This window comes from Ascidiella aspersa, chromosome 4, assembly GCF_963924565.1.
Source record: "Ascidiella aspersa chromosome 4, kaAscAspe10.2, whole genome shotgun sequence".
In the NCBI taxonomy this organism is placed as follows: Eukaryota; Metazoa; Chordata; class Ascidiacea; order Phlebobranchia; family Ascidiidae; genus Ascidiella; species Ascidiella aspersa.
In genome coordinates this window covers 19904824-20008755 of record NC_139450.1, presented here as the reverse complement: position 1 = coordinate 20008755, position 103932 = coordinate 19904824, and the positions used below count along the sequence as shown (strand labels likewise).

At 36.7% G+C, this 103932-nt stretch overlaps 2 protein-coding genes, 1 non-coding gene and 2 pseudogenes across 3 annotated transcripts; 2 read left to right on the top strand and 3 right to left on the bottom strand.

The window, feature by feature from the left end:
• Window positions 1–36143: 36143 nt before the first annotated feature.
• Window positions 36144–56193, top strand: LOC146148597 (uncharacterized). The gene is made up of 5 exons (XM_083388072.1): window positions 36144–36223; window positions 37310–37515; window positions 54800–55196; window positions 55334–55725; window positions 56174–56193. Exons 1-5 carry the CDS (start codon window positions 36144–36146, stop codon window positions 56191–56193), a joined length of 1095 nt encoding a protein of 364 aa, XP_083244198.1.
• Window positions 41558–42987, bottom strand: LOC146148599 (uncharacterized; annotated as a pseudogene).
• LOC146148598 (uncharacterized) lies at window positions 47335–50248 on the bottom strand (annotated as a pseudogene).
• On the bottom strand, window positions 55024–103174 carry LOC146148595 (tyrosine-protein phosphatase non-receptor type 11-like). Its single transcript, XM_083388604.1, has 15 exons — window positions 103019–103174; window positions 100202–100324; window positions 98816–99010; window positions 98376–98538; window positions 96790–97011; window positions 93938–94034; window positions 87917–87990; window positions 87692–87847; window positions 81261–81392; window positions 81087–81200; window positions 80908–81013; window positions 76783–76934; window positions 73682–73771; window positions 68619–68725; window positions 55024–58299 (listed from the first exon to the last, which is right to left on the bottom strand). The coding sequence occupies exons 1-15, from the start codon at window positions 103036–103038 to the stop codon at window positions 58194–58196; spliced, it is 1857 nt and encodes a 618-aa protein (XP_083244730.1). The 5' UTR covers window positions 103039–103174; the 3' UTR covers window positions 55024–58193.
• On the top strand, window positions 82561–82635 carry Trnaa-ggc (transfer RNA alanine (anticodon GGC)). The gene has a single exon. It is a non-coding gene; the product is annotated as a tRNA-Ala (tRNA).
• Window positions 103175–103932: the final 758 nt, after the last annotated feature.

The following is a 103932-nucleotide window of genomic DNA, read 5'->3' as shown; positions in this document are numbered from 1 at the left end:
CCGTTGGACAAAGTAGCAGTTTTGGAAAAATTCGAACTAGATTAGAACTAGAATTAAAGCGCACAAGCAATTCAGGAATTAGATTAGAATTAGAATTAGCCGCATTTTGCTCTAATTCAATGAATTAGAATTTAGAAAACTAGAATTATCTAGTTGTCCAAGTCTGGACCAGCATTTCGTTTATGACGTTACACTAGACATAGAATCCGAAGAGTTAGTTAACAGCAAGTCAACGCAATTTCATTGCTATGGTTTCAGAAATTAGCAAATTAATTTTATAAATATTGTTCGTGTTATTTTGTAATTAACGTTAATATTAATGTGTTAATTATTACCGTTTTGTTACATTACAAATTGTTATTATTGTTGAAATTACATTATTTGCCGTTTTTGTATTGAAATAATTGTGAGGCTCTCTATGGCAGTGCTCCGCAACCGGTGTGCCGCGGCACACTGTTGTGCCGCGAGACCATGTCAGGTGTGCCGCGACGTTCCCGGAGGTGTGTTACTTGCGTTTTAAGGGTACTTATTAATCAGTAGAATTAACGCAAAAACTGGGTATCGCATCATGGCAATTATTTTAAACTTATGCTAAAATCCAGGTGTAATATTATGGCCTTTCCATAGTATTCCAAACAGTTTTTAAAACCTATGTTACCTTCTTTTATCGGAAATTAAGTATTAAATATAGGTTTTTTGACTGACTCAACTTCCAGGAACTACACCAGGAGTACAGACTTACGACAAATATTTTCAAACATAAGCCTACGCGAAAGTGTAAAAGGGAGATTAACCATGCGCTCAAAACCTATGAAACATTATTGCAAATACATTATTGGCAGTATGTGACTGTAAAATTAATAATTAGTTTTGGCAGCTGTTTCGAAAAATATTTTGTTTTTATAAAGCAAAAAAATACAAAGCACCAAGGTCAGGTTTCATTTTTCGAATGCTATTAAAAGCCCTCTGCTCTAATCAGGTATTGCTAGGGGGCACAATTTTCAGAACTTTGACTGGGTTAGAAATTTTAGGAAGTCTGCAAAACCGCAAAATAAGAAATTAAAGGAATGTAATACATAAAATTTTCGGCGCCTTCGGCACGTTTCATCATAGATCAAGTCGTGCCTTTTTAGATTGGCTGCCTATACGACATTTCGTGATATTGTCATTTGTCAATCGACATACAGTTCGTAGTTGTGCCGCCAAACTGTTTCAACTCTGTTGGTGTGCCGAAAGTGAAAAAAGGTTGCGGAGCACTGCTCTATGGTACTTGCATTTTCTGCAAATGGCTCTTCCATTGAATACAATTGCCCATCCCTTCTATATATCAAGGTATTGGTTCCCCGTTGGTCGCGTGTTGTACGAAACTTACAAATAAAATAAAATAAAGTTATGACAAAACTAAATAAAACAATGTACAGCGGGCCACATGGCCCTTGTTTAGTGCACACAAAATTTGTTTTTCAGGAAATTTGTATTTAAGTCGACATATACTAATTTCTTCGCAATCAGCGGCAATTAGCGTAAGGAAAATAAGCGCGTTTGCTGTTTTACAATTTAGTTTTAATGTTTGTTTATTTCGATCATCGCGAAATGCAAAACATATCACATGACATAAAATTCCTACTAACCGAATGACGGGAACGTGTTACGCCACGTGCTGCAACTTTTAGGACATTAGGCCATAATGATTTTCCTCTGTGGTCTATTCTTACTGCTTCTTTAAAAATCACGCCAGAGTCTGCTGGTTGAACGGTTTTTCACATTACCCAAGATGTAACCTCATACGTAACATTACTTTTTGATTACGTGTTAAATTGACAGACGATTTTTTTATTTCATTAGCTAAAAACCCAGTTTTACAGAATTTACAAAAGAAAGGTACGACAAAATATGTAATAGTGATTAAAAAGGATTGCTTTTCATTGCTTTTTACTTCGATTAACCACGTAAAATTGGGTTAAAGTGAGCAAAACATCGCGTTTTTTGGAAATATAGCTACATCGCCACCCAAGTTATATTTTTATACGATATTTAAAATAACAAAGTACGTAAACTGGTAAATGTCTTAGTTAACCCGGGCAACGCCGTATATTTCGTCTAATTGAAAATCATGTAATTTTGAATTAAAAAAGCATTAACCCTGCGTAGAGTTTTATCATCCTAAAATAGGTAATGCGTACAAGCCGTACGTCCACAAACATTTAAAACTAGCAATAAACGGTTTGTTTGTTGTAACGTCTTACAATGGTATTTTGACGGCGGTGTACAAATCTTACCAGTCTTATTTCTTGCGTATCATTTTTTTGGTTTTAGAGATTGCTGTTGGGATTATCAAACGGAATGCAAACTATTAGACAAAGAAAATAAGGGAAGTACAGAAGACGAAGAAAATAAGGGAAGTTCAGAAGATTTACATTACCCACTAACCGAAGCATTTGAATGTGTTGTGGTTGACGCATTTTCCAAGGGATCGTATTGGATGGTGACGAAATGTCCATCTACCTGGCCGAACGACGAAATTAGCAAACGTTGCACAATGGTAAAAACTCCCCTAGAGTGATCTCAAAAGAGTATAAAATAGTCATCAGTGATATTAAAAATCGCAAAAACATTTTAGTGCGTTCGTCCGGGTCAGTACCAGGCGCGGATCTAGGAACTTTGTTTGGGGGCATGCCATTTTTTTTCAAACCTGACGTCACAAAGTTACTTCATACCATGACGTCAAAAAGAAATAACTTAAGAACACGACACAGTTTGTACTTTGTTAAAGTTTTAGAAAATGTTATTGATTCGCGCAAAGCGAAAACGCCTTTTAATTGTTTAAGTTGCCAAATCTGTTTTTCTAGGGTGCGATGAGACGCGCGATGCGTTTAGGCTCAAACGATTTTAAGAAAAAGGGCTTAGATATGCGAGAACCATATTACCATTTTGTTTTACATTTATGTTTAGTTAAAATAGACAAAAAAATTTCCAGTTTGAGGGGGCGTATGGTCACGCCACGTCAAGAACGATAACATAAAATTACTTTGATGTGTTTTATTTTAGATTAAACGGTCTTGATGTTTGTAGTGGATTTTCTAAGAACCATGGCTTACGTGGTTATGTCATCTTGGATAAATTAGTCACAGATGGACGATACCGCCCTATCCCTATTTACAACTGTAAAGTGTACTTGCAGAAATGAACGTTGTTACATTGAGAGGGAAATCGCGAAATGTGTTTTATATTGATAACTATAAACAGGCTATTCAGTAGGGTTACCATACGTCCTGGTGTGGCCATAGGCTAGCGCAGGGATGGGTTAAAATGTGGACGCGAAAATGTCCATTTCTCAAAATAGGTGCACATTTTACAACGTCTCAAAAATATGCGCCCCACTTGGAGAAAAAGAGTTAGAGGAGAAGAGTTAAAAAAATAATGGGAAAAGGTTTGCTCATTCTTGAAAGTATTTTAAAATGTACTCTTAGTTTTGCACATTTTCGCTTTTAGCATTTTTAAACTTTTTTGCGCACAGCACAACGTGCATTCCCGTTTCCAAAATCGCAGATCGGCAGCCACATGAAGCTATTTTCCCAGATTTGTGGTCGTTCTTATACGTTGGATTCGATTTTTTTAGGATGGATAGCGTGCATTTCACTAATTTAAGGATTATTCTTGGTTCCAAATTAGGCCGATTTGCACGGATCTCTAGGCTATGTAGCTTAATAATGAATTGCAAAGCCAAAACGGTCGAATAGATCGACATCATCTTGATTTAACAAGTTTCGATAGAGCTTGTATTAACATTAACTGAAGATGATACAAGCTCGTATCAAAACGTCTTTATCAAGATGATGTCGATCTACTCCACCATTAGGTGTTGGTATGCATTTCACAAATCTTTTCTAAAAAAATATTGGCGTTACTGTAGCCTATACTAAGCCTTGTAATATAAAACAATGAAAATGAAAGCTTGTCGTGTAAAGGTAGTTGTAACTGGTAAGTTTTCATCCGTTCGTTATAGATAACCTTATCGAGTGTCACGTCATTTTTGTCTGTGCGGGGCTGCTTTCCATTAGTTAGTTTTCTTCTGACAGCCTGATGTTTTGTTTTCAAACTTTTTTACTTAAACCTATACTGATTCCTTAATTTTGTGACCTTTTTATTAATTTTATTATTATTTTGCTTTGTATATTACGTATTTTACTTTACTTATATAGGAACTGACGATGCCAGTATAGGCGAAATATATATTCCTTTTTAAAAAAATGTCTGATCCTGATTTTACTCTGGTTTTTAAACTTTGAGTTTTATTGTTTATATACGTGTCAGCGGAACAGTGATCGACAAGCAGAAACCTGCTGCCAATGGTTTTGGATTCCATAAAAATACGCCCTTTTATAGTTACAGTTTTTGTTTGGTCGCGCATAATCAGCGACGCGTCTCGCACTTTATTACACGTAGTAATTCGCATGCATTCCACGTTCGATTGCAATCGCTTTTTAACATGTGCGAGGGTGCGGCCAATTAGCACCTAAAATCGCACCTGTCGGTATATGTTGCACTTGGCACCAGCACCAACATGAAGCCCCTTCTAGCCATGCAACAGAAACCAGACAAAAAAATACAAAAGTTTAGTAAAGTTTTATTTATTTTTGCCAGGTTGATCAATGTATGAAGTATAATGTGCTAATTCCAAATTTCGCCTTTCTTGTACTGCATTTAACGTCACGTTGAAAAAGTAGTGCGGTAATTAAATGGAAAAGGTTACCTGTAAAATAACGACACGTTGCGACGTAAGTTTGTGACGCCATATCTGAATATTCCCCACCCATTCCTGAACATAAATGGGTGCCAGAACACACGTGAAAACTTACCCATGTGAAAACTTAGAGTGCCAAAATTACATTTATATGGATTAGATAACAACACGGTCACTTTATCAACTGCTATTGGGTCACGGTGCTATTGGGCTGAAATTATTCTTTCAAAAATGCAAAACGTAGTAAAAGCAAAATAAGATTCGCCTCAACAAAAAATAAAATCCACGCAAAAAAATGTAAAATAGCAAACGTATGATTTTTAGACATCGTAAATGAGGCCTCGTGAAACAAAGAAATCTTATTGCTACCGGAACGGCGTATTGACAATACCACTTTCACCGGAAAGCCGTTCTTGGTGTCATTGTCAATTTTATCTTTGAGTCTGATGGGGTTCAGGACTCTTATGTTCAACATTTTATTGTTTGGGGGAATATAAACATTCACGTATAACTTCACAAGTTAAATCATAGCGTAACGTCGTAGTTCACGTTATATTAGGCAAGCATGCTGAGAAACGCAGCTGGGGGATAGTATGCAAATCACACGAAACGTAAAAACTTGAGTTGATTGGCTGCAGTGAAATCACGTATAAAGTTTACACGACACGCAATTGATATACATTGCGCTTATCTTGTTATAGCATTCGGATATCTGTTGCTCATTGGAGGCCGTATTGCAAAGCTGTAAAGAAAGTTTCATTACCTGGATAATTTGACAGAAATTGCAAGAGTCTGGGCCTCTATATGGCCTCGTGCTCTTAGCCCCCTCTCGCCGATTTTTTTACTGAACCTTGTGTAAAACACTTATCCAGTATCTATATGAATAACAGATTTTACCCCTTTTATGGCCAACAACACTAGAAAGCAAAATCAGCGAAATTAGACAGCCCCCTAAAAAGTGCTTGTTAGGTTAAAGATCTATTTTAGAAACAACATCGCATGGGTTCAACTGCCAGTGTTGTTTTGTTATTTGATAATTATTTTGTTTTATTCTTAAAAAAATTATACAGTTGTCGTCGGTGGATATTGTTAGTATGCTGCCAGTACTTGGTGTAACTGGTTGGACTTACCGAAACGTATTTTGTGCACAATGCAACGGAGTCGAGCGATATCATCACTGGCTGATCAAAGCACATTGTGTACGAAGCGCTCCTGATGACGTATGCTATTTTTTAAACTATTAAATAAATACAAAAAAGTGTTCTAACCAGGGGCGGATCCAAGACTTTAATTTAGGGGGGGCTCAGGCTAATGCGCCATGCGCGAACATAGTTGCATAATAAAAAGAAAAGATTTGCGCGAAGATCGAAACCGTTTGCATTAACGTCATAAAATAGTCAAAAATAATTTGGAAGGGACTATATGGCCTCGTGCCCCTTTAGACCCGCCCTTTGTTAAGCCAAAACTTTTTTGCTATTCCCTAAGTTTAGTCAGTGCTTGACAGCTTTAAGGGTGAAAATTGTTTTTTTTTATAAGAAGCCACATGAGAAACGGAAAATGTCGCGGAGGGTCAGGTCCAAACACGCATAAATACGCGCAAATATGGGATGTGTCTTATTAAAACATAATTTTGTTTGGACAAGCTGCTAAGAGTCAGTGGCGAAACCGTATGACTTCTTCGGTTTTGCACGGTTCCAGTTTTTATTTAAATTAGATTTGATTAGGATTTCAGTCAGAGCAATTTAAAAGTTCGGTTCACTGCAGTTCAATCAAAATTGTTTTAAGACCGGTTTATAGAATTGAATCATTTTTAATTATATATATATATTGCCGTATAAAACAGGCAACTTCAGTTTTTACAATATAAATGTGCCAAAATAATATCACTTTTTCCCTTGGATAAAAAAACTATTAATAATATAAATTAAGTTAACTAATGTAATTTATATCCAGTGAATTTTGGCATACAAATATAGGCAAAGAGTGCATTTTGCAAATGGCGCTGTACTCGAATATCATCGAAATATGCAATATGGCGCCATTTTCGAGTAAATCGCTTTTGACAGGTTAAGATACTGTTATTAGAGTTTAAGTTTCTTTAGAAATATTAGGCCAAGCTTAGCTATACTTGACATCTTACAAAAAAAACGGATAAAAGTTGGGTTATGGTTTTCAAAAACTAACCTAAACCGTTTTTTAAATTGGTAAACACGTTATATTTTGAGCGATATTTTCACACCAAACACTAAAAACCAAAACAAATTGCAAGTTGACATTTTCAACATTTCCTTGGTTCAAATAACCTAACTTTACGTCAATTCATTTAAGCGAAGTCTAAGGTAAAGTCAATTGCCATATATGCAAGGCAGATTAAACGTGTAGGATCCTTCGGAGCTGTTGTAAACCGAAATTACCAATAAGTGGAGTTATTCGTGGTCAAAGTCTCTAAGGAAAACTTTATTTGTGTGCAGCGATTACGAATATAACTTTATTACGTAAACACGTCTTAAGTACAAGCATTGACGTCAACAACGAACAATTAACGACTTTAATTGTAACAACTCTTTTTGTTTCGTCATTTTGAAAGCTTTTGCGGTCAGTAGTTGCTGGCGCTAGGTTCTTATAAATATATGTAGTTTTTTAGCATTTATCAAAGCTATTTTAGGCCGCGCCCCCCACTGTCACAACTTTACGAATATTATGTTTCAGAACCACAGAGTTAAGTGTTTACACCAGTGGGTCCCGAAGCATTTTACAAGCAGTGTTTTCATACCAATATAAACATCGCCTCGTAAAATATGACTCTTTAATTATAAACTGTACAAAATAGTGTCTAAAATTTATGCTGCCTAACTGTAGCCAAATAGAAGTTTTGCAATGTGAATATGTAAATCAGCGTCATTAAAGTTGTTTTTCATGTTACAACTATAAACTGTATTAAGATAAGTTGCACAAATATATGCGGAAAATTGAATATACTGGACATTTCACAATGTAAAAACCCAAGTAAAAGTAGGTCAACTGAACATAAAAGGACCAAGGGGCGAATCTAGGATTTGTTTGGTTGGGCATGCTATTATTCAGAGATGTTGCCAGAAAGTTGCGTCATGTAACGTGAAGTCATAAACAACTATTTTAAAGAAACCTGCAGTTCTCGGGCGAACCTTATTAAAATGCAAAAAATTCCATGAGGTCGATACGGCGCGACATTCCATACACCAGGGGTCGGCAACCTTTCGTCTGCAGTGTGCCAGTTTATGAATAATGTCAAAATATCAACAACTTCCGTGCCAAGCATTATCCTATGTTTAGTTTTACACTGGCAACCTCTGGAGTCGGTTAGAACGACCCCAGTCCGATTTCGGCCAAATGTGCAATTTCATCGACTCCCGATTCCGGCTCAGACTCTACAGCCTGTATTTCACCGATTTGCGTAACTAAAATAAGACTCGGGTAGTTTAACCTAGTCTTACTCGAGTCCCGAGTCCGACACCGTAGCCCTGCTGTGAGCTGATCTGACATCTAATTTTTTTTAATTAACTTGGGAGACGCCATTAAACCTAATTTCAAAAGTTAAATTCTGTAACAACACCCTAACCCTGGTGAAAAATACAACTTCACGAACACAATACTTGGAATGTACTTCGACCCTTTTCAGCCTATACCTGTAGAAGTGTTTGCTATCGTTTTTAGCTTGGGTTCTCAGTCGCACAAAAACACACATGCTTACTTTTAATGTAGAATGCCCTGCTTTAACGCCATAAACACCACGCCAATTTTAGAGCAATGTGATGTGATACCAACGGTTAGTCGTAAGCAACAACTTTAGCGCTCACAAAATATAATATTAAAAACAACAGTTAACAGTTAAGACACTAATTTGTGATACGAACTGGAAATGTGTGCAACAATTCAGTTAGCGCTAGTGTTAGTGAAGTAATAATATTAATGTTAATGATGTTGTTCGAAACAACTCCCAAGACTAATTATTATTAGGGCCCGCAAAAGGCAATAAAGTTAAAAAAATTTAAGGACCTCGTCTGTCCACGAATCAAAGAATAAAGTTTTTTTCAGCACCTAGGGGACTGTTTCTAAGAAGTTGATAGGTCAAAATAAAGTCAAAATTTACAATAAAGGTAAATTTTTTTAATAAAGTCAAAATTTGTCAAATTATGACATTTGACAAAGTTTGGGTGTTTCTTGAGAGTAATTTTTGTAAAAATCGTCGTGCAAGCATTGTAAATCAGGAACTCAGACACAATTAAACCATATTAACCCATAAAAGCAGGAAATATGTCACAATGCCCACTTGGATCATCAGTAACTTTTATCGCAAACTGTCCTTTTTTATTTGTTGTTACGTATTTAAATAATTCTTATAAAACAGTTTATCGTCAAAATGACATTCTGTAATACAAAAATGCCTAAGCAAGCTTAATCTATCGCCAAAACACCCGACGAACTTTTTATAATCCATAAAACACCTTGACTTTTCGACAAAATATTACGTTTGGGTCTGAAATCGACAAAATATTATGTTTGGGTAACTGGCATCAATTCAAGAAAGAACTGTGGCATCTAGAAACAAGCAATTTCGTTAGGTTAAAATAAAGACAAAATTTGATAAAAATTAAGTCAAAAACATTGTTTTTAGTTCAAAAAAATAAAAATGGCCCTACTGATTATGCTATCACAAAAAGCCAATAATATATTTACAATGATATTTTATGTGTTTTTCCCTTTCCACTTCGGTGTAAAGTTTACAAACAATTGTTGTATTTTTATACTCCTGGTAGTTCCTGGTGAGTATTCGATTTTCGACAGTATTCGATTTATGACGATAGAAGGTAATATAAGTTTTTAAAAGTTTTAATTATTATTTTAGTTCAAAAATTTAAACCTTGAATATTGCATAAGGTCAAAACTGTCCTAAACCAGGCAAAATTACTGCTCGCAAACAAAACAATAAACGTAACAATGAATAATGCGTAAACAAGGCGTTTGTTACGTTTGGACAACCTTACCGGCATCCGTACCATACGGCGAGAAATCTAACACAGGGTGGTCCAAGGTTGACAGCATCGCGGGCCACAATATTTTTTGCATACTCTTTGTGGGCGACATAAAGTGCTACATGCGTGCCAGGGGCCGGTCAATGATTTTCGTCAAAGCATCGTCAAAAGTACCGTCGAAAGACATATAAGCTCCATAAATTGCTGCCCTCGTCGAAGTTGTGTGCAAATGATTTCGAGTGACAACTAGACTGGCAAAATAGTGCGCGCGAGGCGCGAAAAAAATGTGTATTTGACAAAACTTTTAATTTAGAAGACTGCATTTTATAAGCGTGGAATGTTTTTACCTAGATCAATTTTGCTGAAAAAGGGTCAGGGCGTTAGACTTAGTGCCAGTGAAAACCTGTAAAAACAATACTTTATCGTTCATTTACTTTACAGTTGCAAAAAATGTCATTCACATAGGGTCGTACTTTTTATGTTATGTTCATATTAAAAAGACGGAAAACAAAACGCAAGTATAACTTAGAATTTCGCCAAACAGCCATTTAAAAAAGTTCCACATAGGACGTACTGCGACATTCGTATTTTTGCTGATGGTTAACTATAACGTTACAATAATCGATATTGTAACAGCACATTAACAAGGGCGAAAAAACTTATTTTTCGGCACTTTTATCGTACACAATAAATTGTATTAAGAGGCTTAGGCACCAATAGAGAAAAAATGGACTCGGCACCCTTGAGCGTTAAAAATGGCACCCTAGAGTGCCGGGTAACCCGGTTGAGAACCACTGCGGATTAAACCCTTAAAGGTGCGCATTGCAATATTTCAACAATGCTGTTTGTTTTTGCCCCTCATTTCCTCAGCGCAGAAAGTTTGTATAATGTAGGTGTGTTGCGGCTTACAACATCAATTGTTACTTTTGTCGATTTCGAACTATTTTTAGGCGATGTGGGTATAGTTGACCGCAAGAGTGTTATCCAAATCTCTAAAACCACAGGAAAGAATGTGGTGATTGGTCGCCGTATAAACGGCATTGACGTTTTTGATGATTAGTAAAATAAGTGTAACCAAATTTCAAGTAACACTTTCGGATATACCAGTTATTATTAAGGTAACCGACACAATAAAATTTACTGCTTATCAAGGCTATTTTACCAAAATTAAGACTAGTTTACCTTTCTCCTATTTACTCGGATACCGGTACCACTCTTTTTTTAAGTATCGTGATCCGTTCCAACACATACATTTGTACCGTAATAAACCCAGGAAAACTACCAATAAAGTTAAAGCGTGAGTGTAATAAATATGTCAGTATATCACGATCTTCACGGCGCTACGTAGTCCCCTGGAAATAGTTTCTGCAAGTTGGGTAACTTAACAGTGTAGACTTGGTTGTACAGTGGTTTCTCAACCTAGGGTCCGCGGTTCTTTATTTTAATGATACCGATGTTAAATTTTCAGCTGAATTTCGAGATTGTATTACTGCTAGGTTATATACTGTATATTCATATCATTTCAGAATGCATTTAACAAGAAAATGAAATATAGCGATACATATTTGCACTATAGCTTAACTGTGATAATAATTTTTGATGGTACTTTTCTGAATTACAGGAATTTAAAATATGCGATCGTCAAAAACTCAAAAAACCCTCAAAAACCTGTTTTTGGAGTTAGTGATTCATAGTTAGTGATTTGCCTTTAATTCAACACTGCCCAAATATGATTACCGTTCGTTTCACTATTCGAGTGTGGCTTGAGTTCGCGTAGTTTATATAGCTAATGAACTGGTGAAGTAACTAATGAAGAACTGCTTTAAAGTTTCCTTTTTGTATTAGGTTTTGTCTGGTAATTCGGAAATGTTGACATACTACATTCGTCATTTCTGCGTATTGGGAATGCTGCAAGACTTGTCATTTGTAAGTAATGTGAACTCATCTAGAGAAGAAATTAAACAGATTCTCACATGGAGAAGGTCAGTTCGACCTTGCGAAAAAAATCTTATAAAGGATTGCCCACCACTCTTCCAAGGAAATAAAATGATTTCAGAACTATGTTCGAATTACCAGTCAATTGTACTGGCAAAAGGTATTTAATTATTATTATTAGTGTTAACCAAATGTTTAAACAACAAGTGTTTATTGAAAAAACGTATCGATGTTATAAAACTTATGCATTAAAGTTGCCATACTATTGAAGTATAATATATATATATGCATGCAAATAATTATTTTATTGCGATACAAGCTCGTGTATGATTCGGAAGGCTGAATCCAATTTTCAGCCAGAATTTTTTTTTATTATGTTGAACGTTTTTTTAAAAGTAGCCTACCACGCGAAACTGTCCATTTACTTTATTGTAGATAAGTATCTAAAATATAAAAAAAAAACTACCAAGCGTTTGTAACATGAACCAATTTAACCTAAGAGCATAATGTTTTCAAATTAAAATGTAAAATAAATATTCGAAATGTTTAATATTTAACCTACTTATATATGGGCTTTTACATTCCTACTACAAATTAACTAAGATCCGCAAGATCAATGGCAGCTATTCAAAAATCCAATGTGTGCGGCTTGTCATGGATATATTAATGACAGTATCAATCTCGACTGGACTGCGCCACCAACTCAAGGATCTAAACAGAAACTAAAAGGTACGTTTTATTGGAAGTTTGACTGTGTGAACGATTTGTCGAAAGATCTATGACAATTTTTTTTCTAACACCAACACCAAAGAAATAAAACTAAAGAATAAGCCTTAAGCCCTTATATGTATTTTAATGATTTTTCTGTTTGTCAATCCGCTGTCGTCCTCTCTGATGTCAGAGAAAGGGCGAAATAGATACAAGAGAGCAGCACCACGTAAGCAGCACGCATACCTAGGGTTTAAGAAATATGACATATAGTCAGACAGACAGAGAAAACGGACATGAACAACCTCGGCAGAAGCAGCTCGGTATTTTTCGTTAGAAGATGTTTCATTATTATCAACGTTAAAGATTGTTCTTAGCGTAACTTCTGGTAGTTTTACGTGGTCCTACTCGAGTCCCGAGTCTATCTCCGACTCGCATCCCTAGCTGTAATCCTATCTATGTGAAAAAAATTTGGAATGATATTTTGAAATGTGGACCCAATTTAAAAAAAATACCTGGATAAGTAGTAGGCAGCCGGTAAGCCCCTGGATCCACCTCAACTTTTAAAATGTCTTTTGTTTAAATTCCTAGCTGACAAATAAATCAAACTCGTGACATGTTAATTCAATTGCTTTGGGCCAAGATGTGATCTTTACATAGAATAAAACAGATATTGAGGGTTATACTTTAACATGTTCAAGAAGTTCCTGATTATAATATCTGAGCATGATGGACATTGATTCTTCAAACGATAAAAATATAATATTTTTTACGGCATTAGATACTATGTTCAATTGCCCTGTTTGGATTGCTTCATATTACTACGATCAAACATTTTGGTCATTGGATCAGTATGATGATTCGAAAGAGATCCTACCAGTATTCAGTGCCAACTTTAAAACAAGCTATTGGGTAAGTCAATATGCTATTGCTACAGGCATACTATATACTGAAAATAAGTTTTTCTGGTATTTATTTGTTTGTCCGACGTTTCGGCTGCCTACAGTATCTCGAAAGCCTTCATCAGGGAATGTAAAACATCACGACCAACAGCACGCAAATGAAAAGCGACACAAAGGGAGATAAAAATGCGCTAAACAATGTTCAAAATAAAAAGCGACCTTCTCCTCTAACTCTTCCCACAACTTTTCTTCCAACTCTTCTCTTCTAACTCATCTCCTCTAACTTTTCCAACAACTTTTCTTCCAACTCTTCTCTTCTAACTCATCTCATCTAACTCTTCGCACAACTTTTCTTCCAACTCTTCTCTTCTAACTCACCTCCTATAAATCTACCCACAACTTTTCTTTCAACTCTTTTCTTCTAACTCCTCCTTTTCTTCCAACTATTTTCTTCTAACTCTTCCCTCTAAGTTAAATGCTATCAAACCACTAAGGTTATTTTGTCCTATATCACTAACGCAATTGTCCTACATCACTAACTTGCAGACGCCCCCTTCGTTTTCTATACTTATGCATTTTCGGGAAGATGGTAGCACTGAAGTGACATATGAAGATGGAAGTCTATCTTCCATTACAATTCCATCCCAAGAAACATGTGACCACAATCAAATATACGACCCATTTAATGGCAACTGCAGAATTTTAATGTGCTCCAATGGGGAAGTCTTGTTGGAAAACGGGTGAGATTTTTTAACTGTGTCAACGTAATTGTTAAAGACACTAACATGGTAATCAGTTTTTCCGTTTTAATGGTATCATATTTAATATTTTTTGCTAGCAAAAGTTGTTGTTCTAGTGTCTCGTGTAAACTAAATTAATGTACTTTCTTTCTCGCTGTGTGCAAACGGACTCGTAAGACCGAAATTAAAACAACATGAAATGAAATACTCATACCGAATAGTCGTAATAACGTCTAAATCGGGATAAGTCCCAAACCCATTGAAATAACCTAAATAGCCAGGATAAGGCCTACAACCGTTTACCCAATCCAAAACCCTCCCCTAACTGCATCACTAACTCCCTTTATAATTTTAACCCTTACCTAATTTTGAAACCCAATTGCCTCCCCCTAACCGGGGGCAAATAATCTGATGCTAAAACAACGACGCCGATCAGACTGGGGCGTTGATACCGAATCGCTCGATGCCGCAGATAGGTGTCCCCCAATCGTCCCAAACCGTCTCCCCGAATCTTTAGGCGTTATTTGTCTATTTAGTTTATGCCTTAGTTCGATTAATTTAGGACTTTCGGTCTTATTCAGACAATTTTAGATGTTATTGTGTCGCGGATATTGCGTATTTGACTTCGGGAACTAAAATAAACATAATATAAAGTGGTATTCCTTTTAAAAGACCACTATGAAAATCCCTGTTTGGACAAGCTGATAAGAGAGAAAAATCTAATGTTTTCAATAAACTATTTTATAATCAAGAAAGGTTTTTTTTGACAAAATGAGCCGCGTGTCTGATTGAATTAGCCGTAGTGGCGTAGTTTGCCCAAATCTGATTTAGAGGAGAATAACACAAAACATTTCACACATTGCACGATATAATGGTTATTTTTTAAACAATTTTGGCAAATATATTGTGTGACGAATATAAAAAAGGTTGTGTAAGAAACGTGAAAAAAGAGCGTAAAATGTTTGCATGAAGCGGCAAAATAGTGCTTTCACCTTTTATAGCAAAACAAAATCTTCTTAATTATTTGACATAGGCATTTCAGAATGAAAAAGCCTCAATTACATTGCAATTACAATTACACTAAAAACTGTAATTAATTACATCAATTACAAATTACAACTGATCAAACTCTGGTCGAATCCGGGACATTTGTGCATTTTTGGAGAGAAGGACAGTCGTCTTTCGGAGATAGAATCGCGGCCTTAAAAAAGTTCCTGTGTCCCGTTCCCAAATTTACATGTAGGCCAGGGGCGGGCAACATACGGCCCGCGATGGAATTTTGAGCGGCCCGCAAACAGTTTTCGGTCTTACATGATAATGTGGCCCGCGGCAACAGTCTGCCGCAATCCCCCACACTACTTGCTTACTACGTCAAATAATAGTGATTGTAAGTTATTTTTTAGTTATTTCTTTTGGGTTAAAATTGGAGGACTCCAGCCATAAGATCGAAATAAGAACAACATCAACGTCGGAATAACACACAGTTCGCAATAAGACCAAAATAGGACTAATACCTAATAGTCGTAATACCGTCTAAATCGGAATAAGACCTAAATGACCAGAATCAGGCCAATAAAACATTTTACCTAACCCCAAACCCTACCCCTAAAAGTACATCACTAACTCCCCTAATAATTTCCACCCTAACCTATTTTCTAACCCCAAACAGGGTCAGAAAATCAGAGGGCAAAACAGCGGCGCCATAACGACGCCTTTCAAACTAGGGCGCACAAAATTCGACACCGAAACGTCCGACGCCATACCCATGCCCCCTATTGTCCCATACCGTTTTCCTACAGTTTCAGCCCTCAACTTCAAATAATTTGCCATTAAATACAAACATTACCAATGAATTATGACTCTAGTCACTCGAACCATAAAGCTTGAATTGGCTTACATGAAAAAAATATCAAGTTTAATGTATTGGCTTTTGCATTTTGTTGATTATTTTTAACGTTTTAAGCCAGATTTCGTGCTTATTTCCACGACATTTTTCAATTAATAATCCTGGTTGTCTTCCTTTAAAAAGTGGGCAGCATATCTTAGAGCCCCCCAAGGCCTTTTTTTGCAGCACAGACTTTTGGTTTGCCCCCTTTACGTTTTGCAAGCACATGAGTTGATTTTACCCGGCGCATAAAAGTGATTATTTGTGTTGTAGTTTTTATTTTAGTACCAAATAAAACCCAGTGCTACTTGACACTGCAGGGTTTCAATAGATTTTTTTATCTGTATCAAACGCATGTGACAATGACATTGGCTTCCTTTTGTATACTAGAACATTTATTCACATATGATGTTTTAATCTTTTGTGAAACAGTTAGACTTACAAATGCAACAGAATGGGGCCGCCACATGAAAAAAAATTGCTTCTTCGTCTGTGGCGACGCGCAGTTTAAAAGCCTCTGCATTACGAGTTTAGTTTAGGTGAGCTCAATTTTATATCGTTACTTCATAAGGGTAAAATGCATTTTGCTGCATTAGAGATAAAGTGGCAAGGATGTGAATGGACGCTTAATTGACTTTTTTTAGTTATACTTGTCAATACTTTTGAAAAAAAATAGGTGATCGTGTAAGTTTTTGAAATCAGAAAAGTTGGTCGCGATTACAAAAAGGTTGAACCACTGCCACTAGCAAGCTTCCTATTATCTCACATCAAGCGCCCGAAAGCCAAATGTTATTACTTAATTGCTTTATCGTAAAAGGTAATAAACATATTCAGATTTGTAACTTCGAACAAATTTAATATTGTATAGTGGTTTTTGTTTTCTCTATGTTTTCCATGATTTCGTTGCACACATATACCACCAAAAATGCATTGCAAATCAAGTCCATATGACATTATCACTCGTTAATTCAATACTTAATTTAACTATGATAGTATTACAAAACAAATTAAAATTCATACAATTTTTTTTTTCAGCAGTTGCAGCTTTGGGCCAGATGCTAATGCGACTCTTCCAAATGATAACAATTCAGAACTACCGATCATCCCAACTCTTACTTTAACAATTTCGTTTCCAACTCCCTCAAATGTGACCACACAATATACAGCTAAGGTGGCCGACCATATAGTCGATGCCTTTGAAACCTTTTTAAACATCAGTGCCCAGAATATTACTGTCCATGGATCATGTAAGTTTACTTTAAATTGATTCATTCTTTTTTTTCTTTATTACTTAGTAAATATTTCTAGTTCGACAAGTTGTGAATGCCACTTCTGAGGCTTTGGTGGGCCACATGTGGTTTAGATCTTATTATGTCGTGTAATATTACTGCGTACTTGTCTTTATTATGTCGTTGGTCCCAATACTATGGTATAACAGGTTATTCTGCTTTAGAAATTGTTGCTTTTTAGGTCTTGTTGTGTTGTCCTGCTTAAGCGTTTTTAGGGGTGTTTGCATTTTGCAAAAAATGTTTCATCTAAAACAGTTACGTAGTCAGCCGAAATTTTTTGGGGAGACCAAAAAGTTTAAAGTTAACCTAGTAAGAATATTTGTTTGGCACACCTCCTATCGATGCAGAAAAAGACAAGACACGATAAATAGGCAAATTATTATTTAATAACTTTAAGCTACGACCTCACAGAGATAAATCGACTTGGAATATAAAATAATAAGGCTCTTCACAGAGGGTACACTGACTCCGACAGTCTGAAACTTACGCGCTAGTAGTTTGATGAGTGCCAAAAATCGCGCAAATCAAACACACTTTCATTTCAACAAATCCGATGAAGCTCTCGAACACCTTGTGATCTTTGATGTATCTTAAAACAATGCTCAGTTGTTCTTTATCAGAAATATCGCACAACTCGTTAGCCATTACAGCCACAAACAAATTGTTTGCCTCGGTGACTATTTCTTGCACCACTAAATTGCTGGCTACCCCAATAATTTCATTTTGTACCATTGGGTTTGTAAACTTCGCATTTTCAGTCATTCGAGAAAAAATGCTTTTTAAAATCTTCATCCCCGGCGTCAACAAACGTATGCTAAAGGTATGTGCGCAAATGTATGTTTAGGTATGTTACGCAGAATATCACAGTTGTAACAATAGAAGTCATTGTGTGAACAATAGAAGTCCCTTTTTCTTATTTTTACAGCATATTTCGCCTCCAAGCATGCACACACATTTCGCCAGATTCCCATAAGTCCCAAACATATAAGAATAAGGCGTTAGTCGGTGGTTCTCAAGCTTTGTTAGCTTTTGAGCCAAACTTTAGCAGTCGACTTTACAGGAGCCACAAAAAGATCAAACAGTTCAACAAAAAAAAGTTTAATTAATCTAACACCCAACCACATCAAAGAAGGCAATATCTATTTTTGCGGTTCTCAACCTCTTTTCTATCGAACTCCTTTTGTAACTGTCCCGTAACTTAAAAATGCATTTATTTGGTTTAAATCGGCTATAAACTTTAATTTAGGAGACATGACGCGTTGGGAACCCAAAAATAGTTCTTCATACTCGATAAATTAGCTCATCTCAAGCTGATTTTGACAAATTTTTGTAAGGGCCGTTGGCTTTGTAAAAACCACAGAAAAAATTCACGCGAAGCTCAAAAATGCATACATATCCTGTTTTAAAGCAGGGGTTCCCCACATTTTTAGCTGCTTGTACCCCTTTGTCAGGTCAGAGCGTTCTTCGTTCCCCCCAAAAAATTGTGATGGAATTTTCCTAAATTACATTGCTTTTATAGGTCAATTAAAAGTTAAACCGGTATTTCACTAAATGCTGCGAAAATTGGAAAGAAATTAAATGTCAAAAATGTTATTTTGTTTGTCATTTCTCAGTGAGATATCTGTTGCTGCTTCATTGATAAAATTCGCTCAAACGATGTTTCGATTATACTCAAGGCAACACGTAAATCATCCGCAGTTAAAAAAAACGCATGATTATAAGCCAATGAGGTTTCTTACTAAATAACAACAATTATTTGTAGAAAATTGTTTTGTTTTTTTTCAAAGCAAAGATTGTAATGGCATATAATATCGTTTACAATTCCAAAATAAAACTGTACTGTGAAATCTGTTTGAAAAGGTGCTCTGTAGCCAAAGGATTTTCGTACTCCCTGATGTTCAATCTCGTACCCCCCGAATCCCTGTTTTAAAGGCTGTTCACACAATGTGGTCGCCATATATTTTTTCAAACTTTGTTGTTGTCACAACGAAAAGATGTAAGACAGATACTTCGGGAGGCCGGCCATTTTTATAGTCTATTGAAATTATAAATTTTAAATGAGGACTGTTATAAAATATTTGTGTTTTGTTAAAAAATAAAACATGCAAGTGTGCACATAAACGATAAGCAAAAAAACGAATATTCAAAACAGGGAAAACGCGCAGCTCGTCAATTTTGGCAGCTACATTGTTTAAGTTGGCAAATAATGTAGTTTGGGGAAAGGTATTGGCCTGGTGCCCAAACCTTATACACAACTTAGCTTACTTAGGTCCCCGTCAATCAAATGTTCTCTATTGAAGTTCTTTTGACATCGCCGTTGGGTTATGCGCTTCTAAATTACACATAAAAGCAGCAATAAAACCCAAAGTTTAAAAACCCGAGTAAAACTAGAATCAGAATTTTTTTAAAGGAATATATAAGATATCGCCTATACTGGCATCGTCAGTTCCTTACCCCCAGAAAAGGGGAGTTACCCCAGAAAAGGGTAACTCAAATACAAATATTACAACGTGCGATTCCTTTTAAAAGATTCTTTAAATATCCTTGTTTAGACAAGGTGGCAAGAATAGACATAGGTGAGGATACCTTACAAGAGCAAGTAGTCAATAAAATATTCCAAAATCAAAAAGAAAATGTTAAAATTCTACTGTAAATGAGCCGCAGCAGTGACGTTGCAAGCCGAAAATTTGGGGGGGGGGCAAAAAGTTTGAACCTTTTTGTTTAGCTGTTGTCATTGTATTAACTGCCGTAACGAACACAAATAACAATGCTAGCAAACCGTTTCGAGCAGCAACTGACGGAGTGTCGACGCAATACTCAAAAACCATTCACCGACAAAAACTGTTTAAAAGCAGAAAAACTACATTAATGCATAGCGAACGTAACATTAGCTACATCGTTTGTGACGTAACAGTGCATGACAATTGAAAGTGCGGCATGCCCTTGACTGTTGTGATACTGCTCACAAATGCTGAAAAAACAAATTATTAAGAGTAAAATATTTATAAATTTTTTTGGCATGTCCCCTGGCCCCCTGTTCCCCACGAAGTAAGACTAAGTAAAACTACCTGAGTCCAACGTGTGGTATTAGGCGCAGTACTAACTTTTTAAATTGATAAGGCAGCAAACTGTAAGTTGTTAAGGTGAAATAGAATATGGTGACATATTCTCCATAAGCCGTATGAATCGATTGCTCAATATCCATCTTGTTTTTACGTAAATGGGCAAAACACAGGCTGTAGAGTCCGAGGCGGACTCGGGACTCGCTGCAATTGGCCGGAGTCGGACTCAGGTTGTTTTTAAGCGAATCCGGAGCCTTGGTTGCCAGTGCAAAACTAAACTTAGAAAAATGTTTGGTACGCAAGTTATTGATATTTAGACATTATTCATAAACTGAAACACTGTATACGAAAGGTTGCCGACCCCTAAGACACATAATAATACACACGTTTATCGATGTCAGGAATCGAAATACTTGACAATGTTGGTTTCCATCTTGCAGTTTGTATGGGCATTTTTTCGAACGAAATGTAAAACTGACTAAAAAAATATTAGCACATTAGCTGGTTTCAAGATTGCTTCGAAAGGACTTTTCTACAAGCATTGTGCTATCTTTGCCCTTCAAGAGATTGAAGAAATCAAACTAAATCGATAAGTCAAAACTCCTTGGAAACCAAACACATTGAACCGAAAAAGATGGTTATTTAACGTCTCATCTTGCGAAGCTTTCACAGTGAGTGTACTAAAAGCAACAGAACTACGCCTGTGCATATAAAATGGAATTGGCAAAGTTTTCCAAGAAACGAATTGGGCTTTCTAAACGAAGCTAAAGCAAAACGAAGAGGCCTAAAGAAATTTATACGAGCAGTGCAACAATTCAGACAGCTAGGGTAAGCGTTCCGTGGCCACAGAGACAGCGACCAACTGGCATGTGCTCGGAAAATGGGAAAAATCTTTCTTTCAAGGAAACTATCGATACGATATTTAAAGGAAGCTTCACGCAATGTGCAGTGTATTTCCCTTTTTAAAATGAGCTGATTAAATCCATTAATGTCACAATGCGTAAAGTTGTAGTGAAGGAGGTATCGAAGTTAACTTTTTTGCTATTCTAGCGGACGAAACCAACAACTTCTCGAAGCAGGAACAACGGAACTTGTTTTTCGCTACGTTCATCGCTTTTGCGATTGCCAGGAATTCCTATGTTTTTGTTGTGGCACCTATTTAACCGAAAAAGGTTTTGTTTTATCTACAAATTATTTGTATACCTGCAGATGTAGACTCTGGAGTGGAATTTTTTTGTGGTGGTCCAGGGTTATTACGGTGCAGCAGCTCTTGTCTGGTCTGGCGAAAGCTTTAAATTTTCCACCAATATCTGCGGCACCAGTCACTATTCAGTCTACAGCCGTATTTTGTTTTTATTCTAATAAAATGAACTCTACAATCGCTAATCGTTTATGGCAGTGTTTCTTAACCTTTTTAGCGCTCGTACCCTTTGAGCTTTCAGAAATCTTCTCGTACCCTCTACAATGGTTGACGGACGTAAATAAAATTGTAATAATACGAATTAAACTCAATGTACTTATAACTTACGCGTTTGCATGCATTACAAACAGTCTAGTAAGTTCAACAATATTTACAACGCACAAACAATCAGTCAATCGCTGGGTTGGATCGTAAATTATGGCTGACATTTTGATGTAAATTTGGTATCGGATCGGCTATACCAATGTGTTATCCGACGAGTACCAATACTACTAGTTAGCATCGGGTATGGGCTCCGATCGAAAATTATCCAACATTCCGAACCTTCTATCGTCGATTTACTAAGCCAATTATTCCAAACTTTTATATGTAACCACTCCTATGTTACTGCACTAAATTGCAAATAGCCTTTATGGTACTTTTTGATAATAACGCTTTAAAACGTCATAATTCTAGGAATATGAATGACTTCGTTATTACATCATATGATGTTTTTTAGAAAAACTTTTTTTATTTCGTGGCCTTTATTTCATATTGAATCAGCAATCAACCTGTTACAAAGTTGACTGAGGTTTTGGCTATTTTTAACTTAGTATTTAATTTTATTTAATTCATGGTAGGCTACATGTTTTTTTGTAATCGTATTGATTATTTTTTTTAAATAAGAGTAAATTATGGTTTGTTCAAATTTAGCAAGCATTCCTAGTAACGATTCAATTGAAACAAATACGAATTCGTCTGACGCAAATGGTGACGGATTGCTAACACTGTCGATTACCTTTATCATCATTGATGAAGAAGATTACACAGAGGAAATTCTTGTACAAGTGAGTTTAAACAATACAATATTTTCATAGAATTCCTAATATTTCATATAATTTATAGATAGTGGACTACATAAATGAAATGGTTACTTTTCACAAACTGCTAATGGATACTGATATATACAACATATTAGTTTTGGAAACTACCACACCTACAGAAGTTCTACAGTGTAGGTGAGCTACTTTTAACTATATATAAATATTTAGTTTAAACAATTGGTCATTAATTGCCAATCATTTTCGAAATCATTTTAACTCAAAATTGGTTTAAAATTGTGCCAGATATTGCAAATCCTGCTAGAATAATATCAAGTTTATTTTTTTTGGTATTTATAACTTTGCAACAAGAATATTTGTACGGATTTTTTACACTTATTCTGCTCTTTTAAGAGGATTTGTCCTCTTTTCCGAAGAAAAATTAGTGGTCCTCCCGACCAAAGGACACAGAAGATGTCCGAATGTCCTCTTTTTTACATATTGCGTTTTTCTGCTTATCTTTTCGGAATGAGACAATTTAATGATTTTTCGGTTACAGAATGAGTTATAATTATTTTCTTATCAATAGGAAACACCAAAATATTCATAGTGAAATAAATTTGCCTTTTGGGGCAATGAAATTGTTGTAAGCCTAGCTCATACAAATTTTTATTGTAAAGTTGCTTGAGAAACACGCTCCGGTTCTTTTCGTAAAATGTAATATGAGAAATTCCTGACGTGAAACTTGTCCTCTAATTGGCCTCACACGCACACTAAGTTTGACTTTGTTGACGAATGGTGATCAATAGGAATGTCCGATAATATTAGGTCGGTGAAAAGCCGATACCAAATTACTATAGAAATTTCAGCTTCGATTTGCCATGCAATGCAGCAATTTCTACCTTGTTGCTATAGAATAGATTCATCAAAAAAGGTTAACAGGTTAGCAACTGATTGTAATTAAACTTCTTATCGCTAAAGACAATTTTCAACGTTTTAATTTAATCAATTCTGTATGTTAAGTAAATTGCCACATTACTTTTTCATAATAGAGGCATTGCCTACTATTTGTTGCACGGTTTGCTTGTTTAGTTTATTTTATCACAGAACGTCTCAGGGTAGAGAAGTAAGGCAACCAGAGAAGGCTGTTCTGGCCCGGCCGAAAGACTGAGACAGTCTCTGTCCAAGAGGCAAAGTACATAATCAGGCACAAAAAGAAGTGGCCAAGACATTAGGAATATGGTTTGACAGATACAGCTAACGCTATAGAGGAGACAGTGGTATAGAGTAGGGTTGCCATACGTCTGACATGTCAAGGAATTTAGAGTTAAAATCTGCGTCAGGGATAAATGGCAAAATCTTCTTATATGTCCAGGATTTGATCGTACTGTATGGTATATCACCAATACATTTACAATATCGAAAATGATAATTGTAACTACGATAAAATTAGTTCAAATTTTTGTTTTGTTTAGTAAATAGCTTTGTTTTCATAGCTATTCATTGTTACGTCACACACGACCATGTTTGATATCTTTTCATCATTTTGTTTTCGCTTTACAAAAGAGTTTTTGTGTATTGCGTTCTACATTAGTCAGTTTTTGTTAGAAAAGTTTAACCAGTAGTATGTTTATTTATTTTCCACTATAAGTTAAATAATGGCAAAACCTAAACATGCAAGATTATATATTGTTTTTTTACCAAATATGAAACTGCATAAACACCAATTGGACCTACGGCTACACCTACTGAGAAACATAATTGCTTTAAATAACAGATTTCCGAAACTAATTATGTCTTAGCCCAGTGGTCCCATCTTTTTTAGTCCGTGGCCTAGTTTTTTATTCATAAAACAGTTTGTTGCCCACCATGTGCCGTTATCTTTTTGTAATTCCAATTTACGCCTACATAGTCGGACAATTTCCCAATAAATACATTGATTCAAACAACGTCCAAATAATCCTTTCTTATTTCCGGCTCATTTTTAGATTGGAATTAAATATCTCCATGACAACAAGTTACTGAATTTTAAGTAAACTGCCGTGCAAACCGTGTAGCGAAACAAACATATGTCGTGAGATTTTGCCTTTACGTATGAAGTTCAAAAATAGCCCAAAATGGCCTCGTTCCTATTATAGTTTTAAACATGCTAACAGCTATTTTTGTAAAACATAACATATTTAGTTGCAATATTTTCAAATAGCTCTATTACCCAATGAAAATAGTCTTTTGGCCCACTCCTGGGCCATGGCCCACAGTTTGGGAACCACTGTCTTAGCCCATTTCGTTGAAATCGGATTAGCCCGATTGTGCCATGTGTCTCATCGCACCCTCGAATATGAAATTTTGGTTAACTTCAACTATACAAAGCCACTTTTCATGCTGCACGTATGGCAACTGTTCTCCGTCTTTTTAATATAAAAATACGTCACGTTTTGTAACTTTATGACGTTACTTGTGAGGTCCCCTGATCTGGAGTTGGTCAATGCAACAGTAGTAAATTTGTCCAGGATTTCGCGTTTCAAGAGAGTCACTACAGGTTATCGACGAGGCAAACAAATTTACTCGGGCCGGTTACAACATACAACATATGCAATAGTGATAAAGAGCCCACAGCATGATGGATTGTTTTATTTTTTTAACCACGCAAAATTCAGGTAGATTTCAAAATTATTATGCTTAATGCAGTGGTAATTAAATTAGGCTACATAGCCGGAATAACTCCGGTAATTTTTTACCAGTTCTAAAATTTAGAACTAAAAAAAAGAAAAACGTATAGTACACCGAAAGCCATCGCATACTTGCCGAATCTGTCGACGAATGATGCAAGCAGGGCAGGCTAGAAAAACAACTAGCCTGCAGCGACGTCAAAGTGCGCTCGCTTCTCCACCGGCGCGCGCGTGGCGGTTTTAATAGTAACCGATTTTACGGGATTAAGTCAAGTGAAGATAAAAGCGATAACACATAAAAAGAAAGGAAAAAGGGACAAAAAATAGCAGCGAAAAAAGGCGATGTATGGGTTTATCGAATATTATATTTACATAAAACGTATTTTATAATAAGACAAATGATAGACTAATACCTACGTCGGAATATTTATTCTTTGCAAAACACCACCTGACTGAAGGTATATACACCATGTTTTCAGAACATAAACCGGGTCGCTTCCACAGAGTCAGAAGTAGGGTTGTCCGATAATATCGGATCGTTTTAGCGTTAACTTGCAATCCAACACATCGCGTTATTACTTAAATGATAAATTTATCAAAAAATAGGCTAATAACAATATGTAACTAAACTTTTCAACGTTTAAGCAAACTTACGCCTCTAGTAATCTGAGAAATGACCTTTCAACTTCAGTTTCACCTTTGCATAACAATGAAGTCATTTGGTATCGGATCTTCTCGTCTAAAATATCGGGTATAGGTTTTGGAGTAAAATCGGACATTCCTAGTCATAATAGATAACTTTTGTTTCGAAAGAAGTTAAACATTTCAGGCAAGTCGAAAGACGTCAAAGCGCCACTTTATGCAAGAAACTTGAACATACTTCTATAGTCTCAACCAGTGGTTCTCAAACTGGGGTCCGCGAGACAATTTTTTGGGACCGCGAAGCACCTAGAAATTTTTTGGTGCATTAAAATTTTCAGTAAACTTACTTTTTCAAACCAAGCTTAACAAACACAATAATAATAACTATGCCGTATAGGCCTAATTGTGGGCACAAAGTAACATTACGCTAACGTAATTCCAACGTATATAAAGTTTGAGAACCACTGGTCTATGCGAAGCCAAACTTACGCTCATTTGCTATTAAAATCGTGAATATAGATCCCTCCCTGTTGACTGTCGAGTTGAACAAAGTAGGAAAATATTCGTTCCTGTTCTGTCCAACGGACGTTTAACTCTCGAAAAAGATTGGCACGATGCATGAACGAGATTACAAATCTAAATTCAACTAAAGCGACTTACCAAATTATTGATTGTTGTAATTTTAACCAGGCTATTCTAAGCACACGAATACTTTATTATAGGGATGGAACAACAAAAGAGCAATTCAACAGTACTGAATACATCTTGCAGAGCGTTGAAGGACAACAAGTTATTTTTCTCGTTACAACAGAATTGTACTACACCGAAAACGAATACCAGGTAACTGGTAATGAAGATGATAAAGTATACCCGCAGATTCTGGGCCATTTGTCATCCGCTATTACAATATCTGTGACGCGCGGCTCTTTAGGCTATTTAATTCAGTTATTCCCAAACTTTTCTATTAGCTAAGTAACTATATAGATATACAATAAAATATAATAAAGAAAACATTAAAAAAATATCAGCAAGGGGATAAAATACTTTCCAGCACTTATGCAGCTTAATTCGTGTGGCGCACAAACAAAATGTGGGCCTCAGATGCTGGCAATCTTGGACCACCATCAATTAGATGTCAGTGACTAAACAGGGGTCAACGACCTAACAATTTTTTTCTAAAGACGTGTAGTTTTTAAGCATTTTATAACAACACCTGTTAATCAGGGGTGGACCTAAGAATTGGAAACGATTCTAATTACATTTAAGAAAGTATTTTTTTTCCTTTCCAAGTCGTATTAAGAAGTCTTGGAGCATTGTTTCTGTTTAAAATATAGCGGCGTTTGTATTAAGGAACGAATAGCATTTGTTTTTGTGTTAATTGTTTGCCGCGAGGGTACATTACAGGAGTTAACTTTTGATGGTAGGCACAATCTGAATATAAACTGTATTGCGGGTCACGATACAATTAATTGTACAATTTATAGAACAACAGCAACAGACTTCGTATATGCAGATCTCTCCTATACTTTTAGCACTCAAGAAATTGCAAAGCGAATAAATTAGGAAGGGTTATTTGCTCCTTAGGGGCTTGCACAGAACAGTGTTTGGGGGCTGCGAGCATCAATAACCAGTGAAACTTGATTTTGTGGTTTTATTATGGCTTCAGAGCTAACTTTTTAAAACGTGAGCAAGTGGTACACAAATTATTCTGATGGTTGGGGGGCATTACCAACGGTAGGGCCACAATGCATGAATAGTTAAGAAACATTAGGCTAAACATTTGTTTAATTACATGTTGCAAAAGAACAATAGAACTTATAACTAGCAAAAAGTCATGAGAATGACATTCCAAAAGTCTGCAACTTATAGGATATAGGACATGAATCGCCCTATATGTTGTGACAATCTCTTTTTTTTTAGTAAATCTACGAAAAAACGTCAGAGTGTAAAATGAACTGGTCCGCGTACCCCAGTTTGAAAACTCCTGCGGCCTAGACACTTATACAGTCCATAAGTCATACAATAATGCGTTGTTTAAATCAGTCCTTCGTAACCGCTAGTCCGCTATAATATTTTGACCAAACTGCAAATTTAAATAACTAAGTGTAAGTTTTGTGTTGTTGTCGGCAAACTAATTTTAGTGTTTATCTGTTTTTAAACCGGACGAGCAACGTTTAAAGAAAGCATTATTTTTGCATTACTTTAAATGACTAATACTTAAAAGTTAGCAAATTTGTAAGGTAATTTGGCCGCCCGTGAGGTGGGAACAATAATGGGAACACAATGCAAGTTCCCATAGACCTAATTATGGTGCCGAGGATTTATGCTAAATAATGTAATGCCCTAAAATATCCAAAGTTTATGGTCTACTAACATTTCCAGAGTCTAAAGCAGTGTTTCCCAACCTTTTTTACACTAGTGCCCCCTTGGGCTCCATAATATTTCATATCGCCCCCTAATCTTGCGTTACAGTAAAGTATTATATTAATCGTAGTCTAACATCATATTGTCTTCACTTTCGTATCGATAAGCTGTCAGTCATATTTTAGGTTGTCTAACATACATTCACTATTGGAATTTATACATACATTATTTCACCAGGTTATGTCATTACCAGGAAAAATTCATATATTTCTGCATCAAGACTTTAAATCCTTTTCTAGTGCACCAACCAAACTCATAAAGGTCTCTGTGGGCCGCACAAAATATTAGGCCTAACTAAGAAAAAAAAAGCGCTGATCTAGTCCAGTGCTCCGCAACCTTTTTTCACCTACGGCACACCAACAGAGCTAAAAAAATTTGGCGGCACACCTACGAAATATATGAAGATCAACAATACACAAAAAGGCAAACATACTAGGCAACCCATAGATAAGGAGCGATTAATGATTGAACGCGCCGGAAATTTGATATATTACATTTTTTTATGTTTTGATTTTGCTATTTTCCGGCTTCCTAAAACAGGGGTCGGGAACCTTTTTAGCCAAAGGAGCCATTAAAGCCAAATGTTCTTGGTTGTGCTTCCATGAGAGCCATATTATATGTTTTAAAATCTAGCAAAAAATAGCAAACTGAGCAGGGCCGTTTATATGGCGTCACAAAAAGAGCCACATATGGCTCGCGAGCCATAGGTTCCCGACCCCTGTCCTAAATATCTTAAGAAGGCCAATAAGGGACTCCAGCCATAAAACGAAAGTAAAACAACACTACCTCGAGGTAAAACACAGTTCGCAATAAGACCAAAATAATATCTAATTGTCATAATAACGTCTAAATCGGAAAGTCCCGTGGGAATAAGACCTAAATAACTAGAAAAAAAAGGCCTATACAATATTTTACCTGACCTAAAACCCCACCCCTAATTCCATCACTAACTTCATCTCCAACCAAACCTTAATTTCTAACCCAACCCATAACCCACCAATAACACCAAACAGGGGCAACAAGCCAATGCATATTCAAACTAAAGGAGTCGAAGCGTCAAAACCAAATCATCCGATGACAGACCGATGGTCCCCGGTCGTCTAATACACTCTCATCTAGGCCGTATTCCCATGAACTTAGGACTTTTTCGACTGGTTATAATTATTGAAGAGTGTCCTCAAAAACGCAAGTAACACACCTCCAGGAACGTCGCGGCACACCTGGAACGGCACACCGGTTGCGGAGCACTGATCTAGTCTAAAGACAGCATCAAAACGTAAACAAACTGGACGTAGTAAGATCATTCGCGCGAAGCGCGAAAATTTTTTGCCCGTACTAAGTTAAAATAGTCAAAGAGTATTTAAAATGGACTCGTGTCTAGTTGTCAAAGAGGCGGCGGGTCGAGGGCCGTAGGTTGGCGACCCCTGCTTTAAATATACAAACATTTTGACGCGTATAAAACGGTGAAATGCAACAGCAACCAACAGCTTTACATAAGAAAGCCAATTATTACGTAACAATGGTCGGGAAACTACTACAAGTTCGCAGTACGGAAGTTGCCATTTAAGGTTAAAAGTTACCTACGTCCTACAGTGCTGTTTGTTACTATTTTTGTGTGAACTTTTTATAAAATTTTGATACAAGTACTTTCATGTGACGCCCCCTTATGTGCGTTCAGCGCCCCCCAAATCATGAAAAGACTCAAAACGCCCCCTTGTAACTCGCCAACGCCCACAAGGGGGCGGTACCGCCCACGTTGGGAAGCTCTGGTCTAAAGCGTTAAGTTGCTTATTATTTAAATTTATAATTTAATACTAACCATAATTGTCTCAGTAAATAACCGTGCTTTATATTCTGGTTACCGGTCCGTGAAAGGATTTTTGTGTTTATGTCGGTCTGCAAGTGTCAAAAGGTTTAAGAACCACTAGTTTAAAAATTATACCTATGTTAAGTCATTAGTTTTATCAGGGAAGTATTTGTAGGTCACAAAATAATCGCTATATACTTACTACCCGTTAACTATACAGTATCAAAACGTTATATGGATTGTACAAAAAGTGGCCTTTAGAGGGGTAACCGAAACCAGTTGATCTAGTAAGGATTTTGGTGCAAGCAAGGTCAGGCTAGAAAAACAACTAGCTTGCGATGTGGTTAGCATCCACGACCTCGGCCATACCAGGACCGACGCACCACCAACTGATACAATCCTTAAATCTTTAAAATCCTTGAATCCTTAGTTGATAAACGGATTTCCTTAACATTTCTGAAGGCATCCTGTGTAATATGATATTTATGGTATCGTTGGACAATACGACTTTTTAACGGATAGATAGCGTTTGTACACGCTTGTGGATGAATGAATCAGTGACTTAAAATGGTACTGACTACTAAGGATCCATCCCCTTCAATATTAGGTTGTGCGTAGGCCTATACTAACAAGATCCAGCAAGCAATGATGCTATGGTTGTTTCTCGACATGTCCGCTTTTGAGCCAGTGTAGCTCAAGAGCGACGATCCCTATGTGACCGTGGTTATGAGTTCGAACCTCAAGGCAGGCTAGTTGTTTTTTCAGCCTGAGTGCTTGCACAAAAAAGGAATATAACCATAATAGGACTAATAGTAAATAGTCGGAACAGGTCATATTCGAAACAAGATATATGGCCACAATAAAATCTATATCTACCCCACCCATTCCCCACATCCAACCTCAAATTAGGGCAACAGACCATCGGCGCTCAAATCAAACGATGATGCCAGTTCGGCGACGATGGAATGGCGGCACCAAATCGTCCTACACCATTTCCTTACTGCTGTCCACGTCATTTTCGTAGACATTGCTGCATATTGGTTTTATTATATCGTTGGTCTCAACACTATGTTACTAAAGATAACTCCGCTTTAGATAATGTCGCTTTAAATAGCTATTATTGTGTTTTTCGATGTAACGCTATTCGTAACATGACTTTTGAGTTACAGGTCGAATTGCAACAAATTAATTGGCTAAACAATGAATATTGCCGAAAAAATTCAAAATTTAGTAGAAACAAAACCAACTAACGACTTAATTGTCAACAGGGCCACTTATAGAAATATGTTAGGGGCGAAATAATTCTCGTTGAGAGTAGGCCGCAAGGTATAAAAAGTTCATGAATGTGCCGCAGGATGCAAAAATGTTGAGAAGCATTGGGCGTGGCAATTGTAGCAACGCCTGCTTTTTTATCTTAAGCTAGTTTTGTAGGATACTGTCCACCTATAACGACATACGAGACTATAGGGTACTATGATAAGTGTACTGATATGACACAAAAGCATGTGGTAATCTATCACTCTACATTCTAAACCACATAATTGAAAATATTTTAGCGCAACTGAACTGACAACCCCACTAAAAATATTTATTTTTCTTAATTATAAATTCCACTGAAAAGCGTGATTTTGTTCTTTATTATTTTTTAGTAAAGAAAAGTCAACGAAACGGGGTATTTTATCCCTACTAAAATATATGTTTATTTAATTTAGCTTATCTCACTGATGTTAAGATAGGCTATATGTAAAATATATTTTTTTCTTTTCAGTTGCTGGACTTTAAAATTACAATTAACACAAACGGAACAACCTACGGATATATTGAACAGTCAAGAATAGCAGTATGCATTGAGGTATATGAGCAATTACTTTTTCTCTTTCATTTATTTTTAAAAAATTTACAATAAAACTATATTTACAAAAAAACCTATGTATTTTATTCAAATACCTAATACCCGATATTGGTGCGAAAAGTGCAGTCGTACGATCCGATGCCAGATGATGTCAAGGCTGCCACAAAAAAAACGAACTAAAGTAAATCAAAGTGTGCAACTGTAATGTTTTTGAGAAGTCAAAATATTTTTTAGGTCAGCAAAGATGAAATATATTTAATTTGTAATTTTTAGAGAAATTTCCTTTTCAAGAAAAAAAGTTGCGTTGGGTCGCAAATCATGTCTAAAATTTAAGATCCCATATTATCGTCCCTCCCTAAACGTAATTGTCGGGGTTCAAAGAAAGAATTGTTCGTTAAGAAAGTGCAACTTGCTTAATATTTGTCAAGGAGGGAAACGCTCAACCCTTTCTATTACACAATTATGTGTCGTCATTTTAATCGGATCACTAGCAGTTATAGAGTAACAGTGGCACTTCGGTAATATCTTGTGCCATCTGTAACTCCTGCCATTACAGCATACATTTTATATCCAAGAAGCAAAGTATAATTTATAAGCACGTGAATTGCTATTTATTGTTTGTATTGAACAAACGTTCTAATCCAGGGTGGTCCGAACCCAAGCCCACATGTGGCCCGCGACATCATTGTTCATGGCCCGCGAAGCACTGTTGAATTATTGTAATGCGTATAGTTGAGGTTTTAATCAAAGAAATATAAGTGACCAACGATCAGCAAGCATACTGCAATTGTTTGGTTATGATTACATTTTTTCCGGTTACACTATGAAATAAACCAGGTTACTATCGCTTATCCAGTTCGAATCCAGGGGGTGACAAAGAACGCCTAATTTTTGTGATGTATTAGACCGGTTTGAAAGTCGCACTACGTCCTTTATGGGACTTTTTCAAATGGCTGTTTTGCGAACTTATAAGTTACATATTAGCTTTTTGTTTTCCGTCTTTAATATGAGCATAACATAAAAATACAGCCCAATATAAATTACTATTTCTGCCACTTCAAAGTAAATGAACGATAAAATATGCCGCGCTTCTGGAAAGTATTGTTTTACAGCAGTGGTTCTCAACCGGGGTGCCCTGGCACTCTATAGGGAGCCATTTTTGACGCTCAAGGGTGCCAAAAGATATTCAAATTCTTTAGGATTTAAATCTTTACTCTATTAGTAAGCTACTTAAAACAATTTTTTGTGTAGGATAAAAATTCCAGGGTTTTGTCAACCTTGTTGCAAAGGTGCTGTTGCAATCTCGTTTATTGTAACATTAGAATTAACCACTCAGCAAAAATACGAGCAAGGGTGTCGCGAACTATTTAAAATTTCCGTAGTGTGCCGCAAGCCAAAAAAGGTTGCGAAACACTATTTTACAGGTTTTCACTATGACTAAAGGCTGACGCTCTCTGTGATTAGCCAAATTAATCTAGTTAAAAAAGTCTACGCTTATAAATGCAGTAAGCTTCTTCTAAATTGAAATTTTGTCAAAATTTGTCAAAATACCGGTCTCGTTGTCACTCGATTCCATTTCCGCACAAGTTCAACGATAGTAGAGTTTGTGGACCTTATATGTCCTTCGACGTTACTGTTTGACGATGCTTTGCGGCGTCATCGTTAAACTTTTCATACCCCGACCAAACGAAAATGTAGCCTGCTTTATGTGGCCCACCAAGAGTATGCAACAAATATTGTGGCCCGCGATGCAGTCAACCTTGGACCACTCTGTTCTAATGTATAATTACAAAAAATGGGGTTGGCTGTTGACGTGTTTTGTAATTCCTTATCTTTACTATCAGTGGAAATTTATTTTCACTGTAACCCAGTAACTGTGTTTTGGGTTTGTCTCGACACATTTAAGTTTACAAAATTATTGGTTAATATGTAAACAACATGCCGACATACATACAATATAAGGCATTAAAACAGGAATAACAAAACAATTATTAAATGATAAATGGACATTTATAGAGCATTGTTATTTTTTAGTTGTCTATGTAAACGTGAAAAATGTCTTGACGCATTTAGACTTTTTATCGGTAGATTGAGAGTCAAACAATAACTCCATGTAACCTGTTTCTACCTCTTAATGAATCCGAGTATACAATTTGCGACAATGGATCCTTATTTTTGGTGGATTTCAATGTGGTTGTACCACCAGAAAAGTACACAACATTTGAAGAAGTGTACGCCGTCTGCATTGACAGTTTATTATTTCCTACAGGTGAGTTTCCTGATAAATTCAACTTTAAATAATAAAGACCAAACTCCATTTTTTTTTTTTTTATACAAGTCATTATAAACCAGTCGTTTTGAGTTAGTCAAGTCATTTGCAAAACAAGTCCAAGACAATATATATATTTTTTTTTACAAATTGCAAGTCTGGTATAAGTTTAGGTTGTTAGTTGAGTCAAGTTTTAGTCCACTGCAAGTCAAATCCATAGTTAAACCACTGCAAGTCAAATCCATAGCATGCCATTTATATCCAAAATATGTATACCCTACTTACACAATTAGATCAAGTTCTATTCTGAAACCTATAATAATTGAAATAGATTTCAGTAAATAAAGCATTTAAATTTCAGTCAGGGCAATTGTAAGTTCAATACAAGTCATTAACAAATTTTCTTGACAAGGCATTAAAAATTACTTGACAAGGCACAAGTAATTTTTCAAAGACAAGGCATTAAGTAATTTTGCTTGAAAGAGTTATAGCTCAAGTATGGTTGGGATTTTGCACTCGCCGCTCGCCAATGTGAGTGCAATTTGGCATTGACACCCGTCCTGGCGAGTGCTTTAAAAGCGTTCGCATATCTACTGACGGTTAAAATTTGTTTATCTGCGACAAATTATGTTAAAAAGCCACTATTAATGGCTAATTAAACAAGGGCAACAGATATGGTAAAAAATCCTATATACGCATTCAATATTGCGGTAAACAATAAAGGTGGTCTTTATACTGGTTATAGAAACAGGTAATTTTGCTAAACATTGAGTTATTTAGTTAATTTTGAATCAATTTCATATGGGAGATATTTCGCTGTTAAAATGTCACAAAAAATCGTTTATAGAGACCGAGTAAAGCGAATAAACAAATGTACCCGCAAATGCCTTGTAAAACTTATCGTGTTACGAGATGGCTCACTACAACTTTTTTGTATTTGTCCCTTTCAGATTCAGATAAGGCATAGCAGAGTATAATTCACTTGCTGCATTCGGTTATACGTTATACTTAGGGACAGTGTTTGTTTTGTTGAGTAAATTGCTTTAAGTAAGATTTTCCGATGATACCTTAGTTAGTCTACTCTAAATCAGTCCTACCTAACATTTTTCAGTTCGCGACCCACTTTTAATGCAAGTTTTGTTGTGCGACCCACAATGAGATATAATCAAACAAATGAAAAACGAATTAATGAAAAACGAAACAATGCATACATATGCAATTTACTATTAGTGCCAAACATGAGCTTGCATATTTTACGTATTTGTTATATTGTTGCATAAATCTCACGTAATAATAATGTAATAATTTCCCAATCTAATAGAAAAACTGTAACATTTAGAAATGCTTCGCGACCCACTGGTTGGGACTGGTCTAAATAATCCCGCAGATTGCCTTTCTACCGCTATGTATAATATGCGCACTGAAAACAGGCAATCATTCCTAAAATAATCAAATGACTTTGGTTGGAAAACAGCAACGGAAATTCGCAGATTTTGGAGTAATGTGAGGTGTGAAACGCGATTCACTCTCGCGCATATTGCTCCCTCTTATCTTGGTACGAAAGTCCCTCTGACCGGCGTCTGCTCAAAACCAAATATATTCATAGATAAATTTTGCTTTGTGTTGCTGGCACAACTGGGTTACGGCTCTGCAGAAAATTCCAGAGTAATTGGATCACAATGCAATAGACCAGGGAAGGCGAACCTTTTTGTTGCATGACTCACAAACAAGACCATTATCATTAAAAAAAACGGTGGCTGTAAGGATTGCATTTAACATGGTTTAAAATATTTTGTGTTTTTTAGGATAAAAAGTGGTTCGCTGAAAATCTGATATTGGTCAATTTATGACACGCGGTCAGTGGTTCACCATTCCTCTGCTACGTTATACTATTTTCGCCAAAAAACATTTATTTCTTTAGATACTGTTTCATCTGTGACAAGCACGACACCAATCTCCTCCATCGACGTTGTATCGTATGTCATGCTGTGGGCGTCGTTTAGTCTCACGATTTTTTCGCTGTTAGCTCTTTCGGCTACGTTTATTACCTACTGCTTATTCAGGTAAGTTTGGTCATCTGCACGCTTAATGCATTAGCTTAAAAACGTAGCAAATACGTTTTCTACGTCAAAATTAATAAATTAGAATTAATTTCCATATGTCTTTTGATGGTATTTTGTTAAAAATCCACAATTTTCTGTTAAAGGAATAGTTACTGTTTCGCGTTTAGTTGCCGGTAGTTATTTTCACCATGTAATACAATCCTGCTCAATTGTTTATAAACCATGACATTGGTACCAGGGACTATGTTGTAGCGCGAAAAGCTCCACAGGCGAACAGATAAAAGTAAAAAACACCATTATTTGGTCAAAAGTATGTTATCCGATGACTTTACTGTTTTAAAGTTCAACACTTCTTTTCTAGCAGTCTATCGACTAGAATTGTCTATGCTAGTATAAAAACATTTTCGTATTTCGGTATTTTATTTTTTTACCGAGACATCAAAATCTGTTACCCGGGAATACGTAAATATAATAAAGTAGGCCTACTTATTTTTATTTGTTGGTCTATTCGCGTTCCACTTATAATATTTTGTACCGTGTTCGCGTAGGCCTACCGCATACATCCATGTACCGTAATCTTAAAATATAGGGCCTACAACAAAAAGCATATCACCTCGGGAGTTCATGTCCTATTATGCGTGGCCCAAGAAGATATTAACATTAGCATGCAACATTTCATTTGTTTGTGGTCTATGAAGTTGTTTAATATCTTATATGTTTATTATTACATCGAAAACAATTGGCTGTAGTTGTGGGTTAGGGCTTAACAGTGGTTCCCAAACTTTTTTATTCCGTTTTATTTATTAGGTCGTGATATTTTGCCTTTACGTGCTGTAGGATAGTTCACAAATAGTCAATAATATGCAAATGGCCTCATTCCTATATGTTGTTTTGAAATGCTAACAATTATTTAGAAAAAACAAAACATATTCAGTTGCAATATTTTTAAAGAACTCCATTTCCCACTAAAAATATTTTTGTGTATAGTCCACAGTTTGGGACCACTGGGTTAGGAGATTCTGTTAACTGTGCCTTAAAAAAAACACAAAATTTGCACAAGTAGCAAAGCGTTATTGTATTTGACAGTGAACTTCGATCTGTACCAGGGTACAATATTATGAACCTTGTTGTCGCCTTATTCTTGGCAATGCTGACATTTCTTATTGGTGCGGATAAGACCTACTCGCCGGCTACGTGTACAGCTTTGACAATACTGGCCCATTATTTCTTTTTGGCAACATTTTTTTGGAACAACGTAATGGCATTCGACGTATGGTTAACATTTGGCCAAGGTAAGTTGATTTATAGTTTACTAGATGAAATACCCGGCACAGCCCAGGTTAAAAAGAACATTTACTAATTTAGTCTTACCCGGCGTTGCCCAGAATAAAGGGTATTTATCGGTTTAGTTCTAACTGGAAAAGGTCGCATGTAGTTGTATCTGAGATAAATTAATTCCACCTGCAATAATCGCAACACTTTTCTAAATCTACCTGATTTTTACGCTCTTAAACTGAATGAACAATCCATCATGCGGTGGGCTCCTCATCACAGTTCTATATTACGTTGTAAAATGTCTGTTTAAATTGGCTAGCCTTGGGTGATTATAAAAAAATGAATGTTGCAAATAACTCGTGACCAAAACGTAACGTTAAGGACTGCACTCAACCCTTAAAATTTGCACTACGTGGCGCTATACGTTACATTTTTAAAGCATGCGATGTGTTTTTTGTATTTCGCGGGGAACGGAAGGCGTGTAGCCTTCATTGTTAATATGTCTGAAAATCGGTTAACTAAAACTTTCTCGTATTTAGATTAACACATTACAGCCTTTGTGGAAGCGGCATTTAATCGGATGCCGTGTTGTAATTTATGGCATTTATCTGCGTGACTGTAAAAAATCTAATTGTACGTCCTCGTAAACTAAAACTCCCATATTTTACGAAAGGAAAACCCGAGACTTATATCGATCGGAAATCACTAACAAACATAAAACGTTTGGTCGTTGCCGCAATTGTTCGTGTCGAGTGATATTAAAGCAAATACGTATAATGCGTAAAAATCTCGTTGAAAAAATAAAAATTGCATACTGTCAAAACCGCTGCAATAGACGAGATACTTTGTGAACTATGCCTAAACTTTTCCTTAACTTAATGCAAGAAGGTATTCAACATAAAAGCCTTAACTTGGAAACATTGGAAACCGATATGGGCCATGTCTTGGGTTACAACCTCACAACAGGATAGTTTTCTTCACAACCTTTCTTTCATGAAAACCTAGATTAGGCCGACCGATTTACGTTATCCAAAGGTGCACTTGTATAATCCTGTGGTTATCTTGGGTCAACACAATTTTTACTCCCAATGAAGAGTAGACCATGAGTAAAGTTCATCATGTTTGATATGTTTCTTAAATAAGGTGACAAAGGTTCTTCTGGCCACTTGACATATCGTGCGTTAAAGGTAACGTGGAGTCAACGGTCGAACCAGGAAATATAGCAAGTTTATCTTTGTTCTAATTCCGACAATTCAGTTGTATTTGTTTAACCCTTTTTATCACGTGCACTCCTTTATACACTTTTTAAAACTAAATCCTTAACTAGGAGCTTCAATATGTAAAGTGTGTACATCTACATCTGTAAAATAAGAAGAAAAACGAACTTCAAAATTAATAAACCATCCCTATATTAGTAACCTGCCTAATCATTTGCAATAACTGTTGCTCGCAAGTGTTTCATTTAAAATAAATATGCAAATCGTAACAACAGATTAGGTCTGGGCGAGCCGAAGACTAATGAATATTCACTCTGCAAGTTGTTGAAAAACTTACATTTATCTGACCCTGTATATAATCTTGTAGTGGAAAGTAGGTCAGAGAAAACGACACTTAGGCTACATGAAAACGCAAAATGAACTTATGCTATGTAAAAAAAATGAACTTATGCTAAATATAAAAAATGTGCCGTTTGTTTCATATTACCTTCGTTGACGATAAAATTTACTTTAAATTAATATCTCAATAAACTCTCGAATTCCTAATGCAAGCTAAAAATTTCACTCTAATGGGGAGTTTTCCCTGTTGGGTCATTCTATGCCAATTCACCAGAAAATATAGAAAAATGAAATCCACCATTTTAGATGTTTGTAAAACTTTTAAGTACTCTACAATTACTGTAGATCAGGGGTTCTTATATTTTTTTTACCGCGGACTCCTAAAATTTTTGACGTCACAATTAAACAGACTTCAGAAATATGCTGATGATTGAAGTAAAATGGAGTTTAAATTTAAACATCCAATGCTAAAACGTTTTATTTTTAGTTAAACTATTTTCTTGAAAAAACAATTAGGCTACTTATTAAATATACACTAATATTCCAATTTGGTCTTCATGGACCACCTAAATTATTCCTCCTATTCCAAAGGGTCCATGGACCCTTGTTTAAAAAAACGTGCTGTAGATTAATTCAAAACTATAAATTCAGAATTTTCAGGCACTTTCTGATTTATGATCATTTAACTGAGGGTATGACTTTTGTTGTTGCAAGAATTATAGCAAAAGCAGTTACTACATTTTAATGACACTTTGATTGTGTTTTTGAGACAGCAAAATAATCTAGCAAAGCTAGCAATTCAGGTCAGACACATTAACCAGATCTTAAAAAGATATATATATATTTCGCCAACTAAGGCATCGTCAGTATATCTCAATTCGAATGAATCTAGCTTTGCTAGATTATTTTGCTGTTACTGATCAGGAATTAAGGTCGACATTTATCTTGCAAGGGTCAAGGTGATTTCTATTATTCACATATTCAGTGCAACATTTTTGAGACAGTTGTTAATTACTTAAAACGATTTTTAACAATAAAAATCCCTTTCTTTCAACTTGACAATAACAAATAATGTAAAAATATATGTTTTTTATCACTGTTTTACTCACCCTTTAATCACCCAGTTTAAAAAATCATTCACGCGGAATGCACATTTCAATCGCATTTTCTGTAAAACCCGTATTTTGTTTTGTCTCAAAGTATTTCAATTTGAAGACAAATTTACACTTAATATTCCAACACAAGAATATTTTTTGTATTTACGTTTTTATTAAAAGAATGTACTTTTTTTAGTTAGTAATTAAAGAATGTTTATGTGTATTTTTTGGTTTGAAGTTTTTCGGGACAGTGAGACGTGGTTCCATCGCTCTAATTTTACACAGTATGTGCTCTAAACGGTACCTAATATAAGCACGTCATATTTTCAAGAAAAACTTGCTCTACTAATTTTTACAAGACCTTTGAGAATATGAAAGTCGTACCATGCGCATGAGTCGTCAAAAAACATTTTTGTACTTTTTTTGACAAAATATTGACTAAACGATTTAATTTTACTCCTCTAATCTCCGGAGGAGCAAATACAACTTATTACTTGCAAAACAATCGGCCCGCTGGTGTGCTGCTGTCTATTGCGTTCGTTATATGCGCCCCGGTCTAGGCGCAGAACGCTATATGAGGCTAAATTCTTGTAGGGAAACGCGTCTCCTATTTCAGCCTCTTAAACAACCACACACAGTTTGAATTTGAAACTTGTTGTTGAACTGAAGAAAGAATCAACGAAGCTGGCACAATACGGGAAGGAGACGGTTTCTACACAAAGGCAACGTGTCAAAACCAATTAACTCGTAGTACAATTTTAAATATTATGCTCACCAACTATTTGGGGAACCGGGAGAATTCGAAGCAATCAGCGTCACTAACTTATCAAACGCCTAAATAAAACAAGCAATTTAGCAAACAAGGTCTTATTATGACGTCACACACATAAACATAAACTTACCAAGACTTAAAAGCAAATTTATGTAGTCAAGAAAGAGTGAGATTCCACTCTGATAAAGTTCACAAGAAAAGGCACTGCAAAACAAGAGCAGTGTAAATACTACATTAATGACGTTATCATATACACGAAGCCATATTTCTAGGCGAACTGACTACTTGTGGTATAGTAAATTTAGCAAATGTTACTTTACATATTGACATATTACCAGGGTTGCAAAACCACATTATACACAACGCAACTCACCAAGAATAATCTTTCGAGTAACAAATACTTCATTTTACACAAAACAGCAGCAAAAGAATTTTCACCACGACAGTCAGGCGAAAAAGAAAAACCGCATGTATCGGAAAGTAAGCTCACAACGGTACAGCACCAATGTCTCATAGAAATCGGTAATTACTGGCAAACACGATGTAACATACCCCCCAACAATGTACGAATCCGAGGAGTACATTCACAACAAACACAAACATCGGACAGTAATTGCGAATACAGCATATACGATTAATCACGCTTCGTGTCATCACGAAGTAACCAACACAATTTCGCGATCGGGCGTCTCAATTCACCAGCACGAGTCTTGACGATCACTTGACGCACGATTCCCTTTCGATCAGGAAGTACATCGATCACGCGACCCAGAAGCCATTTGCTCTTAGGCTGGTTGTCATCTGCCACCAGCACGACGTCGCCGGCTTCGAAATTAGTATGTCCTTTCGTCCATTTGGATCTGGTCATGAGCGTCGGCAGGTACTCCCGAGACCATCGCCTCCAAAACTGGTCAGCTAGGTATTGCATCTGCCGCCAGCGGTTGCGATGGTAACAGTCCTTTTCCGTAAACAGCCCGGGGGGCATGTTCGGCGCTGCACGTTGCAGCAGTAGGTGGTTAGGTGTAAGGGGCCCTTCATCCCTGGGATCGAACGTCACAGGGACCAAGGGACGAGAGTTCAGGATCGCCTCGACCTCCACCATCAGAGTGTTCAGCCTTTCATCTGTTAAGATCTGCTCCGCAAGAATTGCATTGAGAATTTTGCGCACGGAGCGTATCATGCGCTCCCAAACGCCACCCATGTGGCTGGCAGTGGGGGGGTTGAAGTTCCACGCAATTTCACGTTGCTGTAAATATGTGTAAATCTGATGTTGATTCCACTTCTTTAGCTCTTCGCGCAGTATACGTTCACCACCAACGAAGTTGGTGCCGTTGTCACTGAAGATTTTGTCCGGACGTCCGCGACGACCGATGAAACGTCGTAGAGCTCCAATGAACGAGTCCGTCGATAAGGAATGTGATATCTCGATGTGAACAGCCCTGGTGGAAAAACAAGTAAAGATACACCCGTACCTCTTTACCTCGCTGCGCCCTTGTTTTACAAGAAAGGGTCCGAAGTAGTCGACACCAACCGCTGAGAACGGTGGTCCTTTGGCCTGTAGCCTTGCAGCAAGGAGGTCCGCCATCATCTGCTTTCCCAAGGAACAGTTTCGTCGTCGACAGGAGACACACTTGCCCAGAACACGTCGTACCGCTACACCACCTTTAATGATCCAGTAGCGTTGCCTGAGGGCGACCACGTGTGCCCCATCCCAGCATGTCCGACTTCATCATGCTGTTGCATGATCACCAGGTCCGTAACTCGGTGGTTATATGGAAGGATGATTGGATGCTTTACATCAAAGTCGATCATCGCTCGTTCGAGTCTTCCTCCAACTCTCAAAATTCCGTCCACCAAAATTGGACTTAGCTTTCTCAGGGGCCCAGTCTTCCTTTGTAGGCAAACAGCTTTGTCCTTTGTCTTAGACACCGCAGCGATTTCTTCGCCGAAACTGGTTTGCTGCACGTATTTCACTATTTCGCGCTCAGCAGCTCTGAGTTCGACAACAGTCAGGCGACCCGTCGCAGCTTGATATTTTGACGGGAACAGCTTTGACAGCAACATCAACTTGTATCGAAGTAACCAGCCAGCAGCCCTCTTCAGGCGATTCCAGGAGGAGTATTTGGCGATTAAGCGATCAGTGGAAGACTCATTGGCAATCAAACAGACCGTTTGATCATCCTTCCTTTCATTCAAAAACTGGAATGGCAACGGGGACAAGTCCGGTGGGGAGGCCCAGGTATCCTCGCTTTCCCAACGAAACTTTGGGCCAGTGAGCCATCGACTTGATTTCAAGTATTTTTTGACGTTTAATCCACGTGATGCCTCGTCGGCTGGATTTACGTTCGTGTTTACGTGCCTCCATTGACTTGGACTAGAAACATCTTCAATTTTGGCCAGGCGATTGGCCACGAACACAGGAAATCGCTTCTTGCAGTTGCGAATGCTTTGCAAAACCGCCGTCGAATCCGTCCAGAATACCGATCGGCACTCGCCCAAATCCAATTCCCTCCTCACAAGTTGGTCCAATTTGACCGCGAGAACGGCTGCAGTTAACTCCAAGCGCGGAATCGAACATGTCTTTAGGGGAGCAACACGTGCTTTACCCATCACAAACGAACAGTAAATTAGTCCTCGGTCGTCTTCCAGCCGGGGGGTATAAAGACAGCCTTTACGTGGCATCCCCTATGAGTAGCTAACATAAGCGAAACCAATGTCTTTAAACCGTCAAACACGTCAAATGAATCATGACCCGGCGTCAAGTCCAAGGAAGCATGTGGCCTTTTTAGGCCAGGCGGCAAAAACAACGTTCGTCGAAAGCCAAGACTTGGCGCTGCTACAGCTAAATGTTGAGGGCCTTACAACCGCCAAACTCTGACGACAATACAACTGTGGAGTGGCTGACAACCAAGGTACAAGACACTACCATCGTCAACATCTACAAGCCACCACCCAGCAGACTGTATCTCGACTCACTTCCAGATGTCACCGCACCAGCTCTTTACGTCGGCGACTTCAACTGCCATCACACTGACTGGGGCTATAGCGTCAGCAATGCAGACGGCGACACCCTTATCGAATGGGCTTCATCCATTGACGCCACTCTACTTTTCGATCCGAAAGAGCAACCGACACTCCACTCCGCGCGCTGGAACACCGACACCAATCCCGACCTGGCCTTTTTTAAGAGCTGCGCCGGTGAGCCAATGCCGGAGAGGCGCGTTCTGGATAGATTCCCCCATTCTCACCATCGTCCATCGCTGATTCTAACCCCAGCGTTAGTTCAGCCTATTGAAGGGAATCCCGTGAGGCGTTGGAATTTCCGCAAAGCCAACTGGAAAAGATTCAGTCAACAACTCGATGCGATAGCTGTTGGCTTGCCGTCCCCGAACTCAGTCGACATCAACTGCGCCTATAGCACCTTCTGCAAGGCTATAACCTCTGCTGCGAAGAATAACATTCCCCGCGGCTTTCGAAGGAGCTACGTTCCTTGCTGGGACGAAGAATGCGAGCAATTACTTCGCACACAAAACGAGGCGGAATCCATCCATGATCGAGAAAGGGCTGCCGATGATCTCATCCGCAGACTAAACGAACAACGAAGGGAGAGATGGAATGAAACAGTGAAGTCAATAGACTTTACTCATTCCAGTCGTAGAGCCTGGCAAACAGTCAACAGGCTTACTGGAAGGTCGGCAAAACCAAGTAAATGCCCCATCACGGCCAATGCGATTGCCGCCCAACTTCTCAGCAACAACCGTTGCCCTAATGTAGACAGGTCCTTCAGCAGAAGAATTAATGCCAAGACCAAAGAAATTCGTGCGTCCCCCACCTGTAACTCCAACCTTTCAATCGACTTCACCGATCAAGAACTTGCGGAAGCCACCAAACAACTTAAAGTGGGCAAATCACCAGGCATCGATGGAATTCATCCAGAGTTTATAAAACATCAAGGAAGGAAAATGTCCTCATGGCTAACCTCTTTCTTCTCGACCTGTCTTCGAACTGGCAGGTTACCCAAGATCTGGCGTCGGGCGAAGGTAATAGCTTTACCGAAGCCAAACAAACCAAAAGGCGACCCGAAGAGTTATCGCCCTATATCGCTATTGTGTGTGCCTTAAAAGATGTTGGAGCGACTTCTCCACACGCGCCTAAATCCTATTATCGATCCACAATTGCCCAAGGAGCAAGCGGGTTTCCGCAGTGGCAGATCTACCACAGATCAGGTTACCCTACTTTGCCAAGATATAGAGAATGGGTTTGAGGCTGGTGAAAAAGTCGGAGCCGTGTTCATCGACCTCACGGCTGCGTATGACACCGTTTGGTTGCGTGGTCTTCACCTAAAGCTCCTGAAGATGATCCCAGATATGCATATGGTCAACTTCATCTTAAACATGCTGAGTAACCGTAGCTTTCAGCTCCACACAAGTAACGGTCAATGCAGTAGGACTCGAAAGCTGAGGAATGGCGTACCACAAGGTTCCGTCCTTGCTCCTATGTTATTTAACATATATATTCACGACTTACCCGCCACCCAGTCGAAGAAATATGGCTATGCAGATGATCTTGCAATTCTACTCAGCAAGCCAACATGGGGCGAAGCCGAAGAAGGTCTAACCGCAGACATGGGGATCCTGTCGTCCTACTTCAAGAACTGGAGACTAAAATTAAGCATGGGGAAAACTATGGCCACAATGTTCCACCTAAATAACAGGGAAGCCAAGCGTACTACAAACATCCGAGTCAACAACACGTTGTTGCAGCATAATGCTACCCCCACATACCTCGGGGTCAAGCTTGACAGAACGCTGACGTTCAAGCATCACGTCGACAGCGTCAGGGCGAAGGCAACCGCTCGCATTGCGCTTATACGCCGCCTGGCCGGTACTGCGTGGGGAGGCTCAACTAAGGTGCTGCGTATATCTGTCCAGGCACTGGTGCTATCCGCTGCTGAGTACTGTGCCCCTGTGTGGTGCCGAAGTAGCCACGCTAAGAAGGTGGACACTGCCCTTAATAGTGCGTTGCGTGTCATATCTGGCTGCCTACGTGCCACGCCAACCGAGCAGCTGCCCGTGCTGGCCGGCATAGCACCGCCTGACATCCGCCGAGAGGCAGCGACCCTAGCCCTCTGTAGAAAAGCGCTCTGCAACGAACAACATCTACTGCACAGAGTTCTCACTAATAAGACTTGCCATCAACGCCTAAAATCGAGGCACTCCTTTGCTGCCCAGGCAAAGACGATGCTACAGGTCGTCAGAGATGGCATGTCCAAGGACACCTGGGTAAAGAACCGGTGGACGGAGAGGTGGTCAGCAGCACCACAAACAAGATTACATCGCTACATAGACAGCCCTTATGAAGTAACAGGCCTGGACCTTCCACGGCGACAGTGGGTTAATCTTAACCGCCTCCGCACTGGAGTCGGCTGTTTCGGAGCGTCGATGCTGAAGTGGGGCTTGACCGACAATCCAGCTTGCATATGTGGCGCCCAACAACAAACTGCGGACCACATCGTGGACGAATGTACCACCTACCGTCCACCCCATGGGGAACGAGGCCTCAGAGACCTCGACAATGACACTCTGAAATGGCTCTCGTCAACAGAGCTCCGTGTTTGACACACGAAAGAAGAAGTCTTCCAGCCTCAGATATGTCACCGCACCGCAGGCCGCAGATGATGCATCTGCAAAGTGGTGCAATTCTGTGTTTCGCACCTTGCCGAAAACGCGTGGCAGCACACATCTAGGAAGAGTGACACCTTCCAGGCGCGGCAATTGATCCAGCCACCTCTTCCACATTTCGGTGTCTTCTTTGGAAAGCACGTCGTCCTATCCAAGCTGTTTCCTGCATATATCCCTCTGCATGATCTTTGCCACCACAAGCACGGGAGCTGCAAAGCCAAGAGGGTCATACAACGAACTTACCACAGAAAGGATTGCTCTTCGAGTGAACGACTTCGGTTGCTTCACATCGACATTGAAACCGAATTTGCCACCACAAGCACGGGGGCTGCAAAGCCAAGAGGGTCATACAACGAACTTACCACAGAAAGGATTGCTCTTCGAGTGAACGACTTCGGTTGCTTCACATCGACATTGAAACCGAACTCGTCGGAGCTAACGTTCCAACGGACTCCGAGGACTCTTTCGCACGAACCATCCAGGTTTAGCTCCTTTGCGGATTTTGCTCGTTCACTTTCATCGATGGACGCGAGTACTTGCCGGCTGTTACTTAGCCATTTCGTCAATCGAAAACCCTTCTTCTCGAGAAGTGTGCGGATGCTTTGGACCAGCAGAACAGCCTCCGCTTCTGTTGGCACGGACTTTAGACAGTCGTCGACATAGAAATTCTTCTTTACTGTTTCGACAGTTTCTTTCGGAAATTCATTTTGCAGGTCCTCGGCGGCTTGCTTCAAGCCTCTTCAGGGATCGCCTCGGCATAGCCTTTAGCTATGTAGCCCTCAACGGTATCGGTGTAAGCGCGGCGCAGCACGTCATCACGAACAAAGCGGCGTTCCAACGAGCTCAAACGATTAAGAGCCATGACACGGATGTTACGCAACGGCTGTTCATTTGGGCGCCACGGCAACGGCAGCACGTAGTGTCCTTGTTCGAACTTTACTTCTCTCTTCATTTGATCCAAAACATAGCGATCCTCCCGTGACATCGGCATCTCGGTGCAATTGGTGTCATGGAAGTCGGTTTTCCAGAGTCGTTCCAACTTCTCCTGCAGCGAGTCGTCAGCCACACAAGTGAAGTTAACAGAGAACGAATCATTAGATCGTGTTCCGATAGGTCCTGCCAATGCCCATCCCAGCGGAACCTTGAACGCAATGGGTTGCTTTGGTTTGCCCTTCCGTACGTCTTCCACGATAAAGGCCTCTGGAACATCCAGTCCAATAAGCAGTAGAGCTTCACTGCAGTCAACACGTGGGAATGACAAATCCTTGATGTGTGGCAGTCTGTCCAACTCTGCTCTTCTTGGAAATCTGTTAGCCGTGATTGGCAGACAGTCAACAGCAATCACTTCGGGAAGTTCCACCGTCGCAGCACCGTCAAGCGAGGCTACGGAAAAACTCACCATTTTGCCGTCTCTCCGGCGGCTGTCTCCATTTACCGTCTTAATCGTCACACTGCTAGGTTCTCCTTGTAATCCGAGCTTATCCGTCAGCTTCTTGACACACAAAGTGACACCAGAGCCAGTATCCAAAAGGGCATATGTGTTCACAGCTTTGCCATTGACACTGACCCGCACCGCAACCATCATCAAATTTACGGCCTGGCGACCAGATGAAGCATGACAATCTTCCTCTCTCGCCGACACGACCGAGCATACTGTACGTTCCGGAGCTGGACCTTTGGTAGGGGAGAGGTCCTCTTCTTTCTTCTCCGGAGGGTGCATCAGGTCGTGATGAGCTCCATTACAGTCCTTCACGGAACATGCCTTTGGGCTATAACACCTTACAGCGAAATGTCCGTATCGAAAGCAGTTGTCGCACAACCTGCTGCGTCGGACAACGCGCACGCGGTCACTGTACGACCGGGCTTTGAATTCTTTGCACTCTGTGAGACTATGATTTTCTGAGCAGCAGGGGCACAGTCGGTTCGTGGGAAGCTTGGAGGATCCAGGGCGAGCCTGGGCTTCGGGCTCTCCCTCCGTCCAAATAGCGTGACTTGAGGCCCTTACATTATTACCTTTAGCTTTGACCTTTTTGGCTTCACTCCGATGCTCGTCCAGCATCCGACTAAAGAGTGAGTTCGCGATTCGGTCTTCAGTTTCCACAAAGTCAACAAGATACTGGAACAGAGGCTCACGACCAGTTTTTTTGACAATCTCGTCAACCCGACGCTTCCAAGCTTCCTGCATCTTAAACGGGAGGCGGCTAGCAACAGCAATCAGTGTTGGATAGTTGTTCATTTCTGAGTACTCATCAATGTCTGAAAGAGTGAGTAAACAGTCGCGCAGCGATTGCGCTAATTCGCTTAGTCCAGCGACATCATTCGGACGTAACTCCGGACCATCAACTACGCACCTTACGCATGCATGCGCAATAATATGCGACTTGCCGTATTGGTCATATAGCAGTTGTCTTGCTTGTCGATAACCATTGTCCCTCAGTCTGTAGCAATATTCGATCAACCTTCGGGCCTTGCCCTCACAGTGCTGGACCAAATACGATAATTTGGCTCCTTCGTCATCGACCTTGTCGTCGATACGAGAATCGAAATTGCGAATAAATCTCCAATAGACCATTGGGTTACCATCGAATATAATTACCTCGGGCTTGGGTCTGTTTATATGCTTCACGAGCGAGGCGAGTTCACTTTCATGCGTGGTTTGTTGCTTGACCGTTCTATTTTCAAAAACGGGTAAAACTTTTGGGGTTTCTGATGTTAGGTAATGTCGATCGTCAAAGGAGGGCGTTGCGTTAGGGATATATCGCGACGAGGGATCAGATAAAGCTACACTGTCAACCACATACATCCGAGGGGCTTCTCCTGGACGTGACAGGTGGTGACGTGAACATGACGCGACGCTGCTCCCCGAGCGGCTGCTCTCGTAATGACATAGGCGTTCCTTCAGAACCTTCCTTCACCGTCATGTACTCTGTATTTCCTGACACCTCGTCCCAGACTTTCTCCTCCACCTCAGCTGCCTGTAGTTGATGTTGTAGTTCCAACATCTCCATCGCGTCCTTTTGTCGCTTCTGCTCGTCTTCAGCCCGACGCCGTTCCTCTTCAACGCGACGCTTTTCTTCTTCAACGCGACGCCTTTCTTCTTCAGCGCGGCGCCGCTCTACCTCTTTGTGCTGCTGCTCCAGTTCTTGTCGTTGTGCAGCTTGCTGAATTGCAAGACGCGCAAGTCGTGTTGTCGCTTTAACCGGGACTCTACTGCTAGTAGAACTAGAGCGCACACTACGACAATGCGACGAGCTAGAGTGCACGCTAAGACCACAAACTGATCTGTTTTCCTTTGGAACCCCGCTTTGGGTTTCATCGGGGGCTTCAGGGCTGGTTGTCTGCCAAGGTAAAGCAACATTCGGATGCAAGCTAATGCGACGAACCCAGGTAGAAACTCGGTCGTCAAATTCATTTTTATTTTCCTTTATGCTTGCTAAATCGTCTGAAAGTTGAGGATAGGGTTCGTAGGCCTTTACCGTGTCCGCAAAGAGCTGCTCTAAAGTAACCAACGCAACCTCAAGAGCATCCTTGTTGCGGCTATCCTTCATTAAGCACTCTGCGACTAGGTATTGACTACTTAGTCGTTGTCGACAGTCGGCGACCACATCAGGAATGTTTAGTTTGGACAATTTTGAATTATCCATAGTAAAGTGTTGGACTTCTTTCAACCAGGAATATTTATTGGGATTTAGCCAGAGCTAAACCTTTTCGACCAATAGTTGAAACTTTATATAGCGTTCGTTATATGCGCCTCGGTCTATGCGCAGAACGCTATATGAGGCTAAATTCTTGTAGGGAAACGCGTCTCCTATTTCAGCCTCTTAAACAACCACACACAGTTTGAATTTGAAACTTGTTGTTGAACTGAAGAAAGAATCAACGAAGCTGGCACAATACGGGAAGGAGACGGTTTCTACACAAAGGCAACGTGTCAAAACCAATTAGCTCGTAGTACAATTTCAAATATTATGCTCACCAACTATTTGGGGAACTGGGAGAATTCGAAGCAATTAGCGTCACTAACTTATCAAACGCCTAAATAAAACAAGCAATTTAGCAAACAAGGCCTCATTATGACGTCACACACATAAACATAAACTTACCAAGACTTAAAGCAAATTTATGTAGTCAAGAAAGAGTGAGATTTCACTCTGATAAAGTTCACAAGAAAAGGCACTGCAAAACAAGAGCAGTGTAAATACTACATTAATGACGTTATCATATACACGAAGCCATATTTCTAGGCGAACTGACTACTTGTGGTATAGTAAATTTAGCAAATGTTACTTTACATATTGACATATTACCAGGGTTGCAAAACCACATTATACACAACGCAACTCACCAAGAATAATCTTTCGAGTAACAAATACTTCATTTTACACAAAACAGCATCAAAACAACTTTCACCACGACAGTCAGGCGAAAAAGAAAAACCGCATGTATCAGGGTTGCCAGATAGAAAAAAAAAAAAACCCTAAAAAAAGGCCAAATCTACTACAAACTCTAACAAGCCTATGTTTTTCCCTAAATAAATAAAAAATGCAATAAATGGTCATGCTGGTACATTGAATTTTTTTCTTTTTGTGGCAGTTTTGTTAATTTTTTTGTAAATTTTTCTTGACAATTTTTTTCTCTTTTTGTAAATTTTTTTTGACAATTTTTCTCTTGAAATTTTTTGGAAATTTTTTCTCTTTTTGCGTTAGTTTGATATCTTTTTAACATAACACTCATGACATTTTTGATAAAAAACGAAAAAAAAAAAAGAAATCGGTAATTACTGGCAAACACGATGTAACAATTTTATTTAATTTTAGACTGAAATGACAAAAAATTTATAAAACCATAGTATTAAGACCAAATAAGAAGTAAAATCCAGTACCGGTTCAGCATAAGATCAAAATCGTCTGAATAAGACCTAAATTTGTCGGAATAGGGCCTAAATTATTCAGAAAAAGGCCTAAATTTTTCTAAATAAGTCCTAAATCCACCGGAATAAGGCCTAAATTCATCGGAATAAGTCCTAAATTCATCGGAATAGGGCCTAAATTCACCGGAAGGCCAAAATAACGCCCGAACCTGTTCGTAGAGGGTATGGGACGATTGGGGGCCATTGGTCTGGCATCGGACGTTTTGGTGACTTTTGGCCGCCCTAGTCTGACCGGCGCCGTCAGGCGCCTCTGTTTTGACACCGTATTTTTAGTCCTGTTTTGGGTTATTGGTAGGTAATGGGTGGGATTAGAAAATGGGTTAGTGTTGTTTATCGTGCTATTCTATTTATCTTCGTAAAACGAGGTTCTGCCGTATATATATAAAAATAATTAGTTGATTTGCCGAAAAATATGACGTTTTTTAATACAACCGGCTAAAAAATATGACTTTTGTAATAGAACCGGCTGACAAAAAAATTAAATCCCACCACTGGGTACAACACAGTGAGTTTGTAAATATAAGTCACAAACATGGGCAGATCCGGGCAAGCAGGTTATGGCCCCAACTTTATATATATATATATAGTTAAACTTTTACAACAATGTTGCACTGAATATGTGAATAATAGAAATCACCTTGACCCTTGCAAGATAAATGTCGACCTTAATTCCTGATCAGTAACAGAAAAATAATCTAGCAAAGCTAGCAATTCAGGTCAGACACATTAACCAGATCTTAAAAAGATATATATATATTTCGCCAACTAAGGCATCGTCAGTATATCTGAATAAAAAGCGTTTGTTTTTATTCAGATATACTGACGATGCCTTAGTTGGCGAAATATATATATATCTTTTTAAGATCTGGTTAATGTGTCTGACCTGAATTGCTAGCTTTGCTAGATTATTTTGCTGTTTTTGACTTTTACAACAAAATATAGTGTTGCTTCGCCAGGGATGGCGAACCTTTTCATCGCGCGGGTCACAAACGCATTCTCAATCCTTGCAAAATGCACAAGTGGGTCATATATTGTAAGATATGCTAATTTTATGCGAAGCTTTGCTGCTGTGTAGTTGTATAAATGTATTTGTCTTGGATTGATAATTCAAGGTATTTGGGAGATTTTTAGATTCGGATTCCCACGAAAGTTAACAAAACTAAATAGTTAACAAATTCTGCAGCATTTTTATGGTATTACAGGAGTTCAGCACAAAGCTTCCAGTATGGTTTAACCAGGGTTTTCAGAATTTTTAGGCTGTTAATTTCCCTAAAATTATCGCCACCTACGTTTTACTGCGATAAACAACATGCTTTTTGGTTGTTCTGCACACATTTTCGATTTTTTTTACATTGACAACATTTCGATATTTCAAGAGAGGCAAGTGGGTCATTAAAAATCTGTTGTGTCTCACCAAGTGTCAGTTGTTCGCCATCCGGGCTTTATACTACAGATTTATTGTGTGTTCTCCTATCAGTACAATCGTATTAACGTAACCAGCAATTCTAAATGTAGCCAATAGTCTATATGCCCATTAGCACAGCCTGTAGAAGTGTAGATGCAATATTTATTGCAAAATTCAAACACACGTCAAACGCCTAAGCGAAAGCCACAATTTCAATTAAGCAAGCGACAAATAATTTTTAAAATAAGACAATTTTCAGCAAAATCGGAATGGTGTAGGTTTTCCAATCAAACCTAAACGATTTGGCCAACTATGCTGAAAATATTACACAAAAACAACTAGTAGGCTACTAATAAACAATCAACAAATTTGTATTGTTTCGACCTATTAAGCCTAAGGTACGCTAACCTTCGTCAGGGCAATGAACTGGCAATATAGCCAATATATATATATACACTCACCTTCTTGGAAGTTAACCACAGATAAAATAAAAGAATCGGACAGGTCATTATCAACTTTTTTTTCAGTTACGCTTTAAACAGCACGAAACTAGCCTTATGTACAAGGCCACAACTCCTGATATAGAAACTATTAGAGCAAAACAAATACTAGGCCTACGTCTTTATTATCTGAAGAAAGCTTGTTCTACGTATTTTAATAACAAATTTAATCATTCGAAACCAGGAGTTACATGCCTGGTAAATTGACATGTAATAAAACCAAAATAGTGTTCCCGGATGAGCTGAAACCTTTTTTTGCTTGATATATAGATCCAAAATGACACGAATCAGTTACATAGTAAGCATATCACAGCCAACTTACTCCAACCTCCAACCATTATGCTCAAAAGTTAAGAAATAATTGTTCCTGATTTTTTCCGGTCAAAGTGAAAAATGGGGACACTCCAAACAAGCATAATGCAAATTAGGTAAATAACATATGTCTAAGTTAAGTAATTCTGTGTACATCGTCCTATATGTATATGCCATAACAAAACGAATATTCAACGTGCTATAACGTGACTTAACAAAGCAAAAGTTGTAACGACATACTGGAGTAGTGCTTTTTGACAGGTTCACGGTACGTCCAAACTCCAAATAGCGATTCTGTTACGATTTAGCTCCTTGAAATTTACCAAACTTTGGTAGGGTTCGACCAAACCAGCCCACAACCAGTTAATAACACCCGGTTGAAATAAGGTTCGGAATTCACAGGATTACTGAAACAGACCAAAGACTTTATATTCGACTAAAAACATGTGATCGCGATTTGTCAAATAGAAAAACATGCACGAGTTTTGAAGCGTTGATATTTGTTTTCAAAAAATGGATTTTAACATTGGCGTAAAGCAGTGGTTCTCAACCTGTGGTACGCGTAACACTAGTGGTACGCGAAGTCATTTTGGGTGGTACGCAGTATGTTTTAAGTAAAATAACAGTTTTACCAAAAGGTTAAACGTTTTTTCTACTGTAATAAACTATACATTCATCGCAATGATTGTATAGTTAGATATTTTATGCTTCAGTAATGATAGGAATTATTTCTTTCCAGGACATAGCAAAACAAAAAAGAATCACAAAACTTGACTACCGGTATCAAGTTAAAAAAAGACACTTTTTCGAGACTATAGTGGGCCGCATTTGTTTCGAAATTTGCGGACTAACTAATTAGCTAATCCGCCCCTGTTAATAATCTTATATACATTTTGAGTAAAGCTGGGTTTTTTGTAAATTTGTTGGTACGCAACAAGATCATAAAACCTCGAGGTGGTACGCGATGAAAAAAGGGTTGAGAACCACTGGCGTAAAGTATATAAGTATTTAAAACATTATATTTGTCATATTATTATTTTATTCTTAGGTATAAAAAGAACATTTCTCCGATCTGTAGTGAGTCGATCTTCTTCATCCGGATCTCGTAGAACAGTTAAAATCTTGATCTTTCGGTACATGTGCTATGGTTGGGGAATGCCTTTAATTGTCGTCGGTGTTTGTATTGTAATCGAATTTGCTTTTCCACAAATCTTCGTAGGATACGTCTTCAATCCACTCTTTAACGCGTGCTGGATTTCTAACACTCTAACTAACATATTTGCATTTGGTGTACCGCTGGCAATATTGCTGGTTATTAACGCGGTGTTTTTTATTCTTTCAATTCGAGTGTTACATCGGCTGAAAAGTCGTGCAAAATTTGTCAATGCAAGTGGATCTAAAGAAAATGCGTTCATGGAAAGTGGGGTAAAGATAAATATAGCGAGGTAAGTGCTTCGCACCTAAAGTAGCACAGAGTTTCAGGGACTAACAAATATGCTTACACAACCATTGCAATAGATATGTAATATTATTTCTGTTAAAAGCTTTTATTATAGTTGAGTTTATGGTTTCTTCCCTTTAGAAATGATCAATCTTCATTCGGAGATAGCGCATGCAACTTTTCAAGAGATACGGAGGTTACCAAGAAGAGATTGCGAAAAAGCCAACGGGTTACGAATACCAGGCCAAGGCAGCAGAATGTTCGGCCACGTACCATAAGTACTTCGTCCCTGTCGCACGTAATGGGCCAGTCTAAAATCAACATCATTGTCTACATAAAGATGTCATCGGTCATGGGTTTCATTTGGGCAATTGGATTTGCAGCGGTGCTGGTTGAAACAAAGGTTCTATGGCATATTTTTGAAATGTCAGTACCTCTTCAAGGAATATTTATTTTTATCTCCTTCGTGTGCAAGAAAAGAGTGTTTATATTGTACAAAAAGTTGATCAGTGGTTCAAAATCGCACTCTAGAGGTAAATGGTTAATTATACATAAAACTAGCAGTGTAAAATATCAAAATTGATTGCTAACTACGAGGGCAATAAAAGGTTACAAACTCAACAGCGAAAAAAGAGGCGACAGAGAAATGGCAATTTCTGTCGACTGAAATTAATATTAAAATGAGAAAAGGATACTCTTACAACAGCCTTAGAAACCTATAGGACTAGGCATCACCCTTATTTCGGTTATTAGCTGTTTAATTTAGAATAGCAAGGGTCTTCGCAATCTCAAATTTCTGATTTATTTTTTTTCGCAACACGATCAAAATAGCAAATTAAACCGAAGTGTGAAACCGTCTCGCTCCTGACATTAAACGTGTTCTCTAAATCTCAAAGCTGGACGTAAGTGGTTGGTTTTTGGTGGGTCAAATGGTTTTATTTTGTTTTTGTATAAAATCGTTCCCCCAACACCTATTTCCAGACCCAACTCCGATTCCCTAAATACGAAAATCCTTCCACGGAAACAGATAAATTTAGGGGGTACACGACCAAGTCCATTTTACTCGCCCGGCAACGATTTTCTGCAACAATGATTTAAAAATAATCGGTTCTAGCGTTTAATATTCGCTTGAAAACCACCTTACTTTGTTGCAAAACAGTAGTGTCTTAAGCGAAAAAAAGTAAATGCGTGTCCGTGAAGATATAATAACAACAGTGCGATAGTGTAGTAATATTAGTTTTTTAGTGTTTATACGTTTTAGTTACAGTAAAATAACGATGAAAAGTAATACGACAATTATGTTCTAATAACAATTTTAGAAAACAAAGATAATTTTTACGGCTTATCCAGTTAAGTTGGGAAGACATTGGAGGGCCGGGGGCGTGCCAATATAAAAATATATGTCTCATAAAAACAGAATGCGAAGTATTTGAAAGGGCTATGAGCGAAGCGTTTTTTTCTAATCAAGATAACAAACAGTTAAAATGTTGTCGGCTGCAACTTAACATATGTACCACCGTTTTGGAAGAATAACATAATGCGACATTTTTATTCCCGCGAAATTAGGCTTTTTGCACCACAGTTATGTGAACTTTTATGGCTTTGTATACCATAAGGAAAAAAATAGGGTATTACTAATTTATTTTGCTTTTGTAGATAAAAAAATAAACTCTAGAAAACTCAACAACAACAACCGCAAAATGAAGTGTTCTTCCACCAAATTGAATTTTGCTGCAAATTCTAAACAAAGCGCACTTGCTATATCGTCGTATGATGCCAGCAGCCATTGGGGAAAAATGGCAGATCCTGTTGATCGAATAAACCGTTCGCGAATTTACAGCGACAGTTCATACGACAGTGAGCGTTCTTTCACTGAGTGTTGGCTATCAACCAGTTTTACTGACCAAGTCGATGCTGAGTAACTATACGTCACGAGGTTTCAATATAATTTAACGAAATATTGTATCAAACCTATAATTTATGGACTCGTGTCGCTAAGCTCTACAGTCCGATATGTATTAAAATTATCGGATGAATATAGTTTATTTGTTTTTAGTTTGTGCAAGACAAGATTTCTGATGTCAATGTTATTTGCGTTCTGTAGACTTTGAATAAACTAGTGATATATTAATTTCAAATTTGGCAGGTTTACTTTTTCTTTGACAAGCTTTCATTTTCCGTCCGTTATTGGATTGCGGGTTTGAAAATGTTTTGTTATAGGGTCAAACATTGATTGTTGCGCTTTAAATTAAAAATATATTAAAATACCTAAAGATTTATAGAAAGGAATTTGAAAGCATTATTTTTGAAAAAAACTAAAAAATAATTCATGTCGAGTAATTTTAAAAAGTAGAAGAAAAATGTGGGTGTGAACAATTCAATTTTTTCATGTAAACGGAAAGTTTTGTGTAGCCAACTTTATGACGTAAAACACAAAAATCAGAGTCAAGAAGAAAATGCCCCAGAAAAAACTCTTCAATGTAAATTAGTAAACTGCAAATTAGCACAAAAGTGCGGTTGTTTTATTATAATTTTCCCACACACGGTTACAAAACACTGTGTTAATCTTTAGGTTTAACAGTCATAAAAAGTAAGGTAACGTTCGGGTATGAGAAAATAACTTTATCTATTGACTTAACCGTACAACACAAAGTGACAAAAGCAAGAAACGGTTAAAATGCACAATGTTTAAATGCCAAGTCAGAAACGGAAAAAAGCATGACCTTTAAGAAAAGATTTGCATAACCTTTTTTACAAAGGTTTTTACGCCTTAGTCTCTTTGTGTGTATTTCACATAAAATCGTTATGTCCGTAAACTTTCCATTTAACGTTCGCTTTGGCGAATAAGTAAACCAACAAACAGCCTATGATTGAGCACCGGTAATTCGCAAGGAGCGTTTTTCACAATAAATGTTCGAGAAAAACTACTTGACATATTATTAAGTATAAATTATTTAGTATAGGGGAATGCAGAATTAGGGCTTACAAGATTGTAGTAGTATCATCTTCGTGGAGTCGCTTGTTGGGAATTTCGGGCATTGCTATAAACATTATTAGTGTTTTCGTAAACAGCGCGTTGTGCTGACGGAGTTCCAGGCAGACTTGTTCTGCGAATAAAGGGTTTGTAAAGTTATATTGTAAATGTATAATAACATCCCCATTTAACTTTTTACGCTAACTAGGTGACAAGAGCTGATCCAGGGGACGGTCCCCGAAGGCCCATAGTGATTTGTCGAAAGGGCCACATGATTTTCCTTTAGAATATTAATTTCGTTGCTGAAAAGCAATGAAGTTAAGTTAATGTGACTATCTACATTGATGTTGCGGTTATTAAGAGTCCTGCTTATCGCACTTTTGGATGTAGCTCTGACAATATAGGACCTCTGGGTCATATTACTAGTACCTCTGGGTCCCATAGAGTTTGCTGAAAATCATTGTGGTCCACGGATAAAAGGGTGTACCAATTGGACACAAAAAACTAATAAACAGTTTTTGGTAAGCACAAAGAACTCAAAAATAGCAAAAATGCAAAAAAAATGAATTTCGAATATAGGGTCGTAAAACTTGGGAGGTTATTATATGAAATTTATTTTCGGGACATATCTTGTTTTTGCCGTTATTATATGGGCCGAAAATTTATTTTCGGGACATATCTTGTTTTTGCCGCTATTTATATGGGCCGAAAAATTATTTTCGGGACATATCTTGTTTTTGCTCTTATTATATGGGCCGAAAATTTATTTTCGGGACATATCTTGTTTTTGCCGTTATTTATATGGGCCGAAAATTTATTTTCGGGACATACCTTGTTTTTGCCGTTATTATATGGGCCGAAAATTTATTTTCGGGACATATCTTGTTTTTGCCGCTATTCTTTTTTGGTTTCCTATGGTATGTTTCAGACCGAGTTTTGTCCGAAGCTTTATAGAAAAAGTAGACATCGTAGAACCTTCAAATTTTCAGACATGGCGTAGAGTGGTATGTAGGTGCTTTGTAAAAGTTTATGAGGCTGCACTCCCAGGGGCCTTTGCTTGGGGGGTAAAAACCTGAAATATTGCGTTTTAGCACTTTGTAGCTAACGACAGCCATCTAGCAGCAGAAAAACTTTCATACAGAATTCGCTCATATTCGCTTGCTTTGTCCAGCTCGCGTCGCGACGAGGCGGCTGCTGGCATCCCTGCTGCGCCCTATTGTCCCGCGCGTGCAACATTTGTGTTGGAAGTGGCTTGCCTAGTAAAACTATGCACATGCGACTTGCCTTTCATAAAGAGGCCTCTCTAAGTAAAAAAACCTATTGCTCTTACAACACAAAATATTTTACCACCGCAAATTTAAATGCGAATCCTACAGGCAGTGTACACATCTCTGTTAGCACATGTTGTAATTGTTGCACCATTCAAACATATCAACACCAGGTCTAAGCAAATATAATTATACAAGGGCCGCAACAACAAAAAGCTTAAGTTTAACGCATTCTTAACGACGACGTTACAAAGCTACGTCATAACATGGCGTCATAAATACATAAATCTTGCGTTTATTGGATTTAAATTGGCAAAACTTTCAATATAAAACGTGGCTTATTAGGCACATAAACGTGTTTGCATATTGCTCAAAACTACAGATTTAAACTCTGTTTCAACAGTGATTGCTCAGACCAAGGCATGGTAAAAATTAAGTTGGAAAAAGTATAGCAAACCATAGACGTTAAATCATTTAGAGAGAATGAAAATATTGACTTTTTAAACATGCTAGCTGACCAAAATGTAATAACATGGCCGTAAGCATTATCTACGTAAATTTTTATTGATCAAATGTATGTTTCGATCATTTGCCAAAATCTACGCCATATTTGAACCCCCTTCGCTTCAAAGCCATAAGTTATTATATTATTATACACAACCTATAATTGTGTGTAGATATGTTGGATTGGAGTAACATACAGAACAGGTGCAAATAGCAAATATTCTCCAAATACGATGTTTCCAATATTCTCCAAATCGTATTTCATCGTATTGTCGCGGTAATACACAAAGAGGTAAGGCCGTGAATAAAGTTTCACCCACCGTACAATTAACGGAGGGAAGCATTTCGAGTAGGGATGTTCAAGGCAGAATATCGGCGACACATTTATAATGCTTGCTTTAAATGCGGCGTCAGCATTTTTTGGGGCGACCAATTACTTCGCGATAAGCTTCGCCTAATAATTAAGTGTCAATAGGGTGTATTTACCGCCGCAAGTTTAAATGCGAAATCTTAAGGCAGTCTACGCCTTTCTGTTAGCACCTGTTGTGCATCTTGCTCCAACCAGCATACTACCAACATCAGGCCTAAACTTATCTAGCAAAACTTTCGATTTAATAGTTTGCGTATTAGGCACGTAATAGTGTTTTTCATATTGTTTGAAACGACAGATTTAAAGCCTGTTTTAACAGTGATTGCTCGGACCAAGCTATGGTAAAAAATTATCTAGTGAAAGTTTGCAAAAGTATAGCAAACCATAGGCGTTAAACCATTTTTAGTCTTTAAGAGAATGATAATATTTGATTTTCAAACACGTAAGCTGGTCAAAATTTAATAAAATAGCCATATGCATTATCTAAGTAAATTCTATTTATCAAATATATGTTTCGATCATTCCCCAAATTCTACGCCATATTTGAACCCCTTTCGCATCAAAGGCATATTTTAAGTGGGGAAGTTTTCGGCCCATATCTGTTTTTGCTTGCAGAAACAAGTTAAGGAAAATGAAAAACAAAATATATAATATAAAGTACACAATACAAAATATTAAAAAAAAAATAAAAAAAAAAAAAAATTAAAATAAAGTAAAATTGAAAATAAACACTAAGCCCTGAAAATATATCCCCTGACATAATATACAACAACCGCACCCCCGTCTAGTTCTTTTTTGGTTTCCTATGGTTTCCTATGGTTTCCTATGGTTTGTTTCAGACCGACTTTTGTCCGAAGCTTTATAGAAAAAGTAGACATCGTAGAACCTTCAAATTTTCAGACATGGCGTAGAGTGGTATGTAGGTGCTTTGTAAAAGTTTATGAGGCTGCACTCCCAGGGGCCTTTGCTTGGGGGGTAAAAACCTGAAATATTGCGTTTTAGCACTTTGTAGCTAACGACAGCCATCTAGCAGCAGAAAAACTTTCATACAGAATTCGTTCATATTCGCTTGCTTTGTCCAGCTCGCGTCGCGACGAGGCGGCTGCTGGCATCCCTGCTGCGCCCTATTGTCCCGCGCGTGCAACATTTGTGTTGGAAGTGGCTTGCCTAGTAAAACTATGCACATGCGACTTGCCTTTCATAAAGAGGCCTCTCTAAGTAAAAAAACCTATTGCTCTTACAACACAAAATATTTTACCACCGCAAAATTAAATGCGAATCCTACAGGCAGTGTACACATCTCTGTTAGCACATGTTGTAATTGTTGCACCATTCAAACATATCAACACCAGGTCTAAGCAAATATAATTATACAAGGGCCGCAACAACAAAAAGCTTAAGTTTAACGCATTCTTAACGACGACGTTACAAAGCTACGTCATAACATGGCGTCATAAATAAATAAATCTTGCGTTTATTGGATTTAAATTGGCAAAACTTTCAATATAAAACGTGGCTTATTAGGCACATAAACGTGTTTGCATATTGCTCAAAACTACAGATTTAAACTCTGTTTCAACAGTGATTGCTCAGACCAAGGCATGGTAAAAATTTACACAGTAAAAGTTGGAAAAAGTATAGCAAACCATAGACGTTAAATCATTTAGAGAGAATGAAAATATTGACTTTTTAAACATGCTAGCTGACCAAAATGTGATAACATGGCCGTAAGCATTATCTACGTAAATTTTTATTGATCAAATGTATGTTTCGATCATTTGCCAAAATCTACGCCATATTTGAACCCCCTTCGCTTCAAAGCCATAAGTTATTATATTATTATACACAACTTATAATTGTGTGTAGATATGTTGGATTGGAGTAACATACAGAACAGGTGCAAATAGCAAATATTCTCCAAATACGATGTTTCCAATATTCTCCAAATCGTATTTCATCGTATTGTCGCGGTAATACACAAAGAGGTAAGGCCGTGAATAAAGTTTCACCCACCGTACAATTAACGGAGGGAAGCATTTCGAGTAGGGATGTTCAAGGCAGAATATCGGCGACACATTTATAATGCTTGCTTTAAATGCGGCGTCAGCATTTTTTGGGGCGACCAATTACTTCGCGATAAGCTTCGCCTAATAATTAAGTGTCAATAGGGTGTATTTACCGCCGCAAGTTTAAATGCGAAATCTTAAGGCAGTCTACGCCTCTCTGTTAGCACCTGTTGTGCATCTTGCTCCAACCAGCATACCAACATCAGGCCTAAACTTATCTAGCAAAACTTTCGATTTAATAGTTTGCGTATTAGGCACGTAATAGTGTTTTTCATATTGTTTGAAACGACAGATTTAAAGCCTGTTTTAACAGTGATTGCTCGGACCAAGCTATGGTAAAAAATTACCTAGTGAAAGTTTGCAAAAGTATAGCAAACCATAGGCGTTAAACCATTTTTAGTCTTTAAGAGAATGATAATATTTGATTTTCAAACACGTAAGCTGGTCAAAATTTAATAAAATAGCCATATGCATTATCTAAGTAAATTCTATTTATCAAATATATGTTTCGATCATTCCCCAAATTCTACGCCATATTTGAACCCCTTTCGCATCAAAGGCGCCGCAAATTTAAATGCGAAATCTGGTGGCAACTCTAATCCAACATATCAACACCAGGCCTACACAACTTAAAATTGTGTGTTGATATGTTGGATTGGAGTAACATACTATACAGGTGCAAATAGCAAATATTCTCCAAATCGTATTTCATCGTATTGTCGCGGTAATACACAAAGAGGTAAGGCCGTGAATAAAGTTTCACCCACCGTACAATTAACGGAGGGAAGCATTGCGAGTAGCGATGTTCAAAGCAGAATATCGGCGACTCATTTATAATGCTTGCTTTCAATGCGGCGTTAGTTTTTTTTCGGGCGACCAATTACTTCGCGATAATCTTCGCCTAATAATTAAGTGTCAATAGGGTGTATTTACCGCCGCAAGTTTAAATGCGAAATCTTAAGGCAGTCAACGCCTCTCTGTTAGCACCTGTCGTGCATCTTGCTCCAACCAGCATACTACCAACATCAGGCCTAAACATCTAGCAAAACTTTCGATTTAATAGTTTGCGTATTGAGAACATAATAGTGTTTTTCATATTGTTTAAAACTACAGATTTAAAGCCTGTTTTAACAGTAATTGCTCGGCCAAACCATGGTAAAAAATTACCGAAGTTTGCAAAAGTATAGCAAACCATAGACGTGTTAAACCATTTTTAGTCTTTAAGAGAATGATAATATTTGATTTTCAAACACGTAAGCTGGTCAAAATGTAATAAAATGGCCATACGCATTATCTACGTAATTTCTATTTATCAAATATATATTTCGATCATTCCCCAAAATCTACGCCATATTTGAACCCCTTTCGTATCAAAGGCATAAGTTAAGTGGGGAAGTTTTCGGCCCATATCTGTTTTTGCTTGCAGAAACAAGTTAAGGAAAATAAAAAAATAAAATATATAATATAAAAAACACAATACAAAATACAAAATATTAAAAAATAAAAAGTATAAAAAATAAAAAATAAATAAAACACTAAGCCCTGAAAATATACCCCCTAACAAAATATACTACAACCGCACCCCCGTCTAGTTTTTTTTGGATTTCATATGGTTTGCTATGGCATGTTTCAGACCGATTTTTGTCCAGAGCATTATAGAAAAAGTGAACATCGTAGAACTTTCAAATTTTCAGACATGGCGTAGGGTGGTATGAAGGTGCTATGTAGAGGTTCATGAGGCTGCACCCCTAGGCACCTCCAATTGGGGGACAAAAAACAAAAGTGTTACGTCATCGTTTTAGTTCATAACAGCTATCTACTCATATCTAGCGGCAGAAAAACTTTAGAATGCTTTCATTCACTTGCTTTATTCAGCTCGCGTCGCGACGAGGCGGCTGCTGGCTTCCCTGCTGTGCCTCATTGTCCTGCGCGTGCAACGTTTTTGTTCGAAGTGGCTTGCCTAGTAAAACTAGGCGCATGCGACTTGCCTTTCATAAAGAGGCCTCTCTAAGTAATGGAAAATAAACGACCAGACTCTATGCATGGAAATAAACGACAAGACTTTTATAAAAACTAATGTTTATGTATAAAAACCACAAGACAGAATAACGATAACCTGGACGGAAATTTGCAGACGGCGTGCCAACATATTTGGTGAGTGTTATTTCGTCCGGGCGAGTGGTGATGGATAGCCACTCGCCCGACTGGCGAGTGTAAATTTTTGCTTAGGAACAACCCTGATACATATCAAAATTTATCTTAATCAATATTTTTGAATTAAATATTCGCCAATGCCACTTGAATGCAATTAAAACAAGCGTAATATGAAGTATGATTGCTGCTTATATAATAAAATTAAGGAAAAAATAAACTAATCTAGTGTACTAAAAGGGTGTTTGTCAAACACTGATCTGCTAACAAGCATATAAAGAACTAAAAAAAGTTAACCCGCGTGAAAAACAGGATAAAACTTTTGTTGAAAGCAATATTTTTACATAGCCAAGTTCTTGACAAACAAAAATATAAAATGATTTAAAGTCAAAATATATACAATAATAAACATAAGAAATACATATTAGTAAATGCTTTAAAACAAACAGCCTGTGGTTTAAAAAAAACAATGCAAAGGTGCACTGCACGAACAAGGCAACGTGAGGCATAGACGCGGACTTTTCCTGAAAGATTTGCGCTAAATATGACGGCCACGAAATGGCAGCTGATGCAGGGATTTTATGTGCCGTGCAAAACATTTTTTAGCATTCAACACTATCCTAGATTAACCAGAAGCTTCCTAGCACACAAATTTTTCGAAAAACTTATAATGGCAAAATAAAAATATTTGTCTTAAATATTTTGGAAAAAAATTTTTACCACAGCAATAAGAATGATATATATGTTTCCATTAAAAAAATATTATTATTCAATATTAATATTAGCTATAATTTCGAAGAAAAAAGAGAAAACATTTCACTAGTGGTTATCAAACTGGGGTATGCGGAAGGTTTAAAGGGTTCGCCCAAAATTCAATTTTCTTGTTCTTTTGAACATTAAACGGGTCCGCCATTATTTCAAGGAAGCATAAGGGATGTACAGGATGAAAAAGTTTGATAAGAACAGAATTAGACAATATCATCACTGCACAGATTGATAATAATATGTTATGATGTTGTTGAAATGTTTACTTTTAAAATTAAATAAATGCAGTGGCAACGGATGATTTTGCTTACTTAATTTTGTATTGATAAAAACAAACAAAAATGTTAGTGACAAATTAACGTTTTTGCTTAGATTTGAAATTTGAGTCACTTACAACATTGTTTTTACCTTTATAGACAAACCGTTACAGTTTGTGTTTTAAAATTTACTTTTTTGATAGATCCATGTGATATATGCGTTTAGCAAAATTTTGTTAACGATGTATAAGGCTGATGCGAACAGCTTATGGATTTTAACTTGCAAAATTGGAAATTCTTATTCATCAAGGGGTAAATGCGGTATTAAAAATCAACAAAGTAATGCGGTATTAAAAATCTGAACTACAATGGTTGTCAGCGTTTGGTGCCAAAATGTTGTTTACATATTATTGGCCAGCTACACGCGGTAGGTCAAATGAGTGCTACAAAAACGTAAAAACGCATACAGCACGGGTGGGCAAACTGCGGCTCGCCGGCATGTTTTTTGTGGCTCTTCTAGTCGAAAAGTAAAATTCCAAAAAATTGTAAAGGCGTAACACTAGACCAGTGTTTCCCAAACTTTTTTTCCTATAGTGCCCCCTAATTAACTTACTGACTATCAAACGCCCCCTTGACAAACAAAAAAAACGAATTGATACAAGTTAATGTAATTTAATTCTAGCCTCTAGTCTAGTGAGAAGGATGAGCTTAGTCCAATAGCATAAGCTTCTTGATATCCGGTTCCATTTTCATTAGAAACAGTCGCAAATCTCCCCGTCTCACTATGTCCAGGCGGTTTCTTTTGTTATCCAGAAGCATTGTGACGGCACCGGACGAAAAAATTTTACCCTATCACACACGTGAAGATATTAACTTTAGTTTCGCGTTGCAGCCAAAATGATTGATACGAGATATTTTGGTTTGACTTAAAAATCATTTTGCAAGGTTATAAGTTCCTCTGCGAGAATCCCTTGCTCGGAAATATCAATGAACGGGTCGATTATCCAGTCAGAAATCTCCGATTGTGATATATCCTGAAATCGAACTTCCATGTCTTCATGCAATTCCTGAATATGCTTGCTGTATGTCTCAACATCAACAGTAGAAATACCTTTGTCGCTTACAGCAAGTTGTTGCAAGCTGCAAAACTGGAAAAATCGTCTAGCTAAATTTCGACCATACAACACAAGCTTATTTTTTAATCCACACACTGCTGATTTTACCTTGATTAGATTTACCTCGTTGCCCTGAAGGGATAGGTTCGATTCGTTAAATTTGGAAAATATATCTGACAAGTATGCGATATCATTTTTTATAGCAATAATTTCTTGGCCGTGTCACAGCTTTCTAAGAATTCTGTATTCCTGATGATGCTGCATATACTATCTTCTATATCGGTAGCCATCTCGTCTACCCGTCTCTGTACAGTTTTGTTACTCAGAGGAACAGATTTAATAACTGTAGAAGAGGCCTTGCGGTGCAAAACGGTGTCCAAAACTTCCTCCACCGATGACAAGATCAAAAAAAACATTGTGCTAACAGTTTTCCGTTTCTGGAAACTGACCCAGAACATTTGAAAAAATGCTGCACTCTTACCTACTTTATCTGGGTGAATTTTCGCTAAATGTTCGAAAAGTCTGGACGGCTTCATCGCTTCAATAGAAAACACTGAGCACAGCAAACACATCGGCTGTAATTTGGAATTTGGGGCTGGAATAAATCCATACTGGAGATAGCTTGAATTGTATTGCCTGCATTTTCGTTTGGCTGAACTCATTATTTAGCACTTTAAGGACGGAATAAAATAACTATACCTAGGTACCGGCTCACCAACTAAAATCTAAGAATATTGCTTTTCACAATAACAGTAAAACATAATAAAACCATTTTTTTCGCGACTGGCGCGACTAGACTTAATATTACCTGCGTTTTCGCGATGTTTTTTAAATTGATCGTTTTATGACGTATACCTGCTGCAAAACGCGTCAGAATCAGAAGAGCAGCGACGAAATCGGCTGCAAGCGTATTGCTGGGGAACCTAGTTACTTTTATTAGTAATCTGCTATTTTCTTAAACTAGTAAAAATTTCCTTTTGAAACGAAAATCTCTAGAAAAATCGCGATACCATCCTAGTATTAGATTAGTAACAATACTATCATAATAACATCAACTTAGTTTCAATATTATCAAATATTCCTAAGTTTCACTAAACCTCCTTGCAACATATGTAACTGCAGAACAAGAAACACATCTTGTATGTGCAGAAAGTATAATTTACAAGGTTTGTCTTGCACAATCCTTGTAATGCAAAAAGAAACGTTAGACAATAATCTTAGTCACACAGACTGATAACATAACATGAACTTGTTATAAAGTTTTTATAGGGGGGTATTTTGCTATCGAATTGCGCTTTTATGGTGTCCTATTCTACAGAAAAATTCTGCATGTTTAATTAAATTTGGTCCGTCTTTAACTGTTTGTTTTTATTGTTTTTTTTTATTTTCAAAGTCAGAGTAAGATTTGCTTGATGCATGCAGTTATAAGGGGACAATTCTTATTAATTTAGCAAATTGGATAAAGACCATGAAGAACGATTTAAAATTCGCCCTTTAAAAGCGTTGATGGTATTACAACAGCGCTATGACTTGAATTGTCACAGAAAAATAAACCCTTATTATTTTGTCCAGGATGTTTGTAATGACTATAAATCTATCAGTCAGTTCCGAGTATTGATCAATAGTTTAAATTATTGTTAATACTTCATTCCATTTGTCCAACCATATGTGTAAATAAACTTGCCGATTTTACTGTTTAAGCATCATGTATACATCATGTAATGGGCAGGTCAAATTATTGAAAAACAATTTGGTAGGACGAAAATTCGCAAACGGTGTGATAATATTTTTTGCTACAGTCATTTCTGAGTAAGTTTTGATTGGTAGGTAAATTTTTAATTAAAGCCAACCCTGCTCCTGTAATACAGTATATTCTATTGAGACTATTTGACACAATCAAATTTCATAAAAGTTGCCATAACAGGCCTGTACTATTCTGTTTACTAAATCACTTACTCTGAATTAGTCCTTGAGCCTAAAGAAGTTGGAGTAGTTGGGGAAAGCGAACTTTGTGAAACTGTAGCCCCTTGTGCTGGTAACATTGAACCGAAAGAGGGTGGCACCTATAAATACATTTAGAAAAATATAATAAAATTTGTTTAAGTTGTATTAAAAAGACCCAGGTTAAAAATAGTATTAAATGTGACCTAACATTTTAAATTTAAATTACAATATAATTTAGTTTAGGGCAGGGGTCGGCAACCTTTTTCTAGTCGCGGGCCAAAACCAAACTCAGAAAGGTCTCTGCGGGCCGCACAAAATGATAACTAAGAATTGTGGTATTGAAATGTTAGAACAACTGTGAATTAGGCGGGCTTCGGATATTTTTGCACTTAAAAACGTTTTTAATTACATTTACAGAGGCAGTAAAGTCTTAACGCAAAGCGCGAAAGAAAGCGTTTGTTTGGTTTAAAATTCGAGTTCACACGTCGTCATCCATACTTCTTATGAAAAGTGTAATAAAACAACTTTGAGGGAACGCGATAAAACTTAAAGGTAATCTAGCTTAGTGTTTGTTAACCGTTTTAAGTGAAGGGTCAGCTCTGGCGAGCGAAGCGAGCGCGATTTTTTTTTGGTATACCGATGTTTTTTGTAAACTTCTTGCAAGTTTTTATCACATTGCTCAAAATAAAAAATAAAAACTGTTAGAAAAAATATGTCCAATATTTTTTAATACGCTTTCCGTTTTTTCGCGACGCACTTGACAGCCTTCCACTGCGCATGAAACGTAAACAAAATGGACGCAGAATGATTATTCGCGCAAAGCGTGAAAATTTTTCTCGTGTCTAATTTGTCAAAGAGGCGGCGGGCCGGATGCGGCCAGCGGGCTGTAGGTTGCCGACCCCTGGTTTAGGGCAATGATTCTCAACCGCCGGTCAGCGTCAACTTTCCTACCGGTCCGCCAAATAAATTACAATTTTATATCTCAATTGCAAAATGCCAGATTTTGAAAGCTGCTTGTCCATCAAATTTAGAACTTCGCCAGTTCCGTAATGTGCACCATTGTGACGTAACATAGAGTTAAATGACTATTTTGAGCTTTATCGTACGTCACAATGCTGCAAGTGTTGTGCTCAACTATTTAAAAGTAGGCAACTCGTTTAAGTCTTAAACTTTAAGACCAGTTGTATGTGAAAAACTTTAAAAGAACCACGTTTAACACGTAAGATATCAAAAAGACGGCAGCAAACAGCTCATTACTTTGAATTTTCCGTTATTTTCTTTTAAGTTGCATTTGAGTTGATTCTGATTATTGAAGGTCCACTGGTCAACAAACCAGATATATTTTTCAAAATATATTAAATCTTGCAACATCTACTGTTTTCTAAAAAAAAAAAAATTATTGCGGTCTGACGAAAAAAAAATTTATTGCAGTCTGATGGTTGCTTAATGAACATCACTGATAAATTGTAAAAACGTTTATTTGTTGGTCACCAGTCAATATTGCAAAATGTTCGACTGCATTAAAGAACTTTTGCAATGGACAGGCCATATTAGGAGATGTTCGATCACGATTATGTCATACATATAAAATCACCTCACCACTTATGAACATTGTTTTGAAAATATCACCTGTTGCTATGGATATTGCAAGTGTTTCTCTATAACCTGACATTCTACAAGTCAGGTAACTTTGCTGTTAGTAACACACTTTTAGTTTTATCGCTGAAATGTTATTGTCTTCTGTTGTATTAAATGATATATTAGTGCTAGCAAATCCTTATTTCACATACCTTTAATTTGCAATTTAGTATAATTTTTAAGATTTAAAAGCTTATGAGAGGCATTTATCTTGTTTTCTAACTTTTTAATAAACATAACACCTTAAGTTATACCCATTAATAACAAATCTTGGCTGCCCTTGGTATGTTACTGTGGTGTAAACATTAAAAACTTACCTTAATTGGCTATTGTTTTATTCCTGTTAGTCAGTGTCACAAAAACAACAATATGTCAACTATTTTAAATCCACATTTTTAGAGCATACCAAGACAGATTAGCCTTTATCACTTAAGAAGCTTACTAATCTCCATTAAACAAAACAAACATGCCTTTCTTTCCCACTTTATATAGGAAAGACTCACATTGGGCAGCAGCCATCAAGTCACATTTTGAGCATTGCAAGGTAGCAAATGTTAAGGAAATTACAATAAATATATCAATCTTTCTTGGCATTTTGCACAGTGAATAAATAAATCGAGTGCTTTTCAACCATGTGTATTGTACACCCCAGGGTGTACCAGGATTTTTACAGGGTGTAGCACTTTGTGTACTGGGGTGTACAAGATACCGCAATACAATAAGCCTATGGTCAGGTACCACAATAGATAAAAAGTTTATGACTAGACCAGGGCTGCGGAGTCGGTTAAAAAAAAACGAGTCCGACTTCGGCCTAAAAAATACACCCGAATCCGACTCCCGACTCCGGCCAAATGTAAAATTTTGTCGAGTCCCGAGTTCAGCTCTAACTCTACAGCCTGTATTTTACCCATTTACACAACAAAATTAAGGTGGATTTTCTGCAATCCACTCATATTGGTGTCATAATTGATCCACCCGCATTACACGGTTTAAAAATATTTCATCATTTGCTATTACACTTTTACAACTTACATTTTGCCACCTTAACAGTTTTAAAATTTGATACTGCTCATGCGCACGTCGGACTCGGGACTCGGGTAGTTTTACGCGGTCTTCCTCGAGTCCCGAGTCCGACTCCGCAGCCCTGGACTAGACTGACTGGAGTTTACAATACATGTCACATCATGGATTTTAAGTGTACATAGTTTGTAAGAGACTATATCTTATTTGTGACATCATACCCAAATATTACTTGTCATAATAATCATTATTGTAATGTAATAACTTCTTGTTACAACAGTTAGTATTTTTTTCAGTACAGTAAACACTTGTTTAGGTGGTGATTTCTGTCTTTAATGAGTCTGAGGATAAACACAGTGCATAAAAAATTTCAACTTGAATTACAGGTTAGAATTTTCACTTAGTTGTTTGTCAAATTGCGAAGACTGGTGTGTACAACTGCTTTAGTAAACTTCTCTTTCAAAAAAGGTTGATAAGCACTGCCAGAGGCTACCTATGATTGATGCCAGGGAACTCAATATTAAGACTAAACTGTAAAAGTAATAGTCTATCATGCAACTTGCTTCCTGGCTATTCACTGTTTAAACATGCACTGTCAACAACATTCACTAATAACATTACAGTTAATTTTTTATGGTAATTTTTTAGCGTTCTTGTAATAGTGATTGGTATTTAATTGTTGTTTTGGAGACCCCCAGAGAAAAGGTTTATAATGTAGTTATGCATTGCAGTTTATACTTCTTCAAAAACAGTTGTTTAGATTGTGTTAAACTTTTGGAAGATTATATATGAAGGTGGTAAAATTTTAAAACAAGTTTTGCGGACCGGTGGACTTTAAAAAATCAACATCAATCCAAAATGTAATTACAACAAAAGTATGCAACTAAAGTCTTCTTAGCTTTCACATACAACTAGTCTTAAAGTCTAGGACTTGAATGAGTTGTGGCCTACTTTAAAACAGTTGGGCCATTGTGATGTACAAAGTAGACCATTAATTTTATGTAGCGTCACAATGCTGCAAATTACGGAACTGGTGATGTTCTAAATTTGATGGTGTATGCTTTAAAATTTTCATTCTGCAATTGAGATAAAAAAAATGTGCTATATTCGCGGACCAGCAGTTGAGAACCACTGATATAGGGCATAATATTATTAATTCCAGCCACCCCTAAAAAAATAGAAGTTGAATAATTAACTAAATATACTAGGATTTTATATTCCGGATTTGTTATTCTATATCCCAAACCTACTATTCTATAATCCCCTGGATTCTAATACATCCCCAGTGATACAAAAACTTAGCTGTCTTACTCAAACGCAAAAGTATTGAAAACACTGTGCTCTCTATATATATTCAAAATGTCAATATTTTCAGTTTTATTCTTTAAAGGTCTCCAACAGACTTTACTGAATTGAAATCTCTTTGCGAATGAACAATTAATAGTAAAAGTTGGCAAGAAATATTGTGGGTTTCTTAACTGGATCTAGTTAGGGGGTACTAACTGTACATTAGTTTGATGATACACATTTTGTTACATTGATCCTTAGTGATGTTATAGAAAGTCTTATCGACTGTTCACAACCTAAACATGTTATTTAAACTTTATTAGGATTAAAGAAAATAGATTTTAATTTAGTATAAAGTGTTCACTGAAGAAAATAATTGATTTTCGCTATCTTAATCAAAGCCACTAAAAATGTGGTTGAAAGCCCTAGGCGACTCTCGGCACCGCGGTTAAAAACCATGCCTAATGTCAAACAACATGTTACCTCAATTTGTAAAAATACCAAATTACATTAAGAATTGTTTTTTGTTTTACAAACCAATTATTAGAGCTACCCTGTAAAAAAAAACTTTACAAAAAGCTATAACTGTTTTTTGTGTTGTAACCAGTGAGCCTCAAACCTGAGTCTGGTGACTTCTAGGGGTTAGTGAGAAGGTTTGGTGGGGGTCCGCAGAACAACTCTTTATTTTGTAGGCTGATAAATTTTATTAATCAGTAGAATTTTTTCCTAGTGAATTTTATTGATAAATATTTAACAACTTGTGTACAGAAGTATGAACTGAATGTTAAAGTAATTATTGTACTGTATAATTTCAATTTTTGCTGCTTTAAACATAAAATGGGCAACAAGGTGAAAATGTTTTAAAACCACTGGCTTAACCAATGCACTTAAAGCTGTTATATCAAATTTTATAAATATCAATATCTACTACAATATTGCAAGGCAGTTTATTATTTGATTGAGTAAAGATAAAAAAATCTGTTTAAGTAAAGAGGTGCTAACTCTGCATGAATACTTGGTCATTCAAAAAAAAAACTATGTTAAGAGCTATACTGTAGTTAATAATAAATTAACTAATCATATTTTTTTGTCACTTTGTATATTTTACCACATATTGACTAGCTGGGTACCTTTGGCAAGCAGTGCACAGCTGTGTCTCCACCACACACCTCGTTGGTTTGCCGTGTGTTAATATATTCTCTTCCTTTTCCTTTGTTCATCTGCCAAAAATATTGTTTCCATCATCATCAATTGGAAAAAATAAACATGCTTTTAGGGGAAACTGCGAACACTTAATCAACACACATTACTAAGTATGCAAAGGTTATAACAATCAAAAAGTAATTGACCACCCAAAACGGCTTTGACATATAAGTATATATTTGAATAGAGAATACTCTTTTGTGGTAAAATGATGCTTTTAAAGGGAATTTTTTCAGCGGTTTTAAATAACCAATATAAATACCTTGGGATTCAAATCCTTGAGATTCAATATTCTACTTTGGACAACGCTAGTCCCAAGTAAAAAGGGTGGGAAAGCAATGATCCAGTTCAGGGTCGGGCAACATACGGCCGGACCGGGCACGCTGGAATTTTGAGCGGCATACAGACATTTTCCGGCGTCTTACATGATAATGTTGGTTTACTAAGTTCTGTACTTAGTTTATTCTTTAAGTCGGCAATAAAGCAATATGGTTGATGTGCAATGAAAGTGTTGCTGTGTTTAAAGAGTACAACATTAGCCGCCATTATGCGACAAAAAATGCAAGCTTTGGCAGTACTGAATCCGGCCCGCCTAGTACTTTATTTTCCCATATCTGGCTCGCCGACCGGAGATGTTGCCCGCTCCTGATCTAGTTTAAGCTTGTAATTTGAGTAGTTCCTCTATACATTCAATGTTATATTTATTATTTAAGGTTAAACATGTTATGATATGCACAGCGAAATAGGACCTACAGAGATTTTCCCCATACGGGTTGAAATGGTAAAAATCAAAATACATTTGTGCAAAACCTGTTTATAGGGAAACTCTTAATTGTTTGTTTGTGTGCCAGATGGTACACTGCACTGTAGTAGATCATATCTCTTAACTGGGGTCTAGTGAAACCCAATGGCCAATTGCAAAACACCAACATGAAGTTGAGTAATTAGCTTCTGTGTTTTAAATTGCATTTTATACTAGTAATAGTTTCTAAACCATGTCCTTCACCCTGGCAAAATGCAATATGTTACAAATATCATGTGTTATACATCGCCTTTTTTCGCTGTTATTTTTTGTCCTTTTTTCCTTCCTTTTTATGTTTTATCGCTTTTATCTTCACTTGATTTTACACTGATGATGGCATGAGTTATTGCTGAAATGTCTATAAATTGCGAAATGTTGATTTTATCGAATATTTTGGTTTTGATATTTTTTATTGAAATTACTACAAAAACCTGTGTATTGTGTTCCAAAGTTTGCTGTTAAGCCAATCTACAATTTGTGTGTATCATTAAAAACTTTTTTTTCTTTAAAATATTTTTACTTGAACCTGTGTATAAAATGTATCCATCATCAATTGGAATATCAGATTTTAAACAATTTTTCATCTCTGAAAAGCATGTAAAACCCTAAAACCGAAATTAACAAAAAGTTCAACTTTTTCCCATCTTAAATCACCCCTTGGTTTCCGAGGACAATTTTTTTACAGGAGGAACAACTTCGTAAGGGTCTCATAGAAAGTCTTATTGACTTGTATAACGCCTAAACATGTTATTTATACTTTAGTAGGATTAAAGATAAACAATTTATTGTAATATAAAGTGTTTTATTGAAGAAACAAATTGATTTTCGCTATCTTAATCAAAGCCGCTAAAAAGGTGGTTAAAAGCCCTAGATGCGACTCTCAGTGCCTTGGTTAAAAAAACTATGCCTAACCCTTCTTAACGCCAAACAACATGTTACCTTAATTTGTAAAAATATTATATAAAGAATTTTTTGTTAATAAAGTTAATCGAAATCCTCATTAGGCCAATAAAAAAAAGAAAAAAGGGCCAAACTTGCTTTAAACATCAATTATTATAGCCAGTGTATTTTTTAAGGTGTTTTGGGGGACCGAAACAGACCAAAAAATAATAAATAATTCGTTTAAGAAAATATGGCTATTTTTTGGTATTTAAATGAAACACTTGCGGTCTCTTAAAACTACTTAGCGGTCACCCAAACCAAACCTTAAAAAACCCTGATTATAGCTATCTTGAAAAAAAAACTTTACATTAAGCCAGGGCTGTGGAGTCGGTTGAAAACAATCCGAGTCCGACTCCGGCCAAAAAAATACACCCGAGTCTGACTCCAGAGTCCGACTCCGGCCAAAAGTAAGATTTTGTTGAGTCCCGAGTCCAGCACTGACACTACAGCCTGTATTTTACCCATTTACGCAACAAAATTAAGGTGGATTTTCAGCAATCCACATATTTTGGTGTCATAATTCATCCACCCGCATTACATGGTTTAAAAATATTTCACCATTTGCTATTACACTTTTACAACTTACATTTTGCCGCCTTAACAGTTTTAAAATTAGATACTGCGCATGTCGGACTCGGGACTCTGGTAGTTTTACGCGGTCTTACTCGAGTCCCGAGTCCGACTCAGGCAAAACAAACCGATTCCGTTGAGTCCCGACTCCACAGCCCTGCATTAAGCTATATACGTTTGTTTCAACCAGTGAGCCTCAAACTTGGGTCTGGCGACCTCTAAGGGCCTGTGAGAAGGTTTGATGGGGGTCTGCAGCACAACTCTTTATTTTGCAGGCTAATAAATTTCTTTATTCGGGACAACTTTTTTTCTTCAATATGTGTACAGTAAATATGAACTGAATGTTAGAGTAATTATTGTAACGTATAATTTAAATTTTGCTGTTTTAAACATTAAACGGTTCCGCAAATATTTCATAGAAGCATTAAAGGTCTACATTTACAAGGTGAAAATGTTTGAAAAACACTGGCTTTACCAATGTAGTTGAAGTTGTACTCGTTTAACATTAATAAATACTACAATATTGCAAGGCAGTTAATTAATTTGATTGAGTGAAGATCCAACTAGAAAAGGAAGCTTGTAGTATGTCTACTTGTTAGGAACGTTAAAATGGCATTGGGAGTAACTTCTAAGCTGTTCATAACAATACAGAATTTTTGTTAAGGAACACTACACTTCCACTTTTGGATGAAATTATTTTTTTATTAAAGTTACCTGCTCGGCTTCCATTCTTTTCGTTAAAGTTTCAATATGCTGCTTCACAGCAACATAGACAAACTGGTATTGCGCTTCTGTCTGCACCATTCCTGACCTTTGGCTGCGTACCATTTGAATAGTTCGTTGAATGTCAATTTCACAATCAAGACCTATTACACATATTGAATAAATTTAAATAGATTATATAGGCGTCAAATTTTCAAAATTTCAGGGCGTTTTTTAGAATCAGTACAAAATGGTTACCAATCACTAACAAAATGTATTATCTCGTGGAAAATGTTTTAGATTTTGCGAATATTTATTCACAATAGCCAATTGTCATGATGTTTAAATAAATCTTGGTGACCAAGTAACAAACTTGATCAGTTATTTTTATTGTTTGTCCGCACGGTATACCTGTAAACTGGGCAAGCAATAATAATTGTTGTTTGAGGTACACCAGTATTTTTTTTAATTGCTTGTAACTTTTTTTCATAGGCATCATTGTTGCGTTATATCTAAAGTACTGATCAATGATATGTACCACTTTTGTATACTTCATGCTCACTTGGTTGCTTGATGCATATTTTACCACAGAAGCTTTAACATAATTCTTATTAGCCTATGCTTGATATGGCCTAAGTTTTTTAGCTCCTATTTACATATTTGTGATTGTAAACAAGCACTTTTGCAGCTAGCACATTCACACAGTGTAATTCAGGAAAGCGAAGCAGACTGTTAGTGAACCAAAACTATGCTACTGATATCATATTTTGCGCTATATTTATTACAGTTTTCTCAGTAGTGAAATTTGCAAGGCAAATCACAGGGCATTATGACGCCCTGCAAGAAATCCAGGGCATCACAAAACGCTCTGCACACCCAAGTTTGGTGCCTATTAGTGCAGTTCAGAGCAAAAAGGTCTACGACAATTAGGGCATCCAAAGGATCAAAAAGTCTGACTTTTAGACTTTGAGGTTTTAAACAAATGCATTAATTTGACTTAACAAATCTGCAAGAAGATTAAGTTTAATACTACTTGACCCACCAGAACCCAAACCAGCACCCTAAATCAAATATTTTGCGTTGATTTAACAATTAGCCTACTAGGGCCCGCAAAAGTCAATAAAGTTAAATTTTTTTAAGGACCTCGTCTGTCCACGAATCAAAGAGTAAAGTTGTTTTCAGCACCTAGGGGACTGTTTCTAAGAAGTTTATAGGTCAAAATAAAGTTAAAATTTACAATAAAGTCAAAATTTTCAATAAAGTCAAAATTTGTCAAATTATGGCTTTTGACAAAGTTTTTGTGTTTCTTGAGAGTAGTTTTTGTAAAAATCATCGTGGAAGCATTTTAAATCGGGAACTGCGACACAATTAAACCATATTAACCCATAAAAGCAGGAAATATGTCAATGCTAGGCATGTTCAAAGTAGAATACCAAGGTATTCTAGAATAATAGGTTTCAAATCTAGAATAACGAATCCAGAATAGCGAATCCTAGTATATTTTTATTAAATTATTTAACCTCGATTTTGTTTGGGGAATGGATTAATCTTTTTCTACCCTACAGGGCCCACAATCACAGCAATAAATCGCCCAAACAATTTGCTAACATGTGTACATTATAATAAAAAATGTTTTACATTTTTAACAACTGTCATTTAAAGCAGTTGTGTAAACTGTAATACATGTCCACTGTTCAGGTTGTTGCCAAAACTTATATTTTTGCCAATAGTGAGTACAATGCAAAACTGCACACAGAACTCTTTAGCAATTCGGTACAGTTTTTAAAAGCATTGTTGGGTCTTAGTGCTTCTTTTTTGACTAATTGATCTGCTATGCAGTCAAATAATGTACTGCAAAGAATACAAAGTTACTATTGACATAACAAATACTTGACCATTTACGCTGAGCAAAACTGCATAACCTCGCTGAATATTGGCCTAAAGTTGACCTTAAGTAACCCTATAGCGTATTTTCTTGATGGCCAGCACATGTTACTTTTGCAACTTAACGCATTCAGGGAAATTGCGAACTCCGCTCCTGACATTACACGTTAGTCGCTCGCCCAATAACGCTTGGTTGACACTTAATTATTAGACGAACGTTATCGCCAGACGCGAAGTAATTGGTCGCCCGAAAAAACGCTGACACTGCACTACCAGGTTACATTAAAGCAAGCACTATAAATTGGTCGCCGCAGCGACAGACCAACTTACCACACGCGTTTGTACAATTAGGCGCAACAATCGGCGGCAAATCATTAAATTATATCGGTTCCAATTACCCGAAATAAACAACAGAATCCCATCTGGATTCGAATCCAAGGATTCGATATTCTACTTTGAGCATCCCTAGTCGATGCCCACTTGGATCAGCAGTAACTTCTATGGCAAATTGTGCATTTTTTTTATTCATAGTTACGCATTTAAATAATTCTTATAAAACACTTCCTCTTCATAAACGTTGTCTTTTCGAAGATCAACAGTTTGGGTCTTAGGAATAGCCTACTGACATTTTATAATACAAAATGCCTAAACAAGCTAAATCTATCGCCAGAAAACACAACGCACTTTTTAAATCCATAAAACTTCTATGGCAAATTGTGCATTTTTTTTATTCATAGTTACGCATTTAAATAATTCTTATAAAACACTTCCTCTTCATAAACGTTGTCTTTTCGAAGATCAACAGTTTGGATCTTAGGAATAGCCTACTGACATTCTATAATACAAAATGCCTAAGCAAGCTAAATCTATCGAAGAAAACACAACGCACTTTTTAAATCCATAAGACACCTGGACTTTTCGACAAAATATGATGTTTGGGTAACTGGCTTCAATTCAAGGAAGAACTGTAGCCTCTACAAATACGCTATTCCGTTAGGTTAAAATAAAGTTAAAATTTGATAAAAATAAAGTCAAAAAAATTTTTTTAGGCTAAAATAAAAATGGCCCTAATAATTACCTAAACGCTTTAGGTCCTAATACATTAATGTGTGATGTAACAATCCTACATACCATGAACGAGAAAATTATTTGGGCTTTTTCCCCAAAGTTCAAATAATTTATAGATGAACACACATTAGTTGGGTTAGGATTCGGGTTAGCGTTTGGGTTCAGGTAGGTTAAGTATTATTAATTCTCCCTCACATTATTTTTTATCTTTTGTGAACTTTCAGCAAATATTTTCAATTTATCTATGCCAGGAGTTTACCCAAAGATCCAATTAGTGCATTGCCACAACCTTAATGTCTAAATGTCAGACTTTTCTGCCCTTGGATGCCCTAATTGTCGCAGATCTTTTTTGCTTTTTTTTTGCCATGGTGTGAATTTCTGGCTACAGAACTGCATTAATTTCTAACAGATCAGGTGGAATTTTGGGTATCGCTTCTCAACATTCCTAAATACCGAAATTGCAGTGATAAAGCGATTTCCATCCTTGCGAGCTAGGATTTTCCGCTTTTGTTCGAATTAAAACCAAAAAAAATTATTTCAAGGAGGTTTATACGCTTATCATAGGAGCACTTGAAGGCTACTGCCTCGGTTCGCACAACTGACTGAAAAAATTTAACAGCAACGCTCGCATTAACTGATTAAATTTTGTATTTTTATAAAGATATGCTACGTATTTTTTATACTTGCAGCCCTGTTTATCCTTATTCCGACAGGTTTACTACAGATTCGGTGTATTGTGTGGACTGGGGTGTAGGTTTTGAGTAATCGTTAAAAGGGTGTACCATTCCGAAAAAGGTTGACAAGGACTGGTTTACCGTCTTTCTGACAAGTGGCAAAGTTGTTGGACCTGCCACAGTTTGGCATTACTGTGATAGAGGACGGGTAGGGTATTTGCCAGTTTCATTACCATGTAGCTCTGATGAGATAATAAAAAATACAACTCTGATGAAAGTATAAAATTACATCAAGTATAAAAAATACAACGGTCAGCTGGTGTTGTTTGGGGATGTATGATAATTATTGGTGAAAAAAGGTAAACTTAACCAGGTTGTTTATATTTCATTAAAAGAGCAGTCAATAACAAACAAATAATATTTGTGCTGGCAATAAAACGGACCTGACCCTACTCAAATATAATTATCTTCAAACCAAATCCAGTAAACTGGTACTTTAACAGTAACTTACCTTGTTGCCTAATAATATCAAGAATGATGTCAACAACAATAAAGGTACCGGATCTTCCAATGCCAGCACTGCAATGGACAACCACAGGACCACAATCAATTGTACGCTGTAATTAGTACATTATTCATTACACAAATGCTATTTAAGAATTTCACAGCAATGGCAATATGTCCACTTACATATCTTTCGTTAATATCATGCAAAAAATTTAGCACACCACCAGGGTCACTTGGCACACCATGGTCAGGCCATACCTTGAAGTGATAGTGATAAATAATTCTTCCATTTTCAACCTGGGTTTTAAATGTGTTAAAAAAAATTGAATAATAATTTAAATTTGAGTATATACTTACAGAATCTGTTTTGGAAAGTTTGAATTCCCTTAATGTGTAGTCACGGTAGTCTGTTTCTCTTATGTTTTTTACAATGTACTTTTCACATTTTTTGGTTTCATTTTCTGGTGGCCAATACCTCACACATTTGTTCTAAACAAATATAAAATTATAAAATTATGTCAAACAATTAATAACAGTAAATATGCTGTTGCTACCAGGCATATCATATTTAAAATAGGTTCCTCTGGCATAACGGTGGTTAAAGAAATATATGACAGAGGAACCTATTTTAAATAATAACAATAAAATTATTTCAACATGTTTTATATCATCTAGCTTCTTGCAATATGCATGAAACAACACAACCAGGACGCTTGCATCATAGATCGACAGATTCGGCGAGTCTGCGATGGCTTTTCGGTGTACTATTGATACGGAAGCCGTAATCATTGGTCATAAAGCAACTTCCGAGGGGCTAGATCACAGATGTTATTAAACACATATGTTTGTGTGTGTCTTTCATTGATTGATACGGACTGATGATCCCCCAGTGTGAAGTTGCTTGTACTAACAAAATGTGCAAGTATTGGCGCATGGTTGTTTCTCGACTCGCTCCTCTATGAGCCTGCATAGCTCAGTTGGTAGAGCGACGGTCCCGGCTTGACCGGAGGTCATGAGTTCGAACCCCACTGCAGGCCAGTTGTTTTTCTGGCTAGCTCTGCTTGCATCATAGATCGACAGATTCGGCGAGTCTGCGATGGCTTTTCGGTGTACTATTGATACGGAAGCCGTAATCGTTGGTCATAAAGCAACTTCCGAGGGGCTAGATGACAGATGTTATTAAACACATATGTTTTTGTGTGTCTTTCATTGATTGATACGGACTGATGATCCCCCAGTGTGAAGTTGCTTGTACTAACAAAATGTGCAGTATTGGCGCATGGTTGTTTCTCGACTCGCTCCTCTCTGAGCCTTCATAGCTCAGTTGGTAGAGCGACGGTCCCGGCTTGACCGGAGGTCGTGAGTTCGAACCTCACTGCAGGCCAGTTGTTTTTCTGGCTTGCTCTGCTTGCATTATAGATTGACAGATTCGGCGAGTCTGCGATGGCTTTTCGGTGTACTATTGATACGGAAGCCGTAATCGTTGGTCATAAAGCAACTTCCGAGGGGCTAGATCACAGATGTTATTAAACACATATATTTGTGTGTGTCTTTCATTGATTGATACCGACTGATGATCCCTCAGTGTGAAGTTGCTTGTACTAACAAAATGTGCAAGTATTGGCGCATGGTTGTTTCTCGACTCGCTCCTCTCTGAGCCTGCATAGCTCAGTTGGTAGAGCGACGGTCCCGGCTTGACCGGAGGTCGTGAGTTCGAACCTCACTGCAGGCCAGTTGTTTTTCTGGCTTGCTCTGCTTGCATCATAGATCGACAGATTCGGCGAGTCTGAGATGGCTTTTCGGTGTACTATTGATACGGAAGCCGTAATCGTTGGTCATAAAGCAACTTCCGAGGGGCTAGATCACAGATGTTATTAAACACATATGTTTGTGTGTGTCTTTCATTGATTGATACGGACTGATGATCCCCCAGTGTGAAGTTGCTTGTACTAACAAAATGTGCAGTATTGGCGCATGGTTGTTTCTCGACTCGCTCCTCTCTGAGCCTTCATAGCTCAGTTGGTAGAGCGACGGTCCCGGCTTGACCGGAGGTCGTGAGTTCGAACCTCACTGCAGGCCAGTTGTTTTTCTGGCTTGCTCTGCTTGCATCATAGATTGACAGATTCGGCGAGTCTGCGATGGCTTTTCGGTGTACTATTGATACGGAAGCTGTAATCGTTGGTCATAAAGCAACTTCCGAGGGGCTAGATCACAGATGTTATTAAACACATATGTTTGTGTGTGTCTTTCATTGATTGATACGGACTGATGATCCCCCAGTGTGAAGTTGCTTGTACTAACAAAATGTGCAAGTATTGGCGCATGGTTGTTTCTCGACTCGCTCCTCTCTGAGCCTGCATAGCTCAGTTGGTAGAGCGACGGTCCCGGCTTGACCGGAGGTCATGAGTTCGAACCTAACTGCAGGCCAGTTGTTTTTCTGGCTTGCTCTGCTTGCATCATAGATCGACAGATTCGGCGAGTCTGCAATGGCTTTTCGGTGTACTATTGATACGGAAGCCGTAATCGTTGGTCATAAAGCAACTTCCGAGGGGCTAGATCACAGATGTTATTAAACACATATGTTTGTGTGTGTCTTTCATCAACGCAACCAGGACTATGAAGTTAAAATTTAAAAAACAAATTAGGCAACTTCCTAAGAGTACATTTAGTTAATTCACTGAAAAATAGAAATTGAAAAAAAGATATACAGCTAGTATTCATACTTTATTATTCTGGGCACTTTTTTGTTTATATTTACTAACCACTAGCAGTCCCACGCAACCTGTATTGTGGTTAGTAAAGTATATCTAAACCAATAATTCGGGGGTGTGGTAAAATTGTGTTATTTTAAACCCCAACAATTCGTTAAAAATGTATACATTTCTAGCTTCCCATGACCCAAATCAAATCGCTTCCCCTCTATAACTTAAAATGCTATTTTGCTGGCCTTGTGAAGTTAACAGGAATTGTAACTTGTTTTGCTGGAGACAAACCTAACTCTGTACACATGGTGTGAATTTGTGATTTCATATGATTTCACTATTTGCTCTCATTGTAAATTAATAAGATTTTTGTCATAATAAGAAGTGCACCTATTCCTGTGAATTGGTTAGTTGCATTTACCAAAAATCTTGTAACTTGTGCGAACAAATTGACAGAAATTGTTGTACCTCTTATCATGACAAGGTAAAAATGTGTTGAATTTACAATGGCAAAAACATATAAATTACATTAGCTAGCAAGCAACACTTTGGCAACTGATGTGTTTAGGTGGTGCAAATCTGGAAAGATAACTATAATATGTATATAAAATACAGCTTGCTAAAACAAACACAACTTTACAACAACACCCAATGCTGCTACGATGTGCAACCAAAAATCTCACTAGTTTTTAAATGTATTTAAGTGTACCACAATTTTCTTTGTTAGATGGAGCTATTTCACCAATCTGTTAACTAAATTGTTACCAATAAATTTGTAAAGATGTGTAATAACATGTGTTAAAATGTTGAAGTTCAATTCTTGTGGGAAGCCCAGAAAAAAAGCTGTTAAATTTTGAGAATTAAAAACAAATCTAAATTTTCGTAGTTTTTCATGATTCTCATTTGATTGTTAACATTTATATTTGACAACAGAATTGTCTATGTGAAAAAACATAAATAATAAATGTATAATAAATAGTCTAGCAAGATGGATGAAGACATTACTTCACACCAGTGCTCAATTGCTTTATCTGTGCACGCTTGGATACACCAGCTGAAAGGTTCATACAAGCAACTCCAAAGGGATACTCAACTTTATTGAAACAAGCAGAAACTGTCGGAAATGCTACTGGAATGTATGAAGGAGGATCAAAAGGAAGGGAAACTGAGGTACCACCAGAAGTGTAAAAAATGATCTGTACAACAACTTTGTTGCAACCACCAAGAAGTCAGCTTAACATCAAAGACAGAAAGAGGGACACCAAAGTTTAAGAGAAGGAGGAGTGAGAGGCAGTTTTTATTGAATTCTGCGAATGATTCGACTTTGAAATAGAGCTTAGGGTAATAGGCATGGGCCAAGTCCATCAAGGGCTGCAGGAGTTTGATCAGTCACTAGGTAAGAGCATTTCTAATTCCAAGCATTGGCTAAAGATAAAATTTCAAAAGAAATATGAAGATACCTTGTATTTCATAACACAGGAAAGAAGGGCAGATGTATTCTGCCCCAAAAAGATAACACCGACAAGATTATGCGACAGCATCATGCTAATCTTGACCATGGAGATGAGAAGACTCAAATCATAAAGACGGCAATGAAGTTCTTATGGCATGATATTGCCTTGATTGATCTAAATCCAAGGTCTTACCCCAACACACACACAGTAGACTGACATAATTACTCAGCTGACACTTGTTCCTGCAAGCCTCATGATGATTTTGAGAATCGTCAAAACAGCAGAAAGAGCTGCCGTTTGGGGACAGAATTTTAGTAAGGCCTGTTTGGTCTGGAGTTTTGCAAACCAAAGAAGCTTGCCATACAACTTGATCATAAATTTGGGTCAAAATGGATAATCAACCAGTTTCACCGCCTGGGGCACAGTACAAGTCTTAAACGGAGATACAAAACTACAAATACTGCTCCCTTAATAGTAGGAGTGGAGATTATTTCCCATATACTTCTGGCACTCTTAATACCTCGTGGAGGAAACTGATGAAGAGAGCAATGATGAGGTTGCAACTGATGGTGTGCTTGAGGATTAATCAGTGATGACAGCTGAAGTGCCAGCAAGTGAAAGTTAGTTTCAAGTAATCCGGTGGTCTTTATGGAGGTTGAGGAAACAAACAATGCAGTCTCTCAGTTAATTGGAGACAATATAGATTTGAACATTGTTTCTATTCATGAAAACACTCCCTTTCACTTAATGGGTTTGATCCAAGTCACCTCCTTGGCACCACCTTTGCAAGATCCACAGACAACAACAACTTTCCCCAGGGTGAAGTTGAAGGCACATGACAAAGCTAAGCTCCTGAGAGGAACTAAAGTAAATAGTATTCCGTTTATGATCAGGAAATAGATAAGATTGAACGCGATCACATGTTTTCCCATCGCTAAGCTTTCATCCTCCCTGGCTCATGATCAGCCACTCCTCACTCCAGGTGACACACTCTGGGCAGCGGGGTGGGTTATTAAAGCCAATGGTCCTGAGTCTCCACAGTCCAATTGGAATGGCTGGATGAGGAGAATCCATGCTAATGATGCAAAACAGCGCACACAAATGGAGTTTCTCCCAGTTCATTTAGAAGACCATAATAAACTCAACACCCTCCTGACCACTCTGAAAGAGTACTTACCGGGCGCTAGGGTCGCTATAGTTACCTTTGATCTTTCGATTTGGCTGAAGGCTGTAAATATAATAAAATCTGCCATTCATTCCACGGTTGATGGGTTTTCACCAGCTGAAATCTTATCTTGAATCAATTAGTAACATCATGGAAGTTTCTGGGTTACTAGATGTGATCCAGTTGATCTATTCTTGAAGCACGGCAGCCAGCCACACCATGGACGGACGATGGTTTAACAAGGCAATCCGTTCTCACCTCCTCATTAATGCAGCCATCTATCAACACATCATGAAACTTGCTTTCAGTGAGGATGACATTGGTGACACGAAGCCCTTCATGGAGAAGGTGGCTAATGGGAAAATGGGAGCCAGACACTCAGACCCAGTAGTGTAAAAAAGGTTTGAAGAAACCTTCAAACGACTCGCAAAACAACCTGAACTCTGAGTGGAGTACCACTAAACGGTAGATGACTTTGCCTGCTTACCTACTCTTCTGTCATGCTTTCACTGGGTGTGATACGGTTTCTGCAATCGCTGGTAATGGAAAAACAACTCTATTTGACAGGTAATAATGACAAACCTACTATTACGTCTAAACCCCAGTGACTATGGATGGACAAATGGTGTGCATGGATGTGGCATCCGCGGCTTATTTGCCCAGTAACAATACAACATGCAGCATAGTGCCAAGTCGCTTCTCCGCTTCGCTTCTCCCTAGATAGCTACAGCAAACTAAAATGATGACATCACATTAGTGGTTTTTTGTCCCCCAATCAAAGACCCCTAGGGGTGCAAGACTTAGAAACCTCTTATGCACACCTACATACCACTCTACGTCATATCTGAAATTTTGAAAGTTCTACGATGAACACTTTTTCTAAACAGCTTCCGACAGAAACCGGTCTGAAACATACCAAGCAAACCATAACAACCAAAAAAGAATAAGAGCAAAAACAATACCTACAATCTTTATATCTCGTCAGCATGAAATGGATATTTTGATTGATAGCTAATTTACTCCTAAAATGAGGAAATTTACCCCCAGTGGTTAAAAAAGGCTGTGTCAGAGTAAATACAATATGTGTTTTAGCGGGGTTATTAGGTTTTTAAACTTCTTAACCGCCTGAAAGTAGTATATACTGGTAGATGAAAAAAATAAAATTCCTAAAATAATTTACTGGGAATTTTTGGAAATGATAAATGATGCACTGAATTGTTACTAACACTACATTAGCTGGGGGTGTCCAGCAATATTGGTCGGGAGTAAATTTTCCCCTATACTCGATAAACTATAAATATTCATGCAATACTACCATTACAAAGGTGATATTAGTAATAATCTGATACAAAATTTGATGATTTTATGTCAACAACTCAATAAATATGTTACCTTTAATAATTGTTTGAATTTGATTACAACAGTATATTTATACAAATTTATATATAAAAACATATTAAAACCAACCCTGCCTCTTTCAACTTCTCTGGTAGTCATAACTATTATCCTCGCATCTTCTTGATACAACATTTTCCAAAAATCATTTATTGTGTTGTTAAGACAACCCTGTGTTGAAATATACAACTTGCTTTTCCACATTCCACCCAAATCCTCAACATCAGGCTAAAAAATAAGCAATTTTAAATTTTTAAATGTACTTATTAAACACTATAAAATGACAAAAAAACGAACCTTTATGTAATTGGCATTTATGTAGTCTGAACCAGGCACAGATGTATCTTTCAAAATGACCCTAGTGTGGTCAACTATAGAATAAAAAATAGTAGTAAAGTTGACTTACAGTTGACCATAAAGTATTCAGAAATGATAAATTGTCCATAAAAAAATTGGTTGTTTATAACAAAGAAATAGATATAATTCATTTGAAACTCAAATATATAGCTAAATAGTCCAATAGCAGAGTTGCTTCCTACGAGCAAAGGAGGCCTTGTTAAAAAAAAACTTGTATTATTAGGACCTCAAGTGTTAACGTATCTTGGAATTAATACAAACATAAATTCATTTCAGTAAAATTATTGTTACATGCCCTAAATAAATTACCACCTAAATGTAACATTGTCTATCTATTCAAATACAAGATATTTCCCATTGAACAAATTATTTATTTGTTGTATATGGTATGGGAAGGTAATTTTTTGTATATGGGCTTTCTGTAATTTGCAAACAGGCTGAATAAGTGTAAAATGCACAAAACATATGTTTGTCTTCAAGTCGAAGTTTGACAGAAAAAATAACTTTGCTACACTTACAAACCTACTGTAAAAAAATAATTTTTGTTGAAAGAACAAACAAAGAGTGTATTCTTTAGCATGTTTTTTGGCTGATTCTTTGGCTGATTCTTCGGCCGACATAGTCGCCAAGTCGCCAGCATTCTGCCATACTGGTAACAATGCTGACATGCTATGGCATTTCAACAATGTGTATAAGTGACAAAACCATGGACTTTAACAAAAAAAACAATTTTGTGTTTTAAGTGTTACTGCCAAAACTTTTAAACATTTTTGCACAAAAATTTTGAATAAAAAACACATTCATGGGTACTAATGACCAACATTAAAAAAATTAATAAAAACTTTATATTGCAAAAGCAAGAAAATTTTTCCAAACCCTTTTTCAAAAAAACCCTAAGCAGTGCTTGGCACTACATGTTCAGTAAATATAAATGTTATTCTGTTTAATTTTTTTTGCATTTTGTCAGGATCGAAAAACATGCAGACTACATTGGGGAACAGCCAAGGTGCTGGTATAGCCCATGAGAAAGTGGCATTTAATAAACTGACATTATATTAATAAAAAATAAATCTCAGAGCCAAGTTGTTGTTAGGTAGGTTTAATAAATAAGGCAAATAAAGAGCATCCTTAATTTGTGTCATAATACAAGACAAAATAACTAAAGGAAAAATGACTACCACCATAGCCATTCAAGTAAATCTTGTTTTCCCTTTTGAATGTGATTTCTATGTTAAAAATAGCTGTATTAGCACTAAGTTTCACACTGTATTCACAGTTCAGTGTGACCATGTGTACCATTTTTGATAAAAATATAATCATTACATATAAATCAATAATTTATAACTTACACACAGTTGTCTGTTTTATCAATTTTATCGTTAAATATTTGGTTATTTGCAAATCAATGAAAAAATGTACATATAAACACATCATGACCTCTCCATTATACAGGTTGAAAAAATAACTCATAAAAATAAATCAATTTAATGCGAAACTTAATTATTATGTGAAGTTGTCATGGTCGCACTAATATTAGTATGGTGTTATGTACATACAGAACTGAACAACGGGAAGTTAACGATTCACGTAGGCTACGGCTCTTTAGGTACAGCAGTGGTTCTTAATCTTTTTTGTACAGTTACCCCAAAACAAGCTTTATGTATTTCAATTATATACCTTCTGACCTGCAACAAATTAGTTAACAAAAAATAATATACAAAAATGTCTGAAAATTTGCATTCTAATAAACATTGATATTTGAAAAATATAAGCCTGCATACTACTTTCCTGCCATTCAGCTATAGAACATAGCAAATCATTGTCATAAATTCCCCACTAAATAGGAGAAATTACCAACAGGTTACAAATCACTAATGTACAGTGTACACCGTACAGTACACAACAAACTTCATTAATTCCACTTGTGACTCTTGTTATGTTAACACTCTATTTGAACTGTAACTTGTAAAACCATAAAATTTTTAAACTGCCCGTTATGTGGATTTATGTCATATACATGCTACTAAAGCCCAACAAAAAAGTGGGAAAAAATGGTTTGAACCATTTGAAGTGTGAAACTTTACACAGGCAAATACATTTTCTCAAATCTATGTGCTGCCCTTATAACAAAATATTTTCGTTAGATACAGATTAATGGTTTATTCATGTGACTAAAATATTCCTATGTAAAGTTCCATATTGAGTTGAAAACAAGCTTCAAAGTAGTAAATATATTGAAATACAGGCTGGCGCCGACTTTTAAAGCAACAAAATTTTGGAACAGAATATACAGGTTTTTCTAATAATATCAAATAATATCAAGTATTTATTTTTTGCCAATCTCAATTTAAGAGGCAATAAACCGAAAACAATAGCCTAAACAGGCAACAGAGTGGCTAGAATTCCAATATAATGCCTGATTACTAGAATCTATGAGTTTAGTTGGATGTGCCTAGAGAGGTCTCAAGACAAAACTATAGAAATTGACTTAGAACAAAGAAACTAAATTTCCAGGATATTTGATTTATTTATGTTTATTTAATCTGAAGCCTAAACAAAATAATTTTTCATATAATAGCTAGGTTTTTGTCAGACCATGTCTGTTGCACACAGTTATTGTTTTTGCTTGATCTTGAATACAGATATATACAGCATGTCGCATTTTAGGATTAGTTTTGAAAAATACATGTTAAATAGCTCGTTGATTGTTAGTAATGATCTTGCTTACCACTCTATATTTCTATCTTTGAGAACTGTTGATGGATTTAGCACAAAGCGGGGCAAAACATACCCTCACTAGGTAGTTCATCATTACTAGTGTTTTCATTTAAGGTATTTTTGCATTTCATTAAGGTATTTTTGAACTGGAATAATATATTTTTTATATGTCATTATTTTATGTTTAGATTTTACTTTTGCATAAATACCGGACAAATAGAAATTTTAAAAGATCTCCTGTAAAAAAGATCAATTGATATTTGTTTCAATACTAATGAGTTGGTATGGTTAAGACAGTGGTTCTCTAACTTTTTGTTTTCGTGACCCCCTTTTCAGTTTTGGAAAACCTATGCGACCCTCCATTTTTTGTGTATCACACTTAAACCATATTACAATCTTATGCAATTCAGAAAAATGTTCACATTTATTGACAGATTGTTTTAAAATTAGGCAAAAATATCCGGATTTAACAATGAAGAAAATTAATTTTGCGCTTGTTACGTTGTAATGGAAATTTACATCCTGAACGGTAAGTTTATAAAGAAACTTGTATTATCTTGCTTTTCCCTGAATTGGTCGAGTGAGAAAAAATGTTGTTACAGGAAAATTAAATTTTGTATAAATGTCGTTAGTCGTTACATAGAGTTTTGAGGTATCACAAAACGGGAGCTGTGTCATTGATTAAATTCAACTGCAATGGTGATGTCATAAACACAAATGGTTAAATGAAACAAAAGAAATTTACACAATTCTTAAACAAACGGTTGTTCTTGCTTTTTGTACCGCTAATTTTTTTTTATATTGTTTTTTTGTCAATTATGCATTTTGCAAATAGCACATGGCGACCCCCCATTTATATCAATATTGTGTATAATCTGTGATCCAGCGCTTCTGGAATCGTACTGACCAACCAAAACAGCAAGCATAATATATTACACATCATGCCTCTAAAAAGGCTTAACAAAATCAGTCAGCCTAACCAGGATTTTCTTGTAAGCAAGGCCAGTAAGAAATAATAAAGACTATTTAAAGATAGGCTTGCCATTTTTTAGAAACGTAAATCCGGAACGCATATTGAAAACTGTTAATAAACATAATGTACACCTAATACAAAATAATTTAATACAACTAATTAACTTAACGGTGTTGCGGCTGTTTTATCTTTTGTCAGGGGGTATTTTCAGGGCCCAAGTAATTTAAATTGTAACCGAAAGTAATTTTCTGTATTGTGAAGAAAATGAGTCGGGTAAATACTTTCTACAATTAAAGTAGGATGCGGCCCTCGTGAAAGCAGCAACAATAATTAGGCCGTACATGTTGGCAAAGGCGCTGTGTCCATAACAAATTCGTATTCCCCTGACCAAATCATTCTCAACAATAGGTTAAACAAAATGTAGGATTCCATCAAGCTGGCCTCTAAAAATTATTACGTATTATGTTGTACTTTGCGTCATTTGCTTGAGCCACATGTTATTGCCAATGATTTAAAAAGGTAATTTACCATGTTACTAAAAAGTAATGTTACGGATAGCGTAATATCCTGGCTTGAGTGATAAATAGTGTGTAAAGTGGTAAACATTTTAATTTCTCTAATCGTTAATCGTTATACAGCATATATGTTGGTAGTCCCTTGACTATTTTTTTTGCTTATTGTGCCTAAAATGGGTTAACTAAATGCTCAAATGGAGTCACATTCTTTAGCCTGTGTGGAAGCAGCATTTAATTGGATGGCGTGTTATAAATTACCGCATTTATCTGCATGATTGTGAAACATCTAATTGTTCGTCTTCACAAACTAACTTTTTACAGTTTGTTGAAACAAAATTGCAAATAATTTGTGCTTATTTGAAATGAAACGGCTAAATACGGCTAAGCACGTCAAACATATTTTACGTAACGAAAACCAGTGACATATATCAATAGGGAACCACTCACTAACGTAAAACCTTAATTTGTATAGCAGCCATGGTTCGCATTGCGTGATATTCAGCAAATACGTAATCCTGGTACCATACTGTGTCCAACGTAATCTCGTTTGAAATTGTAAATTGGTTACGATTAAAACCGCCGAATTAAATGCAAAATTTTGCGAATTCTACCTAAATTTTGCACGGTAACATACTTCAAGAAGTTTTTAAACCTAAAAGTAATTAATTTTAATTAAGGCAAAATACGTAATTTGACTTTTATTTCCATGCAGGTAATTGCTATCAAAGTTTTTATACAATACAACACAGTATGTAACCATAAGCAATTTTGCAACTACTCACAAATATAAAACCTTTAAATAGATAGGTAATCCCTGTACCATATTGCGTCGAACGCAAGTAAAATCTCGTTTAAAACTGAAAATTGGTTACTATTAAAACCGCCGCATGAAAAGCGAAATTTTGCGAACTCTACCTAAATTTTGCGCGGTGACAAACATCAAGAAGTTTTTAAACATATAAGTCTTAGGTTGGAAACCTTAAAACTTATTTCTATTAGGGCAATCAGTATGTTATGACTTTAATTTGATTTGTAATGCTGAAAACCCGCGACATTTATCGATATAGAATTACTAACAAACGTTAAACTTTAGGTTATAACAGCAATTGTTTAGACTTGCGTAATATTCAAGCAAATAATACCGGCACCAAACTGCGTCATACGTGAAAAAAAATCCTTGAAAATAAAAATTGTTTAGCGTTGACCGGGTTGCGATGTCGCTCGCTTAGTTTCCTCAAAAAGATATCTCCCAGCACCCGCCGGATAATATCCATTTAAATTTATTTTCTCACCACACACAAAAAGAAACTAGCCCCAGCAACCTCACCCCAAGAAAAATATTTCTTAACACCCGCTGGAAAAATAATTAATTTATGTTAAGAAAATTTGCTTGACAGCCTTACCAACCAAAAATAAATAGTAAAATATTACTTAGTTTTAAGAAAGAATTGCTAAATGGCTAACTCAAGAGTTTTTACATTTTTTAATTTTTTTTTTTTGTAAATCTCAAATTGAAAAATACGGGACAAATTGGTTAACCGGGCGGGACACCGGGCAAGCCTATTTAAAGACGTATGGCAAGCCTATTTAAAGACGTTCTTTAAAGTATTTTTATTATGTAAATCAATGCAAAGACCTTGTAATGACTTTCTGGCAACCCTATGATAATAGTAGAACTATGTAGAAGGCTACCAGCTTAAATTAATGATTTAAAACATGTATCTTACTATTAATTATTAATTGCATAATACTTACAGGGCAAAATATTTTTGTAGCGATTCTTAACTTTGTTTTCCGGTTTTGCACCTTCTTTTCTGCTGAATAAATGCTTGCACTCCTGTTGTTGAAGAGTCTACACAAAACACAGACAAATTTTTTTACAAACTTATGCTAAAAAGTGAATAACAATTTGCCAAAAAGCAAAAACTCAAAAATTGGTGAATAACTGCCATAACTGCAAAGGTCCCATCAACCACAAGTCTCGCAATAAATTGCTGTTAGCATAAAATCACAACATCACAGGCCTATTTTTTAGTTTTTCTTTCTCTTTTGGCCTATTTAATAAAACAGTGTTTCTCAACCTTTTTTTCGTGGCGGCCCAAATAATAAGTGTAAGTATGACGACTAAGGTTTGGCGACCCAATAGTTTTTTTTTGTGAGCGAACCAAAAAATAGCTTTATGTAAGCGAACAAAAACTAGGCATTAGCATAAAGAATTTAGAATTTTAATAACTATACATTATTTGTATTGCTTCCTTAATTTTCTTAATTGAGAAATCTTGCTCAGAAACAATCTCAATAAGTATAAACATGTGAATTACTGCAGTCAGCGACCCAACCAAATCAAACAGCAACCCAATTTTGGGTCGCGACCCATAGGTTGAGAAGCAAAGAATAAAACATACAGTACTTTATAGATAATAAAATTAGGGGGCCTATGTTATACAAACATCCTAGCAATCAAAGATATAAACAAGATATCCAAAAAAGTATGCCCTCCCTTCACTCGTCAGTTGCGCCGCCATCTTTTCAAAGGTTTAAAGTGCGCACTGGTGTTACAAAGGTTGAGAAACACTGGTTTAAACTAAACCTAGCTGTAACAAAATTGGCAATCAATCTGCGTTCATAGACCAGTGATATCACACCAACCAAGTACGCTAAAAAATACACAATTGCTTATTTTATTTAATTTACTGTCCGATCTTACGTTTTTGGCAAAATAATACAAAATTTACTCGTAATCACACCTTTCTTACACTGTGGCGGATAAATCAAATTTTGGATATAAATTAGATGTAGTAAGCAATTTTATGCGTTCCTAAAGCAATATTGTACAGGGCTACAAGTTTAAACAACCGAGCTTAGCGAGGCACTGCTGTTGTTTATGTATATTGGCCACTGTTAACTTGCCTAAGTCGTCGCCAGTATGTTATGTTTTGCTCTTGGCAGTTAAGAATATAATGTTTAAAGAGCAAATAGGCCACTTGGTAATAGTTGGCAAATCCGATTATATAAGCTCAGTACATTTTATATTATTATTTGAAGGCTAACAGATGTTATAAAACGTAGCTTTACAACATATTTTACATAGTATAATTTGTGATGAAATAACTTGTTTACAAACTCACCCTAATATGGGTTTGGCGCCCCCCAAAACTAAAAAAAAGACTGGCAATTTTTTTCTTTATGCAGCCCTTGTGGCACTGTGAGTTGTGCAGACCTGACATATAGCCAGTTAAGAGTTTATGTAGTTTCTCATCAGCCACAATTTAAGGATGTGTAGATGGGTTTACTTTAAATAATATTACTTGTGAAATAAATCTTATTTGGATAAGATTTGTTGGTAGAAGCTGGGCTACAGCAGAACAAGTAGGACCTTGTTTTCCAGGCAAAAGGGCACAGGTAAAAAACAATTTTTGATTAAAAGCATCTATCAAAGGATTGTAAAAGTATCCCTTTTGTTGAGACTTCTAAACTAACTTTATAAAAAAGAGCTGTAATGTTAAAAAAAGAAAAAAAGATGTAATGTTACAGCTATGTTTCCTAAAGAGAGCTTTCCCTATACATGTAAGAAAGAAATAAACTGCCTAGATCTGACAGGAACTTAAATATACATAATACACAATGTGGATTCTGTGATCAAGCCCTTCTGGAATTGTACTGGTCAACGCTAACAGCACCCATATATAACATAGTGCACAAGATGCCTTCGGAGATCAGTTAGCCTGATCAGGATTGTAGTGCAAGCAAGGCAAGGCTAGAAAAAGAACTAGCCTGTGGTAAGGTTCATCTCAAGACCTCCGGTCACACTGAGACCGTCGCTCTACCAACTGAGCTACACAGGCTCAGAAGGAAGCAAGTCAAGAAACAACCATAGCATCATGGCCTTCTGCATCCCGTTTGTACATACAAAATCAGTTGAAGGGGAATTTCAGTAAGTGAAACACACATACACTATGTGCATTCTGTGATTGGGCCCTTCTGGAGTCGTACTGGCCAGCGATAACGGCACCCATATATAGTACACAAGATGCCTTCAGGAGGGAGGCCCGACAGGTTAGTGTTTTATTCCGAAGAGTTTTGGTTGTATTCCGTCATACATATTATTGCGTATTTGGTTTTGTTATGTCGTTGGTTGTAATACCATGGCGTTACTGATAGTAATCCTGTATCTAGGATCGGTTTATAGTTTTATTGAGTTACCCTTCACTAGAATCTTAATAAACAACCAGCAAATCTCTCTCTATATATAGTCTATATCAGTGCTTTTCAACCAGGTGTATCATACACCCCAGGGTGTACCATAATTTTTTAAGGGTGTAACACTTTGATGGGGTGTACAGGGGTGTACCAGTTAACGCATTACAATAGACTGATGACTAGGGCGATTATTTTTTTTAACTTGTCAAAAAAAGTCAAAATTTTGTCAAAATTTACACGTTTGGTCAAAATTTATGTCAAAATTGATTAAAAATGCACATACATTGCTTACAAAATTAAAAAACATATGGTCAGATTTTTATAATTGTCGTTCAGGTTACATTTTATCGTTGTTTAGTTATATTATGACATGTTTAAAGTTATTTATTTAAAATATGTCATTTTACCTCAAATTCTTCCCAAAATCCAGCTTTGCTAGAATCAGACTGATGGAGTTCTCGTACTCTTTCATCAATCATTGCCGCATTGATTCGTGTTGCATTAAAAGGTTGTTTAAGATAAACAACACTTCCTGTTTTCTCAACCATTGCATTTTGTCTATGGTGTTCTATTAGTTCAGTTAGGGACTCAAATTTTTGCCCTCCTCCTATATCGTATTGGTCTTCATCCTAAAGTTAAGATAATTAATCAATATTACAAAAACCAATTGTGGCCCCAAAATTTATTATGAAAAGTTGCAACTTTTATTGTTGCAATACAATATATCAGGGGTGTTCAAATGATTTCTGCCATGATGCACCACAGTCAAACCTGACAACATGATGATCCACCAAATGCGAATAGTAAACATATTATATGTCCAATATTTTTTAATACATTTTCCGTTAACGGCAACGAAGGACTGATATAGTTCAAAAGACAGCATCAAAACGTAAACAAGTTGGACGTAGAAAGTAGATTCTTTTTTTCGCACTTACTTATAGTTAAAATAGTCACGCCACTGAAACATTTATAACCATGAAAAATGAAAAATGAAAATATACTGTGAATACCAATGAAAAAAATATATATTCCATCAGAATTGCTGAAATAGTACTGACCAACAATACAGGATACTTCTAATGATAAATCAGGAACTTTATAAAGGTTATTACCAAAATCAGGATTGTAATGCAAGCAAGGTCATGCAAGAAAAATACTATCTTGCAATTTGACTGCCTATAACAAATCATGTTTGTAAACTAAACCACAACAATCTATTTATAACAGACTGAATTTGTGAAGAGTTGTTGTGTTGCATTGCCTTTACATAATAGTCAAAAGTTAACTTTAGGCAACAACCTGGTATTTCAATCATGTATTTAAACAACTGCTTTAAATGGCAGTTGTAAGAATGTTAATTGTTATTAGTAATATGATTTTTGATTGCACTAATCTAAGTCTACCAAATACCAGGCCGCAAGATAAAAACACCAAGTTGCAGCAAACTTTGTAAATACTGTTAAGTTGTTAATGTTAACGCATTTTTTTTGCGTTTATGTAATTAAAACAGCCAAAAATATAGTTTAAGCCTTAGGTGGAGAAAATGGCCTGGTATATCCTCGACATGCAAATGCGAATATCATACTCGTATATTTAACAGTATTGGCAGCTATCATGATTGTTTTGAATTATTAACTCAATATGGAAAAAAATTACCGTAGTATTTAATATTCTGGATTTGGATTATGTTCAATACCTATTATTTTAAAATACCTTGGGATTCTACTCTAAACATCCCGAGTAATTAATTTATGCAACCAAAAAGTAATTTATGGATAGCAAAACATTGTGGAGAAACGACGCCACTCCTTGTTCAGTGCCATACCGAATACCACTAAAACATCCCAGAAGCGAACACTAATGATCTACTTGGAAATTACAAAATGACCAAGATTGGAAATTACCAAATTGTCTTTTTGAACAGGACACTGTCAGCTATTTTGTCTAGTAGGAATATATTATAGCAAAGTGTAGGATTTTTTACACTTACGCTGTGTCTGATCATAATATGAATGATTTTATCATCACAACGGACAGATAGTACAAAATCACCAGGTTTACTTAGACTTTGTCTCACTAAAAAGCTGCCATTTTTTGCCTTTTCCATCAAAAGAGACTCTGCTCTTTTACCAGATGTATGTCCGTGAAACCATCTAAAACAAAAAAATATTTTTTTCTAGGTAAATAACAGTTCAATGTAAAAAATAAAACTGTATTACATGTAATAGGATGCCAGGCTTTCTTAGTATTGTAGTAATGTTGTTCAGAAACTACCTTGCAAATATTATCAAGCTGCTATAGCCTATTAAGCCTGTGCAAAGTCAGATATTTTGTACTTATTAAAGTATTCATCTTTAAATTAACAAAATACAATGTATTTATTGTAAAGAAAGTTTAGGAAACAGATAAACATTCAAAGTTGTTTTATACCTTTCTGATGTTGGATCTGCGCAATTGAGGGGGTATTTCAGTTCAATCACATCACCATTAATTTCACGAAGCTGGCCATGCTTTTCAGTATAAAACTGAACAAGTTCTGCCAAAGTGGCAAACTTCTCACCTCCATATAAATCATAAAAATCTCCAGTGTTCTGAATCTTAATGTGAGTAACATCCTCTCCTCGCCTAAATGAAACAATAAAATACTGAAACCTAGGATACAAAAAAACTTTAAATTCACATAGCAAACAATGATTTAAAATAAGAGGAAGGAAGAAAAGTCAAGATGACATTTCAAGGTGTTTTTAGTTGGGAGCAGAATCACCAAACTCTAGTCCGTAGGTCCGGCACACAGTAAATTCCTCTAGCATATATTTCCCTAATGAAGATACATGGCTGAAATGTTGTCTGATGCAATTCAACACTAAAACTGTTTGAAAATATTGTTATGCTGGCTGTAGTTGCCTTAACAATATTCAAGTTTATGTTAATAATAAATCAAGTTTAATGTTCAACAAAAATATTTTTATCTGGCCTACGATTGCCAATCTTAACAGTTATCGGGCCTGCAACATTCCTTACAGTTACCCCTCAATGAAAACAGTTTGTTGACCTTTGAGTAAGAGTTCAGAGAACTTTTATAAAAAGAGATTATCAATGCAATTTAACTGATAGTACATTCATCTGTCATTAATAAAAAAATGTTTTTAATAAAAAAATGACTAGACTGGTATCAAGATTTTTCAGAAGAAGTGTTTATAAGAGTTTATTTGGGGTTAGGGTTTAGGTATCCAGATTTGCGTTTACCTCCTTTTTTTCAGATTTTGCATTTACCTGAGCCTAATTTTTAAAGCACACATACATTTATTTACATATTAATTATAAGTGTTCTACACTAGTAATAATGAGAAGGAAACATAAATGTAAATTGTTTTTCAATTAGGTGCAACCATCTGCAATAGAACGAAGAAACTACATTAACCAAAATAAACAGCAAATTTAGATTCAAATCCAAGGATTCAATTTTGTACTTCGAACATCCCTAATCCCTGTGTAACGCCCTGTAGTAAAACTTGACTTTATTTGTTCGATTCTAAGGAGTGTACAGACTAATTTTTTTTTCAGACAGGCATAGCTTTTTAATGATCGTTGTTTGGACATTATTACTTGCTTTCAATGAAATAATTACAAAATTAAAAGAAAAAAGTTTGAGAACTGCTTTTATTTCACTTTGTGTTTATGAGTTAATATGTAATTTACAAAGGTAATTCAAAAACTTTTTAATTTTTGCTTAGGTGTTGTTCAAACAAGCAATATTATTACACTTAGAAAGTGCTTTTTCAATAGATGAAAATTTATGCAGTATCCTAAACTGACCTTACAGAAACAGTAAAGTCTCCTGGGTTACTTTTGCTTGGTCGAGCAAGAAAACTCCCAGGAATACCTCTATCCAAAAGCAATTTCTCTGCATCTGCTCCAGTAATGTTTGGGTGAAACCACCTAAAACAAACACAGAAATACAGATAAATTGTACTTGCATGCCATATTTGAGTAACTTTTTGTCCATACATAGCTCAGATAAAACTAATTTGGGCATGAGGCATTTAAGGTATTATATTTAACAATCCTTGCAAAATAGTAATCATGTGGGCTTTCAGAACATGAATTGTAGTAAAAAACAATTTTAATTATTTTGAGCGACCCAAACGTCACAGTGTGTTTTAGGATTTAGGAAAGGTTACGTCACATGAAGCAGTGTGTTAAATGGCGTATCAAAGTTAGAAAAAAAAAGGTTGACAGTTCTGTCTATTTAAGGCTCAGTTAACGGGCTGATGTAGATTGCACCACAGGAGGTTTTACTTCGACAGAATTCTTATCAGTCTATAAGGTTCACCTATATCAGTTTGGCAACCTTTTTCTAGATGCGTGTCAAAGTCAAACCTAAAATATTTGGGCGCCCATATTGAATTTTAATTGGCAATGAAAATGCCTATAGAAAACATTTTTTTTAACTTTCTATTTGTGGTGTAGAAATGGGATCCTTAAATTTCAAAGTTTCTTTATAAATTTAGTTCAGGGTGTAACCTAAAATTATGTTCTCGAGAAATTGCAAGTATTATGCAAATGTTTTCTATTTTATCTGGGCAAAGTTATCAAAACAATCTATAAGAAGGTGTGAAGTCTACATATCACATTTTGTCATCCTATTCAGGTATCAGGATAAGTCCTAGGCAACTAATTACGTTTGCAACTATTGCAAAAGAAACCTATAATGTAAAAAGGGTAAAGTTACTGATGATTTTAGCCTTCTGCTAAAAAACTCAAAAGGTAAAACAGGATAAGTTTAACTACACTAAACTAAATCAAATCCATAACATTTCTATGTAACAATTTGAACAGCTATTCACATACAAGTGGAGAAATGCATTCTGGTTTGTTGATATTTAAGCTGGTAAAAGTAAAAACAGTGAGCTATAAAGTTTGCTGTGTTAAGGATGTGTCAAGGCACCGAAATCATTCAAGTGATTGTTACTTCTGCTCTATGTGACCCATCCACATGTTGTGCTGAAAAAAAAAACATGAATCCACTCATTGCTCCAATAACATGTTCGGCTCAGTTGCCTGTGCATATATATACCCCATATTCCAGAAAAAAAAAACAGACAATGAGTCAAGCAATATAAGAAACAAAAAAGATTCACTAGATGGTTAAGATAACTTTAAAGCAACAAAGTGCTATTTACGGTGATGATTTGACAAAGATCTTGGTGTTTAACCAAATAATTAAGTCCATACTCATAAGTAACTTGTTGAGTACATCCTTTTAAGACATTGGGCCTTACTAAAGTTTCTGCAACAAATTCTAAGGCTATTAAAAAGTTTTTTTATAAAATGTCCTTGGTGGCGGAAAGTAATAAATTGCTGTAAATTGTGCATGTTTGAGGAACTTTTAGTTGTTGAATACATTTCACAGCAATTTCCCACTTTTCTGTTTGGAAAGACAACCTCAAATGGGAAACTTTAACTTACCATAAACTGGTCTAATAGCCAGAAAATAATAAAAAATAATTTTTCATGTTATATTACACACTTCGCACCCACTGTGGAAAGTATGGCAAGTTACCCCGCAAGTATTTTTAGCAAATTCAAATACAGTAAAAAATTTGGGGGGGGGGGGGCATGCACTAGCAAAATCTCGTTAAGATCTGCCATAATTTTAAGACAAGCTTTACACTCAATCTGAATTCTGAAAAAATATTCTCTTAATCACAAAAGTAAAGTTTATGAAGAATTACTTTAATTCAATAGTTTCTAGACCTAACTTATTGGGAAATTGTATATATACACTTAGAAGCTGACCAGTAACAAATTTGTGCCCTGGTCTATAATCCTAGCACTTTTACTTGACCCACCCAAATTTATGCTAACTAAAATAAAGATATGCCACCAGTTGCACAGTTTATCTTCACTAAAATAATGTGCGAAACTTAGAGTGTGGGAAAATGTCAGTTCACACCTGAAGATATATAAACTGATTAGGCTCACAAAAATTGGGCAGGCCAATTTAATTATTGATGAAATAAGCTATTGCTGCCAGGCATAATATATAACCGAGTGTTGCTCATCCATCAGTATTATATATTCAATTGACGTTTCAACGTCCTATACAGTAATTATATCAGTAACGTCTTCATCAGTAATTATTAACCTTTTACAAACTGGGCACGAGGACGTTTCCACATGTCCTGGGTATTTGAAGTTTTGAACTACAGGTTTTTTTGTTTGGTTTTATTTTGAGGAATTTCTTTCGCCTTAAATGCACCATGCATACCCTGAAACTATAAACAATCAAGGTTTTGCCAACTTTGTTTATTCTTAATGCATTTAACCGCATTCTTAACAATTCTGTGGTTGGGGTATATTCTGGTATAATCTACATCAACTGAGCCTGAAATAGACAGTACTATTTATTCCTACATATTGATGCCTTCCTTGTAATTTCAACTTTGACAACTTTTGACTTATTAGTTAACTACGAAATTACTCAGTCTCAACGCATTGTTTGAATGACAATACAGAAGCGCTAAAACGGTTTTTTAAGTATTTGTTACGCTTTGCTGGAGATTACTGGTGGTAGGATTTTAGACCAGCGTCCGTTTAAATATATGTGTGTTGTTGTTTTTAGTAAAATACCTTCTTGACAAAGAACCCATACTCGTAGTTATGATAGCTTCCACAAGTTCAACCAGTTGCACCAGAAATCTTAGTAACGATGAGATGATTTTATCAATTTGAATTGCAATTTAGCAAAAAGGTTAAGTACTAAGCAAGGGTCCGTATAACTTTAAAACACAAGTTTTGCTCCAGCTAACTTGCTCTTCGCTGTAGCGACATTAAAGCCATGTTGTTGATAAACAATACACCCGAAAACAAAGATGTTACAATTTTCGGTTTCTATGTTCTTTTCTAATTTGCCTTAGCAACCTCCGATTGTATACTCGGAAAATATTTGGGGGAACATAAATTTGCACTCAAGATCCACCCGATTTGTCGGCGAATTTGGCTGAGCCATGCCACAGTCTACTGCATTTTTTTCCCGAAGCAAAACAAAAGGAACAAGATTCCTTGGCCTTAATCACACCTTTTCAACGATGTCACACTCGATAGGCCTACCACTGGTATGGGGCCTAAGGGTTCAAATCGATGATGATCGACATTAATATTCATAATCGATCGCGATAATTTTTAAACCCTGTAACAAGCTCAATTCAAGACGAAACTGAAAGAAATTTCTACACGGCGCTTCAGTCTAGCCTACTTGGCCAAAGAAAAAAATCTTTAAGTATTAAGGTTTAAGAAATGTCATATTTATCTTTGAATAGGTAAAATTTTGCGATTTTTGCTCCCAAAGGCAGAAAAGTCTGAATTTTAGACCTTGAGGTCGGGGCAATGCACTAATTTGGACCTTCAGGTAAATTCCCGGCGTAGAAAAAATATTCGTTGAAATTCACAAAAGATAACAAAAAATGTAAGATAGGATTACTAACACTTGACCCACCTGAACCCAAACGCTAACCCGAATCCTAACCCGAATAATGTGCGTTAAT

What these genes read in the sequence shown, in the direction of transcription:
- LOC146148595 (XM_083388604.1), bottom strand. Translation starts at nt 103,038, where the DNA reads ATGGGTTCTTTGTCAAGAAG. An exon ending in ATGGGTTCTTTGTCAAGAAG is followed by an intron (nt 100,325 to 103,018) that starts GTATTTTACTAA and finishes TGTTTGTTTTAG; the next exon opens with GTGGTTTCACCCAAACATTA. An exon ending in GGCTCAAGGACTAATTCAGA is followed by an intron (nt 58,300 to 68,618) that starts GTAAGTGATTTA and finishes CTTTATTCGCAG; the next exon opens with AACAAGTCTGCCTGGAACTC.
- LOC146148597 (XM_083388072.1), top strand. Translation starts at nt 36,144, where the DNA reads ATGCTGTGGGCGTCGTTTAGTCTCACGATTTTTTCGCTGTTAGCTCTT. An exon ending in ATGGTTAACATTTGGCCAAG is followed by an intron (nt 37,516 to 54,799) that starts GTAAGTTGATTT and finishes TTTTATTCTTAG; the next exon opens with GTATAAAAAGAACATTTCTC. An exon ending in TTCAAAATCGCACTCTAGAG is followed by an intron (nt 55,726 to 56,173) that starts GTAAATGGTTAA and finishes ACCTATTTCCAG; the next exon opens with ACCCAACTCCGATTCCCTAA.